The sequence below is a fragment of the Meles meles genome, chromosome 6 (genome assembly GCF_922984935.1).
Source record: "Meles meles chromosome 6, mMelMel3.1 paternal haplotype, whole genome shotgun sequence".
In the NCBI taxonomy this organism is placed as follows: domain Eukaryota; kingdom Metazoa; phylum Chordata; class Mammalia; order Carnivora; family Mustelidae; genus Meles; species Meles meles.
In genome coordinates this window covers 53,671,178-53,815,356 of record NC_060071.1, presented here as the reverse complement: position 1 = coordinate 53,815,356, position 144,179 = coordinate 53,671,178, and the positions used below count along the sequence as shown (strand labels likewise).

Sequence of the window (144,179 nt, the reverse complement as noted above, 5' to 3'; positions counted from 1 at the left end):
ACTGGCAGAGCGGCTCCTCAACAGGGACACAACCCTCTGCCAGCCCTGGGACCCCGTTCTTTGATCCTCACCCCTGCCACTTCTAAGGCACTGTGACTCTCCCCTGGGCTGGGTGGGTAGCGCCTGCCCACCCTCCTACGCCCTCCACCCCCTCCACCTCTGGTCCGCCTGGGGCTGGGATATGGGTCCCACGCTGCCCCCTGCTGGCTGCTCTACCCAACTACCTCTAGCGCTCCCCCGCTCCCGCGGGGTGAGCTCACTAAGCTAACCGCCCCTAAGAGGGCTCCCTACCGTTCTTGTCCCCCTAGCCCCGCCTCTCCCGCTCTCGGCAGCCCGGGGCCCTCCTCCCCTTCCTGCGGAGGACTGGGAGGGGTCTCTCCGGATTGTGCAGGGGCGTAGGGCGGGGACGCGTCGGCCTGGGGCGGCCTGCGGCCCCGAGCCCTGCGGCTGTGGTGCACTTGCAGGTGCAAGGCCATGAGCTCGGGGGCTCCCGTGGCGAAGGGGCAGAAGAGGCACCTGTGGAGGGCACCCCCCGGCCCAGCCTCGCCTCCCGGCCCCGCCCGCAGGGACAGGTCCAGGGGTTCGGCCTCACCGCCTCGCCCGTTGCGCAGGGTCCTCCCGGGACTGGCGGGCTTCCGACGGGACCCCGGCGCCGCGTTCGAAGGAGGCCGGGGGTTCGCCGCGCCCTCCACCCAGGTCGCAGGCTGCGGAGCCGCCTTGGCTCCCGACTGCTGTGCCGCACCCCGCTGGGAAGGGGGCGGCGGCTCCGGCGGTGGTCCGGGGCCGGCCCCACTCCTCTGCTCTCGGTGGTGGCGCTGCAGGTGATACTTCAGCGAGCCGGATTGGGTGCCCGCGTAGTCGCAGTGCGGACATTTGTAGGGGCGCTCGCCTGGAGAAAGGGGTGCGACAGGGTCACAGAAGCACGATCACCGCCGGCCCCACCCGCATTTCGCTCTCTGTACAGGCCCCTCTGGACCAGAAAAACACACCCACCCCCTCACTTAACAGAGCAGCATTCCCCCCAACCATCTCAACTGGCCAAACTGCAGGCTGCGCTTCAGGCGGCGCTCTCTGTTCCCGCCCCTCAGTTCCCTCCCCACCTCAGAGGCTGCCCCCCTCACCTGTGTGCACTCGAAGGTGCACTTTAAGGTGATGCGCTGAGCGGAAAGATTTTCCACAGAAGGGGCAATCCTTTCCTGTGGCTCCCCGGCCCCCTTCAGGCCGGGTCCCTCCAACCAACAGCCCGTTCTCTTCTGCAACACACAGGTTAAGGGAAGTCAGAAAGGCCCTTTGCCCTATCCCTATCAGGGATCCCTATCACGCGCCCCACACCCACCCCTTAGGATTACTTCCCCTGGGACCCCAGAAGGAAACAGTCTGTTTGGGGGAAGCTGAGGGGTTGGATTTGCTTTGTTATGCTATGCCCCTCGAAAAGTGGCCTCCAGGAGTGAAAACAATCGACAGTAAGAGACAGGTCCTTTTTAAAGAGGAGGGGAGGGAGGGCGGTGGTGGCGTCAGAATGTGGAAATATTGGAGGGAAAAGACCCCTTACATACCCTGCGTGGCGGTGGACCTTGCTTGGGTCCCCGCAGCAGACGCAGAGTGCCCTGGCCCCTCGCCTGGGCGCGGGTGCAGTGAAGCCAGAGGGCCCAACGCCCTGCTGCGGGCCCAGGTCTCCTCCTCTGCCTCCACCACCTCCTCTTCCTCCTCTGGCTCTTCTGCGCGATGCCGGCGAGCCCGGGCCGGGAGAGCAGAGGGCAGTGGGCGGAAGCTTCCGAAGCCGCGGCCGGCCCCAGGCTCTGCGCCCTCACCATTGGGCCGGGCCTCGCCAGCTCGAAGGCTCAGGTAGCCCAGGAGGCTAGGAGGCTCACGGCGCTCAGCGGGAGTGGGAGCCGGGGCCAAGAGGAGCGCGGGGCCCAGCGGCTCATAGGTCAGCAGGCCCAGGTCAGGAGGCTGGGGGGGCCGGGCAGCCCCGGAACCAGCCCCCGGGGCGCGCAGCGGCCCCAGCTTGCTGGCGTGCACCTTCATGTGGTTCTTAAGGAACCAAGGCTCCTTGAAGCAGCGGCCACACACGGGACACGCATGATCGAAGGAGGCCTTGTGCTTGCGCATGTGGCCCTTCAGAAACCAGGACTGCGTAAAGCTCTGGCCACACACTTGACAGCGGAACTCCGGGGGCGCGGGAGGCTCCTCGGGAGCGGCGGGAGCGGGGGCAGGCGCTGCCTCACGTTCAGGCTCTGGCTCAGACTCTGGGACTGATCTGGGTTCAGGTTGGGGCGGAGGCTGAGGCTGGGGTGCCGCCGAGCTGGCCGCCAGGGGGCGTTCAGGAGCTCCGTGGGCCGTCAGGCTGTGATGCAGCAGCTCCTCCTCCTGGCTGGAGCCAAAACTGCACAGGCCGCACTTCCAGGGCCTGTGCAGGATGTGCAGGTGGCGTTCGCGCTCCGCCGCGGTGCGAAACTTGCCTTTGCAGAAGGGGCAACGGAAGGCGGACGACGAAGGAGCCTGGGACCGCGCCAGGCCCTCAGTGGCAGGGCTGGACTGCATGCCCCCAGAACTTCGGGCTCTCCCCAGCCGGGCCTCGCGCAGTAGTGCGCGCTCCTCCAGCTCCAGCAATAGGCGTGCGGCGGGGCTACGGGGACGCTCGGGCTGGTGTGTGCGCAGATGCGAGCGGAGCAGGGCCCGCTGCGCGGCGCGGTGGCCGCAGTGCGGGCATTGGAAGGCCTGGGCGCCTGGGTGCGCCCGCAGGTGCAAAGCCAGGATAGAGTTGAAGCGGAAGCGCTTCCCGCATACAGGGCAAGGGAAGCGTCTTTCCCCTGCGCGACTCTCGGACCAGCCTACTGCTCCCATCCCTGGAGACCCGGCGCTCACGCCTGGCCCGTTTGAGTAGCGCTGCAGATCCAGTTCGCCGTCGAAGGCGGGCGGCGAGGGCGCTAAATGGCCGCCTGGAGCGCGGGGACGTGAGCCCTGTGGACAAAGACCTGAGTACATCAAGGGATGGAGAAGGGGCAGCTGTGGGAAAAGCAAGGGCGTGGAAGGCCAGAAGAACTCGAGGGAAGGTGGGTTGGGGCCTGAATCAGGAACACCGAGTGCCCTTCCCACTCACCCTGAGGCAAGTGGGGTATGAATGGGAATTGAGCTGTTGGGGCCACAGACGTAACTTCTAAGAGAGGTAGGGCAGGGAAGGAGTATAGGGAAGGAGTATAATCGGAAGTACTTGCAGGTTCAGGCCGGAGCTTCTTCACTCACCTCCATGGACCCCCTTCACATTCTTTGGTTCTGGGGAGTGCAGGGAAGAGGAGGAGGAAGAGCTGCTAGTGAAGGCAACAGGTGCTGAAGAGCTAAAGCGAGAGAGACAGGTTTGGAGGGAAAGATGAGCCCTGGTTTTCAGCAGTGGAAAGAGGTACCCCCATCCCCATACTCTTAGCAGCCCATACTCTAGCAACCTATCCATTACCCTTCCTTGCACCCTGAGACAGGAAGGGGCTGCTGTCTCCAAAATGTTTACTCCTTGATTTGCCGGGCCCACAGGCTCCCAAACAACCAGGATGTCTTCCCCCAAAGTATTAATTTTAAACTCCTAGTCCCAAACCTCCGCTACCATCGCTACCATCACCACCATCACCACCCTCTGGTGGTAGAAACCATCACAGTATACCCCTCTCCCATTTAAGTCAGGCTATGCAGCTTGATGAGCAAACGGGGTGGGCCTGCCATGCCCCCCAGTTATCCAAGTGAGACCAGTTGCTCTCAGACCCCTAACTGACCGATCAGCCAAACATCCTTCCACACTCCACAGTCCTTCCTTCTGCCCTTATCCTGTCTTTCTGTCTTTCCCCCCTCGTTCTCCCTCCCTCCGCCTGGATTCCTGATCCATTCATTTCCATTCATTACAGAGACTCATTCATGCATGGGAGAGAAACACCTCCCAGCAGCAGAGAGTCTGGAGACAGACAGAGGGGGAGGGGCACTAAGGGGGAGAGAGCCAGAGGGAGAGGGAATGAAGAGAGAGTTGGGGGAGGAGTGGAAGTTAAGGGGCACTACTGGCCTGGGGAAGGGGTTAAAAACTACAAATACCAGATAGGATTCATCCCCGTGTTTCAAACCTTGGAGCCTGCGGTTTGATGGGGCATCTCAGCCCCTTTGTCCAGGGCTGTTCCGAGGCAGGCTTTCCTCCTCTCTGCAGGGGAGAGGCTCCCTCACACAAGAGGAGGATTACACTGGCTCTGAGCTCAAGAGGCTGGAGTGAGGGACGGGGGGCGGGGCTGGGCCATCTGCACAGATAGGGGCTCAGCACATGCTCTGAGCAGGAAAGGGTTAAAATTCTCCAGGCTGAAATTCCCTGGGCCTGGGATGTGCAGAGCTCCAGTTCTGAGGAAGGAGAAGAGCACTGAGAAGAAGCTGGGGGGGGGGGGGGGGGTGCTCTCCTGATTCTAAGCTGCAAAGGTTAGTTAGCATTAGGACTTAGAAGCAACCCCAGAATTAACATTCATGGAAACAGGCCTGGGGAAGATGAGCAGAAGTCAGCCAGCCTACCTTCCTGCTTACATATAGAATTGTCTCCAGTTGAGGCTGGATGAATGTGGGCCTAACCTATTTTTTTTTTTTTTTTTTTTTTTTTTGCCTGAGATAGAAAGAATATTTGAGATATAAAGAACTTCCATACAATAGGCATTGTGAAACTGAAATGGGTTACTGAGAAAGAAAAGGACTCAAGCATTACTTTGCTTAAGGATCTTTAACACAAGAGAACTGGGCCAGGAGTCAGCCCTGCTTATCAGCAAAGAGAAAAGGCTCTGGAGGTCCAAGCCTTCTTTAATTTTTGACATTTAATGAATGTGAATGTGATAAGACTCCATAAAGGGGCAGGTACCTGTTACATGTGAAATCTGGGTTAAGGGAATTTTATTAACAGAGGTTGACTGACAAAGTGTCCTCATCCAAGGGTCATTAAACAACCTCCACCACCACATTTAACATTTGTGTTTCTGTAGCTCCAAATTAGGGCATCCACCATCTTCTTCTGGATCCTCCAAACAAACCCTTTTCCTGGGACCAAGAGCCCAGCTAGGCTCCATGCATACTGTCACAAAAGGTGAATTAAAGAGTAGGACTGAGGAGTGCAAGGCTATTGTGGGCCCAGTCTGACTATTAATAGCCCTGCAACCTTCAGTAAATCACTTAACCCCTCAGTTTACTCATCTGTAAAATAAGGAAGTTGGACTAATTTATATTGATGGTCCCATCCAGCTCAAAAATTTGTGGTTCTGAGTCACAGGACTCTTCTGGACCCCAGAGAGATGTTAAAAACAAATGGTCATCCCTTCAGTACCATGGAGAGTGCAGTGGGCTACCAGAGGAGCCACTTTGGCCACCTCAGTACCATAGAAAGAGCTAGGAAGTGCTAGAGGGGCCACATTTGCCATTTTAGCACCAGATAAAGCACTGAAAAAAGCTAGAGGATTTTTTAAAATTCCTATCTGGGAACTATGGGGGGGGGGGGGGACCAGTGGTACCAGAGGAATTATTTTGGCCTTTTAGATGTCACTGAAAATAGATAAGTGTAATAGAAAATAGATGTAACTAGAAGAATTTTAATTAGCTATAAGGAGTGTCCTGACAGTTACAGTTTGTACATCCTGGAATGAGTTACTGAGGCATCGTATTTGGGTCCATCACATTCTGTTGCTCTCCTGGGGATTCCCGGAACATCCTGGTGTACAGCCAATCTGGTATATTCAGAGGAAGCAGATGGTGGGGAAGGAGGGGGGGAGGCTGGGAATACTGCATGGTCATAGCTGACTAACCTATGGGCACATATTCTGATTCTGAGAAGATTCTAGGGCCCCTAAAACTGTCTGTAGCACAGCAAGCAAAATACCTCATGGGAGGCTGACCTCATATATGAAGCAAGTAGAGTACGAACAGGGCAAAGCTTCCTCCGCCAAAACAAAACAAAAACAGAAGACCTACTTTACACATGGCATTTTCCAGGATGGAAAAAAGTAATATACAAGAAGGCCTAAATTGAAGCTTAATTCCCAAACAGGGAAAGTTTCCCTAGAGGGTAGCCTCAAACCAACAAAACCCACCTGGACACCTTCCTAGGTCCAGTCAAGACCTCCTGAGTCATCTCCACACCAAAGGAGGCCCCAGGCACCTGATCCCACTAGTGTTTTTTTTGTTTTGTTTTGTTTTGTTTTGTTTTCAACAGGATAGAGCACTAACAGGGTCCAAGAGCTATGAACCAGCTTGGAACCCACAGCATGCATGTATTGCCTGTGGGCAATAATCACAGAGTTTTCTATAGTTAGGCCCTAAACACCATCCACGAGATTTGGCCAGACAGGAGGACTGACCTACTTTCCACCCTCACTGGGAATCAGGGGTTATCTGGCCCTTGTTTGGGTTCTATAGGGATACAGAGCCAGGGATAGGGATCGGAAATCATTCCAAAGCAACGGGCCAATTATTTTTGTGTGCTAGGAAAGCTGGTGGGGAAGGGAGTGTGGACCATCAACCTTACTGCTTTAGGGAGGGCTGGAAGGGTTGGTGAGAAGACTTAGAAACAAGGACAGGTACACAGAAGCATTTGCTGCCTGAAGGACCTCAAACCTGTGGTTCAAAAGTTTTTAGGATCAAAGTGTAAGGGGCAAGGATTCAGGACTTCTGAGGTATAGTTGTGATGAAGCCTCAGTCACTGGTCATTTCTAATATTTGATGCTCTTCCCCCTGTTGAGAATCCCACACCTCTGAAGTCTGCTACCAATTATGATTAACGCTGCACAAGATGAGGTAAGAAAGAAAAGGGGCTTCTTAGGTGGTCTAGAATCAAGACCACTTTTATCGCAAGTATATGCCAGTAGCTCACTTTCATGGTCTGCTATCCACGGCCCTCTGAACCTCACTGCTCAGGGAGTTCCTCTAAACTGACCCCACATCACAGCACGCCCATCTTTTACACTGAGTTCTTGGTAAAGCCTCCTTCCTCCATCCTCACTGTCCTGACTTGGGGGCATGGCACCTCAATCATTGACTCCAAATGTGCAGCAGGAGACAAGAAAAAGGTACACCTGCTGACCTACTGCCACCCCACCATGGTGAATCTTATTTCCCAGGCATGTCCCAACATGACCCCTCTTCTGAAAGTTCTAGAGGACCTTGATTTGGGGAAGGGGGCATGGCGCCAGTCCTAAGTCCCCTTAACTGGAGCTGACCCTAGAAAGGTCAGAGTCTTAGCACCCATATGAGTCTCAGTCCTCAGATTAGGAGTTGGGGGTAGGCAGGAGAGCCTCTGGGAAAATCTCCCTCCCAGAAGTAGGTTGGCAAGTAGGGCAGGACCGTGATCCTGCACAAGAGATTCTTCCAGCAGCACCCCAGTCCCCTCCCGGGGAAGATAAGCTAGAAGGATGATGGGGGGCAGGGTTGGGAGATTGGGAGGCCAAGGCTCAGCTACCCCGGCCGGGAGAACAAAAGCTGAGTTGCAGCCGCCTCCGCCGCTGCTGCCGCCGGCCGAGCTCTTTGTGACACTTTGTTTGGGACGCAGAGAGGGAAGCACCCCCCATCCTCTCCCCTCCCCCATCCCCGCTCCGGGAGAGTTTGGGTCCCTTCCCCCGCTTCCATCAGCCCTACCTGAGCCGGGGGGCGCTCATCCACTCTGGCTCCCGGCTCGGCCGCCTTGCACCCCCAGGCCCCTCGCGCCCTGCCTTCGGGCCCCTACAAAGACGTCCGCACCCCCCCCCCCGCTGGCCTTTCCCCTTTGGTGTACGCTTTCCCGGCTCCCCCACCTGGCCCCCCCCTCCCTCGAGGCCCCCCAGCTCTCTCGGCTTCCGAGGCCGCCGCCCCCACCCCGCCCCCCCAGGAGCTCTGGGCGAAGTTTGCTTGGGGCCGAGCCGGCGCCCCTCCCCCGCCCCCGCCCCCTGCACCTGCTCCGAGCCGGGCGCGCGGAGCGGCCCCCCCCCTCCGGGTGGGGGGGAGGGGGCCGGGGGCGGGGGCCGGGTGGCGGAGGGGGGGGCCGGGAGTGGGGGGAGCGGCTACTCACGAGCCCCGGGCGGGCGGCGGCGGAGCGGGCGGCGGCGGCGGCGGCGGCGGCGGGCGGCGGGCCGGCGGCGCGGGCGTCAGCGTTACGTGGGGCCGGGGGAGATGCGCCGGGCCCCGGCCCCCCCGCCCCCGGCCCGGCCCCCGCCCCCTCCCCGGTCCCCCGCCCCCGGCCCTGGCCCGCATTGTGTGCGGCGGGAGGCGGCCCGGCCATTAGCATGCGGGGGGCGGCGCGGCGGGGCTGGGAGCAGCGCGGGAGCAGGAGCGGGGCTCTGGCTCCGGGGACAGGGAGCTGGGGACCCCGGGAGCCGCGAGAGGCGGCCGCCAGGGGCGGGGTACGGGCAGTTTGGAGACGGGGGGCGCTGTCGGAGGGAGGGAGGGAGGGAGGGAGCGGGGGTGGGACGCACAGACGATTCCAACAGGAGACTGGAAGAGATTTTGAAAGGTCATCTCGTCCTTCCCCCAGCCTCCAAGCCGGACTGCCCCTCCCACCCTAAACCCGGACATACCAGGGAAGGAGTTGGCTCTGCCGCTCTTTCTGCCCCAACATGCACAGACTCGGGAAGTTCTTCCTGGGGTTTTATCTCAAAGCCTCTCCCTTACAATTTCTGTCTCTCTTTTTGGGGAGGAGGAGGAGGGGCGATTATAGAGATAGTTAATGTCTGCCGTATAAGAAACATTATTAAAGTTACTCTTCGGTCCTTTCTGTTCTTGATAAACAAATCCCACTCCTTCCTCTCGAATTCTCTTTCCCATTCCTTAAGTCACTTTAATGGCTCTTCAATACAACAAATATTTACTGATTGCTTACCGAGTACCAAGCACTATGCTTAGCACTGTGGGGGATGAGCAGATGAGGGGCTTGTAGAACCTCCACATGAACAGCTTGTAATCTAGACAGGGGCTACAAATTTGTACGTAGTACACTCAGGTTTAATCAATATTGACGGAATGCCTGTTCACATATTTAATAGTATAGAATCCTTACAATAACACTCTGAAATATAATCAGTCTGCATTTACAGGTAAGGAAAATGAAGCTAGAGTCTCTTTCCACTGTCCTACCAGCTCAGGGATCCTCAGAGCAAGCCTAACATTTCACATTCTGTCAGGCCACTGCTTACCAAATAAAATTAATGCACATGGGGACTGAGGCAGGAATAGACCCACAACTTTTCCGGATCCTTTAAATGTGATTCGCACTCCCCAGGAAAGAAGAGTGGACAGAGTGATCAGATGAGTGTTGGCCCAGCAGTGAGCAGAACAGCAGTGTCTTTCAAAGGACCACTAGACCCCTGCCTGTCAATACTAACTCCCAGGAGTCTTCTGGTTCAGTCTTCTTCTACCATCAGTAATAAATATGATAAGAGTTACTAACAATTATTGAGCAAGTAGTGTTAGGTACTTGGCTGAGCTAGTTCTTTGCATTTTCTCTTTTAATACTCAAGGTAACCCCTTGAGTATTGTATTGAGATCAGTATTATTAACTTCCCTTTTATAGATAAGGAAACAGAGATTAAGTAACTTGCCCAAGGTTATTCCAGTAGCTCTGGGATTTGAACATAGGTCTGGTTTTCTCCAGATCTCATGCTCTGCACTTTTCCTATTTTTAATTCATAAGGTATATATTCGGGCCCAACTGGTTCTGCTCCTTACTGTGGAAACAAATGTCCCCAGCTTAGTTTCTGAATAAGCCTTTAGTATATGGGCCTCATGCACATCAGTGTGACTGTATCCCACCAGCAATGGCTATTAAGTGCCCACCATGAGCCAACAACCACTCCCAGTCATATTATTAGCCCCCTTTTTATCACTCAGTTTGGGCAAACTGAGGTTTAAATAGGTAGAATATTCAAGGTCACACATTTCTGGGAAAATGACAGAGCTGAGATCCTAGTCCAGGTCAGCCTGACTGCAAGGCAACCTGTATCTCTCAAAAATGTTCTTTGGTATGGTAGTGTCCTTCCCAAGACTGGCCGTCTGGGGACTATTTTCTATACATATCTAGTAGCAAATTAACACTGTAACACTAAAAAATCCCTGCTATAAGTAGGGATCCCCATCTACTTTAGTGTTCAATCCAGAGTAAATCCTTCAAGAAAGGAAGAAGAGAGGAGAAACTATCCAGAAAGTGAGACAGGAAACCAGGGGAATTAAACCTTGCCTGGTCTTGAGACAACACTGCAAGTGGTAATGACAGGGGACCAATTCAGACAGTAATATGGGATTTCCCTAGGGAACAGCAGGTAATTTGAGGAGGAAGCAAAAAAAGGAGAAAGATTAGATGGAAATGGGGGGAAACTGGGACGCAGAGTGGTAGTGTCCGCTGGGATGAGGTGAGCAATCAGAAGACGACCCTGGATGGGCAGAGAGGGCAGCAATGGGAAAGAGGGACAGAGTAAGGCAGGGTGGGGCATCTTGTAGAATGAACTGAGGCTGGTCTGCCCATAGCCACTCCCTGGATCCTTAGGCCCTCTGGGGACCTTTGCCCCACCACTCCCGGCCCTGACAGCCCGTCTCTGCCAAGACAAGTTTGTTGTCCTCGTCGTCTGCTCTGAGCTACTGGACCCTGCCAGGAGCTCCAGGCCCAGCTGGGTCCCTCCTTTTGGAGTAGCACCTTCAGACTAGGTAGGTCTGAGGCCCTGAGCCTCAACTCCCCACATTTTGGAAGCAGATAAAGGGACAGCTGAAAGAGATGTTGCTGCATGTCCTATCTCCTGATAGGTGCCATAATGCATTTCTCCCAGCCTAGAAAGCACCGAACTCCAGTGGTCAGCGGAGCCATGGAGGAGAGAGCTGCTCAGCAGGAGCAGGAAAGACCCAGTCTTCGTCTGGAAAAGCTACAGCACTGGGCAAGGCACAGGCAGAGCGGGCACCTCTTGGTGCTGGCGGTGAGGCCAGGCTGTCCCACCCAAAGCTTCAGCATGTCCAGTTGTAACCCAGTTCGGTTCTATTGAATTAGGGAGCACCCACCCCGTGCCTGAAACTGCTAGCCTCTGAGTGGGAGGAGGGTGGAAAAAGCATAGGATAATGAAGCAAGACCCTTAATCCCCAATTAGCTTCCATTATGTGGGGAAAACACATAGGTAAGTAACCAAACTTGGACATGAGGCAGAAAAAATTCAATAATACCCCATTCCTTCACTTGCCCTTGGTTGATTACTTCCCATCAATGGGTATTCCTCCCAATTGCTGATCTCTGGATCCCCTTCAACTACCCTGTGTCTGGCCTCCAGGTGAGCCAGCTATGGCTGGCAGTGGCTGTGGTGCCCTTTGCTGTCTCTGTTGCCTGCCTGAACTCTGCCTGTCACATGGCCACAGCACTGCCACTTGGGCCTGGAGCATTGGTAAGACACACCACAAGGAAGGGTGGAAGGAAGGTCCTGGAGGCCCTCCTTAATGGGCCAGAGCACAACACTTGCCTTTCTCACCATTCAGGGTCTCCTCACTGCGATTGTCACTCTTGAGCTGCGCAGAGTACCCCGCCTCTGGAAGGTGAGAGGGGAAGAGAATGCAGCACTGTTCTCCCACACAACCCCCCCCCCCCCACACACACACACACAGACCCCACTCAGCCCAGGAAGTGACTAAATGTTAACCAATCCTGTCAGCTCCCTGCCCCTGACTGGCCTAAAAAACTGAGGAGGGAAATCAAGAAATTAGAGGGCTCATGGTCCTGCTTGGAGGTGGAGGAATAGGAGCTGAGTTTTGTTTTGGGGCTAGGCTGCAGGTGGGGCTTGGGGTGGCAATCAGTCCCCTAGGCTGGGCAGGGCTGAGCTTGCTCATTGGCAGGTGCAGGCCATGATGATACTCAACATCTTCAGTCTGATCTTGGGCTTCATCGTGGTGGTGGTCGACGTAATGAAGACAGCCTTGGGAGCTGCCTCAGCTGCCCCCTCCCAGGTATGGGTGAATAAAGGAGAAGGTAGGAGAATGCAGAGATGAAGAGGGAAAGGGGCAGGGGTAAACAGGTGCTGGGTGCCCTGTAGCATCCTCATCCCTGTCTACCTGCAGCAGGCTGGCTTGCTGGCGGTGGAGCTAGGCACTGAGGCCTTCACCCTAGGGGGAGTGCTGGTCTCGGCATACTCACTATTCCTGCTGAGCCAGAGGAAGCCAGGATGCTGCAGGAACCGGAGTCTGCACTACCAGGAGCTGCAGGAGGTATTCAGGGCAGGGAGGAAAGTATGAAGCAGTTCACTAACAGCTGATTTTTTTACTGGCTATACTGGTCAGTGGCACTTAAGAGAAAACAGTAGGGTTGGTGGGGGCCGAGGGGGAGAAGGAGTCATAGCCAGAAACTGATTGGTTTTCTGGTTTTAGATATTTATTCCCCAGTGTTGAGTAAGAGGGAACTGGGTATCTAAATGGCTGAGACTAGAAATGTGAAAGAGCATTAGGAAGCTGCCTAAATATTGGAAGAACTATGGGAACAAGAGTAAATGGAAGAAAAGGAGTAAGTTGCTTCCGTCTGGGATTCCTCCTTTCTCATCCTTACAGTTTGCTCCCCTCACAACTGTCTGGCTTTTAGGGTCTCTCTGAGTTGGAGGAAGTTGCTGCTTTGGAGAATGGTACCACCGTGGCCAACACAGCAAATGCAACAAATGAGTGAGCTAGCAAGGGCAGGCAAGCAAGTCCTGCTCCACTAACCTGGCAAAGGGCGTTGTCCAGGCCCTCCTGCCCACCACCCCACAAAACTCAGAAGCTAGATGGAGTCCTCTGAGACCTACGTCAAGTCCGGTGGAGTGCCTTCAGTTTTCATCCAGACTAGGGCCCTTGCTCTTCCCTTCCCCACAAGGGGAAGCTATACCTAAACCGGAGCCTTCCCTCACTTCACTGAAAAGCTGCCCTCCTGCAGGACATCCTTAAACCAATTTTCAGCTGTACCCACTTTCTTCCATCTTTCCGCTCCATACCCATCGCCTCCCCATACAGCTTCGCATCTGCCTCTTCTCACTACTTTCTCTCCTTTCCACCTCTCACAATCCTATCCAACTCCAAGCCCGGGGTCCCGCACAAGCCCATTCTCAGGAATCAGTTCGCGGGTGCTTTAGTTTTCTCCCTTCGAGCCCGTTCCTTTCTACTCTAGCGAAGACTACAAGTCCCGGGATGCCCCGCTGCCCCCGTGGCCTGATGGAAAATAAAGAGCTCTCTCTCCGGGATGGGGGCGCTGTGCATCTGCTGAGTGACGCGAGGCGCTCGAAGTCGGGGCCTAGCCGAGAGTTTCCTCGGACGCGACCACTGGCCCCGCATACGGGGAGGCGCCAGGCGGGTTATCCTGCGCGGGGGCGCCGCCGCCCCACCCACGACAACTGATCGCTGACTGTGGGTCCACAGACCTCCCTCTGGCAGCTTCGGGGACGGGCAGGGGCTGGGGCTGGCCCTCGGCAGAGCTGGGTTTCCCAACTGGTGTCGCTGCGCCCCCTCCCACAGAGCCCAAATCCAAAGTCCTGAGACTTGGAGCGCGCGCGAGAAAGGGGTTGGAGATGATGAGTCAGAAGCCCGGGGCCCTTCTCGTCCCCCTCCCTCGGGGCCCAGGTGCCGGACGAGGACAGGCTCGCTGGGCAGACGGGTGGACGAGGCAGGAAGAGGAAGGGACGCGGCGACCCGAGCTAACACTTTCCCGCCTCTTGCGAGCACGCCGGTGTTACGAGACCGAGACCGCGTTGCCGCCACCCTTTCTCTCCCAAGGCGGGAGCGGAACTGCGCAGGTTCAGCCTCTCGGCTGCCCAGCGGACCTTTGATCCCGGCTGCGGTCTGGTCCTGAAGCTCTGGTTGGGCTCAACCCCCACTGTCTCTGACCTTTGCACGTGTGCAAAGATGACAAGCTCGAGTGGGCGTTAGGAAAGCCCAGGGAAACTGGGAGACCCAGTAGCACCAGCCGGGCAGCTTACTAGCCGCTAGAGAAACTAGAAATTGACCACAGCTGGAGTACTAAAAGAACTCACCCCAAATTCACACAGGGCCCAGGATGGGTGTGCGCCTCACACTCATTTTTGTTCCCACTTGAGAAGGCTTCTTTCCCTAGAGAATGCTGCTTCTCCGGACTTAGCCAAGTCCAGGCATCAGTGAGGAAAGAGCGCGGCCTGGCTGCCTTGCCCTGACATTGCAGTGGTGCCAGCGGCAGAGCTCCTGTTTGTGACACCTTGGGAGTGGTAATAGTCGCCCTATGACAAGGTTGTGTGAGTACTAGTGGGTGGAGACAGTTCTGGAATTAGGCTCTTGAATGGAGAAAACAAGATCTGGGCCTCCCCCTTCTCCTCCCAGTCTAACTGCCCAAATAATGCAGAGCTTATGTGTGCAAGACTCAGAAAATAATTTTCTTTGAAGTGGGAAGTTGGTGGTGGATGAGGAAACGGGGGTAAAAAAATAAACAGTTCACTCTGTCTTCTAGATAGGATCAACAGCTTATAGTGATATGGTCAGAAATCTAGAAATTGTACCCTAGTTCTTGGAGAAGTTCAGTGACCCTACAAATGAACCTTATCAATCAGGTTAGATTAGGCTATGCTTTGGTAACAAGGCCCAAATCTTTTTTCTTTTCCCCTTAAGTAAGCTCTGTGACCCACATGGGGATAGAACCCACAATTCTCGAAACTGAGTTACATGCTGTACCTACTGAGCCATCCACGCCCCCAACAATGCCCAAATCTTAATGGCTTTACACCACAAAGACTGGTCTCACAGTACATGTCTAGAGTAGTCCGGCATGGACTCTGTTCATTATAAATTATTCAGGAACTCAAGCTGGTGGAGCGCCACCATTTTGAGATCCTACCTAAGTCACCAAGAGACTTAGAGTCCCCACCCCATGTGTGAAGTAAGCATGAATTGTTCATGAGCTCTTACATGCTTTTGCCTCAACAGGACACATAGCACTTTCATTGGCCAAAGCAAGTCATACAGCCACACCCAACTGCAAGACAGCTCCAAGGGCATTCTTTTCAAATGCCTAGAGGAAAGGAAGCAGAAATATTAAAAGAAAAAATGTTAACCATTTGTGGTGATTCTTGAAAAGTTTGGCAGTTGAAACTCATCTTTTCCATCAGTTATGCCCATATATACTTCTTTAGTTTTTGCTGAACCACTAAATGAAGTTGTTAATAGAAACTTTTTTCCAGGGGCACCTGGGTGGCTCTGTCGGTTGAGGGTATGCTTTTGGCTCAAGTCATGATCCCAAGGTCCTAGGACTGACCCTTGCATCAGGCTCCCTGCTCAGTGGGGAGTCTGCTTCTCCCTCTTCCTCTGCCCGCGCTCTCTCTCTCTCTCTTTTTTTTAAATATTTTTTTTTTTTAAGATTTTATTTATTTGACAGAGAGAAATTACAAGAGAGGCAGGCAGAGAGAGAGGAAGGGAAGCAGGCTCTCCGCTGAGCAGAGAGCCCGACGCGGGACTCGATCCCAGGACCCTGAGATCATGACCTGAGCCGAAGGCAGCGGCTTAACCCACTGAGCCACCCAGGCGCCCCTCTCTCTCTCTCAAATAAAGAAATAAAATCTTTTAAAAAAAGAAAGAAAGAAACTTTTCCCTAAAAAATAATAGGACTAGGAGTTGGGAAATTTAGATTCTGGTTTTGTTTTGTAGGTTTGAGAAAGTCAAACTCTCTGAAGTACATTTTGCTTACATGGAGATTATAATCATAGTATTTATTCTCTCTACCTTACTGGAGTACCAAGGCTAAAATAAAATCACACATGGGAAAATACTTTGAAACTATAAGGCACTTCAGAGGTCGAAAATAAATTGCCTGCAGAGATGAGGAGTAGTGTAAATGAGTGAAACAGATTGGGTATGATGTAACAGAGATTGGTGGGAACCATGGGAAACTAGAGCGCACATTCGACTTCACGACTTTACCCCCACTCAACTCCACCCAATTATTGCCATGTGGAACTGTGGGCCTGGTATTGACATAGTTCCAATTTTCCTAGACAAGTCAGAAGTTATGACTTTTTAAAAATTTATTTATTTTTAAAAGATTTTATTCGTTTGAGAGAGAAAAAGAGCATGAGATCAGCAGGGAATGGAGACAGGGAGAGGGAGAAGAGACTTCCCCACTTAGCAGGGAGTCCCATGTGGCTCAATCCCAGGATCCCAAGACCATAATCTGAGCTGAAGGCAGACACCTAACTGACTGAGCCACTCAGGGGCCAGTCAGAAATGGCAGAAATTTAAAACGTCAGAAATTCTGACGTTTTAAATGAGTACTCTTCTGATTTTAAAATGTTGAGAACAAATTTTTCTTGAACTATGGACCAGATCCAGCCTATTGTCCTTCGATTATAGTCTCTTCTTTATTCAAACATATGATGGGAATTCAGGTTTTGGGTGTGCAATACTTCTTGTAGGCCTTTGAGGCCTCTCTTGAAATTCAGGATTTGGGGAGAGATTTAACATCACGTTCTTAACCTTTTTTTTTTTTTTTCTTTTTAATCAATATCGCTCTATGGCATTGATTCTTAGAGAGGGGGCATTTTGCCCACTAGGGGTTATTTGGTGATGTCTTGAGATATTTTACGTTGTAACAACTGGGTGTTGGGGTGGGGTGGGACTTATAATGGAAGGACCATTGGATGATTAGATGATAAGTCAGAAGATCAGAGATTAAGTTAAGATTAAATTAAGATTAAGATCAGTGCCACTAATGCCCCTTCCCTATGCATTATCCTCTCCCAGTTGCAAAGCGAAGGTTGTCTGAGACGTCCTGTGGTCTTCATTATCTGCCCCCACCCCTGCCTATCTTCAGCGTCCCTGGCTGCTCCGTGAAAGCAGCGTGCTCTGCCGCAAAGCTTCCCAGCAACCACCCTTATCTGTCCCTTCAAAGTCACTCATATTTTACTTGAATTACAGCCGATTGGAACTCCATAGAAAGAAGTGACTGTGACAAGTTTCCTGCTGACGTCAGTTTTTCAAGTCCTTGACCCATATCCCTTGCTTTAAGCACTGGGGAAATATCCGATTCATACGTGGCTTCACGTGCAGCTGAATTCTGTGGCGGCTGGGAAATTCTCCATGTTGACAAATTTTGCCCTCGTTTCTTTGAAATTCAGTCATTTATTCTGGCCTTGAATACAAGATTACAGGCAACTGACCATCTCTCTCTAAGGAAAGATCTGCTTTTGCAAATGGCTCAGGGTTTCTGTCCTGGGCTGTGTCCTCTGCTGCCATCTCGTGGCCTCTCGGCTGCCAGGGTCGAGGTCTCACAAAGGGCCTTCCCGCAAGGTAATGGCGTGTGGCTGTGGTTCAGTGGGAGAACCTCTACACGCTGTGGGCCGCGCCCCAAATGCCTCCCCTGCGGTGGGTGCTCAAGTCCGCAGAACACACGGCGTGGCGCGGAAGCTGGCCGCGGTGGGCAGGCGGGAGGCGCCGGCCCCTCCGCGTCCCCCTCGTGGGCCTCAGTCTGTTGTGCAGGCCGGGGCTTGACTCACCCGTCAGTAAACCCAACCACCCAGGAGTAATCGGAGCCTGCTTGGCCTGACAAATGCTCTGCAGAGCCCTGCCAGGGCCACCCAGGCCTGGGATGTTCTTCAGCTCAGCGAGAAGAGATTACCTTGGTGGACTCCTGGATTCCTTTTTCTTGTGTAGGCTCATTTTGGGTTGCTTTGTGTTCACGGCCTTCATCTTGGCTGGCCCAGTCCACCGCTTCTTCAAGTTTGATATTTGGTTTTGGTTTTGTTTTTTTTAAAGATTTTATTCATTTATTTGAGAGAGAGAGAGAGAGCATGAATGGGGGGGGGGGGGGCGTGCACAGAGGGAGAAGCAGGCTCCCTGCTGAGCAGGAAGTCTCATCCCAGTCTGGATTCCAGGACCCTGGGATCATGACCTGAGCCAAAGTTAGATGATTAACTGAATGAGCCACTCAGGCACCCTCAAGTTCAATATTTGATTGATGGGTTGAGCAGGACAGTGGCAGTGTACTCCCAGTGAGGCAGTGTATCCTATAAACACAGCAAGATCTGTGGACTGTACTGCTGGGAGGTCAGTCTCCAGGGTACCAGGAATCTGGGTTACTGGTGACTGAGCCGGGACTCCACAAAAGGGGAAGGCAGAAAACATTTTTAGTTGGTGTTTTTGTTTTTTGTTTTGTTTTCATTACAATACTGTATTAAAAACCTAGTTGCCAAAGCAAATTTATAGAACTGTCCCTAAGTTGTTAGCCCCTCCCATATACTTTCCATACATTCACCTTTTTATGGACCTTACCCCTTACCCCTAACCCTAGAAGAGGAGGAGGATAAGGAGGAGGGAAGAGGAAGAGGAGGAGAAACCACCATCCTTGATGCTTATTTTAACTAGCTTTACCCTGCATAAAAATTGGGTAGGTGGGAGGCACCTGGGTGGTTCAGTTAAGCATCTGTCTTCAGCTGAGGTCATGATCCCAGGATCCTGGGATTGAGCCCCGCATCAGGCTCCCTGCTCAGCGAGGGGTCTATTTCTCCCTCTCCCTCTGTCTGCCCCACTCCTCCTGCACGCATGCGCATGGTCTCCCTCTCTCTCAAATAAATAAATAAATAAATAAATAAATAAATAAAATATTTTTTTAAAACTTCGGGAGAGAGGGCCTCCTTATACAATTTCCTAGGGCCTCAAGCTGGGAATAACTTGCTACTAAACCTGTGTGTATTACTTCTCTTTAAAATTCAGATGTTGGGGCACCTTAAGCATCTGCCTTCAGCTCAGGTCATGATCCCAGGGTCCTGAGATGGAGCCCGGAATCCAGCTGCCTGCTCAGCGGGAAGTCTGCCTCTCCCTCTCTCACTCCCCCTGCTTGTGTTCCCTCTCTTGCTGTGTCTCTCTCTTTCAAGTAAGTAAATAAAATCTTTTTTAAAAAAATAAATATATAAAATTCAGATGCTATTTACTTAATGAGAGTTTTCTTCTGTTTTTCCTTCTTTGTACATATTTTTCTGCCTTATTTCATTTGTATGCATATTTTTTTAAGATTTTAAAACGGATGGGCGCCTGGATGGCTCAGTGGGTTAAAGCCTCTGCCTTTGGCTCAGGTCATGATCCCAGGGTCCTGAGATGGAGCCCTGCATCAGGCTGTCTGCTTGGCAGGGAGCCTGCTTCCACCTCTCTCTCTGCCTGCCTCTCTGCCCTCTCTGTGATCTCTGCCAGTCAAATAAGTAAATAAATAAAAATCTTTTTTAAAAAATGTAAAACAGGGTGCAACAGGCAGAGGGAGAGGGAAAAGCAGGTATGTGGGGCTCCAGGACCCTGGGATCATGACCTGAGCCCAAAGCAGACACTTAACCAACTGAGCCACCCAAGGGCCCATCATTTATATTTTATATTTCATGTTATTCTTGAGTCTACTTACCATCTGAATCTTTGGTTTATTTTTTTCAGAAACTTTTTTCATAAGGATTTATTTATTTATTTGACAGAGAGATAGAGAGAGAGGGCACAAATGGGCAGAGCAGCAGGCAGAGGGAGAAGGAGAAGCAGTCTCTCAACTGAGCAGGGAGGCCAAGGCGGGGCTTGATCCCAGGACCCCTAGGATCATGACCTGAGCTTTGTGAAGGCAGCCGCCTAACCAACTGAGCCACCCAGGCACCCCATATTTTTTTCAGAAACTTTTCCTATGTTCTGCCCAAAGTTAATGAGTTGTCTTTGTTGACAACTTGGCTGTTCTTCCTTGCCTTTATAAAGTTTTCTTTCTTTTTTTTTTTAAATACAGTTTTCTTATTTGAAGTTTTTCCCTAAGTCCCCAAGATATAATTTAATTTGTTTTGCTTCTTTATAATTATTTGTTTCCTTTATGTATAAAGAAAATGCTATACACCCATATTTACAGTTTAGATAAAACTAGAGGACTTTTAGTCATGGCCTAGGAGAAACAGGATTGATGTCTTTATAAATCTCAAAAGTTAATTATGATGAAGAGAAACTGTTCTTTGTGAACCTAAGAAGCAAAGCTGGGTCCAGTGGTTACTTTTTACAGAGAGTCCAATTTTAGATCAAAAAAAGAGAAAAAAACTGAACACTTTTTAAAAAATGAGCCACTTTGGGATGACTGGGGGGCTCAGTTGGTTGGACGTCTGCGTTTGGCTCAGGTCATGATCCCAGGGTCCTGGGATCAAGTCCCTCATCAGGCTCCTTGCTCAGTGGGGAGCCTGCTTCTCCCTCTGCCTGCTCATGCTGTCTTCCCCCCGCCCTCAGACAAATAAATAAATAAAAATCTTTTTTTTTTAAATGAGCTCCTTTGAACTTGGCTCTCAACCTCTGGATATGTTAGAAGTGTTCTATGTACCTCTGCACTGATAGATTATTGAAGTACCTATTCAAATATCAGCTGAATAATCAGATTAGAAGACTTTTAATTTCTTTTCCAACAGTAGGATTTGGCTTTTCAGCAGGGATGATGTTTTTTAATTGACCCATCCATACAATCTCATCAGAATGACTGGCCCCGGGCACAGTTGTCAAGTAAGGTGTCAAGTACTTCTCTAGCCCCTAGAACAGAGTTTATCAACCGTGGTGCTACCGACTTTTGGGCCAGATAACTCTTTGTTGTGAAAGGCTGTCTTGGGAAATGTGGAATGCTTTACAGCAGCCCTGACCTCTAACCACTAGATATCAATAGCACCCCTTCCCCGAGTTGTGACAATCAAAAATGTTTCAGATATTGCGAAATGTTCCCTGGGAAGCAAAATAGCCTCCTCCTTGAAAATCAATCCCTCAGAGGGTAATAAAGATTTCATGAACTTAATATCTAACTTCTCCAAGATTTTTATATTGAAGGAGACCTATAAAGACCTACATGAACCATAGCACACATCCCAAGCCTGAAATCCTACCCTCATTGTCTGCCTCTTACTCCTCCTTCTGATTTCTTTTCCCCTTCTGAATTTTCTCCTTTTTTTCCCCCTGAATTTTCTTTCTTAACTGGTATTTCTACTTGGTCACACAAGCTGTATGTTAAACTCTTCTCCGTCATTTCCTATAGCCAAATGATCACCATGTTCTATAGATTCTCTTCTTGCTTGAATCAATTTTTTCCACCACCACTGCCCCACATCAGGCCCTCACTGTCCTTCACCTAGACCACAGGAAAAGCTTCCGAAAGAGTTTCTATGCCTCCAGACTTGTACTTCTGTGATACGTCTTGCACGTAGCCATGAAAATGTGACCACATGTCTTCCCTGCTTAAAACCCCTTCAGTGGCTCCCATCACCTATAAGATCAGGTCCATGTTATTTATTTGTTTATTGTGTTTTTAAAATATTTTATTTATTTTTTTATTTAAGATTTTATTTATTTGTTTGTCAGAGAGAGAGAACACACACAGGGGAAGAGGCAGGCAGAGAGAGAGGGAGAAGCAGGCTCCCTACCGACCAGGGAGCCTGATGTGGGACTCGATCCCAGGACCCTGAGATCATGACTGGAGCCAAAGGCAGACAGGTGCATAACCAACTGAGGCACCCAGGCACCCCTTATTTATTTATTTATTTATTTATTTATTTATTTATTTAAGAGAGAAAGAGAGGGCATGAGCAGGGAGAGAGAGAGAGAGAGAAAAGCAGACTGAGTAGGGAGCCCAATGCAGGGCTCGATGCCAGTACCTTGACTTCATGACCTGAGTCAAAGGTAGGTGCTTAACTGACTGAGCTACCCAGGTACCCCATGAAATTTAAAATATTAATATCAAAATTTATATGCCTCTTCTCCTGTTTTTTTTTTAAGATTTTATTTATTTGACACAGAGAGAGAGAGGGTGCGCGAGCACAAGCAAGGATATAGAGGGAGAGGGAGAAGCATACTCGTCACCGAGCAAGGAACCCATAACGGGGCTCACTCTCAGGACACTGGAATCATGACCTGATCCGAAGGCAGATGCTCAACCCACTGAGCCACCCAGGTACCCCAGAAGGAACCTTAGAAGACATTCTACTCAACATACAAAGTCCCGTGCAGTATTCTGCCTCATTCAGTCTGCTAAAACATTAACAATAATGGTGCCACTGGAGAAAACCATTCACATACGGCAGCTTCTGCCACAACAAATTCATGGTCGCAAACAGCAACAAGATCTTGAAGGCTACACCATACTACTATTACTGACAGCTCTCAGTTTCCACAGCTGCTATTTCGAGTTTTTCACCTTGTTCTCAAGAGTTACTGTAAAGTACATCTGGAAGAATAAACAAATGATAAGAAAAGAAAGGAAGGAAGGAAGGAAAAGAGGGAGGGAAGAGAGGAGGGAAGTAAGGAAGAAAAAGAAAGAGAAAGAGCCTCTAACAAGAGTAATAAGGTGAGACTTGGTCTATCAGATATTAATGTATATTAGAAAGATAAGAAATTAAAATAGTATGATATCTGTCTGTCAGAACAGACAGATAGATGAATGGAACAGAATAGAGTGAAAAATAGAGCTCAAGTAGTCATGCCTGGCTGGCTTAGTTGGCTGAACATAAGACTCTTGATCTTAGAGTCTTGAGTTCAAGCTCCATATTGGGTGTAGAACTTACTTTTTAAAAATTTGAAAAAGATGGGTGGCTCATCCGGTTAAGCATTGGCCTTTGGCTCAGGTCATGATCTTGGGGTCTTGGGATCAAGCCCTGCATCAGGCTCTGTTGCTCAGCAGGCAGTCTGCTGGAGATTTTCTCTCCCTCCCCCTCTGCCCCTTCCCCTTGCTCCCTCTCTCTGTTTCTCTGCCTCTCAAATAAATAGATAAATAGATAAATCTTTACAAAAAGAAAAAAAATAAAGGGAGTATGACAAAAAGTTACTTATAGCTAAAAGATTGATTGCATTAATATTGAAAAGAACTTAAAAATTGATAAAGACAAAACAACCAATTTACCAAAAAGAAACAAATAAATTGGAATGGCCAATAAATCTATGAAAGATTATTTATATGTACAGTGGTTAAATCAATGAGATTTAAAACAGTAAGATGCCATTTTGCGCCAATCACGTTATTAACATTATTACATCCATATAACCCATTGTTGATAAATATGCAAGGAAATAGACACCTTCTAATGCCTTTGGTAGGGCTGTAGGTTTGTACAACCAGAATGGAAAGCAAGTTAACACGTTTTATCTACAGATTAAGAATTGCCTACCCTTGGCGAGCAATTCTGTTTCAAGGAGTTTTTCTCAGGAATACTCTTGGACACATGTAAGGAGTCACCTATTGAAATGTTCACTACAGCATTAATTAAAAAGTTTAATAGTGCAAACAGTCTAAAATAAAATGGAAAAAAAAATAGTGCAAACAGTCTAAATATTTAATGGTGGGACGCCTGGGTGGCTCAGTGGGTTGAAGCCTCTGCTTTTGGCTCAGGTCATGATCCCAGGTTCCTGGGATTGAACCCTGCATGGGCTCTCTGCTCAGTGGGGAGTCTACTCCCCCCCCCCTGCCTGCCTCTCTGCCTACTTGTGATCTCTGTCAAATAAATAAAATCTTTAATAAATAAATATATATATATATAATGGTAAGTTAATTGATTTCTAACATGTAATAAACCTAGAGAATGAAATATACTACATTACACTGGTACAAAAATGAGAAAGAATAAAAATGTCCCTGGTGTATTTCTTTTTTTTTTTAAGATTTTATTTATTTATTTGACAGAGAGAGCACAAGCAGGGGGAGCAGCAGAGGGAGAGGGAGAAGCAGACTACTTACCAAGCAGGGAGCCCGGTGCGGGGCTCCATCTCAGGACCCTGGGATCATGACCTGAGCCAAAGGCAGCCACTTAACCAACTGAGCCACCCCGGCACCCCAGCACCCCACCCATGATGTATTTTTAACTAAAAAAGAAAAAGAAAAAGAAAAAAAGCACATTGCATCCAATTAAACAATAGGTAAAAGACTTGGATAAACATTTCTCCAAAGAGGATTTCCAAGTAATAAGTGCATGAAAATGAGGTTGAGCATCATTAGTCATTAGGGAAATCCAATTCAAAGCCACAGTAGGATGTCACTTTATCGCTTCCCACCTACTGGAATAGCTATAAAACAACAATAAATGGAAAGCAGCAAGTGTTTGCAAGGATGTGAAGAAATTGGAACTCTTACTGCTGGTATGAACAGAAAATGCCTCTGTGGAAAATAGCTTGGTGGTTTCTCAATACATTAAATATATAAAATACCATATAATCCAGCAATTCCTCTCATTGGTACACAGAAAACAGATGTTTAACCAAAAAATTAGCAGTACTATTTGCAGTAGCCAAAAAGTGTCCATCAACTGATAAATGGACAAAATGTGGTATTTATCTGTGTAATGGAATATTTCTTATTCCACAACATGGATGAACCCAGAAAATTTTATGCTAAATGAAAGAAGCCAACACAAAAGGTCACATATTGTATGATTCCATTTATTTGAAATGTGCAGTGATAGGCAAATCCATAGAAACAGCTTATTAATGGCTGCCAGGAGCTGGGGAAAGGAGAGAATGGGAGTGACCGCTTAATGGCTATGGGGTTTCCTTTTGTTAACGGTGAAAATGTTCTGGAACTAGATAGTGGGGATGGTTGCACAACATTGTAAAAGTACTAAATGCCACTGAATGGTAAATTGTATGTTATGTGAATTTCACCACAAAATAGAAGATATAGTTAGTTTTGTTTTTCTAGAAGTACATGCATAGAAAAAAAGTGTGGAAGGATAAATATCAAATTACTCTGGTTGTCCATTGATGGCCATTTAGAACTAATGTTCTAATTTTTCTATCCAAGTTATCTTGGATTACTTGAGTCTTTTTAAAAACATATTGTAGGCTGTTGGCTACAGCCTGGATGGCTCAGTCGGTTAAGCGTCTGCCTTCAGCATCGGTCATGATCCCAGGGTCCTAGGATGGAGTTCCAAGTCGGGCTTCCTGCTCCTCCCTCTGCCTGCCCCACTCCCCCTGCTTGTGGGCAGTCTCTCCCTCTCTCTCTCTCTCTCTGACAAAGAAATGAATAAATAAAAATCTTTTTAGAGGCGCCTGGGTGGCTCAGTGGGTTAAAGCCTCTGCCTTCGGCTCAGGTCATGATCCCAGGGTCCTGGGATTGAGCCCCACATCGGGCTCTCTGCTCAGCGGGGAGACTGCTTCCCTTCCTCTCTCTCTCTCTGCCTGCCTCTCTAATTGTGATCTCTGTCTGTCAAATAAATAAATAAAAATCTTTAAAAAAATCTTTTTAAAAATACTGTAGAATTAGTATGTAATGAAATAGAGGAGTGTTCCTCACGTATTTATATACTATCAAACCAAAATAGTATATTTAAATGGTCCCACTTATTATAAAAATACACTTATTGCCAAAAAAAAAACTTTTTGGAAGTACATATGCCAACATATTAACGGTATTATTTCAGTGGAGTGCTTATAGGTGAACTTTATTTACTTTTTTAGAAATACATTTTCAGCACTGAGTATTATACAGAAATAGTGAATCGTTGAACACTGTGACAGAAACTAATGGTGTATTGTATGTTGGCTAATTGAACACAAAAAATACATACATACATACATACATTTTCAGAATTCTTCCAGTGAATACACATTACCTTCATAATCTGGGTTTTAAATACATTTTTCAAACTTTTCCTTATACTGAGCCAAAAACTCTCCTTTCTTGTTTTTTAAAATTTTATTTATTTATTTATTTGACAGACAGAGATCACAAGTAAGCAGAGAGGCAGGCAGAGAGAGAGGGAGGAAGCAGGCTCCCTGCTGAGCAGAGAGCCCAGATGTGGGGGCTTTAGGGCTCTATCCCAGGACCCTGAGATCAGGGCCCGAAGCTGAAGGCAGAGGCTTAACCCACTGAGCCACCCAGATGCTCCGAAAGATAAAGTTTTAAAGGGAAATAACACCAAAGAAACTGGAAACTATTAAAAGGAAAAAGGAAGCGAATATTCAGAGATGAGCATGAGCTTAGAAAGAAAAAAAATAAAACTCTTGTAGAGCTAACTAACAGACTCAAAAATGTTATTATAGTAAGGGCGAAGTACCTTTTTCTAAAAGAGAAAGGCAAGCAAAGAAAATGAGGACGCAACCAAATCATACTCAGTGGTAGAGACTAGAAATTGCTTTTGCAACAGTATGTGACAAACACCACCCGGGGATTTAAAAAGAACTCAGAGAAGGAGTTAGAAAACTGTAGTCCAAACCCGTGACCTCTGACAACAGCTGTCCACTAGGTTGCAGGTCAGATGGGCTGTAAGTGTGGTTTATGTCCGTGAGAAAGCATTCGGAAGCGGCCTGAGAACATAGCAGTTATGAGTAATCATGTAGCATTTATACTAGGACAACTACTTCTAAGGATACCTTCATGTAATAATAACATTTACGTGTACCTTTGTCCTGCTTACTGTGTGCTTGAGGCTGTCCTAAGCACTTACGGTGTTTCAACTCACCGAATTCTCACAACATCCCTAAGAAGCAGGCACTGTTATCCCTGTTTTACAGAGAAGGAGAAGGAAGTACAGGAAGGTCACTGAGTGTCACACATTAATGTCACGCAGCTAGTGAGTGAAAGAGCTAATTCATACCCAGTCATCCTTACTATAGAGTTCATGTACTTCACAGTGACATTTTACCAGTCCCATGGCCAAAACATCCCGTCCAGCAGTGGTTCACTAAGGGTAGGCTTTTTGGGAAGTCCAGGAGGTTAAAACTATTTCTGTGATAACGCTAAGATTTTTTTCTCACTCTCTTAAGAGTATACAGAGTTTTCTAGAGGCTATAGGAAGTGCGATGATGTCAACTTTCTTTTAATTTTTATTATTTTTTTTTGAGAGAGGTTTTATTTAATTTATTTGAGAGAGAGAAATTGAGAGCAGCGCTGGGGGGTGGGGGAAGAAGCAGAGGCAGAGGGAGCAGACTCCTCGCTGAGCAGCGAGTGCAGTGTGGGGCACTATCCCAAGACCCTGAGATGGTGAACTGAGCCAAAGGCAGATGCTTAACCGACTGAGCCACCCAGGCACCCCAATGACATCAACTTGAATACCTAATAAAAATGTGTTTGTACAGTCTTGCATTTTCTAGGATTTTCTAAAGGCAAGCTCTTTGGGATCCTGTAATCAAAATGGTTGAGATCCATTGCCTGACCTAAGATAAAGGGAATATGGTGTCTGAAGGAATTATCAAGGCTGCTTGCCATAAATCCTTCCTTCCTTCCTTCATTCATTCAATCATGGTTGAGCACTACATTGCAGGTATTGTGCCGGGTGTGGGGACTATGGAGGTGAAAAAGAGTAGCACAGTCCCTTGACTCACGGAGTTTGGGGCAATGGTCCTAAAACATGAGGGTGCATGGGAACCCTTTGATCAATTAATTAAAAGTGCAAATTCTGGGGCTTTCCCCCAAGAGATACTGATTCAGTTTTTAGACAATAGGAATCAGGAATTTTCTTTTTTTCTCTCACTCTCTTTATTTTTTTTTAAGCTGAAAAGTTGACTCTGAAGCTTTTGCTAACCACACATTGAAAAACACTGGTTTACTGGTTGTTTAGCTTGAAAAGAAAACTTGCAGAAATGAAACTGATGACCATATACAAACACCTGTGTGTGTTTGACCATATACAAACATCTGTGTGACTCCAAAAAGTACAAAAGATACCAGTAAGTCAAAGCTAACCTGGTGGCAGGTTTCCATTTAATATTAGGTAGGAAGGGTCAATCAGGTGACATGGAATTCCCAGTCAACTGCAAGTCTGAGTTGGCTAGAGTGCCATACTACTGACATTGTCATAAGGATTCTCACATTCGGCATGACCATTTTTTTTTTTTTTTTTTTTTTTTTGAGAGAGCCAAAGAGCATGCACGAGGTGGAGAGGGAGGGGCAGAAAGAGAGGGAGACTCCCAAGTAGGCTCCGCACTGAGCATGGAGCCCAACACAGGGTTCAATCCCACGACCCTGAGATCATGACCTGAGCCAAAATCAAGAGTTGGTCTTGTAACTGACTGAGTCACCCAGGCGCCCCCAGCATGACATTTTTCTGTATGACCTCTAAGCATGAAAGAATTGTACAAGAACCAAAAGGGAGGGTTGATAAAAGGCGTAACTGATTTAGTGCACTCTTGTAGCCCCTTATTTTCTCCAGCAAACTACGTCAATTCAGATGATAATACAAATTCCAAAGTGACCACTTAGGCTAGGACAGACTACAAGGGTTGGCCAAAGTTCAAGGACTTGGAGGATGAGAGAATGAAGACTTTGAGAATGAGGACAAAGTTGAAGCAGCTTCCCAATCCTTCCCTTGTTTCTCATGGGGCTGCACCCAGAGTTCAGTGACCCTAGCCAAGAACAGTAGACCTTTCCTCCATTTTGAACCTTGGGAGAGAATGCCTTTGCCCCAACTAACACCTGAGTTCTAGGTGTTATGAGTTCATATATTCATCCCGTGCTGTAAAAATATAACCCAGTCATGAAATCCACAGGCAGCATTTCCTATAACTTAGCTACGTGCAAGTTTCTTGTTGTGCAATTAGGTCTCCCAGAGATTTCAGTGCAGCAAACCTAGCCATGACCTATGTACCGTGCATGATCTACATCCGTGCAGATTAACCCTTGGAAGCTACACTATTATTATCCCCAGCTCACACATAAACTGTAATTAATTTCATGACTCACTTCATATTGCATTGAGAAAATAGAAGAGCCTGGTTGAAAACTACTTATTCTTCCTCACCAAAGCTACCAAGCTACCTGGGCCTGTACCTGTCTGCCTTCGCTCCTTACGATGGATAAACTATTCTCACTACCATTGAAAGCCAATCCCCTCATTGGTGTACTGGACTCCAGTCCCTTTTCCTTCCTCATATGCTTTACTCCTGTATTATACCGTCTCTCTTCCGTATCATCGATTTCTTCCTCTAAATAATTATTCTCACCAATATATTATAGTACCTCCCATCTTTAAACACACACACACATACTCACACACACACACACCCTGAAAAGAAAACTTTTGTTTCTGTCAGCACACTGACTCTTTTCTTTGCTCTCCTATGTCAGTATGATTTAGTTTTAGTCACACATAACAGAAAACTCAAATTAGGGGACATCTGGATGACTCAGTTGGTTAGATGTCCGGTGATCAAGCCCCACACAGGGCTCCCTGCTCAGTGGGGAGTCTGTTTTCCCCTCTCCCCCATCCCCTGCTTATGCTCCCTCTTCATTTCTCTCTCAAATAAATAAAATCTTAAAAAAAAAAAGAAATATTCAAATTAGAGTCATGTATATAAAGGTTTGTTTTCTTTTATGTGAAGGAAGCTCAGAGGAAGATATTATGGTTCCTTGTTGTCATTAGGGACCCAGGCACCCTTTGGCTTCCTGCTCTGCCATCTTTAGCACAAAGCTTCCATTCTCAAATTCACCTCATGGGGCACCGGGGTGGCTCAGTGGGTTAAAGCCTCTGCCTTCAACTCAGGTCATGATCTCAAGGTCCTGGTATTGAGCCCCACATCAGGCTCTCTGCTCCGCAGGGAGCCTTCTTCCTCGCTCTCTCTCTCTGCCTACTTGTGATCTCTGTCTGTCAAATAAATAAATAAAATCTTCGAGTTCACCTCATGACACAGTATGGCTATGATAGTTGCAGCCATTTTATCTAGGTTCCAGGCAAGAAGAAAGAGAACGTTGGAGGGCGGGAAAAGGGAAGCAAATCCCAGGCTTTTCTCCATACTGCTGTATGAAAATGCCCTTGCCAAGTTCACTGATTACTTTTATCTGTTCATAGTTCACAATAAATTTTCTGTTCAGCTTACTGAACTCTTAGCAGAATGTTGATATATAAATCTCTCCCTCCTTTTGGAACAGTGCTTTCTTCTAGCGTCAGAGACTCCCCATTCTCCCAGTTTCTTTGTATTTCATCAGCTGCTCCTTTCTCATTTCCTTTGCTGAATCCACCTTTTCTTCCCAACATCTAAATATCAGTTGCCTCAGACTTCATTTTGTGGTCAATTACATATATATATAATATTCCTAATGGTCTCATCCAGTCCTATGACCTTATTTTTTTTTAGAAGATAATTTTCTTTTTTTTTTTTAAACAAGATTCTTTTTTTTTTTTTTTTTGATAGAGAGAATGAGAGAGAGCATGAGAAGGGGGAGGGTCAGAGGGAAAAGCAGACTCCCCGCCAAGCAGGGAGCCCGATGTGGGACTCGATCCTGTGACTCCAGGATCATGACCTGAGCTGAAGGCAGTTGCTTAACAAACTGAGCCATCCAGGTGCCCTCTATGACCTTTTTTTTTTTAAGATTTTTTTTTTAAATTTATTTGGAGAGAGAGAGAGTGAGCATGAGTGGGGGGGAGGAGCAGAGGGAGAAAGAATCACAAGCAGATTCTAGGTTGAATGTGGAGCCCAACACAGGGCTTAATCCCATGACCCTGAGATCATGCCCTGAGCTGAAACCAAGAGTAAGATGCTTAACTGACTGAGCCACCTAGGAGCACCAGTCCTATGACTTTAAATACTCTGTTTTCTGCTGATGCTATAAGTTTGTAGGACATGTCCCTGTGTGAAAGGCCAAACTCATATATCATCTCCACTTGGATGTCTAACAGGAATCTGGCGTGGAGCATGACCAAAGCAGAACTTCTAATTTCCACCCTTAAAAATAACCTTCTCCCTCAGTTTTTCCTGTTTCAATTAATGGCACTACCAGCCAGTCACACAAGTGTGCTGGCCAAAAACCTAGGAGTCATCCTCGACTACTTTATTTTCCTCCTCTTCCTTATCCAGTCCTTTAGAAAGTTCTGTCTCCTTTTTTTTTCTTCTATTTTTTTTAAATTTTTTATTTATTTCTTATTTTTTTATAAACATATAATGTATTTTTATCCACAGCGGTACAGGTCTGTGAATCGCGAGGTTTACACACTTCACAGCACTCTCCATAGCACATACCCTCCCCAATGTCCATAACCCCCCTCCCCCTCTCCCAACCCCCCCTCCCCCCAGCAACCCTCAGTTTGTTTTGTGAGATTAAGAGTCACTTATGGTTTATCTCCCTCCCAATCCCATCTTGTTTCATTTATTCTTCTCCTATCCCTCTAACCCCCCATGTTGCATCTCCACGTCCTCATATCAGGAAGATCATATGATAGTTGTCTTTCTCCAATTGACTTATTTCACTAAGCATGATACCCTCTAGTTCCATCCACGTCGTCGCAAATGGCAAGATTTCATTTCTTTTGATGGCTGCACAGTATTCCATTGTGTATATATACACCACATCTTCTTTATCCATTCATCTGTTGATGGACATCCAGGTTCTTTCCATAGTTTGGCTATTGTAGACATTGCTGCTATTAACATTCAGGTGCACGTGCCCCTTCAGATCACTACGTTTGTATCTTTAGGGTAAATACCCAGTAGTGCAATTGCTGGGTCATAGGGTAGTTCTATTTTCAACATTTTGAGGAACCTCCATGCTGTTTTCCAGAGTGGTTGCACCAGCTTGCATTCCCACCAACAGTGTAGGAGGGTTCCCCTTTCTCTGCATCCTCGCCAGCATCTGTCATTTCCTGATTTGTTAATTTTAGCCATTCTGACTGGTGTGAGGTGATATCTCATTGTGGTTTTGATTTGTATTTCCCTAATGCCGAGTGATGTGGAGCACTTTTTCATGTGTCTGTTGGCCATCTGGATGTCTTCTTTGCAGAAATGTCTGTTCATGTCCTCTGCCCATTTCTTGATTGGATTTTTTGTTCTTTGGGTGTTGAGTTTGCTAAGTTCCTTATAGATTTTGGACACTAGCCCTTTATCTGATATGTCGTTTGCAAATATCTTCTCCCATTCTGTCAGTTGTCTTTTGGTTCTGTTAACTGTTTCCTTTGCTGTGCAAAAGCTTTTGATCTTGATGAAATCCCAATAGTTCATTTTTGCCCTTGCTTCCCTTGCCTTTGCCGATGTTCCTAGGAAGATGTTGCTGTGGCTGAGGTCAAAGAGGTTGCTGCCTGCGTTCTCCTCAAGGATTTTGATGGATTCCTTTCTCACATTGAGGTCCTTCATCCATTTTGAGTCTATTTTCGTGTGTGGTGTAAGGAAAGTTCTGTCTCCTTTATATCCAAAATATATCTCCAGTCCAATAACCTCTTTTTTTTTTTTAAGATTTTGTTTATTTATTTGACAGACAAAGATCACAAGTAGGCAGAGAGGCAGGCAGAGAGAGAGGGGGGAAGCAGGCTCCCCACTGAGCAGAAAGCCCGATGTGGGGCTCGATGCCAGGACCCTGAGATCACAACCCGAGCCAAAGGCAGAGGCTTTAACCCACTGAGCCACCGAGGCACCCCCCAATAACCTCTTACTCCTCCAACATTCTTGCCCATACCGACATCACCTCTCATCAGGTTTATTATAATAATGCCGTGACCCTTTCCTTTCTTCCAGTCTTGTTTCCACTAAAGGTCAAGGTTAATAGTTACAAACAGCAGAAAGTAACTGGCTTATTTAAACAGAAAAAGAGGGGTGCCTTGGTGGCTCAGTCGATGAAGGGTCCAATTCTTGATCTCAGCTCAGGTCTTGGTCTCAGGGTCATGAATTCAAGTCCCATGTTGGGCTCCACGTTGAGTGTGGAGCCTACTTTAAAAGTAAACAAAGAAACAAGCAAACAAGTAAATAAATAGAAAGAAACAGAAACAATTTGAGGAAATAGAACCGTGGCAGCGAATTTGGAGGCAAACTGGTGTGCAGAGAGGTAGAGAGGATCCATGGAATAACCAATAAAATCATGGAGTACTGTGCGTCTGTTAGATACAACTCTTGTGGGTACCATCCCCAAGGGTCTAGGATGCGGTCACTTGTTTTATGGTGAAGGGGCAGGAATGACTGTCCCAAAGCAACTCTGCAGATAAGCAAGAGCAGAACTTTTTTTAAGAAATATTTTATTTATTTGAGAGCAAAAGAGAGCAAGAGAGAGTGTGAATGGGGAGGAGAGGGAGAAGCATGCTCCCTGCCGAGCAGAGAGCCTGATGCAGGGCTTGATCCCAGGACCCTGGGATCCTGATCTGAACCAAAGGCAGATGCTTAACCGACTGAGCCCCCCAGGCATCAACACAAGTGAATATTTTCAAATTTATTATTAAGTATAGCTGACATACGATGTTATATTAGTTTCAGGTGTACGACATACTGAGTTAACAAGCCTATACATTACTCAGTACTCACCACGATAAGTGTAGGCACCATACAACTCTATTACCATATTATTGACTATGTTCCCTGTGCTGTACTTTTCCTTGCTGTACTTTATTTTATAATTTGGACATTTGTACTTGAGAGCAGAACTTTAGAAAGCTTTTTTCCACCTACTCTCTCACTGCTACCCTCTTCCCAGAGTATAGCCTGCTGACTCTGTATTCTCCACACCCGAATCCCATCTTCTCCCATCTCTTCCCACATATTCCAGTTCAAGACAGACTGGTTTCCCCAGGAGTTTCTCACAAAGAGAGTGGCTATGGTGGTTCAATCCTGGATTCTCTGCTTTCCTCTTACTTTATATTTTCCCCACGACTGATTTTCGAGGAAGGAGCCACAATCTGAACTAATTTGCCGTCTGAATGGTTTCTGGTGTATTCGGGTTCTTTACAAGTTCCTGCAGTTACTGGTGGAGATTACTCCATTGTTATTGAGAGGAGGGGTTGGCCTGGAGATATTTTTAACCCCCAAATTGTACAACTTATAGAAGGCTGATTTCCTGTCATCGGTGCAATAATTAGCACCTTGGGAAGGGATCTGGAATACATTGCCAATTAAGATTCATCTTAATTAACTCAACAAATACTTGTGTGGTTATAAGCCAAGCATGGTTTTATGTGCTGGAAATAAAAATGAAAAGAAATTATTCCTAACTTCTAGTGGAGAAGAAGAGAAATTGATTCTATTATAACTATAACATTGCAAATCAAAATAATCACATCCCTTAATAAAGATACGCACAAGGTTATTGGGAACACAAGATCCTTGGTGAAAGGAGGCTTCACAGAAAGATGACATTTGAGCAGAGAACTTGAAGAATGTGTAGGATTTTTCTAAGAAAGCAAATGGGAGGAAAATGTTAGAGGCAGAGTACAAGCATGAGACCAAGAGAAAAAGCTTAATGAAGTGTGGTATACTCTGGGATATACAAATAGATCAGTATTTCTAGAGCATAAACTGTGAATGGAAACAGGCACTCTAATTCAGTGCTACAAACTGGTTCTTCAGCTTTTTAGGAAGGCTATTTGTCAATAACTATCAAATCTTAAAATGTGTGTACTTTCTGGTCAGGAATTGCCACATAGCTTCCAGCATTGTTTGTAAAAGGTTTCTAACAACCTAAATATCTATGAAAGGAGGAGCTGGTAAAATAAATGATGAACTGGCTTTCCAGCTCCGGCCCCGGATGTAGCATCCGCCGAGATGTTGATGCCCAAGAAGAACCCAAGTGCCATTTATGAACTCCTTTTCAAGGAGGGAGTGATGGTGGCCAAGAAGGATGTCCACATGCCCAAACACCCTGAGTTGGCAGACAAGAACGTTCCCAATCTTCATGTCATGAAGGCCGTGCAGTCTCCTAAATCACGAGGCTACGTAAAGGAACAGTTTGCCTGGAGACATTTCTACTGGTACCTTACCAACGAGGGTATCCAGTATCTGCGTGATTACCTCTACCTGCCCCCCGAGATTGTGCCTGCCACTCTGCGCTGCAGCCGCCCTGAGACTGGCAGACCACGGCCCAAAGGTCTGGAGGGAGAATGACCTGCAAGACTCACACGAGGGGAAGCTGACAGAGACACCTACAGACGAAACGCTGTGCCCCCTGGGGCCGACAAGAAAGCTGAGGCCGGGGCTGGGTTAGCAACTGAGTTCCAGTTCAGAGGCGGATTTGGTCGTGGACGTGGTCAGCCACCTCAATAAAGTTGGAGATTGTTTTGTGTTGAATAAATTTATAGCCAGAAAAGAAAAAATAAATAAATAAATAAATAAATGATGGACTGTCCAAACAATGGAAGCACATACAATCATAAAAAAGAGCACAAGATCTATAACTATTAAAATGGACTAGTTTTTAAAACATACATATTGTTAAATGTGAAAATCTGGATGCTGAGCACCGTATATACAATATTATCATTTTTGAGTGTGTGTTGGAGGTATGACTTCCCATAGATGCATAAAATATTTCTGGATGGGGGCACCTGGGTGGCTCCGTGGGTTAAGCCTCTGCCTTTAGCTCAGGTCATGATCCCGGGGTCCTGAGCTTGAGCCCAACATCGGGCTCTCTGCTCGGTGGGGAGCCTTCTTCCCCCTCTCTCTCTGCCTGCCTCTCTGCCTACTTGTGATCTCTGACTGTCAAATAAATAAATAAAATCTTTAAAAAAATATTTCTGGATGGGTTTGCAAGGAACAGGTAAGAGGAGCTGCCCCCCTGAAAATAGGAACTGGAGATCTGGAGTAGGAGGCAGCGACAGATTCTTTTTTTTTTTTTAACTTTTTTAAAAAATTTCTTTGACAGAGACCGATCACAAGTAGGCAGAGAGGCAGGCAGAGAGAGAGGAGGAAGCAGTCTCCCTGCTGAGCAGAGAGCCCGATGCAGGGCTCAATCCCAGGACCCTGGGATCATGACCCGAGCCGGAGGCAGAGGCTTTAACCCACTGAGCCACCCAGGCCCCCGCAGTGACAGATTCTAAAACACTTTCCAATCATCCCTTGCTTCCTAATATTCACACCGATGTGTAGTCCATTGCCCTTGGAGTATGAACGGAGTCTGAGACTTTCTAGAAAACAGAATACAACAAAAGTGATGGATATCATTTCTGTGACTATATTAAATACAACTGTGACTTCCATCTTTCTAGACTCTACCGACCCTCACTCTTGTTAGATTGCATGAAGTAAACTGCCCTACAGAGAGGCCCACATGCCAAGGAACTGAGTATGACCTCTGGCCAGCAGACCCAAGCACAAGGAACTGACTCCTGACAACAAGGATGTTGGCTTGGAAGTGTGTCCTTCCCCAGCTGAGCCTCAGATGAGACCCAGTCCTGGCTGATACCTTGACTGCAGCCTTATGAGATCCTGAAGCTGAGGACACAGAGGAGCCATGCCCAGATTCCTGACACACAGAAAAGTCTTTCTTTACTATTTTTTTTAAGATTTTATTTATTTGACAGACAGATCACAAGTAGGCAGAGAAGCAGGCAGAGAGAGAGAGAGGAGGAAGCAGGCTCCCCACTGAGCAGAGAGCCTGATGCAGGGCTTGATCCCAGGATCCTGAGATCATGACCCAAGCTAAAGGCAGAGACCTTAACCCCCTGAGCCACCCAGATGCCCCTGTTTACTATCTCTATTCAGTATTAGGCTGAAATTCCAAATCAATGCAGTCAAGCAAGAAAAAAATTATTTTAAGTATAAGGATTAGAAAGGAAAAAGATAATATTCCCTACATGAAAACCCCTCCCAGTCTACAGATAAAATTTGGCATTGATAGAGAAAGTGTAGCAGTGTGTTTGGACAAAAAAGAAAATATATAAAAGGCAATTTTACTTCTGTACACAAGCAAAAAATATTCAGATAATGTTATTTTTAAAAATACTATATATTACATAGATATGCAAAAATATGAGGTCTCTAGATATGCAGAAATTATTAACAAAGTCATAAAGTCTTAATAAAAGACACTAAAGAAAACCTAATACCTTCCAGACCACTTACTGCATCTCTCTCGTTTTATGGAAGAGGATTTCTTTTTTATATTGTCCTAAATATGGAAGAAACTATCTGAAGAGACCTAGAGGAGTCAGTGTCAATGGTACTGATCTAGAGAACAAGTACAAAAATTTTAAGAGAATATTATGTGCAACTCATGGCATTAATCTTGAAAAACTAGAAGAAGGAAATAATTTTTTTGAAGATTTTATTTATTTAGTTGACAGAGAGAGAGAGCATGAGCACAATCAGGGGGAGCGGCAGGCAGAGGGAGAGGGAGGATCATGACCTGAGTCCAAGGCAGATGCTCAAATGACTGAGCCACCCAGGTGTCCCGGAAGGAAATAATTTTTGAATAAAATACAAATGATCAGGATGCCTGGGTGGCTCAGTCGGTTAAGCTGCTGCCTTCGTCTCAGGTCATGATCCCAGAGTCCTGGGATCGAGTCCCGCAGTGGGCTCCTTTCCCCGGGGGGAGCCTGGTTCTCTCTCTGTCTCTGCCTGCCACTTTGCCTGCTTGTGCTGTCTCTCTCCCTCTGACAACCAAATAAATAAAATCTTTTAAAAAAATAAAATAAAATACAAATGATCAAGTTGACTTAATAAACAGGGGGAAAAAACGAAAATGAAACCAATAATCATATAAGAAATAAGAAAGCTAATTAATGATCTACCTTTTAAGAAAGCATCAATCTCAGTTGGTTTTATAGCTAAGTATAGAGAATTTTTATTTATTTTACTTCTTTTTAAAATAGGCTCCATGCGAAGCGTGAAGCCCAGTGTGGGGCTTGAAGTCATGACCCTGAGATAGAGACCTGAGCTGAAACCAAGACCTTAACTGACTGAGCCATCCAGGCACCACAAAATATAAAGCATTTTAGTGTTTTTTTTTTTAAAGATTTATTTATTTATTTATCTATTTGACACACAGAGAGAGAGAGAGATCACAAGTAGGCAGAGAGGCAGGCAGAGAGAGGAGGAAGCAGGCTCCCTGCGGAGCAGAGGGCCTGATGTGGGGCTTGATCTCCCGACCCTGAGATCATGACCTGAGTTGAAGGCAGAGTCTTTAACCCACCAAGCCACCCCGGTGCCCCAGTATACAGCATTTTTTTAAAGAACAGATATTTCTATCTTACTTAAATTATTCCACACTACAGGCAAAGAAGAAAGATCTTCGATACATTTTACAAGCCTGGTTAACTCTTTTTTTTTTAAGATTTGTTTATTTGACAGAGACACAGCGAGAGAGACAACACAAACTAGGGAACTGGGGAAGGAAGAAGCAGACTTTATACTGAGCAGGGAGCCCAGTGCGGGGCTCAATCTCAGGACCCGGACACCATGACCTGAGCCGAAGACAGACGCTTAACTGACTGAGCCACACAGGTACCCAAGACTAGTTTACTCTTCATATTAAAATATAATAAAGATAATACAAAAAGACAACAGTCTAACTTTATCTTTGAATATAGATGCCAAGAGTCTAAATAAAATCTTTGCAAATCAAATCCAACCATCTATTAAAAGAAAATCATTTCACCATCAGGTAGAATTCCAGGAAATATGAATGGCTTAACATTAGGAAATATGTGTCTCCAATTCAGCACAGGAACAAATAAAGGAAGAAGGTCACATGATTATATCAAGAGTAACTGAAAGGCATTTGCTAAAAGTCAGCAGCCATTTCCAATAAGAGGAGCTCATGTTTATTACGTGCTTGCTCTGAACCAGGCACCCTTCTAAGTGCTTTGCCTGCATCAACTCAATTCTCCTAGCAACAACTGTATTGCTACAATTATTAGTTTTCCTATTTTACAAAAGAGAAAACTGAAACTCAAGCAGCTTCCCCACTTAGCAGGGACCCCGATGTGGGGCTCGATCCCGGAGCCCTGGGATCATGACCTGAGCCAAAGGCAGATGCTTAACTGACTGAGCCAGCCGGGTGACCCTCCTTTGGCTTTCTAAAGATATGTGGTATTCCATTATTCCATTATTTTCCTGCCCCAAACCTTTCTTAAAGCTTCCTTCACATTCTTGTTTCTCAAGGAATAAATAAGGGGGTTCAGCATTGGGATTATCACTGTGTAGATCACAGCAACTGTGCGGTCTTGGGTCAATGAGTAGCTGGACCTGGGGCGCAGGTACATAAAAAGTGCTGTACCATTGAAGAGGCAAACAGCAGTGAGGTGGGAAGCGCGGGTGGAAAAGGCCTTGAACCTGCCATGGACTGAGTTCATTCTCAGGATGGAAATGAGGATTAAGAGGTAGGAGACAAAGATGGTGAGGGTGCAGCTCAAAAGTTTGAAACCAGCAAAAATGAAGAGCAGGATCTCACACAGGTGGTGTCCACACAAGACAGAGACAAGGTAGGTGGTCTGGCACAGAACTGAGCGACCATGTGAGCACCACAGAATTTCAGACTAAAGATACAGCTTGTATGGATAAGAGAAATGAGAAACCCTGCACCATAGGAGCCCACGATCAAAGAGACACAGATCTCAGGAGGCATGGTGAGTGGGTTGAGCAGGGGTTACAAATGGCGGCATAGTGGTAATAGGCCAAGGTGGCAATGAGATAGCACTCACTGGTGGTGAAACCCTCATAGAAGAACATCTGGGCCATGCAGCCCAAATAAGAGATCACCTTCCTCTTGGCTGAGAAGTTCACCAGGGTCTGCGGGACAACTCTGGAGGAGCAGCAGAAGTCCAAGAAGGAGAGGCTCTTCAGGAGGGAGTACATGGGTGTGTGCAGAGCACTCACGTGGATCAGGAGGAACACGATCAGGTTCCCCAGCACAGTGATGGTGTAGCATGCCCAGGAACACGGTGAAGAGCAGCTTCTGCAGCTGGGGGTCTCTGGGGAGGCCCAAGAGTTCGAACACAATCTCTTGGCTCAGGTTTGCCCCTTCCATATATCTCCAGTGCCCTGGCATGAGGAGCGAGGGGACCACCCGAAAAGAGGGGGAACACCCAGGGGCTCTCACTGGATTTGTTCTGCTTTAGCCAAGGGCAGCAATCTGAAGATTGGTCTCACTGTGGAAGTCCTTTTTAGGTAAGACTCTTTCACAGAGAAGGTCTTCTCTACTTGGTTGTGTGGTTGGTTTGTAAGCATTACTAGAGCAGTAGTAAAAACAGGAAAGAAATATATACAATTTGGTCTCTCTGCGACCTTAAGACGCTCTAAATAATGAAACAGTTACTTGAGAAATATTTGTTGACGGCCTTCCATATGCTGAGCTTCGGAAATTCAAAAGTGTGTCTTTAGGATGTTCACATTCTAGGGACAGTGTATTTTGTGTTAAAGCACACAGGTTCTGGCATCAGACTGCCAAGGTTCCAAGCCGGGGCTTCACCACTAACTAGCAGTGTTAGTGTGGGAATGTTATTTAACGTCTCTGAGCTTCAGTCTTCTCATCTGTACAATAGGGAAAATAGCACTAATCTCAAAAGTTTGTTGTACGAACGCAATGAGTTAATCCATGTAAAAGCATGTGAACAGAGCCTGGCGTGTTAAGAAAGCTCGAAGAATGTTAGCTTTCATTATTCTCATTGGAGTGATAGACCTAGCGCATAAGTAAATATGATTGATAAAATGAAATGACGACAAAATTTGGCAAGCAACCCACCATCAAACACAGACAGAGACATGTGTGTGAGCAACAGTGACTGAACAACTTCAAAGGATCCTGAATGTTCTAGAGGACTTGAAGATGATTATTGGCTCCGCTCTAAAATGGACTCTGAACTTGGCAAAAGTTAAGCACCACTGTGAATTTTAACAGTGACGAGGGTTTGGATGTGGAGAGATGGGGATGGTGTAGAGCATGAAGCCGAGACCTTGCTCTTAGAAGCATCCTTTGCAGTCTTGAGTCATTTCCAGGGAACAGGATCACCCTGAACTTGAAGGTCATTGGGGCCAGAGGGAAAGGAACAGCTCCTCCCCAGGACTGAGGCTTTATAAATACCTTTCCTATTGGGAGAATGAACAAGGCATGCATATACCGTCTAAACACCATACTCTTTTCCACTCCATTGGCTGCTCTGCTGCCCATGTTTCTGAATTATCTCTGGGTTCTGGAGTCAGTTAAGCACTCCATGCTCTTTGGTGAGGACCCATAGTTGCAAAGACTTTGAAGCCAGCAGATGTGATTTGGTAGGGTGGAAGAGTGCAGAAGTGAGCCCCTTTTTCCTGCCCAGAGGAGTATAAGTGAATGACACAGCTGTGAGTGATGTTGGGAGGATTTGGGAGAGGAGAGGTGCATTGAGCAAAGTTTCTAATTTATCCCACTTGCAGAGTTTCTGGAATCATCAAACCACCAGGGCAGGAGAAGACTCAAAAGATATAGATAACTAAACTTGACTGTTGAGTAGATAACGAAGGCACTCCAGCTACTGGTAGAGCACTCACCAGAGAATGGTGACAAGAAGAAAACATTGTAATAATGCCTGAAGAGGTCACATGATCCACTAAAGTTGAGACACTTGAAGAGGGAAAATTTGAAAAAAGAGCCTTGATAACTTCTTTTAAAGCACATGAAGCATAACTCTGATTTATTTGATGTCACAGAGATGTAACATTCAGCCATTCTTTTAAAAAATTTATTTACTGGGGCGCCTGGGTGGCTCAGTGGGTTAAAGCCTCTGCCTTCGGCTCAGGTCATGATCGCAGCGTCCTGGGATCAAGCCCCGCATGGGGCTCTCTGATCAGCGGGGAGCCTGCTTCCTCCTCTCTCTCTGCCTGCCTCTCTGCCTACTTGTGATCTCTCTCTCTGTCAAATAAATAAAAATCTTTAAAAAAAAAAAAAAAAAAAGGGCGCCTGGGTGGCTCAGTGGTTTAAGCCGCTGCCTTCGGCTCAGGTCATGATCTCAGGGTCCTGGGATCGAGTCCCGCATCGGGCTCTCTGCTCGGCGGGGAGCCTGCTTCCCTCTCACTCTCTCTGCCTGCCTCTCTGCCTACTTGTGATCTCTCTCTGTCAAATAAATAAATAAAATCTTTAAAAAAAAAAAAAGAATAGTGTAGGTGAGGTGGGGAGGTGGGATGGGACAGGATAGGGTGGTAGGGAATACAGCGGGTAGCTGATCAGAAGCTCCAGGTTCATTACTTGCTTTAAATCCACTCTTTCTTTCCCTCCACTTTCCCCTCACATCTTTCTTCTCTGATCTGCACTAAACTCAGAATCATTCAGAGTACTGAGAGTAAGCCAAGCAAGATCCCCATCAGTTTTCCAAAGGACACTGAAATAACCTTCATTTCTGTTGGCTACAGTTTGTACCTGTGAATGAAATCTAGGAACAAACCTTACGGGTGGTCTTTTCACATGGAAATAGATTAGTGTCTAGGAGTGAGAACCAGTACGTGGGGCCTGTAGGTGAGGGAGGAGTAGTCAAGGGGCTTTATTTACAGCTGCCTCCTCGCTCTCCTCCCTGGGATGGCGGAGAAGGAGCACAGACAGAGAGAAGGCAGCCAAAGGAAGCAGCTAGTGCGTCTCTTTGAGCAATAGTGACCCCAAACAATGGTTCTCAAGCATTAAGTTGTCCTGCCCAGGGTTCACCGGAGAAGGTTGTTATATGTGCAGATTCCTGGTCCCAAACTCGGAAAATTTGATCTAGTAGGTCTATAGCTGGTGATTCTGAAACAGGGCATCTCTGAGCCACACTTTGAGAAACACTAAACCATGGGGTACCTGCGGGAGCAGACAGACCTTCCTGAGCCACATATAAATATCCTTTTCTAACGTGCTGGAATTCTCCACGTCCTGGAACATCAGTCCATGAGTAGGATGGTTGTCCCGGCCATTCTCTTCCTTCCTGAATGTGTATCAATAGTTAACAACTTCCAGAAATCTGAGTATTACCTCATGATAATCAAACACCAGAGAACTTCCTCCTTCAAAGTTACTTGACATGTTCTTAAGCAAATCATTTAATTCTAGTAAAGCATATGACTTGATGGCAAAGCTCTTGCTCTGGAGATCAGAACACAAGACTTCAGTAGAAAAATAATAAAGACAAAGCCAGATTCTTTGGGTCCGTAGACTGAACGTGGAGATCATAGACTTTAACCTCTCACGTGGTGATGGGAGGAAAGCAGCTCCTACTCCCCAAGACGTCCTCGAAACTGATCTCAAGGGTGAGGAGAGATACCCCTTTTCTGGGCAGCCCAGCAGCTCACAGCTGGGGACAACGATGTGTTCACTGATGAGATTTTAGGAGGCAGCTGAGGAAGTGAGAATAATTGGCCCCAGGTAGACCCATTAAGGTGTTTGTGAAGTTAGTAGCATCTCCAAGAGCCTCTATCCTGAGGAATAATAAGGTGACTAGGAACCTGGGAATGGAGAGGAGGGGTCAACACGAGATCTCAGTCAGTATGCTCATCATTAGCCCCAAAGGACTGCTCTTCCTTAACCCTAAACTGAACTCTTACATAATTATTATTTGTATTTTTCTCCACTGGAAAACCACATTTTTGTAGCTTTGCTTTTCTTGTATGCCAGTTAGCCAATGTACACCTAGGACTTCCCTGCCCAAGAGCATAGTAAAATTAAAGCTATATACTTAGTTTCCAAAGATTTGGGGATTTCCTAGGGATCTTTCTGTTCTTGATTTCTAATTTAATAGCATGTGGTCAAAGAACATACTTCGTATGACTTGAATGCTTGTGAATTTATTGAGACTTGTTTTATGGCCCAGAATATGTTCCCTTTTGGTGAATGCTCCATGTTCACTTAAAAAGAATGTATACTCTGCTGTTCTTGGGTAGAGTGCTCCATAATCACCAATTAGGTCAAGTTTCTTTTTTTTTTTTTTTAAAGATTTTATTTATTTATTTGACAGAGAGAGATCACAAGTAGGCAGAGAGGCAGGCAGAGAGAGAGGAGGAAGCAGGCTCCCCACAGAGCAGAGAGCCCGATGTGGGGCTCGATCCCAGAACCCTGAGATCATGACCTGAGCCGAAGGCAGGGGCTTAATCCACTGAGCCACCCAGGCGCCCCTAGGTCAAGTTTCTTGATACTGTTGTTCAAGTCTACTATATCCTTTCTGATATTCTGCCTGCTTGTTCCATAAAGTATTGAAGGAGGAGTATAAGGAATCTCTAACTGTAATTGTGAGTTTGTTTATTTCTCCCTATAGTTCTCTACTTTTTGCTTGAGGTATTTTGAAGTTCCTTTATTAGGCAAAAAAAAAAAAATGAACATATTGTTAAGTCCTCTTGATAAATTTACCCACTTATCATTACAAAATTACTTTCTTTATGCCTACTGATACTTTTTGCTCTGAAATACACTTTTTCTTTATTTTTTTAAAGATTTTATTTATTTATTTGACAGACAGAGATCACAAATAGGCAGAGAGGCAGGCAGAGAGAGAGCGCGGGGAAAGCAGAGCAGAGAGCCTGATATCGTGCTCGATCCCAGGATGCTGGGATCATGACCTGAGCTGAAGGCAGAGGCTTTAACCCACTGAGCCACCCAGGCACCCCTGAAATATACTTTTTCTGATAGTAACAATATCACTACAGTTTTACTGAATACTACTAGCATGGTAGATCTCTTTCCAACTCAACCTTTTATTTTCAACTTTTCTGTGCCATTATGTTTGCTGAATTTCTCCAAGCAGACCTGAATTCTGGGTCTTTCTAGGATGACGATATGCCCAAAAAACTGATTTCAGATGTACCTTGTCACACAGTAAACATCAGGAATGTTTTGAAGCTTTATTAGATAGAAAACCTGGTATGGACTAGGCAAAATCAAACAAACATCGTGAAAGGCAAGGTGGTGAAAAATGGGACAAGATCCCCACCCCATCAGATGTTATCCTTGACAGCTGAATACCTTAGTGGAGATCTGAAAGCAAGGGATAATTGCCCCATTGCTGGAGTGCTGCTGTGTCTTCTCTGTGGAGGTTATTGTTACTCAGTTAGTCTCTCATTTCCTTTATTGATGGTAAAGGAGTTTGCATCCCTATGCGTGGTCTGTTAGCTTGTTACTCATTAAAATCATTTTGAGAACAAACACCCCAAGTTTTAGGTGTGGCTTTTGTAAACATCAGATATCTGGAATTTTCTCTTTTAGTCAATCAGAGCATCTCTGTTTTTATGTTGTAAGATTCAGGGGTTTGGTTTTGATTTCTGGCCTTTTTTTTTTTAACAATTTAGGGGACCTTTAATATATATTGAATTTATTTTTACAATTCACTTGATTTTTCCATTTATCGTACGTTTTCCAATTTGCTTCTCTCTCCCAGTCTCTGACATTATTTTCATTTCCTTTTGGACTAAATTTTCTTTGTTTTTCAATGTGTTTTTTTTCCCTTCTACTGATTCTTCTATTTCTATTAGTAGCTATCCTTAAATATTTAACAGTGATATTTAAGTCTATCAAATATGCTTAAACTCATGAGTTCACAATGATATATCTTTAAAAAGATTTATTTATTTTAGAGAGAGAGAGAGAGAGAGCAAGCATGAGGAGGAGGGCCAGCAGGAGAGGTGGAGAGAATCTCAAGCAAACTCCATGCTCAGCTCTGAAATCCAACACAGGGCTTGATCTCATGACCCCAAGATCATGACCTGAGTAGAAACCAAGAGTCAGACATTCAACCCACTGAGCCACCCAGAGACCCCAAGTTCATAATATTTAAATAAATTAATTGATCACTGGATTAGTGTTCTATTGCCATAGAATAAATTCTCCCATAATTTAGTAGTTTAAATCAATAAACATTTATTATCTTATAGTCCTTAGAAGTGACATAATACAATTTCCACAGTATCCTATTGTGACACAGGTCAGCCCTATTCACTGTGGGAGTGGACTACACGTGGGTATCAATACCAGGAGGTGAAAGTCTTGGGGCCATCTTGAAGACTGGCTATCACAGTTTGCCCCCTGGACCTCAACGATTCATGTCCACCTTATATGTAAAATATCCCTTCCCAAGGTCCTCAATAGTCACATTCCATTACAGTGTCAGCTCAAGTCCATGATCACATCATCTAAACTAGGTAGGCATAGATGAAACTCATTAGGTAGAGTTACGAGGCATTTCTCCAGTACAATTTCACTCAGTCATAAGACTGACAAGCCAAACACACAAGTTATATCTGGCTTCTATACTCATAACATATAATGAAAGGACAGGTATGGGATAACCACTATGGAATAAAAAGGAGGGATGAGGAAGGAAGGCACACAAAAGTCATTGAGTTATAAAAATTCTGAAATCCAGGGCACCTCCCTGGCTTAGCCAGTTAAGTGGCTGCCTTCAGCTCAGTTCATGATCTTGGGGTCCTAGGATCAAGCCCCAGTCATGCTCCCTGCTCAGTGAAGCATATGCTTCTCCCTCTGCCCTTCTCTCACTTGTGCGCACGCACACACACTCTCTCATTCTCTCTCTCTCTCTCTCTCAAATAAATAAATAAATAATCTTTTTTGAAATAATACAGAATATGTCTTCTGATCATAATGGCAACAAACTAGAAATCAATAACAGGGGTGCCTGTGTGCCTGTGTGGCTCAGTTGTTAAGCCACTGCCTTTGGCTCAGGTTATGATCCCTGGGATTGAGCCCAGCATTGGGCTGCCTGATCAGTGGGAAGCCTGCATCTCCCTCTCCCACTCCCCCTGCTTGTGTTGCCTCTCTTGCTGTCTCTCCCTCTCAAATAGATAAAATCTTAAAAAAAAAAAAAAAGAAAAGAAAAGAAATCAATAACAGAATAGGAAACTGGAAAATATGCAAATACTTGAATTTTTAACAACACAAATATAAATAACTTATGGAGGGAAAAAAAGTTAAAGGGAATCAAAATCACACTGAACTGAATAAAAATTAAATTACAACACGTCAAAATTTGTGGGACACAGCTAAAGCAACACAAAAAAATAAATTTATAGCACTAGGTGCTTATACCTTAAGAACCCACAAAAAGAGCAAAACAAGCCCGAAGCAAGCAGAAGAAGGGGAATAATAAAGATAACAGCAGAGAAAATGAAATCGAGAATAGAAAAATAGAAAAAAACTGAACAAAATATGGCTCTTCCAATGGATCAACAATCTTGATAAACCTCCAGCAGGACTGACAAAGAAATAAAAAAAAGAAGACACAAGTTACTATATCAAAAATGAAATAGTAGATATCACTACAGAGCCCATAGACATTAAAAGAATAATAAGAGCATAGGGAAAAAAATAAATAGAGCATAGGTGAAACAACTCTACCCACATAAATTCAGCAACTTTGATATGATGGACCAATTCCTAAAAAATAAAACACTACTAAAATCACTCAATACAAAATAGATAAGTAATTGAGTTACTTATTTTAAAAATCCTTAAAAATAAATCTCTAGGTCTAGATGGTTTCAGTGGATAATTCCACCAAATGTTTAAAAAAAGAACTACACCAACTCTACATAATCTCTTCAAGAAAATAGAAGGAACCTTTCCAAACCATGATACTAATCAAACCAAACCAAAAACCAGAACAAGACCATACTAAGAAAAAAAAAAAAAAGTCTCATGAATATAGATACAAAAGTCTGCAATAAAATATGAGCATGTAGAATCTAATCAGGCATATAGAAAGAATTATGTACCATGACTAAGTGGGTTTGTTTCTGGGATGCAAGTTTCTTTCAACATTTGGAAAACAGTCAATAGAATACACCATATTAACAGGCTACAGAAGAAAGTAAGAAAGTCACACAATAACATCAACTGATGTACAAAAAGCACTTAACAAAATTCAACACTCAATCATGGGGAAAAACAAACAAACCTCCCAACAAGTTAAAAGTAGAGGGAAATGGAAAATTACCCTAAACTGATAAAACTTGCAGCTAACATCGTACTTATGGTAGAAGACTGCATATTTTTCCCTTTAAAAATGGGAACAAAGCAAGGATATCTGCTCTTACCACGCTTGTACATCATTGTACTGGAAATCCTAGCCAGTGAAAGAATGCACAAAAAGGAAACAAAAAGAATACGTATTGGAAAGGAAGAAATATAAGTATCCCTTTTTGCAGTTGATGTGACTATCTAGGCAGATGAGTCTACAAATGTATTCTCAATGAATTGAGAAAATCCCTTTCTCAGTGCAGTTACCAACCAAACAATCAACAAAACTCTTAGAATAAGAGAGTGCAGTGAGGTTGCAAGATACAAAATCAAGACATAAAAATAAAAAAATAAAGTAGAAAGAATCATTCTACCCAATTTTAAGACTATATTGTTACAGTTAACAAAAATATGGTATAGATAGGTGGATAAATACATTGCTCAACGGAACAAAATAGAAAACCCTAAAAGAGAATTCACATAAGTAGGCCCAACCAACTTTTGACAAAGGTGCGAAAGTAATTCATTGGAAGAAGGATAGTCTTTTCAACAAATGGTGCTGGAGCAATTGAACAGCCATAGGTAAAAACAAATTTAAAACACACACACACACACACACACACACACACACACACACACACATGCTTTCAACCTAAACCCTACATCTTATAAAAAAATTTTTTTTAATGGCTTATAGATTTAAATGTAAAAGATGACTATCAGAAGAGAACTTATCAGAAGAGAACCCAGAAATGCACCCTCAACTCTATGGTCAACTAGTCTTCGACAAAGCAGTAAAGAATGTCTAATGGAAGAGAGACAGTCTCTTCAACAAATGGTGTTGGGAAAATTGGACAGCCACATGCAGAAGAATGAAACTGAACCATTCTCTTACACCACACACAAAAATAGACTCAAAATGGATAAAAGAAAAAGACTTAAATGTGAGATAGAAATCCATCAAAATCCTAGAGTAGAATACAGGTAGCAACCTCTTCGACCTTGGCCACAGCAACTTCTTGCTAGACACATCTACAGAGGCAAGGAAACAAAAGCAAAAATGAACTACTGGGACTTCATTAAGACAGAAAGCTTTTGCATATCAAAGGAAACAACCAACTAAACTAAAAGGCAGCCTATGGAATGGGAGAAGATATTTGCAAATGATGTATCAGATAAAGGGCTACTATTATCCAAGATCTATAAAGAATTTATCAAACTCAACACCCAAGAAAACAAATAATCCAGTCAAGAAACGAGCAGAACACATGAACAGACATTTCTCCAAAGAAGACATACAAATGGCCAACAGACACATGAAAAAAATGCTCAACATCACTTGGCATCAGGGAAATACAAATCAAAACCACAATGAGGTATAACTTCATACCAGTCAGAATGGCTAAAATTAACAAGTCAGAAAACAACAAGTGTGGAGAAAGGGGAACTGTTGGTGGGAATGCAAACTGGTACAGCCACTCTGGAAAACCGTATGGAGGTTCCTCAAGAAGTTAAAAATAGAGCTACCCTACAACCCAGCAATCGCACTACTAGGTATTTACCCCAGACACAGATGTAATGATCCGAAGGAGCACCTGAACCCCAATGTTTAGCAGCAATGTCTACAATTGTCCACAATAACCAAACTATGGAAAGAGCCAAGATATCCATCAACATATGAATGGATCAAGAAGATGTGATAAACACACACACAATGGGATATTATTACTCAGCCATCAAAAAGGATGAATAATTACCATTTACACTGAAGTGGATGGGACTGGAGGGTATTATGCTGAGCAAAATTAGACAATTACTGAGAAAGACAATTACCACATCGGTTCACTCATGTGGAATAAGAAATAGCACAAATGATCATAGGAGAAGGAACGGACAACTGAAAGAGAAGTCATCAGAGAGACAAACCATGAGAAACTCTTAACTATAGGAAACAAACTGAGGGTTGCTGGAAAGGAGGTAAATGGGGGATGGGTAACTGGATGAAGGGCATTGAGGGCATATGATGTGATGAGCACTGCATGTTATACGCAACTAATGAATTACTTAACTCTACATCTGAAACTAATAAGGTACTATATGTTGGCAAATTGAATTTACATAAAAAACCTTATGAGAGGGGTCGGCTTTAGCTCAAGCAGTTACTTCGCGAACAGTCCTCAGACTTACAATCCATTCACGGGGGTTCGAGACCCGCGGGTGCTTTAAAAAAACAAACAAACAAACAAACAAAAAAAAACCCTTATGAGGGGGGCACCTGGGTGGCTCAGTGGGTTAAAGCCTCTGCCTTCGGCTCAGGTCATGGTGCCAGGGTCCTGGGATCAAGCCCCACATCGGGCTCTCTGCTCAGCAGGGAGCCTGCTTCCTCCTCTCTCTCTCTGACTGCCTCTCTACCTACTTGTGATCTCTGTCTGTCAAATAAATAAATAAAAATATTTTTTAAAAAAATCCAATTATTGGGACACTTGGCTAGGTCAGTCAATAGAGCATGCATCTTTTGATCTTGGGTTCGTAAGTTCAGGCCCCATGTTCGCCAAAGAGCTTACCTAAAAAAAAATAAAATAAAAAACAAATCCAATTATAAGGCGAAAGATTTATGCGATCTGAAGAGAAACCAGAGTATAAAACAAATCCAATTATAACAAGGATAAAAGGCATGGATAGTTCACCAAGTGGAAGATAACCACGTGAAAAGATGGTATCACTGGCCATTAGGGAAATGCAAACAAGCAAACAAACAAGCAAACAAAAACAAAATCCCACTTTCATACCTATTAAAAAAGTAAAAATAAAAATTAGTCATAATCTTGGGTTATGGGGGCACCTGGGTGGCTCAGTGGGTTTAAAGCCTCTGCCTTCGGCTCGCGTCATGATCCCGGGGTCCTGGAATTGAGCCCCATATTGGGCTCTCTGCTCAGCGGGGAGCCTGCTTCCCTTCCTCTCTCTCTCTCTGTCTGCCTCTCTGCCTGCTTGTGATCTCTGTCAAATAAATAAATAAAATCTTAAAAAAAAAAAAATCTTGGGGCATCTGGCTGGCTCAGTCAGTGGAAAATGTGACTCTTGATCTCAGGGTTTAAGTTTGAGGTTTGAGCCCCACATTGGGTGTGGAGATTACATTAGAAAAAAAGTAACTAGTGACGATCTCAAATCTTGCCAGCAATGCAGAGAAACTGGATTTCCTGTTCTTGTTGGTGGGAATGTAAAATAACACAGCAACTCTGGTAAATGGTTTGGCAATTTCTCATAAAATTAAATATATACTTACCTTGCTACTCACCAATCACCACACTCCTTCCTGGGCATTTATCCCAGAGAAATGAAAATGTACGTCCACGAAAACTGATACACAAATATTCATAGCAACTTTATTTATAATAGCCCCAAACTGGAAACATCCCAAATGTCCTTCAACAGATGAATGGTTAAATAAACTGTTACCTCCACAGCAACAAAAAGGAATAAACTATTGTTACATGTAACAACTTCGGTGGGATTCAAGGGCATTGTGCTGTGTGTGTGTGTGTGTGTGTGTGTGTGTGTGTGTGTGTGTGTAGGGGCAGCCAGTCTCAAAAGGTTACATACTATATGATGTCATTTATATAACTTCTTGAAACAGCAAAATTATAGTAATGAAGAACAGATTATTTCAAGGGTTAGGAACAGCTGTAGGAGGATGGGGGACATAGTATGACAATAAATAGTATAAGGGTTCTTTGGGTGTAATGGCACACTTCTGTATATCGAGTGTGGTCATAGTTACATGAATTTAAACATGTGATAAAATTGTGCAGAAACAAACATGAGTGAATGTAGTAACTGCTGAAATCTGAGTAAGTTCTGGAGTTTTTTGTTTTTAAGAGAGAGAGCGTGCATGAGAGAGAAAGGGAGAGAGAGAAAGGAGAGGAAGGGAGAGAGAAATTCAAGCAGGCTCCATGCCCAGAGTGGAGCCTGACACAGGGCTCAATTTCAGGACCCTGAGATCATGACATGAGCTGAAATCAAGAGTCAGAGGCCCAACTGACTGAGCCACCCAGGCACCACAGGTCTGGAGCTGATTCCTTAGTTTTGATAAATGTACCATGGTAGCATTAAGATGTTAATATTAAGGGAAACTGGAGGATGGACATATGGGGAGCTCTCTGCACTGTTTTTTGTTTTTTAATGATGAGGTTTACATTTATTTATTTATTATTAAAATTTATTTAAAATTTTAAATTCTAGTTAACATTCAATGCAATATTGCTTTCAGTAGAATTCAGTGGCTCATCACTTACATACTCTGTACTGTCTTTGCAACTTTTCTGAAAATCTAATGTTACTCCAACATTAGAAGCTTTTTTTTTTTTTTAAGATTGTATCTATTTATCAGAGAGAGAGAGAGAAAGAGTGTGCGAGCACACAAGCAGGGAATGGCAGACAGAGGGAGAGGGAGGAACAGGCTTCCTGCTCAGCAAGGAGCCGGAGGTAGGGCTTGATCCCAGGACCCTGGGACCATGATTTGAGCCAAAGGCAGATGCTTAAGTGACTGAGCCACCCTACCGTCATTGAAGCTTATTTATTTATTTTTTTAACGTTTTATTTATGTAAGTCATTTATTTATCTCTACACCCAACGTAGGGCTCGAACTGATAATCCTGAGATGGAGTCGTATGCTCTTCTGAGTAGCCAGCCAAGCGCTCTTAGAAGCTGATTTTTAAAAGTGGAAAGATAAAAACTTTTTAAGATTTTATGTGTCAGAGAGAGAGTGAGCTCAAACAGGGGGAGCAACAGGCAGAAGGAGAAGCAGGCTTCCTGCTGAGCAGAGCCCAATGCGGGACTCAATTCCAGAACCTTGGGATCATGACCCAAGTCAAAGGCAGATGCTTAGCTGACTGAGCCACCCAGGTGTCTCAGGAAGAAAAACTTCTAAGAAAAAATTTTTAAAATCTGTTTTGAAGATTATTTATTTTAGGGGTAGAGAGCATGAGTGGGCGTGGGGCAGGAAGTCCAGAGGGAGAGGGGGAGGGAGAGAGACTCTCAAACAGATTCCCTGCTAAACGTGGAGCCTGACAAGGGGCTCAATCCCACAACCCTGAGATCATGACCTGAACCGAAATCCAGAGACAGAGCTTAATCGATTGAGCTGCCCAGCCAGCCCTTAAGAAAAAAAGTTTTTAAAGTGACACCACTAGGATACCTACCAGAATAGCTAAGATTGGAAAATAGCAGGTACGCAAGGGATATACTCTTTTTTTTTTTTGAATTTTTTTTTTCCATTTTATTTATTTTTTCAGCGTAACAGTATTCATTCTTTTTGCACAACACCCAGTGCTCCATGCAAAACGTGCCCTCCCCAGGGATATACTCTTTATTTCTATATAATACTCTATTCCAGTGATTTCATTCTTAGATTTACACCCACCAGAAACAGACACATTTGCTCAAAAAAAGACATGCTCTAGAATGTTCATAGCAGCTTTATTCATAATAGCCAAAACTGAAAACAGTCTAAATGCCTATTCACAGAATGAATAAATCGCAGTATATCTGTATAATGTAATACTATACAATAGTATGAATGAACAAACTACAACATGCAACAATATAGATGAACTGAAAAGACAATGCTGAATCAAAGAAGCTAGACATAAAAAACTACATAATATATCACTTATTTGAAGTTCAAAAACAGGCAGAAAGAATCTATGGAGTCAGGATAATAGATGTCCTTGGGATGGCGGTGTAAGTGGCTGGAAGAGGGCATGCATGCGAGGGATTTCTGCAGTGCTGGTGATCTCCAATGCTTGATTTTCTTGCTAATTTTTGTGAGTGTGTTTGGTGTGCAAAAAGTAACAGCTGTACACATGATTTGTGGACTTTTCTGTATGTAAATTATACAATAAAAGTTTACCGAAGAGTAAAGTGAGACACACTCAAACACACTAATTTAAAAAAACTAAAATTTTAAGGACAATATCAAGTGCTGATAAGGATGTGAAGCAACTAAAAATTTCATTTACAGCTAATGAAAATATAAATTAGTACAATCACTTTGGAGAGCTGTTTGGCAGTATCTATTAAAGCTGAAAATACACATACCCTAGGCCCAGTTCCACCCAACTATACACATACCCAACAGAAATGTGTACAGATGCGTTCTTAAAAGACATGTACAAGAATGTTCATGGGAATATTATCTCAAACCAAAAACAATCTAAATGTCCTTCGATGCTGACGGAGCCGATGAAGATCAGTTACAGCCCAAAACTGTAGGGAAATGAACCTCCTTGTGGCATCCCTCAGTCAGTGGGGAACAGGAGCCAGTGGACAAAGACACCAGCCTCTTGTGCCCCAATCCTTAGAAAACTCTGAGCAGCATTATGTACCCAATTCCAGTAACACACCTTTATATTGGCTTTTTCTTAACTGTCTCACTCTTCCACTTCCTCACAAGTCCTGTCTCTTGGTATCATTCCTCAAGTAAACGACATCCAAGTGTTTCTCCCAGGGTGAGCCCAAACATCAATATCACTATTCCATCTACATATAGTTCACAAATAGAGGACACCTATCTATGGTGACAGAGGTCAGAGTAGTGGTTACCAAGGGGGTAATGGCTGGAAGGGGCACGAAGGTTGTTTCTGAGATGCTAGTAATTCTCCATATCCTGATCAGAGAGGTGGTTTATGCAGGCATATTCATTCTTAAGTCTTCATGAAGCTGTATGCTTAAAATGCATGCATTTTATAGTATATATGTATACTTTAATTTTAAAAAGTAAAGAGTGGAGGTGTTGGGTAGAACTGCCCACTAATGGGAGAGTGGGCCTTGTAAGGGAAATTGGACTTAAGGTATTGAAAGAGGTTTTTTCTTTTTTAGAAGAGATTTTATCTATTTATTTGAGAGAGAGAGCGAGCGAGCACGAGCAAGAGAGGGGTGTGGAGGGGGAAGCAGACTCCCTGCTGAACACGGAGCCCAACACAGGGCTTGATCCTAGGACCCCAGGATCACGACCCGAGCTAAAGGCAGTTGCTTAACTGTCTGAGCCACCCTGGTGCCCCGAGTTGAGATTAATGTCAATGAGCACATCCACCCTTTTTGGATAATGCACTATCTCATCCTTGGCAATCAAACATGGATTATTAGGATTTGTTGGAGGCACTGGGAAAGGACTGTGAAATATTATAGTGAAAGCAGGGGCACTGAAGTTCCCCTGCAAGAATGCATCTTCAATACTGTTATGCTGAAAAAAATAAATAAAATGGGAAAAAAAAAAAAAAAAGAATGCATCTTCAGCCTTGCTGGGCATTCAGGCTGTTTCCAAGACTGCCTCACCCAGGGCTGACCCTCCCCTTTTTCCTTTCCCACCCATTCATTCAACATATTTTGATGTTTCAGACACTCTGAAACACTTAGGATAATATTGGTAAACAGTGATAGATGTGGCTCCTGCTCTCGTTGAGTTCCACTCTACTAAGAAAAATATATTAATCAAGTAATCATACAGATTGCTGAGTGTGGCTGTAATTAGTGCTACAAAAGAAGAGATTCCTGGTTCTGGGATAGCTACTTGCCCACTTAAGAAAGGCAGGTGAGGGAGGATTCCTGGAGGTATCAACACTTGAGCTGAACTCTTAAGGGTAAACCAAAGTTCTCTATGGAACCAAATGGACAAAGGTGGAGGAAGTGAGCATGGGGAGTGAGAGGCACAAAAAATTTCGAACAAGTGAGGAGCACATGGTAGAGAGGCTGGACTGATAGGCAGGGGAAGATGAGATGCCATGTGCACTGCAGTAAGAAGTTTTGTCATTATCTTAAGACAAGGAAAGCCAGAAGGGCTTTTAAACCGAGAAGTGCCATGATTATATGTGTTTTGAAAAGATCAGGAAGGCTGTTGTGTGGAGGAGTGATTGGAAAAGGATCCAAGTGGTGTGGGTATACAGGAGAGTACTGTAGTAAACCAGGAGCAAGGGGATGGTAACTTGGACTGGAATGGTGCCAGTGAAGACTGGGAGAAAATAAAAATGACTGGACACACATTTTAGGAGGCCCAAGAGCTTTATCAGTGCTGTAAAAATGGCATGTCATTTTCAAAGCAAATACAAGTGTTTACATCAGCTAGATACAAGAGTATGGATTATGTTAAACTTGGTGGTTGTTCTTGTTTCACTAGCATATTACTTCTTAGGAAAAATGATGTGTGGTTATGTTGCAACTGAATTGGCCCTAGGATATTCTGAAGCTGTTAAGTATAAACATTCCTCAATGAGAGGGCTGACGAGTGCCAAAAAGTTGCAGCAAAGAGGGCGGAGTGGAGGGAAACATGGCCATGGAACCACTGACACCCAAAGGGCTTTGCAAGGAAGGCAAAAAGAAAAAGAAGTGTATGCGGGTCAGGCAGGAGGCCTCAGATACACCAAAGCTAAAATCAAGGCTCCCAAGGTCTGTAGAGATCTAGGGAAAATAAACCTTCCAGTCATTTGCGTGAAGACTGCTATTTGGCCAAGTGAGGGACTGTGCTGGCGGGTTAATTATTTTGAAGGGGAGATGTATATCCTTACACTTAGGTTATGTACTTACAAGGACAAGACAGGATAAGCTTCAGAGTGGTATTGCCATGTGTCTCATCCACAGGCTGAAAGGAGGTAGCAGGGACCTGGGCATGTACCCAGGCAGGTGCTGGGTCCCACCACAGGAATGTATCAGGATTGTATGCCCAGCTGAGGGAATGAAAACACTGAAGCCATCTCCATAGGTGGTCAGGTTAACAGTGGGCAACTTAGGATGTGCCTACAATCCCCCCCACCCCACCCCAGTAGATTCTACTAAGGGCTGCTCCTCCTATTGCCCAATACAGAGCAGACCACTGCAGCATTTCTATAAGTTAAGCAGGTAACTTTCTGGCAACTAAACCCCAGCAGCTTCTGGCACTTTGTGAATGACCTAGATGCTGCTACAGAACTCTGCGGAGTCCATATGAAGTCCTGAGCAGCACAGGTTTGGCTGGATGAGGAAACTAACAAAATGGAGTATTCCAGGTTCTTGAATAGGGAGAGGAATACTGAGTGAGGCTGGGCAGGCAGGGGCCTGGGTGGGTAATATCCCCCAAGTGGGCCAGGAGAAGCTTTAAGGATCTCATTCATCCTCTGTAAAGCAAGTATCCTTTAAGGCAGGGCAAAATAGGCAAAAAAATGTATCAGACCCCAAGACTTTATAGTCCACAGGAAGATTTCTAAGTTTGGATGGAAACTACTAAAATTCTTCACCAAGCAGTAAATGCATGAAAATGAGTCACTGAAGTTCCACATTCATACCAGAAACGTGTTATTGAAGCTTTTGTGCGTCTGCAAAAGTGACAGCCTGTGTTACTGAACACCTTATTGGGAAAGACCAAATCCTTTTTAGGACGCTCTTGTAATGACATTTCCAGGTGTTTCTTCTAACGGACCAAGCAGGCATCATGGTACAGGGTCGAAGTTGTGTATCAGACTATTATTGTCCTGACAGATGATTTTTACAAGGTATTTGGAAAGTTTGAGATACAAGAAATGGTTTGTAACAGTGCCCCTGGGTTCCCTGGAAACAGCCAAGGAAAATAGATGGGGAAGTCTAGCCTCTTTATTTCTAAAGCCCAACCATGCTGTATAACCCCAGCAGTTTCTGCTCTTAGCCAGGTGTTTTTCAAGACGTGTTTCCAAATGTTAAAGTCTTATGAACCACTCTAGTATTCAGAATCAAGAGAAAAATGGTTAAGGTTATTTTTCCTTGTGTTGAATTTAAGAGAAGGTGCTGGGACCCTAGTCTATTATCATGCTTTGGAGATAGTTGTATCATTTTGGGGGGTTCAAGATGTAAGCTCAGAGATACCAAGATACCATTTCCTCTCCTTAGGTCCAGAATCCAATGGTTAAGCCAGATCACAGGCTGCAATGTTGGCTCTACCATTTATTATCTATTGAGCTTTCAACAAGGCACTTTGACACTCTTTGAAACTTAGGAATTACTTCCATACATATGTAATAGGGTCGTGTGAAAATCAACTAAGAGTTTATCTTAAATGCTTACCCAGCAGCATTCTTGGACACATCTACAACCTGTATCTGCCTTGGGCTTTGGGCACCCACTGAAAAGATGGAGTCCCACTTAAGATTTTATTTAAAAAAAAAAAAAAAAATTATTTTCCAAGAAACACTGCTAAATGAAGGTTAACATAGACTATGCCTGTAGTTGTAGATGTCCTACTAGTCAAGTACTCCATGTTAGTCTAGGGATGTTCTAAGAAGTCTTTTGATGTTGAGGTCTAGGGCCTAGAAACACTTACTTTCCATGAATTCAGGACACGAAACACCTCGGAAAGTCACATTTTTTCACCTAAGTTACATACGGCTAGCTTATCAGTATCTGTACTTTTTAGAAACTGCTCATTTTGTAGCACTACACTACCCAGTAAGATAGCCACATTAATCAGATTAAAAACAAAATTGAAAAATCCAATTCTCAGTCACACTAGCCACATTTCAAGGACTCAGCAGTGACAGGGCTAGCACATTAGTCAATGCAGTATGGAACACTTCCATCACAGGAAGTTCTACTGGAGAGTACAATAGATTAAGAGTGGTGGATGGATAATGTTGGGCTTTCTTTAACACGTTTTCTTATAACCTCAGAGAACAAAGACTTTCTCTCTCCCTCAACCCTAGCTTTTCTCACCTTTTAACCCTACCCAGACACCTCCCCATCAGTGCTTTCTGTATTTTGGCCATAGATTTCAAGGGAGGTACAGGCTCACCCTTTCACCAGATGCTCTCATTTTAAATAAAGCGTAGCCACCATGCTTTTTCTTACTGTAAGCTCTTGTCTTAAACCACTTAATATACGACATGAACATTCTTTACTAACTCATTAGGCAGTCACTCAAGACACCCTCTCTGAAGTCCTAATTGCTCCCTTCTACCTTATTCACCTTAGAAAGAGCACTTTTTGCCTCTTGGTGCAGGGGTTCCCCTTATTGCTAGCAAACTGAAAGTTACTGTCAAGAGTCCCAACTGCAGAGATTTAATTGGTCTGGAGTGCACACCTGGATGTCAAGATTTTAAAAGCTCCCTTGGTAATTCTAATGTACAACTGAAGCTGAGATCCACCTGACAACTCATTTAACATACTAAATTATTTTTAATAACAACTTTAGGTTTATGAAAAGCTTGTTAAGAAGAGTCATTTTGCTCAAATTTTTGTCAAATCTTCAGAACATTTTTATTTCCCTCAACTTCTCTTTTGTATGACACATAAAAATCTTGGATTTCTACTCCTATTAAGCAGCCTTTTTTTTTTTTTTTTTTGGCATTCACCCCATTCTATTCACCCCTTCTATTGTAGTTCTGACTTAAGGTCGGGGAGAAACCCACCCCAGCTCAAACAGGGCTTTTAACTCCAACTCTCTACATAGGCCCCGTTTTTCGTAACAGTAGTTTTTTTTTTTTTTTTTTGAAAGTTACTAATGCAACCACATGTTCTTTTGCAGCCTTCCTGATTAGGATTAATTTGATTAACTGAAATTCAAACAAGTAATTTTCCAACACCCCTCATTTATTCTCTCTAAACACTTGGAATTCTGTTATCCCAGTCAGGTACATCTAAATCTAGCTTTTTCTGTACTATTTAGCTGGCCCAATTTTTACTTTATCCCAAGGTCTTTCTAAACACTAGAAATTCTCTGAGAGCAAGCCCCTTATTCATCAAATACAATATAAATGGTACCTGTTCTCCCTGGGATAAACAGCATTGATAAAGCAAAACGAGTCACTAGTTACTTACCAGCCCATTCTATACATATCATATGTAGCTCATTTACTGGTCACTCCCATTTCTGTCAGATCTGTATTTACTATTTTTAACTGGCTTCAAGGTATCACTGTACTTTTTCCTTATCCATCTAAAACTCAACTGAAATGCATTTCCTTAGTCAGTGTGATCTGAACTAGGGTACAGAAACTCAAACCCCAATTTGACAGTGGTACAGGTGAATTTTCCTCAAGTTAAATAAAAAGATCAACTTCTATGGCTAAATCCTTTATTCTTCAAGGCCACAATCAATGATGCTGTTTTCCCACTCCCCTAAAAATAAATACCTATTTCCCTATTTCCCAACTACTTCCACAACACATCCCACCATATCATCCAGGTTACCTAAAACCACCAATGTATGCGAAGTATAGTCTCTCGGCAGTTCCATTTCTTTACTTTGTGTATCATACCTGCAAGGCTTTGCTTCCCCTAGCTACTTACACTTTTGAATCAACATACTGCTGCTAAGTTATTCACTAGATTCCTTTACTGGTATTTTATAGTTACTGTATGGCTTTAATGATGCTTACTTTTGATCTACCCTTCCTTCCATTACATTCTCAATACTCATTTGACTCCTTTCCAATTTACCATAATTCTGTTGTTTTTGTTTGCATTTTCCCATTCTCTTACAACTAGTTCTGTCTGTTAAGAGACTTATACGTACTGACTAGCACTACTAATCCTTGCAGGTTTCAGATGTTGAGGTGACATCTGAAATCTATTGGGAACCCTCTTTTCAAGCGTTCCAAACTTGTCATCCATTCCAATCCAACAGCTTTAAGTTAGCTCCTTTCACTAGTGAAATAGCAAAAGTAGAAAAGTACCTTTGCCAGTGAACACCCCAGAAGTCTCCCCATTAAAAATTAATGTAGCATCAGAAATGTTCCAAAGGGATTTAATTCATCCACTTTCTTCATCCAATTCTGGCTGGACAGTGCAGTCTTTAAAAGCTTCCAGGTTATTTTCTTATATTTCCTGGGCATATTGGATAAACCATTATTCTGAAATTTTTAATACCCAACAAAGTCATCACCATATTTTACTGTGATAAATCTTATTTCTATTAAATAGCTTAAGGCCTGCTCTTTTGAGATTGTCAAGTTACTCAGAATTTCCCCTAAAAAATTAGCTGTCTCTCAAACTGTCAAGCTTTTCAACCTCACCTGCTCTGCTAACCCACTGCTAAACCACAGAGCCCATGTGTTCTCTGCCTCTATTTCTATTGAACCTATTCCAATCTCTTTTCCTGGGGCGCAGAGTTAAATGATATTAACAATGACTATAAGCCTTTATTAGACCAATGGTCTTTAAGACAATGGTCTATTTTTTAAAAAAACTTTTAGTATCTGCATTTCATCAGCTTGCAAGATATAGACCTATACGCTATTTCAGTCATGTTTCCTTTTCTCTAAGCTTTGGCCTAGGATTCTGAATTTCAAAGTATTAAGAGTATAACCTATGATTACAGAAATCTTACAGTACTGTTCTTTTACTTCCACGAGGAAATTTAACTCCTAATAGACTGAGACATACAGTGTGAAATTACTCTTCCCCATCAAGACAACCTAGAAATGTCAGCATTTTATCAATAACCTTGCGTGTGTGTATACATTTTTGAAGAGCACATGACCGTTATCTTTAAGCTTTCCAGTTTCTTTCAATACTTGGTTTCACATGAAATTAAAAGTGTAGACCCTTTCATGCATCACTTAACTGGTGTAGCATCTTTTAGTTGCTGAGAGCTAACATTATCTTAAATAGGTTTTATTAACATCTTGGAACCTTAACCCTTTCTTCTAAGCATCCAGCTTATTTTGGGGATTATGTGCTTAAAGTGAGTTTGTGTAACATGAAATCATATAAGATCGGAAAACAAAGTGGGGGATAGAAGACTTTTTGACCAAATGAACCCACAAAAGCTACTTTTGTACTATGGATGTGGGGTCCAAGGGGTTCAGAGTTTAGCCTCTTCCTTCTATTCTTTGTCACGTGTTATATAAAATGATTTTTTTGGATCTTAATAAATAGGACAAGGACTTCTGCCCACAGTAGGCTGGATATAAATGCCTTTGTTGCATGCTATGAAACTGCAACTTTCTGGGGAATCCAAGGTTTGTGTGAATGGTAATAGTCCGAACTAGCCATGTTCTTATCCTGCTCTGCTGGAAACAAGTATAAAAACATAAACAAACCAGATCTTTCAGGATTAGTTAGGCAAGCATAACAAATCTAGAAGCTGTTTAATAAATCCATCCGTTGAAGTCTAGGTGCTAATTAATTAGTATCATGACCAAAAAAAAAAGCCAAAAAACAAAAACCACTGAAATTAATCACACAGGAGAAAGGAACGAAAATTATTTATATAGATTAAACTAATTGAAAGTAAATGTTCTCAGTCACCTGGGAAGGTTTTATAAACTACAGCAGAGCATGGAAAAGCGAGCTTTTCTATTCTCAGGAACTTGGAGGCACAGACTCAGAATCCAAAAAGTAACTGGGACTCTAAATAGCAATTAAAAGGATAAAATAAAAGTAACAGAGGTTCATTCTCCAGTTGTTTCAGATTTTCCTAAAATCCTGACATGTTTGAACCTCTTCTATTTAAGGACAAAACGATTTAGCACACAACAAAAATCTCAAAAAGGGTGCCAAATGGACCACAAAACATTAATGAAATATCTTAAAGTTATTCCCAAACCTTTTCATTAGGATAGAAAAGCCATTCTGCACAAGAATCTCCACTCCACATCACAGCAATACCCACCCAAATGACACATCATTTTAGTTTATGTTCGTATGAGCAAAGACTATGAATGACTCAAAGAAAAATATATTTAGTACATTCTAGGGTTTTGTGTAGGCCGCTGTGAAACAAAGAATTTGAAGTAAACAATTATAAAATACAAAAATAAAAAACCAGGTTTTTTTTCTCCAAACTCCTGGTTTAATAAGGACTTGTTTATTTTGAGAAAAAGGGTCCCAAACATCAGGCTGTTCACAAAAATAACCCACAGTATCAACTTTAGAAAACAAATCTTAAGACTATTACACTAATTATTTTTCTAGAGGATGCATTTGACATGCCAACTCTCATTCACAAAAATACATTGTTACATTTGTGTTGAACAGCCCCACATAGCACTCTTATGTGGGGTATAACACACATACCTCTAACTCAAAGCTGCTCTCAGGTGCTACTCAACTAATGCGATTGCCTTTGCAGTTAGGGAAGCAACTACTGAGCTCATGTATGAATGGAAAGAACTGTACTCCCTGCATAACAAGAGATTATTTTGGAGACAGTTGATAAAAACCACACATCCTTTTTATTGTTAAGTCATAAAGAGGTATCAAAATTAAAAGCAAAAATTACAGGGTAAGACTTAACATAACTACTAGGAGCATCAAAGGAAGTGAAAATGGGACTAGGCGCAGGGCAATATGAATTAATGAACATGGGAAGGACAAGGATGGGGAGAACAGTGAGCATGTGCTGAAGAAGATACTAGGGGAGAGGATCTGGTGAAAATTTTGATCTTAGACAAGCGCCTAGGTAAAGAAATAATGGGACAAGATTTCTAAACCCCACTATGTGCTTAAGAGTCATCCTCGCCATTGGCGCTGTCTCTGTCATCCTCTCCTTCCTCAGCCTCTTTTTCATCATCCTTGATCAACTCCAGCTGTGAGAAACAGACACAAATAGGATGGAGTTAGAGGCACTCCATGTGTCCCTGCTCCCCCCTCCACCACCTCTTTCTTTCCTTTCCCGTGGTTTTCACCTGGTCATCCCCCCGATCTTCATTATCATCATCATCCAGTAGGTCCCCCTCCTCAGCAGAGTCATCTGCACCCCCCTCAGACTCCATCTTCACATTAGTCTCATCTTTCTTCAGGGAGCTGCTGCTCTGCTCCTCTTCTGACTTATCATTCTTCATCTCTACTGGGGATGAGAAGGACAAGTCTGTCTAGGGGCAAGTAATGTCCACAGGATGTAGACAATCCCCATTAATGATCACAGAACTGCAGCACAAATCTAAATCCTCCCACACAAATGCCCTTCCCAATTCAAATTCCCCAAGTTTCATATTCAACTGCTTTATACCCCACTATTCCAACATATACCTTCAACTATCTTCGGTAACTAACCCAAGTTTACACCCAACAAGCTGCAAGGCCATTTACCTCCTTGTTTGCTCTGTTCTTTCTCAATTTTTTCCAGGCTTTCCAGCAGAGAATCCACTTTTTGTTTTATCTGGGTCAACTCCTTCTTAATGGTCTGAAGGTCATCACCTTTCACTTTAATACAAACAGAACTCTGTATTAGAATCAACTCTACCGGAAGTTACCAGATGCCGAACACCATTTCCAACTAAACCACATGGTAATAGCCAGAGGGGATCCTAGGGGAGAAATGGAGCCAGGACCATACTGTCCCAGTAATGGGGATCACTTAGTTTGTAGCTAGAAACTGAATCTAATGTGCCTACTGCCTTAGCAACAGTATTCTTACTTCTTTAGGCCCACTAAAGATCTCAATTATATATGAAAGCACTTTCTGTACTCTTTGACTTGACTTACACACTTTGTAAATTTTTAAGCACTTACTAGCTCCCTACAGTCGAATACTTTAACTGGCCCCTTAATCACTACTATCTTCTCTTTCACTACTATCTTCTCTTCCATTATTTTGATTACACAAAGCCATTAGTATAAAACCTGAACATTACTAACTACATTAATTTCCCTATTTCAACAACACACAAGCAGCAGAATCACAAAGCTGCAATAATAATACATACACTTTCCAGACTTGGAAGAAGATCCTCGCTGTCCACTCTTAGAATTGAAGCCACTTTTGCCTCTTCGTGAGGTGTTTCCTGATACACGCTGGCGTTTTGAAGGAACTACAGCCCGAGCAATAGGAGGAGGAGGAGGAACACGTGCTGGGTAACTATACATCCTATTGGATAAAAGGAAAACAGACTTCCTTCACAACTAAAATTAAGTCAGCAAGCTCCATCAGTGACCTTATAAAATAATAAATTAATGTTCATTGTCTATCAATTTGTATCTTTTTGCTAATTTTATTCCAAGGTCCAGTAAAAGCCTTCCTTCTCTACTGTTTTAAATACAGCCACTACTTCAAGAAAATACTATATACACACATGCATACCCAATGATGGTTGGCCTTAAGGGATGGACATCAAAGTTCCTCTGTATTCTGGCAGTATTAGTAAGTATTACTTTGTACAATGAATAGACTACATATATATTTTTAAATTTTACTCTATATATGCTGCAATAATTCATAAATAAATAAAACTTAGAAAACAATTCCAAATAGTACTCAGAGTAAGGGATTACAATTAATGGAGTCTGCAAACAGTCATTATTTATGATGAGCTAAATTTGGTGAGTATATAAATAAATAATGTATAAAGTATACAGAGTATGTATGTATTTGGTGAGTACAGAAATAAATCATTACTATTAGTAGTGATACTGAATTGAACCATACAGAACGGAGAGTTGGTACTAAGAGCCATTCACATGTGTTGGTGGTGTATAAAAAGCCATAATCCACTCTAACATTTAAGCGGAGGATGCACTCATAGTTCCAATTCCAGCAGGATGAGATTACTGTCTGTCTTGTTTGCTATTCACTGGTGCCTAAATCCACTGCCCAGCACACATTCAGCTCTCAAAAATCATCACTGGTTGCTTAACTGCTGCTAACTCTGGAGGAGTATCCCAGTGACTGCTAAAGATATACCTCAAAGTGATGGCTTGGTATTTTCTTATTTGTTAAGAGAAAATTCAAAGTGTTACAAAAAAACTTCTTACATGGATAACAGTTCTAGAAAACCTCTACATTCTGTATTATTTTTATAAGAGACTGCAGCATAAGAAGGTAAGATCTACCACTGGGGGGAAAAAAATCCTTCAATTTTGTTCTGTACCTTTTTAATAACTAATTTAATTCCAAGGCCCAGGTATTAGTCTACAAAAATTACCTAAAAACTGCTGCTCTGCCTAAAGCGATGTATTACAAAGCCTTAAAATTTTATAATTCATATATAACTAGTCTCCAAGCTATCTCATCAGTGACTAATCTCTGAATTTTTAAGTCTCCAATCCTCCAGGTAGTGATAATCACCTTTCTCAACCCAACTTAATCTAAAAACATTTCCATCCTACTTTAATAGAGCACTAACTTATTTTTTCCCAGAAGTAGCTATGACAGGAACATTTCCTAAACTAAGAAGGAACACGTGGTACACTGCCAAACAAATGAGTGTACTAGTTAGTAATTTTCACGTAAGCAGTTTTTAGTCAAGAACACCCAATATCTATTTCCTGGGATCGAGCCCCGCACTGGGCTCTCTGCTCAGCAGGGACCCTGCTTCCCTTCCTTTCTCTCTGCCTACCTGTGATCTCTATCAAATAAATAAATAAAATCTTTAAAAAAAAAAAAAAAGAAAGAAAGAAAGAAAGAAAGAAAAAAGATTTTATTTGCCAAAGAGAGAGCACCAGCCAAAGAGAAGCAGGATCCCTGATGAGCAAGGAGACAGATGTGGGACTCAATCCCAATGACCTGAACTGAAGGCAGATGCTTAACCAACTAAGGCACTCAGGTGTCCTGCAGCAAATTTTAAGTGAGTTGTTAATTTGTCAGTTTGGAATGGTTTATGGGAATTAACACAAACAAAGAAGATACTTAGAGTAATGTTTTATTATCACTACTACTTTCCATACATAAAGCTTTTCTTCTTTTGGCCCATTAATTGCCCACAGTATAAAAATTCAAAAACTGTAACATAAAATATAAAATAATTCAGAAACCACTCTTCTTTGTGCTATATGATGTTATTTTACCCCCACCCTTTAAAAAAGATTTTATTTATTTATTTGATAGACAGAGATCACAAGTAGGCAGGCGGGGGGGGGGGGGAGCAGGCTCCCCGCTAAGCAGAGAGCCCGATGCGGGGCTCGATCCCAGAACCCTGGGATCACGACCTGAGCCGAAGGCAGAGGCTTTAACCCACTGAGCCACCCAGGAGCCCCCAGTTATCCCAATCTTGGGCAAGAAACATCTCATGACCTAATCCCACTGGATTCAGAGATATAAACTACCCCTTCCCAACCCATCCATTCACTGGCACCAGGTCTCTAAACTAATGATCCTGGCATTCCAGATTCCCTGTACTTGTGGGCACTGGAACTTCATTTTGAACACAAATTTGTGAATACAAATTTCACCTGATGCAGCTAAATTGTCACAATGAAAACGAGGCAAGAAATGCAGTTTGTGGGGCGCCTGGGTGGCTCAGTGGGTTAAAGCCTCTGCCTTTGGCTCAGGTCATGATCCCAGGGTCCTGGGATCAAGACCCAAGTCAGGCTCTCTGCTTGGCCCAGAGCCTGCTTTCCTTCCTCTCTCTCTGCCTGCCTCTCTACTTGTGATCTCTGCCAAGTGAATAAATAAAATCTTTGGGAAAGAAAAAGAAAGAAATGCAGTTTGTTTTGAATCTATGTAATGACCCTATGTATATAAATGGAAGTCAAATGCTCTAGTTTTCAGAAGAAAAACAAATTTCGGAGTACCAAGTGGTAGTGCTAAAGGGCATTCAGTGCCAGGGAACTTAGCTACTGCTTCAAGCAAAAACGGACTCTTTTGAAAAACTCACAAACATTCCTCTAATGAAGCTTAAGTAAACCTTCCTTGTAAAATGTCAAAGTGCATGATTGGGAAAACATGAAAACCATGCCTACTGTGACAACACTCAAGGTCAAAGGGACAGGAAATACTACAGCTTCAAGAATTAGCTACTTGCTTATCAAGATGAGTATCACGTGCTGACTCCCTAGTGATAAAGCTCAAGTCATTAAAAAGTCTTCATGAAAGTTTCATTGTTACCAAAGGAAGAAACACTAAATCCCGAGAATTATGACTGCACTCTAAATGAGAAATCTGGACATTAAGTGTTGGTATAAAACCTAGCCTGAATAAAAAAGGTCATTAAAATACCATTTTAAAGAAATTAAAAAACTGTGAAGGCACATTAGCTAGCTAATTATCTGAACAGGTTAAGACAAAAAAACTGTCTTAATCTCAAAGCAAAAACTTAAGCACTGCAAGTTATTAAAAACAACAGTTTACAGAGATGCCTGGCTGGTAGTCAGCAGAGAACACAACTCTTAATCTTGAGGTTGTTAAGTTCAAGCCCTATGTTGGGTGTAGAAGTTACTTAAAAATAAAATCAAAGTTTACAAAGGCAAGTTTTTTCGATGACTAGATAGAACAGCGACCTTTGGGTCTCAAAAACCCTGATTCAGACTTAAATTTCATCACTACCAAAGTCAAAACAACAAGAATGTTGAGTAAAAATCTGTATTCTCCTGAATATATTTACTATACCATACCATACCATACCTGCTTCCTGTCTTAAAAATTTAGAAGGATTAGGGGTGCCTGGGTGGCTCAGTGGGTTAAGCCTCTGCCTTTGGCTCAGGTCATGATCTCAGGGTCCTGGGATAGAGCCCCACGTCGGGCTCTCTGCTGGGCGGGGAGCCTGCTTCCCTTCCCTTCTCTCTGCCTGCCTCTCTGCCTACTTGTGATCTCTGTCTGTCAAACAAACAAGTAAAATCTTTTAAAAAATTTAAAAGGATTAAAAATAATTTTACATATAATAATTATCAAATAGGAAACAACAGTTCTGGAAACCAACTGTCAGATATTCTAGGCCCACGAAAATCTTAAAAAAGAAAAAAAATGGCTCAGTAAGTTAAATATCTGACTTTCAGCACAGGTCTCCATCTCGGGGTCATGACACTCTCTAGGCTCAGCAGGGAGTCTGCTTTTCTCTCTCCCTCTGCTCCTCCTCCCACACTTGTGTACTCTTAAATAAAATCATAAAAAAGTAAAAGCTACAACGTGACATAATTCATAGGTAAGAGCAATCTAAGACGAATACTCTCTCCTTCCTGTATAATACTGATTTATCAAATTCAGTTTAAATCCGCAATCCCATTGTAATTTCATTCAAGTGTCAGGAAGTATTTTCTTCTGCTTCATTTTTTAAATCTACAATGAAATTTCAAGATGATGTTTCTCCCTGCTTATGACTGATTTTCCTAGGAGGACTGATTTTACAGGCTACTATGTTGTCTGGCTTTAGAATGTGCGAAGATCTCTGAAACTGCTAAAATTGCATGAATTTATCTATTCACGATAAAGTTAAAAATCACTGATGCAGGAAAAGACTAATCTAGAATGAGTCATTTCTCAGAAACATGATTAAAAACAAAAACAAAACAACAACAAAAAAAGCCACAACTGATTTTAAGTACACTCTAAGCCACACACGAGACTCGAATTCATCACCCTAAGAGTCACATACTCCACTGACTAAACCAGCCAGGCATCCTAAAATGTGTTTTAATTTAAAGTACAGAGAAAAATATGTACAAATCCATGAGGTTCAAAAAGAATCATTTTAGGAAAGTGAGATGAACAGCATCTATCTGTAAAGTGTATTCTGTAGGATACATCTAGAGGAAACCATGTGATGTAATAACAAAAATTACACAGAGTTTAAGAGCCAATGAACAGGGGGCGCCTGGGTGGCTCAGTGGGTTAAGCCACTGCCTTCGGCTCAGGTCATGATCTCAGGGTCCTGGGATCAAGCCCCGCATCGGGCTCTCTGCTCAGCAGGAAGCCTGCTTCCTCCTCTCTCTCTCTCTCTGCCTACTTGTGATCTCTCTCTGTGTGTCAAATAAATAAATAAAATCTTAAAAAAAAAAAAAAAAGCCAATGAACAGCATCCTAGTTCCAATAATTACTAGTTAAACAAACTCCCAGTTGATGAGATACTCACCTCAAACTCAAGCCACCAGTGCACTAACAATTCATTTAAAGAGTTGGAACTAAAGCCCTGAGTGAAGGAAGCCCTTCTGCTACAACTCTTTTAAGTTTGGTTCCTGACAGTGTAATCACTCTGTGACAATCTACAACTTCAACTACAGGTATCCCACCATACCATCCAGGGTAAACCTTCAGAACACTCCTTACATAACTATTCAATAATCAAGGCCTTTAGTAACCGGTATCTTTGAACATTAAAAAATATTGTTTCTGGATAGTTCTTTTCCACTCGTTAAAAAAGCTTTTATGAAACCATATTTGAATGATTAGGTAACTATTTTCCATTATCTTGTAAAACTACCAGAAGCTTTTTCACTAGACTATACATACTACAACCCCCCAGACTGTTTAAGTCATGTCATTTGTTTGGTGCCCCATGTCATTTGATTTTTAATGTAAAAGTAACACAATGAAATTACCTTAAATGTATGATTAAAGATTATGGTATGAAGTTCATTTTAACATGCAAATACTTAACTAAAAAGTTAAAGAATTTTTAAGTTCATCCTAATGATTTAAGTCTCTATTTCTTTATTTATATAATAAAGAGGGGGTTTTAAATGTCTGTGTAATGTTTGATTCAGGTTTGCATCAAAATGTAAATATGAAGGGCGCCTGGGTGGCTGAGTGGGTTAAGGCTCTGCCTTTGGCTCAGGTGATCTCAGGGTACTGGGATGGAGCCCTGCATCCAGATCTCTGCCTGCCTCTCTGCCTTCCTGTGATCTCTCTGTCAAATAAATAAATAAAATCTTTTTTAATAAATGTAAATATGAAACTGGGTCATGTAAAAAACGGATGCCCAAAAAAACCCGTTTTCACATTGCCAAAAAAATGCCTGTTGCACTTCAAAATAATCAACTAGCAAAGTTTTTATGATCTGTGTTTTCTTTCTAAAGCAAGAGACAATTAAACCTTATTTGCAGGTATTTTTCCACAAACAAAATGCTACCTTGGTTGAGTCGTCTTGGTAGAAGCCGAACTGAATAGAAATGTGAACTTTGTCTTGTCAATGCAATATATGGACAGAATGCCAATTACCAATATAAATTTGCATAGTTGTACTTTATGTTCCTTAACTTTCTTTGCATTGCCTTTATCCAATGGTCCATCAAGAATATAAATGATCTATGTATGACTGAAAACAGCAAGCCCTGCTCACCTTAATGATAAAGGGACTAAAGGACAAGTCAGTATGCTGCAAAAGATCATTCAATGTATAGTGGCACTGAAGCTATTAAATTTTAAAGAAAAAACAATTTCGTAACTAGAGGAAAAACAAAGATTACCTAACCACAGTTGTAGGTTTAAGAACATTACCCAAAGAATAATGATCAAGGCTGGGAATACCACATGCATTCCTGTTTACAAAAAGAAGGAATTAGCAGCCCCTGTCTATGTAGAAACGATGTTGCCAATGAATAAATGGTTTTACAATCTTTAAAGAAGAATTATGGGTTGGGGCGCCTGGGTGGCTCAGTGGATTAAGCCGCTGCCTTCGGCTCAGGTCATCATCTCAGGGTCCTGGGATCTAGCCCCGCATTGGGCTCTCTGCTCCGCGGGGAGCCTGCTTCCTCCTATCTCTCTGCCTACTTGTGATCTCTCTGTCAAATAAATAAAATAAAATCTTAAAAAAAAAAAAAAAGAATTATGGGTTTAATATTTAGGGGTATTTTTGAAAACTCAGTAATATTTATAATTTCAGTATGCACAAATGAAAATTGCCTCACTGATTTATTTGCAACTCTTGAGAAGGGGGAAAAATTAACTATATCCACTCATTTTAAGATGCACCCCATTATATGTATTCAAAAAAATAAAAGCTACAATTTAACAAGAATCCAAGAGTCTTAAGAAAACACACTAATTTGTAATGACAGACTCATCTGGCAAACTATGTTAACACAATCATTTGTTTTCTGGAAAGACAACTTGAAAATTCACCTGAAAATTTTCTAAACAAAAATAATCGGAGCAGTAATATGGGGAATGCTTTGATCAACCCATTCGGGAACAGTACTAGATTCAAGACTATGTACAAAAAAAAAAAAAATAATCTTTGCTTCTGCTTTTTATCAAGCCTTACATTAAGGTGACAATCTTTAAGAGACACAATTTCCCAAGAATTATAACCTTATTCATTTGTTACAATGTTAACATATATACTCCCCAACCAAAGGTAGTGTCTTAAAAACTGTCAGTGTGATGCAATTTTTTTATAAAGCCAAAATTAAAAGAGTATTTATTGAGAATATTGTTTACAGACCACATGTTAAGAACATGTAAAGCCCATCCCAGGCAAAAGTACACTTCTTTAGCTTACAAAGAAACTTCTTTTAAGTAGTTATTTCAGAACACAGATTTGTGGTTGCCAGGGGCCAGGGTGGAGAAGTTGATAGAAAAGTGCTTCATGGTAAATTTTTGGGAGTACAGAATGATCTCTACCTTGGTTACACTGGTTGATACTGTACACCTTGTTTATACTATGTTAAAACTGTAGAGTCAATTCTGCTGTTATGTAAAAAGGTATCTTTTTTTTAATCTTTCCATTCTTGAAATCATCTTGTAGTGTTTCTGTCCCAACAAGTATCATCAAAACCTAGCCCTGTCAAAGTCACCAATGAACCCCATACATTTTCTTAAAAAAGATTTTATTTAGGGGTGCCTGTGTGGTTCAGTGAGTCAAAGCCTCTGCCTTCAGCTCAGGATCCTGGGATCAAGCCCTGCATGGGGCTTCTCTGCTCAGTGGAGAGCCCATTTTCCCTAGCCCCCGCCTGCTTCTCCGCCTGCTTGTGATCTCTGTTAAATACATAAAAATTTTTTAAAAAGAAAGATTTTATTTATTCATTTGAGAGAGGGATGGACAGAGAGCACAAGCAGGGGAGCAGGACTTGGGGCTCAATCCCAGAACCTGGAGCTGAAGGCAGATGTTTAACCATCTGAGCCACCCAGGCAACCCCCCCACCCCACAATACATTTCTAAATCTTGGATAATCCATCAATATTCCTTGTCAGCTTTGTTCTGAAACTGCAGGCTGAGTTCTCCAACTTCCTGCCTGAAGAGAAGTCTTCAGTCACTACAATTCTCATACTAAACACTACTCAAAATTCATGTGACCCAGGCTTAACTTTGCCAATTTCTAGATCTCAGTGTCAAACTGAGTAATCATTAGCCACATGTGGCTATTCAAATTAAAATATCAGTTCCTGGGATGCCTGGGTGGCTCAGTGGTTAAGTGGCTGCCTTAGGCTCAGGTCATGATCCCAGCGTCCTGAGATCCAGTCCCACATCTGGCTCATTGCTCCATAAGGAGCCTACTTCTCCCTCTGCCTGCCTGTACTCTCTCCTCTCTCTAATAAATAAAATCTTTAAAAAAATAAAATAAAATCTCAGTTCCTCACTCACACTAGCCACATTTTTAAAATAAACATTTTATTTATTTATTTGACAGAGAAAGAGAGAGAGAGATCACAAGTGGGGCGGGGGGGCTTCCCTGCTGAGCAGAGAGCAGGATGAAGCTTGGCCTCTATTAGAGGACCCTGAGATCATGACCTGAGCCAAAGGCAGAGGCTTAACCCACTAAGCCACCTAGCCGCTCATGTTAGCCATATGTGACTAATGTCTACCATACATTAACCACGTAAATACAGAATATTTCTATCACCACAGATAACTACTGCCTATATGTAATTTCCAGAAACAACTTAAATTTCTATAGTTCTTCAATCTATAATAAAACCATAATCTTTATAAACTAGTAAATGTCCTTAGTATAAAGCAACAGTTAACATTATCTCCTGTGACCACAAGGCAGAATGGTGAAACTCCCAAGAAAACTGAAAACAGTAATAAACCTCAAAAATGTCAGTATCAGATATTATATCCAAAGACTTGTATTTACAACAAAGACTTACATTCAACAAGAAAGTCCAATATAAAAATGAGCAAAGGATCTGAATACATTTCTCCAAAAATAAACAAGTATCTAATAAACACACAAATAAGCAAAGTGATTTTCTAGAACATTTTTTTTTTTTTTAGTAATTTCTACATCCAATGTGGAGCTTGAACTCACAACTGAGATCAAGATTTCCATGTTTTTTGGGGCGCCTGGGTGGCTCAGTAGGTTAAGGCCTCTGCCTTCAGCTCAGGTCATGATTCCCAGGTACCTGGGATCAAGCCCTGCATCCGGCTCTCAGCTCCACAAGGAGCCTGCTTCCCCCTCTCTCTGCCTGCCTTTCTGCCTACTTGTGATCTCTGTCTGTCAAATAAATAAAATCTTAAAAAAAAAAGGAAAGAGTTTCATGTTTTTTTGACTGAGTTAGCCAGGTGCTGCTCAAAACCACTGGTTTTTAAGAAAATGCAAATCAAAACCACAAGGAGTTAACACTATTCACTCTCAAACTAGTGTAGTTAAGTAACAAGAACAAATAATAACACAACAAATGTTGGCAAGCATGTGGAGAAGTAGAACCCTCAAACATGGCTGATGGGAATATAAAATAGTACAACTACTCTGAAAGATGGTATGGCAGTACCTCAGGTTAAACATGGAAATATCTTAAGGCCCAACAATTCTACTCATATTAGTATACGCAGGAGGAATGAAAACATAGGTCTATGCAAAAATGTGTATACAAATGTCTATCTATATAGTAACATCATTCAAAATGTGAAAAACACCCAATGTCCACCAACCGATGAATGGATAAACCAAATTTATCCACGGTATCATCCATACAATGGAATATAATCCAGCAATTATATTGCTGGGTGGTTCAGTCAGCCTCCAGCTGAGGTCATGATCCTGCATTTCTGGGATCTGCACTGGACTCCCTGCCCTCTCCCTGCTTCATGCGCTTTCTCAAATAAATAAAATCTTAAAAAAGGGGGGGGGGAGGAAATGAAGTATAAACAAATGGTACAACATGTATGAACCACTAAGTATTAAATGAAAGGGCGCCTAAATGGCTCAATCGGTTAAGCATCTGGCTTGAGTCCCATATCGGGCTCCCTGCTCCGCCTGCTTCTCCCTGTCTCTCTCATGAATAAATAAAAACCAAAAAACTTAAAGTATTAAGTGGAAGAAATCAGTCATAGAAGACAAATACTGTGTGAATCCACTGGTATGAAATGTCCAGAATAGGCAAAACTATAAACAGAATGTGGTTAGTAGTTGCTAGGTCTGGAGACAGAAGACTAGAGAATGACTGTTAACAAGTAAAGTGTTTATTTTGGGGGAATGTTCTGAAATTAGAACACGGTGGTCATGACCACCATGACAGCTCTAAATGTACTAATTGAACTGTATACTTTAAAATGAATTTTAGGGGGCGCCTGGGTGTCTCAATGGGTTAAGCCTCTGCCTTCAGCCCAGGTCATGATCTCAGGGTCCTGGGACCGAGCCCCACACCGGGCTCTCAGCTCAGCGGGGAGCCTGCTTCCCCCCACCCCCCTCTGCCTGCCTGCCTACTTGTGATCTCTCTGTGTCTGTCAAATAAATAAATAAATAAATAAATAAATAAAATCTTAATAGGGGCACCTGGGTGGCCCAGTTGGTTAGGTATCTGCTTTCTGCTTGAGTTGTGATCTCAGGGTCCTGGGATCAAGCCTGGGTCAGGATCCCCACTCAGTGGGGAGTCTGCTTCTCCCTCTCCCCTCTTCACCTGCCATTGGCTTGTGCTCTCTAATAAAATCCTTAAACACACACACATACACACACAATTTTATAGGGGTGCCTGGCTGGCTCAGTCATTTAAATGTCTTTGGCTCAACCCCACATACGGCTCCATGCTCAGCAGGGAGTCTGCTTCGCCCTCTTCCTCTCCCCATGCCATGCTCTCTCAAATAAAATCTTTTTTTTTTTTTTTTTTTTTTTTTAAGATTTTTATTTATTTATTTGACAGAGAGAGATACAAGTAGGCAGAGAGAGTGAGAGGGAAGCAGGCTCCCCGCCGAGCAGAGAGCCCGACGCGGGACTCGATCCCAGGACCCTGAGATCATGACCCGAGCCGAAGGCAGCGGCCCAAACCACTGAGCCACCCAGGAAATAAAATCTTTTAAAAATACAAACATAGGGGCACCTGGGTGGCTCAGTGGGTTAAGCCTCTGCCTTCGGCTCAGGTCATGATCCCAGGGTCCTGGGATCGAGCCCCGCATCGGGCTCTCTGCTCCGCGGGGAGCCTGCTTCCTCCTCTCTCTCTGCCTGCCTCTCTGCCTACTTGTGATCTCTGTCTGTCAAATAAATAAATAATCTTTAAAAAAAAAATACAAATATATATAATAACAGATCTCTCTCCATGAAATTAGATTTTTTAAATTTACTTGAGAGAGGGAGAGCATGAGAGGGAAAGTTAGAGGGGAGAAGCAGACTCCCTGCAGAGCTGGGAGCCCAATGTGGGACTCAATCCTGGGACTCCAGGATCACAACTTGAGCCGAAGGCAGTGGCCCAACCAACTGAGCCGCCCAGGTGCCCCCAATAAAGTTAATTAATTAAAAAAAAATACACACACACACACACACATATTAATGTCAAGGGGAATGACAAAATTTATCTGAATTAAGAGTATCCTGAAGTAGGACTTTAAAAAGCAGAGGCTATCTTTGCATTAGGTTATAACCAGGAACAGCATTTAATTCAGAATCACACAGCGGATTCTCAAGAGTCTTTTTATATCATCATTTGCTTATCAGGTGTTTATCCTGTCTCAGCTTTCATACTACAGCCCACTGTCAAACCTAGTAATTAGACACTTAATGTCTCCTGCACTCCCAAGTCCTTGACAGAAGAATATTACTTGGCTGTGAATAACTGAGGGTCAAATGCTTCCCCAGGAAAGAAATATCTCCTACCTACTTAAGAAGAGTACAGGGACATGGACACACACAAACACACACACTAAACAGCCCAAAATGAATGCTAAGTGAAATAAAGACTGTGGTGTCAAAATTTTAAGTCAAAAATAACCAAGTTTATATTGAAAGTGTATTTGTACTAAACCACACCCTCAATTAAATCCTCCTAGCAATGATCAGATTTCAATGCAAAAAATAAAGAGGGGCTCAGAGCAAATGCAAAATTTCACCTTATGCTTAAAAAATGACACCTACAAAGGCAAGCAGCTAAGAACCCTGCTGATCTGAATCACAAGCCTTTCCAAGCAGATGGTCTCACCCAATTCTTCAAAACCTAAATTTTTTTTAAAGTACTTCATGTGTTTTTCCTTCAGGTCCACTGCTACTCAGGAATATCAGAAAAATAGAAAAAAGAATAAAAGATGATCGCCCCACTAAGTCCAGTAACATGGGGGGGGGGAGGAGCTTTAATCTATACTGTTTATGTAATTAATCCAAAACCTAAAACTTTGTGTTCGTAGAACAAAATAAGTGATTAAGTATTAGTTTAGTAGGATGGCTAGCATGTCTTTCACATGTCTTGCATTTCAATGGAGAGCTAGCTCTCCACCACTGTACTTCACCTCAACTGTCTACCAGGATACCTTCCTAGAAGAAAGATATAAGAGAAGCATCAATATTTTTCCCCAAACTTCAAACTCAAACCCTCTAAACCTCCCTTTCATGTAACCTATACTAGTATGATCTTAGTCATGAAAAAAAAAAAAAAAAATCTAAGCTATACCACATTATTTTCTCCCTACAAAACACATACTCTAATAACTCAGTAATTTACACCAAGACCAGTCTACCTCAGAAATTCCTGTACCTACTCTCCATTCCAACATTTACAATGTTAACTACTTAATACATCTTTTTTCCCTCCAATTTCTCTTTTCTAGCCATGAAGTGGTTACCAAGTTATATCTGCCTATGGGACATATGCCTAACATGCCATACACAAAGCCCTCTACAGCCAACAATCTTTCCTCTTTTAAAAAAGATTTTATTTATTCATTTGACAGAGAGAGCACACATAAGCAGGGGGAAGGACAGAGGGAGAGGGAGAAGCAGGCTCCCCACTGAGCAGGGAGTCTGATACGGGGCTTGATCCCGGGACCCTAGGATCACAACCTGAGCTGAAGGAAGATGCTTAACCAACTGAGCCACCCAGGCACCCAAAAAACACTCTTTCCAATTACAGCTGGATGCTTCCCCAAATACAAACAGATATATTAACAATTCTGTACCTCTACCCTATCTGTGGCAAAACCTCCTCCTTAGTATCAAAAGCAAGTTGAAATATAGCACTTTGTGAAACTACCTAGGGGCTCTTTAAATCTTACAAGAGCTTAGAGCTCCACAAAGAAAACATGACTCATTCTCCTATGACACAATCCTGTACAATAAAGGGAACATAACAGCCGAAAGGATATTAATTCCACATCAAGTTCTTCACTGTTATCATACAGTGCTTGATACAACAGTTTCTTCATTAGTTAACATACGGCTTGTCATACACATACTATATTTGGTTATGTGAGTTGATGTATTCCATTCTTTATATTCAAGGTGCTCTGGCATATTTACTTACATATGTAATAGTTAACAGCACTCTGAAAAAGCTCTAAAGGAAGAATATTTACAGTCCAGTCACTTACACGGTTTACATTATTATTCACATACCATACGCAATGCATGATATTTATATAAAGTCCTCAAAGACCTCAACTAAACCAGGATCTTTTTTTTTTTAAGATTTTTATTTATTTGGGGCACCTGGGTGGCTCAGTGGGTTAGGCCTCTGCCTTCAGCTCAGGTCATGATCCTGGGTCCTGGGATCGAGCCCCTCATCAGGCTCTCTGCTCAGCGCGAAGCCTGCTTCCCCCTCTCCCTCTGCCTGCCTATCTGCCTACTTGCGATCTATCAAATAAATAAAATCTTAAAAAAAAAAAAAACCACAACATTTCAGTACTTTTCTAAAAATGGATGGTTTTATACTTAAGGAGACCCTAAATGTTTATATAAATATTTGCCACAAATACTAAACACTTATATACCATGCATATGTCAGCATACTTAAGAACTTCTAAGTTTGCTTTAAAGGTTAAGATCCCTCAAAAAAAACCCCAAACAAACAAACAAAAATAGAGCTTTAATGCCCGTTTCTCTCCAGCAATGTGGTAAATATTTTTATCACAATACTTCTGGCACAAGAGCACATACAGCTTTCTAATGATCCATCATTTCAAAAGTGAATGACTAAAACTCAATGCGCAAAGAGATTGTAAAAAAATTAGAAATAAATTTTAAGGATTTGGAAAAAGAAATCACCTTAAGTATTTCAACGCAACTGCTCACACAAGAAGCCTTTTAGCAACAATGTTCCTAGAAGCAACAAGATTCTCAATAGGACAACTGAAACTGGATCTCTGTCAGAAGCTTTCAAGTTTTCACTTCCAACATCAACAAACAGTAATGTTGTCACACACAGACATGAATTATGCAAATCCCCTTGTTTTATACATTAGATGTCCATGAATAATCGCCATTAAACAAAAAACTACTTTTGGGGCTATATCCTATCAGAAAAAAATGTTTTGATTAATGAATCTCAGGTTACAGTATATGTGAAATAGTGACAGTATGTCTGTCAGATATTAATATATCTAAAATGGCAGGTCCACATATATCAGCAATTAATTAAAATTCATCCCCAAACTTCTAACAACTCTAAAATTAGGAATGGCCTTAAGAACAAAAACAAAAGACAGGCCTAATTCAGGTAATCAGTGAAAAAAGTAACTTATAGAAAAAACCGAGTAATAATCATTTGGACTTTTCCATCATTAAAATGCAAAATCTGACCACTGTAGTAATGCTAAGATATTAACAAATACATTTATTTAAATTTGGAAGAACATCACCATTCCTGGTACAACATGTACTGAGAATCCTTTCAAACTATGGTAATTTTGGCACCTGGGTGACTCAGTTTGTTACGTGACTGCCTTTGGCTCAGGTCGTAATCCTGGAGTTGGAGGATCAGAGTCCCATATTGGGTTCCCTGCTTGGCAGGGAAGTCTGCTTCTCCCTCTCACCTCTCCTCTCCCTCTCATGCTCTCTTTTTCTCTCAAATAAATAAAATCTTAAAAAACAAAAAACAAAAAACCACAGACTATGGTAATCTTAAATGACCACAGGTAACAGTTTTAAATTTTCCACCCATACTCTGAATTAAAATCAGTGCGGGATGTAGCATAAAGCTACAGAATCTGATCCCATTGTCTTCCCAGACAACATATAAAATTTAAGTGACTTGGTTACGTTTTAACATGATTACCCTCCAGTTTTTTTTTGTTTTTAAGATTTTACTTATTTATTTGACAGACAGAAATCACAAGCAGGCAGAGGGGCAGGCAGAGAGAGAGAAAGCGAAGCAATCTCCCCAATGAGCAGAGACAGCCCGATGTGGGAGCTCAATTCCAGGACCCTGGGATCATGACCTGAGCCAAAGGTAGAAGCTTTAAGCCACTGAGCCACTCAGGCGCCCCAATTACCCTCCAGTTTTAAAGGTAAAATATTTACAATCCTTGGGATTTGATCAGAAATGCCCACTCATCCCTAAACAAAAATACAAGTCATTCTAATTCTCCTAAGAAAACACTGTTAATTACCTACTTCCTGACATCTAAAGTGTTTCTCCTTATAAAATACCCAATGCTTCCTGCATCTTTAAAACGTCAAAAATCAGACTAATGATGACTAAAATGCATAAATCAGACTAATGATGACTAAAATGCATAATGCCTTTATGAAGTATTCTGCTTTTGTTTCCCTTAACCCGTTTCCTCATTCCTAATGAAAAGGGAAAAAAAGAAAACAGATCCTGAAATCTCATCAAGCCTGCAAATCTATCTAGCAGATCAGAGAAAATACAGGTGGCAGAGAAACATGCTAAAATACACAAAAATGTAACCCACAGAATCAAATCTGTGGAAAACAGATGAGATTAAGAAATATTATAAGTATAAATGGTACTGGGATTATGTTTATAAAAGCAGTCTTTGTATCTTCTACTCTGCACTATTCTCTTTTTTTTTGCAAAGGGGGATGGGGGTGGGGGGCGCAAGTGAGAGAATCTTAGGCAGGCTTCACACCCAGTGTGAAGCCCAAGCAGGGACTCAATCTCAGAACACTGAGATCAGTATCTGAGCCAAAACGAAGAGTCAGATGCTTAACTGACTGAGCCACCCAGGTGCCCTTACCCTGTTCTCTTTTATATATATTTAAATTGAGATGTTTTAGAAGACACTAAAAAAATTAAGCTGGGGCACCTGGGTGGCTCAATGGGTTAAAGCCCCACATCCAGGTGCTCTGCTCCGCAGGGAGCCTGCTCCCCCCGCCCCCAACAAGCTGCCTCTCTGCCTACTTGCAATCTGTCAAATAAACATTTAAAATCTTTAAAAAAAAATTAAGGTGTCTAGAAAACACACACTAACCATTGCTCATTTCACTACACATTAGCTGGTAAAACTGCTGTCACACATAAAGAACTTGAGTTATGCTACAGATGTTAGTTTTCTGGAAAGAGAACTTGTGGGGTATCTGCAAGTCCCTTCATTTTGGTAAGTGTTAACAAGATAATATACACCAGTGTTAATAGGATTAAGAAAATCAGAAGTAGGGGCGCCTGGGTGGCTCAGTGGGTTAAGCTGCTGCCTTCGGCTCAGGTCATGATCTCGGGATCCTGGGATCGAGTCCCACATCGGGCTCTCTGCTCAGCAGGGAGCCTGCTTCCCTCTCTCTCTCTCTGCCTGCCTCTCTACTTGTGATCTCTCTCTGTCAAATAAATAAATAAAATCTTAAAAAAAAAAAAGAAAATCAGAAGTAGGGGCGCCTACTGCCTTCAGCTCAGGTCATGATCTCAGGGTCCAGGGATCGAGTCCCGGATCGGGCTCTCTGCTCGGCAGGGAGCCTGCTTCCCTCTCACTCTCTCTGCCTGCCTCTCTGCCTACTTGTGATCTCTGTCTGTCAAATAAATAAATAAATAAATAAATAAATAAATAAAAAGAAAGGGAAAATTAAATAAATAAATAAATAAAAAGAAAGAAAGGAAAAATTAAATCTTTAAAAAAAAAAAAATCAGAAGTATAACTTCCAGCGAATTTAACATGTAAGAAATCTGAAGATCTTGATAATAAATAGGAATGAATCCTCATGGTCTTCACTGGTAAACAGTTGTAACATTTGGGGGGTGGTTATATTTATAATGCGATTTTCAAAAAAAATTGTTTTAAAGATTGTATTTGAGAGACAGATTGTATTTGAGTAGGGGGGAAGGGGCAGAAACCAAACGATCCCAGGGCCTCAGATCATGACCTGAGGTGAAGGCAGACGCTTAACCCACTGAGCCACCAGAGGCCTTTATAATGCAATTTATCTTTCATGTTTCAGTAGGCATTATTTCCATTTTAGAGATAAGAAAACTGTGATCACATGACTTTGGTCGTAAGCTTCTTTGCTAATTTTTAAGTCTTTGGATTCTTCAATTGTTCTTTTGTTGAAGAACAATTCTTCAACAATTCTTTTGTTGTTGTTCTTCAAATGTTCAATTGTTCTTTCCTAAGCTCCATATCAGCTGCCTCTCTACCATAAAAAGAAAGCTAGACAATAATGAAATGATCTAGGGGTTCCTGGGTGGCTCAGTCAGTCAAGTGTCTCACTTTGGCTCAGGTAATGACCTGGGTCCAGGGATGGAGCCAGTCATCATGCTACATCAGGCTCCATGCTCAGCAGGGAGTCTGCTTCTCCTCCTCCTTCCCCAGCTCATGCAGGCTCTCTAATAAAATCTAAAACAAACAAAAATAAAAACACACACAACAAAACCCTAAAGAAATGCCAAATTTATGTCATGAAATATTTATGTGAATTCTGTGTTCTTAAGGGTATGACTGAAGGGATTAGGCAGACACTGATTTAACCCCATTTACACAGGAAGACCCAGAGCTTTCAGCTCATCTTAGAGCCAATGTTCCATTCTGTTTTAGTAAGGAATCCAACCCAGTTGATTTAGGATGACTATGTTAGCAACTAAGACAGAAGAAGTCTTAACCTTGCAAATAAAGTATGTTTAGAATGACTTCTAAGCAGAAACTAATGAAATTTTCCTTAGTTTTATTTTTTAACTATGTTCATTTTCCTACTATAGACCTCAGTGATACACTTGAATCGGCTCTTTACCCACTACTGCCATGTTGCTTGGTTATCACAAGTGTCTTTCTAGGGGCGCCTGGGGGGCTCAGTGGGTTAAGCCTCTGCCTTCAGCTCAGGTCATGATCTCAGGGTCCTAGGACTGAGCTCCGCATCTGGCTCTCTCCCTGCTGAGCCTGCTTCTCCCCTTCTCTCTGCCTGCCTTTCTGCCTACTTGTCAAATAAAAAGTAAAAATCTTAAAAAAAAAAAAAGTCTCCTTGTATTGGCTGAGATTAGAATGTAAGGAGAAAGACATTAGTTATCACTGACCCTCTATAAAATCAAGCAATACCATCAGACTAACTAAAGGTATTCTCTTTCCTCTTGAAAAACTAAAAAGTAAGGCCAGTATTGGCACTGCCACCAACTTTTAGGATCAAAGAGCAGTGGCAAGAAATTTGAAGGTATTTCTGCAAATATCTAAATTTTCTTCACTATTTCTTCCTGTTTACATCTCTTTTCAATTAACCCTTTGGTAAGTCCTCACTCAAAAACAATCTTTTCTGAACTAATAGTGGGATGATGGTAGGGATGGTCGTTAAGTTTTGCTGCGTCAACAGGACAACTAAAACTTTAGATGGCTATTCTCATGAAAAAGGTAGGATTGTGCATGTTAAAAATCTCTATACACTCAATTTTAAACAGGAGTTTCTTGCATTCCAGTTCAAGATACACCCCCAAATTATTTATACTGTATATACATATATATAAATATACTAGAATTTTTCTAAAGGGAGCCATGGACAAAGAAACAGGGTCAGAATTACAGAAATACAACTACTTCCTCATCCCTTATTGATTCTTGACTCTGACATCGAATTTCTTCAGAAGCTTTTAAAAAAAAAAAAAAAATATATATATATAGATAGATAGATACACACACACACACACACATATACCGACACTCAAGAATCTACTTAGACCATGTGTACAATGATCCTTAGAGCTATAGCTGGGCATTGAGTATTTTCTTAAGCAGAGAGTTGAGTGTAAAGGGCAGTTGCCTCAGATAAACTTAAGTCTCTTCAAGTCACTCACCCAATGATCTCATTTTCATTAGCAAAGAGATGCCCAGATCTGTTCTTAATTGTTTAATACCTTAATATTTTCAAAGTATGAGAATCAGCATAGTTTTCAAGATATATAGTCAGGCTAACAGACACAAAATGTGAAGAAATCTCTAAGGACAAATGAACCATTCTGATGATGCATGAAGAATACTCAAACACACCTTAATATGGCATTCAAAGACCTTAACAATGTAGGCCCAAACTATTTTTCTGGTCTTATTTTTTTGGCCTATTAATGACTAGCTTGCTTAAGTCCGTATTTGTCTCAAACACGAAAAGTATACAAAAAGTATTTATGTTCAGGTCCTTACTCATAGTGTTTACTGACGGACTTGATTTCATTACCCAAATCCCTTGGCATGACTAATCCACTCAGTGCAAAATTTTTTCTTTTGGGAAAACATTCCCTAATCAGGAAAGCTATTACTTTTATTTCCAAAGCAGAAATTGATCTAACTGAAATTCTTATATATATTAACACCATACTAATGACTGGAATACTGAAAACCTAAGATGAAAAATAGTGAAGGAAAATTCATACTAGGTCAAGTCCAGTGTAGGAGTACACTCCATATACTTCCATATAATGCATCATTTAAAAAGCAGGAAACCAAATAAACTTACTATCTCCTTAATGTTCATTAAGACTAATGTTCAGTATGATACTAGTATCTTCTGTGTATTATCATTCCTCAGTAACTAATTCCTATTATCATGTGTAAATCTGTAATTCAAAACCATCCATAACGTATCCCTATCCACACACCTTCCTGATTTTCTCAACGAATACTAATGCTCTTCTGAAGACGCATGCGCCCATACACATGCACACCTATCAACCACTGTTCCAACCACCTTGCCTTCTAGAGTGGTGTCAACCACCACCCCCAATCTGCAAGTCTTCAACACTTTATAACCCCTGAAGCAATTTATATTGTTAATTCCTTTATGTATGCTTACTGTACCCTATTTTACATCAGTTGGTTTGCTCAACAGAGACTTAGGATCTTTTTTTTAAGTAATTTTGCTATAAGGCCCTATAATGCAAAGCCAAGTGGCAAGTATGCAATAAGGAAATAAGGAAGAGAACAGGGAAATGCTACTTAAGTCCTATTTTATCATTTGACAAGTCAGTCCTTACTTTTTGCTGGCATACAAATGCAAACAAAATACTAGACGTGTTCCCGTATGCCCTCAAAATATATAAGCTGACTCTTTGAAATCAACAGAAATGTCACCCACCCTAGTCTACCCCTAACCAACTGCAGGATGGTATTTTCCATTATGTTTATAAAGGGGGTACCTCGAAAACATCTTTGTTGTTCATTACAAGAGAATGTTCATTACAAATCAGAAAAAAATAAATGGTTAGACAAGACACAACACCTTTAACATACCTGTCATAATAATCTCGTTGAAAGTCATAGTCCAAGTCAAAAGAGGAGCTGAAAAATAAATACCAAAGAGGATTAATTTGGAGCTGTTGATGTAAATTCATAATAGCAGATGGGAAAAACAAAAACAAAAAACCATGCAAAACCAACCATAACAAATAGATCAAGAGATTAGCATGGAATAATTCCCAATCATTTAAGCAACAAATCACTAAAATTCCAATCATCTTAGAAGCCACTGGACATGCAGCAGCTAATTTGCGAATTTAGGCACAAATCTGCTCCAATTCCAACATAAAACGTAACACTAATATAAGAATACTGAAAAGTACAACAGTAAAACAAATATTCTTATGCTATTCTCCTTCCCTTTCGTATTTCCCAGCTTCTTACAAACTAAACAACTCCTCTCCAAAGATTTCACTGTATGTTAAAAATACCAAACTGCTCTTTAGTAAATAAAAAAAATCTCAGGGAATTCTAACAATTCTCTGGGAAATGGGCGAAAAGGAGTTATACTAATACAAAATTAATAAAGCATCATTTTTACACAGATAAAACATACTATAGTTAACCCTCCCCACATCCAGAAAACAGATAGAGAAGATGCCCACTGATGGACACAATGCAGTTATAAATAATAAAGTTCCGGACCTGAGTAGAGGGGACGGAGAAGGGTGTTCTGGTACTGACCCGTACATCTCCGCTGCAGATCGTTTCACACCTGCTTTTCCTCGGTTCACTTTTGGCTCTGCAGCCAGATTAATATCTGAAAAAAACAAAAAGAAAGACAAAAACCTTTAACGACAACCCTGTAGGGGTAGTGTAGCATCTTAAACTACAGTTTTAAGATGTGTAAGTAGTATATAAATCAAGAAAGAATGAACATGATATCCCATCTTTTCTTATGAAAAAGGGCTCATGAATTTTTACAAGGCTAGGACTTAATTTTTCAATCCTTTGTCCTCTGTTCTGTAACAAAAAGGTATTCATTATGTATAAGACATATATGCACTTATTATATATAAGACATGACCATTTGTCTTTGGTACCTTCTACCCTCAGTTCCCAATAAAATGAAACTCTCCCTACTAAGAGCACATATTAGGAATGAATGAATGACCTCAGAGATATAAAATATATAGCAATTCATGAATTATTAGGAGTATGATACCCTTAAATTACCCCCAAAGGTGAATTTTCATTCTCCTTATAAATAGGATCAGCTGTAAAAGTTGAATAATAGGGGCTCCTGGGTGGCTCAGTAGGTTAAAGCCTCTGCCTTTGGCTCAGGTCATGATCCCGGGGTCCCGGGATTGAGCCCCGCATCGGGCTCCCTGTTCAGCAGAGAGCCTGCTTGCTTCCCTTCCTCTCTGCCCGCCTCTCTGCCTATGTGTGATCTCTATCAAATAAATAAAAAAATTAAAAAAAAAAAAAGTTGAGGAATACTATTCAGCCAATTGCTCAACAACTTTTACATACACATTTGTGCGTGCACATGTGTCTCTGTGTGCGCACGCACACATACATACACACACAAATCAAGAAAAGGGAATTAAGGGAACAAAGGAAAAAGTCTTACGTTCCATAAATGTAATTTTAAAAACACCTATTCCAACATGGCCAGCTATAGTCCTACGACTCACTGCCTACCAAACAAAAAAATTCATGATCTCTTCCTTATGCTAACAAGATCCCATTTGTCAAAAACCAGCTCTCCAAAACTTAGTTCATCAAATGACCAACTGAAAAACTCTTTTAGTACACTATCTGCTGAACATCATTACATTAATGAAGAATCTGAAGAGTTTCTAGTTCACTAAATTCATTTCCAATTTTTAGCACCTAATGGTAAGAACAACCTTGCCTTTAAAGTTGATTTTTGTTTTTATCTGAGTAGGTTCCAGGCACAGTTTTCCCCACCTCTACCTCCTTCTCTTTAAAAAAAACAAAAACAAAAAAAAAAACAACGCAATTCTAAAATAAAAAACAGAACAAGATTATATATCATGTTGATTATACAACCTCCCCCGACCTTTTCCTGAAGATAATTCCTGAAGAGAATGAACAGGGAGTAGGGAGAGGGAAAAGCAGGCTCCTGCTAAGCAGAAAGCCAGACGCCTGACTGGACTCCAGGACCCTGGGCGGAAGGCAGATGCTTAACCAACTGAGCCACCTAAGTGCCCTGATTATACAATCTTATAGAAGAATTATTCCATGTGTCCTAAACTGTAGTACTGAGTCAATATCCAGAATAGGATATATATTAATAAAAAATATCAAATCTAAAAAAGCACTTAGTAATCTTAATTTTTGTAAAAAAAAAAAAAACAAACGGGCATGGTTATTTTGAAACTGTGGAACTAAGCACATGTAGAATTGTTTTGTTTTCTTAAAAAAAAGTGCTTCCTATTCTGCTTACTAAAACTAGACGAAAACTATTAAAAATCAGTAACGAACACTCCCTGTTGTACAGATTATGACTTTTAGGTAATTCCCATTATTTTATGAAGTGGCAAACAGATTTAGGTCAAGAAATACATCAGAAGACCTGGAATATCTTGTGATGCGAAAAAGCAAGGAAGCAATGAAATTATTATAAAACTAAGATCTCGGGGAGCCTGGGTGGCTCAGTGGGTTGGGTTCCTGCCTTCAGCTCTGGTCATTATCTCAGGGTCCTGGGATCGAGCCCCGCATCGGGCTCTCTGCTCCGCGGGGAGCCTGCTTCCTCCTCTCTCTCTCTGCCTACTTGTGATCTCTCTCTGTCAAATAAATAAATAAAATCTTTAAAAAAAAAAAAAACAACAACAACAACAAAAAACACTAAGGTCTCAAGGACACAGGATACACTGGCCACAGATGAAATTCTGAGCTCTAAAGAAGGGCATGTAATGTATTAACACGCACCAATTTAAATTATTAGAAATATTAATATTATGGGGGCACCTGTCTGGTTCAGTCTGTACAGCATGTGATCTAGGGGTTTTGAGTTCAAGACCCATGTTGGGTGTAGAGCTTGTAGAACTTCAAAAAAATTAAAAAAACCCACACTCAGACAACCTCTTCAGGGTCCCTTCTCTCCTTGGGAGCTTTGTACTATCACCTTGATATCACTCAATAAACCAGGCTTTGCTGCCCACCCCTCAAGCTAAAATATTGAAGAGTTTTTGAAAAAAATGTATCTGGTCTTTCCACCATGAATGATATTTCAGAGAAAGCAATATTAATGAGTTGTTCATTTCAGAAGAGTTAAGCAGAAGGGAATTAGAAATCTACTCTTTTGCAACCCCTAATGAAATACCTCATCAATGATCATCAATGGATGATCACCAGTAAGGTGGCAAATTCATGGCAAACTTTTATCACAGATGGATCAAGATGTAAAAACCTGAACCCACAAACTATCCTTAACAGTACTAAAAATGGGCAACCATGTTAAGGTGTGATAGAACATAAAATACAAAAAAAGTCTGAAATAATAAAGAAATCTAAACATGGATTGAATATTTGATGGTATTAAGGAATTACTGTGAGTTTCTTAATGTGATAAGAGCAGTGTGGTTTGCATTTTGTTAAAAGTTCTTAACTGCTGGATATATGAAGTCTTAAAATTATTCTAATGAAATTTAAAAGAAAACCAATAAAACAGATGAAAACATGATCAAATATTGGTATTTAACAAGGTGAGATGTACTTAAAAATTCATTAAATTTCTCTACTTTTGTGTTAGTAAATTTCCATGACAGTTAAAAAAAAAAGTATGAAAAACCCCGACTTCATTTTATGATGCAGCCATTTTACAGATGTCAAAGTTTTATACATGTGTTTTCTTGTACTTTGGATATAGGACAAATAGGTATGAAAATTTCTTACATATCCTCCAATTACAACTGTTCCATGGATTTTCAATGTCAAGGATTACAAGGTTCTCTAACTTCCAGTATTTTCCCATCCCAATCCAGTATGGTTGGGATTTTTACAAATAGTTAGCATTTAAGAAGTGTTTACAAATTACACAGTACTTTTATTCTAGAATGACAGAGCTCTTTACGTGAAGAACCACCGAGAAACAGTAACCAAACATTCAAATAGTCTAAAAAGCTGTTGAGGGACACCTGGGTGGCTCAGTTGGTTAAGCATCCAACTGCTGGTTTTGGCTCAGGTTATGATCTCAGGGTTGTGAGATGAAGCCCCAAAGGCCATCACGCTCTGTGCTGGGGGCGGGGAGAAGGTCGACTTCAGATTTCCCCCCTTTCTCTCCAGCCCCACCCTTCTCTAAAATAAAAAAAGAAGGTGCCTGGGTGGCTCAGTCAGTTAAGCTCCTGCCTTCAACTCAGATCATGATCCCAAGGTCCTGGAATGGAGCCCTACATCTGGCTCCCTGCTCAGCTGGAAGCCTACTTCTCCCTCTCCCTGCTGCTCCCCCTTCTCATGCTGTGTCAAAAAAATTAAAAACAACAACAAAAACCCTTAAAATAACATCTTCAAAAAAAAGAAAGAGCTGGGGCGCCTGGGTGGCTCAGCGGGTTAAAGCCTCTGCCTTCGGCTCAGGTCATGATCCCAGGGTCCTGGGATCGAGCCCCACATCGGGTTCTCCGCTCCACAGGGAGCCTGCTTCCTCCTCTCTGTCTGCTTCTCTGCCTAGTTGTGATTTCTGTCAAATAAATAAAATATTAAAAAAAAAAAAAGAGAGAGCTGTTCCTGATATTAAGAATGCTGTTTACTCCAAGAATGGAGCTGTCATTTATTTAAAAAAAAACAAAAACAGCTGAAACTTTACAATAAATCATGTTATGTAGAAGTATTTATTAAATGCTACAATCATTATGAAATGCTTAAATTCTGTGTAGTACTGTAAGGAAACACCAACATGGAAACACTTAAGGGGGAAAAAATTCACAACATCCTGAAGAGAGAAAGCCAGGTAGAAAATAAAACATTTAAGGTGGAATTCAACTTGAACACTATGCTTAAAAAAAGAAAAAAAAAAAACCAAAAACCTGAATATAAACTCTTGATAATGTTGAAAACAATATGAAAATTTAAATAAGCCACCACAGGAATCTTTAGAAAACTAAAGTCTTTTTATTTATTTGACAGAGAGAGACACAGTGAGAGAGGAACACAACACAAGCGGGGCTCGATCATCTGAGCCAAAGGCAAGGTAGACACTTAACCCTTCAGCTTCCCTAATAGTCACACACAGAAAAATATAAGCTATATAGGAGCGCCTGGGTGGCTCGGGTTAAAGCCTCTGCCTTTGGCTCAGGTCATGATCCCAGAGTTCTGGGATCGAGCCCCACATTGGCCTCTCTGCTCAGCAGGGAGCCTGCCCCCCCCACACTCTGCCTGCCTTCTTTGCCTACTTGGGATCTCTGTCAAATAAATAAAATCTTTTAAAAAAATAAGCTATATAAAATTAACTACGATTCTGAAAGCAAATCTTAGCAATGGATAAGCAGTCAAAATTTTCATGGAGATGAAATTCTACAATCTTCAGGAACATCTTAGGGCGCCTGGGTGGCTCAGTGGGTTGGGCCGCTGCCTTCGGCTCGGGTCGTGATCTCGGGGTCCTGGGATCGAGTCCCGCATCGGGCTCTCTGCTCGGCAGTGAGCCTGCTTCCCTCCCTCTCTCTCTGCCTGCCTCTCTGTCTACTTGTGATCTCTCTCTGTCAAATAAATAAATAAAAAATTTAAAAAAAAAAATTAAAAAAAAAAAAAGATGTAATAAGATCCTCTAAAGTTTAGAATATAAACATCTCAGCAAAGCTCAGACTTCATTCTCAAATATTTGAACGTGGTAGGTCAGGAGACCCCTTACTGGGGAAACTAACACCAAAAACAAAACCAGTTTGTACTGCTAATGCTAAAATATATGTAACACTAAGCATCTTTTATTGAGCATAACATGCAGACTTACACTAGAAGCTTCTCATGAAACAGCCTAATTAATCCAAATTCTTGGTAACACCAAAGTACTATTATCTCAGGTAAGAACAGACAACAGACTGGAGGTGGCCTGGGTGGCTTAGTGGTTTAAGTGTCTGCCTTCGGCTCTGGTCATGATCGTAGGGTCTTGGGATGGAGCCCAGCATTGGGCTTCCAGAGAAGAGGGCTTCTCCCTCTCTCCCTGTGTCTCTCTGCCAAATAAATAAAATCTCTGGGGGAGGGGGGAGAACAGGTAATAGACTGACATACTATACCTCCATTTTAACAGATGAGAAGGCTCAGCCAAGTTATGCAGACTGCCCAAAACACAGTTGTGCCAAGCAATCTGACTCCACAGCCCATGAGTGACTAAGCTATACTGCCTTTGCCCATTCTACTGTGAGCGGGAGGACAGCTATTTAGGGCAGCCACTGTAACTTATGTAATGTCATTCCTATTCCCCTGACCTTACTCAAGACCACCAACTGGTTATCCAGTCTCTACTACACAGAAAGGAGTAAAATCCTTATTTAGCCATTACGACTATAAACCTAACATTTTTTTCAACTTAGCTGAATGGAAAGGAGAAAAACAGAAGCATGAACAGAAAACCTCGTATCTGAATTAAACAGTCAACGAAGAAATTCAACCCAGATCTTACCTAAAACCTGGCCAGCAATCATTCTGCCATCCTCTCCTGCCACAGCAGCCCGGGCATTTCTCTCATTAACATACTGAACAAAGGCAAAGCCCTTATGAACAGAGCAACCCACAATTTTGCCATATTTCGAGAAGATCGCCTCCACATCAGATTTCTTGACCACAAGAGTATTGAGATTCCCAATGAATACACGGGAGTTCATGGAGCGAGGATCTGTCTTGTTGGTAACGTTGCTGGCCATTTTCTTTGATGGTAAGGTTCCTTACAAAGATGAAAAACTGGAAGGAAAAAAAATGCATTCAGGTTAAAGAAAGAGATTAAAACCAAAATATTCCTTGATAAAAAACTTTCTACTCTTTATTTTGAACACTGTGACTAGAGAATCAGTCAACTTAAACGGCTCTCACAGAGGAAAGTATATTACTATTTTAGAGAGGAGAGCTCCTGAATATATGCACCCTTATACCAATTCCCGCTCCATCTTCCCTAGTCTATTCCATCAGTGCCAGACTATCATTTCAAGGGACCGTGGGTTGCAAGGGAGGGGGGTGCTCTTCAAAGACAACTAGAAACACAATTAAGGGCATTATCCATTTCAAGTGAGCCCTCTCTGTTCTTAAGTCCTCAAGTAAATTAGAATACCTTAAGCTCTCTACTATCAACTTCTCATAATTTTAACCTTCCTTGTCATACTAACCTAACCATTTCCTGCCATGTATCAAGAACTCCACCTTCTTTCACATTGCTATTATTAAAATGAGTCTCACCTATTCCAAAGATATACAAAACTCCAATTTCTGCCCACAAACCATTCTTTAGCTAGATAAATGTGGACAACAGACCCTCTCCCTTTTAAATATTATTAACTTTATTATACTACGGCAATATATAGACCCAAATCATTCACTCTGGAAATATTTATTTCCAGGTACATTAAATGACTCATAATACGCCAGCAATATCTTAAGTAATAATAGATCATTTTATAGAATGCAATGACTCAATCTACTTTTTATGTGATGATCTAGAAAATACAGCTGGGATATTCGTAATACTAGATGGTGATGATGATAAAACTAGCACGTAGAACACTGCATGAATCAAGAGAGGACCAGGAGAACTAAGAAGAGTACAACTTTCCTCAGACTGTTTCAAAACAAAAATTATCTTTTTTAAAAAATGTATATGAAGGTTCAGTCACATTGTAATTACAAGGAGATTCATGTTCTACCACCTTAGGTTTTTTCAAGTAGAAACATTTTGACATTCTTTTAGGGTTTGTATCTGCTGCCCCTTCCCACCCCAACTACCAAACTTGAAACAGTTTAAGATAGTCCCACATTAGATTCAGAGTACCATTCTTAAGATTCACCTTTTTTCCATTCATCCCTTCGAAACTCACATCAGATGAGTACCTAGTGTATTATTTTTCCAATCCCCAGAGGAATGACAAACTAGTTCATGGATTATGTAAAAATATCTTCTATACATATATATGTGTAAGAAAACAGGTAGCATATCATTTATACAGATCGCTAATATTCTGATCCTTAAAATACTACTCATTTCACAAGTAGTACTGATTTTTAAAGCTGTCAACAGCTTTTCCCTCCTAGCCTTTCTAAAATTCAAGAAAGTCTTTACTTGATTTTGGTTTCTGAATTATAGCTTTATAAACAATAGTTAATTTTTCTTAGACTAAGCAATAAGAATTTACCAAACAATGGCACAGAGTCACCAACACTCTTTCAACTCTTGAGTCCTAGAAAGCCTCCTCAGAACACCAAAAACAGAAACCTACTGAAAGGACTAACTGGTTTCAAATATTACTGGTGGTATTAAGGTTTACTTTTATTTTAAGAGGGGAGAACTCAAGCCAGTTTTCTACAATTATTTTCACAAAAAATAAACATATTCTATGTATTATAGTAAACAACAGTAACTAAAAGGAAAAACTTCCTAGGTTTAATTAGCAATTACCTATTGGGGAAGAGAATGGTTCTTTCTACATGCCATCAGCGTACTGAACAAGAGTGTAAAACAAACTGACAATGTCCCCTTCAAATATACTCCTTGGAACCACAGAAAAGAAGTGGATTTAAATGATTATTTTCTCACTTTTTACAAAGATGGTACATAGCTAGAACCAATCTAGAAGTAGACAACTTATTACCTATAAAGAATGCCTTAGGATATTAAGGATTAACACCCATGGAACTCCATTTGGAAAGGCTGATAACGAGACATTTAGATACACAAGTAAAAAGGTGCTAACAAGGATTGCCATCTCTGAATTTAAGTATATAATTTTATCTATTTCCTCCAATTGTATGTGGTTACTAAACTTGTTACAAGAATCCAGAGTTGTTAACAGAAAAGTAATAATGACCTCAACCTCAAAAGCTTGGCTAAAGTCAACGGAATAGCTTTCAATGCACATACTAAGGATTTAGTCAAGGTATGAGTAACAGTAAAGACAAGTGAACCCACAAAGGTCCATTAATCAATCCTGTTTCAAGGAACACATCTACTACAAATTAATACATATTTTCACTGGACATTTACTGAGTATCTGGTAAGTACTAGGTACCAAGGCTAGTTCAGAGGAAAAACATGAAGAGCAGGATTCCTCACAGTTTACACTCTAATGATACCACTGTTTTAAAACTATTTAAGAGGGAACACATTTCCCAAAATTTTACAAATAACCAAATGAACTCAGGTCACATTTCACCCTACCTCTGAAAAATGTTTTGGGAGGGGGGTGTCAGTATCCTAAATGCAAAGAAACTAAGGCAGGGGGGAACCCCTGGATTTCCCAGAACAAAACACAATCACAGTTTTTGAACCTTTCTGAATCCCCACATAAAAGCAACTAGATAAACTTGGGTGCCCAGGTACCCAATCAAAATGCCGTAATGCAAGCTAGTAAAGGGAAGCCAATAGCCCACATCTGCATGGTTATCTACCACTGCAGGAGAACCAGAAAGACCTAGAAATGGAAGAATCCCCAAATACCCATTTAGTGGAAAGCCAAGGGAGCCAATTTTAAGAAAAGCAGTTGAAACAGACAGGTTTTTTCCCCTGCTCCAAGAATGCAGGAGTACAAAGTACTGTAACAAAAATGTCTCAAGGTGCCAGAGTGGCTTAGTATCCAAAATCTCAAAACTAACTCAAGAGCCCCATGTGCAGCATTCCATTCTTTAAACCCTTCCAACCCCCCAAAGTGACTACTATTCTTTGTAGTCACCACTTTAAAAAATTTTACTATTTGTCTGAGAGTGAGTGGGTGCACAGGGAGAGGGAGACTCCCTGCTGAGCAGGGAGTCTGATGTGGGGCTCCATCCAAAAACCGGGAGATCACCACCTGAGCCAAAGGCAGATACTTAACCAACTGAGCCACCTAGGCACCCCTTTAAATTCAAATTTATTGCTTGAAGAATACAGGGTATTTGACCTAAAGTTTCCCAGTCTGGATTTTCCACAATTTCATACTCTTAGTACAATTCCACATACTTTATTTTTTGCTTTTTACCTTACATAGCTCTGCAGCATATTACATTTACACTCATTTTTAATTTTTAACAATTTGGTATTCTTATTACCAACAACTGCAGTCTTTATCCACAAATCACTTTAGGGGCACCCATGTGCCTCAGTAAGAGAACATGACTCTTGATCTCAGGATTGTGAGTCTGAGCTCGAGGTTGTAAGTGAAGATTACTATATAAAAAAATACCTGCAAATCACTTTCAATGATGTGGGAATTATACTTAATTGTTTCCAGTCAGTGGGTGCCTGGGTGGCTCAGTTGGTTGAGTGTCTGACTCTTGGTTTCAGCCCTGGGCATGACCTTGTGGATCTTGTGGGATCGACTTCCCAGACTCAGCGCTTAGGGGGAGTGTGCTTGGGATTATAAGCAAGCTGTCTCTAAAATAGACAAATCCTGGGATGCCTGGGTGGCTCAGTTGGTTGAGCTGCTGCCTTTGGCTCAGGTCATGATCCCAGGGTCCTGGGATCGAGTTCCACATCAGGCTCCTCGTCCAACAGGGAGCATGCTTCTCTCTCTGCCTCTGTATGCCACTCTGCCTGCTTATGCTCTCTCTCCGACAAATAAATAAAATTTAAAAAAATAAATAAAATAGACAAATCGTTAAAAAAAATATTTGCAGTTTAAAATTTGGTTAATCCTGGGTGGCTCAGTGGGTTAAAGCCTCTGCCTTCTGCTCAGGTCATGATCCCAGAGTCCTGGGATCGAGCCCCACATCGGGCTCTCTGCTCCACGGGGAGCCTGCTTCCTCCTCTCTGTCTGCTTCTCTGCCTAGTTGTGATTTCTCTGTCAAATAAATAAAATATTAAAAAATAAAATAAAATAAAATTTGGTTAATCCTTATCAGTTTATAAGTTCTGCAACCAGAAGTTTCTGGCACATTCTAAATACTCCAAATTTCCTCACAGATGAAATTAGTCGTCACATCCTTTTTAAAGTTTTCTCAGAGAAAGTATTTTTTAAAGTTTTTGTTAATTCCAGTGAATATATAGTGTTATGTTAGTTTCAGGTGTTAATAAAAAAACCCTTTTCTAAAGGTTTACGTATTTATATGCGTATGTAATTTTTTTTAATTTTTTTCAAGATTTCTTATTTATTTATTTGACAGAGAGAGATCACAAATAGGCAGAGAGGCAGGCAGAGAGAGTGAGAGAGAAGCAGGCTCCCTGCCTAGCAGAGAGCCCGATGCGGGACTCGATCCCGGGACCCCGAGATCATGACCCGAGCTGAAGGCAGCGGCCTAAACCACTGAGCCTGTGTATGTAATTCTATACCCAATGTGGGACCTCAACTCAGCCCAGAGATCGAGTTGCCTTTTCTACCAACTGAGCCAGCCAGATGCCCTAAGGAAAAAAAAAAAACATGTCAAATTCATTCTTTTTAAAATCCAAGTAAAGAAAAGTACACAGAATAAAAAAAATTTCTTTCCTAAAATTGTTTTCAGTGGATTGAGCCACTGCCTTCGGCTCAGGTCATGATCTCAGGGTCCTGGGATCGAGTCCCGCATCGGGCTCTCTGCTCCGCAGGGAGCCTGCTTCCTCCTCTCTCTCTGCCTGCCTCTCTGCCTACTTGTGATCTCTCTCTCTGTCAAATAAATAAATAAAATCTTTAAAAAAAAAAAAAAAGAGTAAATTTCTGGGACACATGGGTGGCTCAGTCAGTTAAGCTTCCGATTCTTTGATTTCAGCTCAGGTCATGATCTCAGGTTTGTGGAATCCAGCCCCATGTCTGGCTCCACACTGGGTGTTCAGTCTACTAGAAATTCTGTGTCTCCCTCTCCCAATGGCCCTCCCCAACTCATTCTCTCGCTCAAAAAGAAAACAAAAAACCCAGTATAAATTGTAACAACAACAACAAAAAAAAGAGGGTAGATTTCTGAAATATTATGTTCCATGTGCTTCCCATTTAATTCACTACCAATGATGAAGTGGATCTGGTTTCCAAAAAAGCAGAATTTGAACACAATAAAATAAAATGGAATGAAATCAACATTTTCCTTAAGGTTATTTGGGTGGTAGCACTCAAAACTGTAGTCCCTGGGTACATATAGACACAAGTGTTATACCATGTATTTTGTATTTATATATACATGTATTTTCATCCCACCTTTTTTTAAAAACATGGGGCATGAACTCATGACCCTGACATCAAGATTTGAACTGAACTAAATAGCTGGACGCTTAACTAAGCCACCCATGCGCCCCTTATCCCATGATTTTTACCATCAAAGGATCGCTAAGGCATGTCTTATCTGGTTAACAAATCAAAACTAGGAATACTCAGTTACCTTTATTGCCTTATTAGACCAAAGTATCTATGCATCTAATCAGACTTTATGTTAAAGCAATAAAACCAAGAGATTTTGGAGGTGCCTGGGTGGCTGAGGTGGTTAAGCGTCTGCCTTCAGATCCAGTCATCTGGGATCAAACCCCACAGTGGACTCCTTGCTCAGCAGGGAGCCCACTTCTCCCTCTGCCTTGTTCATTCTGACAGTTTTTTTTTTTTTAAAGAAATGTTTTTATTTCCATTCCTGCCATTCTATTTATATCCTAAAACCAACAAATAAAACAAAATCTACATCTGCTCAGAATGCAAGCAAATCTCAAAATTTTGCTTTTAACTGTTCATTCTGAAGATCATGCTATCCTGATTCTTTGCCCTCTTGAGAGGGACCTATCTTGAATTTTCAATCTAGCTAAAAGTTTGGGAACTGTTTGTTAACAAGTACTCCAGTTTCTCTTAAGTTAGCATTAAATCTCATGTAAATTCTGCTGGGAAAAGGTGCAGTAAGGTGGGAGAGGCAAATTGCACTATTTGGTAATTACAAGTGGTACAGAATTCAAATAGTCCAAAACTACATTTTGATGGGGCCAAAATCAATTTATAACTAGAATTAAGCCTTTAGCTTCCTTGTCTTTATTTGCAGAGCAGTGTAACTCCACCTTTAGTGGAAACGGATTGAAAAGACAAAATATTTGACAGAATAGTGCCATTATTCAGACTGTGTTCATTATCATTTAGGCACATTTACTACTAACAAAAAAACCATCAGAGAAAGTAGGTAATAAGCCGAAGATGTTTCTACTGAAATTTCAGCCAATGCTCTACCTGCTCACCCTATTCACAATTATACTTACTCATATCACATTATCTATTTAGCCCAGAAAGAAAAAAATCAAACAACATCTGTACGGCTTATGAAATGTCAAATCATACTAATAGAGAAGAAGGGAAATAACCTGCCTCAGACAAGAAAATGCAGAAATCTACCTCAGAATTTTTTTCTTTTTAAAGATTTTTTTTTTTTATTTAGTTGACAGAGAGAGAGAGATCACAAGTAGGCAGAGAGGCAGGCAGAGAGAGAGGAGGAAGCAGGCTCCCTGCGGAGCAGAGAGCCCGATGTGGGGCTCGATCCCAGGACCCTGAGATCATGACCCGAGCCGAAGGCAGCGGCTTAATCCACTGAGCCACCCAGGCGCCCCTCTACCTCAGAATTTTTATTTCTACCCCTTAACTAATCTATACATTCAATCTGAATCAAATGCAACTACCAAATGACTGTTATTCCCCAACTTTCTGTGAATACAGAAAGCTAAATATCACTAGATGGCAGCAACGAGTTGGCAATTTTTTTTAAGACAACTGAATCTAGAGTCCAAGTTTTTCTATTTCATACTGCCTTTAACAATCTGTCAAAGTTTCTCAGTACCTTTTGGATACTGTAAAATTCCCCTTCTACTTAGAGCATCATCATCTGCACTAAGTTATTTGCCTTTAACAAACAAGTTCCTATTTTGCCCATTTACATTCACATTACTCTATCTGGCCCTCACTTGTTCTCTATCTATGTTATCTTTACTGCATTCCATCAATTATTTCCCTCTGGCTAACAATGAACCGTCCAAGTGTCTGCAAAAACAACAGTGTACTTTAATCTGCTCCACCTCCAAAACTTTTTGTTCTTCAAAACAGGTATGATATCAAGGTCAAGAATACTAAGATGAGGGGCGCCTGGGTGGCTCAGTGGATTAAGCTGCTGCCTTCGGCTCAGGTCATTATCTCAGGGTCCTGGGATGGAGCCCCACATCCGGCTCTCTGCTCCGCAGGGAGCCTGCTTCCTCCTCTCTCTGCCTGCCTCTCTGCCTACTTGTGATCTGTCAAATAAATAAAATAAAATCTTAAAAAAAAAAAAAAAGGAATACTAACATGAGCAAATAGCATATGTTGGTACTTTTAAGGACATTTTCAGGACACAAATACCTAAGTTGGCCATTTTTATTTTTACTTATTTATTCTTCTAGGTAAGTTCCACAACCAGCATGGAGCCCAACACAGGCCTTGAATTAATGATCTCAAGATCAAGACCTGAGGTGAGATCAAGAGTCAGACACTTAGCCAACTGAACCAGGTTCCCCCAAAGCTGGTCATTTTTTTGATAAGCTATTCTAACTGCTATGCCTAAGAATTAAAACTAAGAGAATATTCAAAATATTATAAATTACAGAGAATAGGTAATTCAATAAATGGTAGCCCATAACTTAAAAACCAAAGAAATTCTCAAAAAATGTAATTCAGTAACCAAAATAAATTATAGATGGATCAAAACTTAAATGTAAAAAATTACATACACAGTTGTCAAAACCTAAACAACAGAAAATGTGCAACAGTCCCAACAAATATGAACAGGAAAAAACGGTCAGGAAATGCAAAACAAATAGATTATACACACGAAAAATTTTAATTTAAGAAGTAATTCAGACAGGGGCCCCTGGGTGGCTCAGTCATTCAGTGTCTGTCTTCAGCTCAGGTTATGATCCCAGGGTTCTTGGATGGAGCCCCACATTTAGCTCTCTGCTCAGTGGGAAGCCTGCTTCTCCCTCTCCCACTCCCCCTGCTTGTGTACCCACTCTCGCTGTGTCTCTGTCAAATAATAAAATCTTTAAAAATAAAAAAATAAATAAAAGAAAAGAAAAATAGTAATTCAGACAACTGTCAATATATGCTAAAATCACTGGGGAAAAGCATCAAGCTTTTCTGCCCAACAAGGGCAGAAAACAAGATTTATATGATCTTTAAAATATTACCCAAAATACTGAGTATAAAGGGAAAAAATGTACTTTTAAAATGGAAACATAAATGCCACCACTTAAACCAACTGATCTGACATTATATGCCTCCTGGTGTGACAAAATAAGAAAAACACATCACCTGTGCAATATCCTTGATAAAACATCTGAACCTGCACACAGGGAAATACATACAAAGTAGAAGCCTTTTCTAGATTAAGAAAGCAATGTGTAAACCTTTGAACCTTGACTGAACTGATTGCAAACATTTTTTGGGGACCGGGAATTTTATTATTGACTATATACAAGAGAATATTGAATCAGTGTTACTAATTTTCACTGGCTTGGTAATTTCGTTTATATAGATTATATTTATTCTTAGAGGAGATGTAGGCATCTTCAAGTTCTTAAATGAAATATCATGCCTAAAACTATTCAAGGGCAAAACAAACAAAACAAAACACCACACATATGGAGAGCAAACACAGCAATCTACACAGCAGCTACCAGAACAAGAAAGCTGGAACATGGGTGGTTTACTTTACATATGTAGTATTACCTGTTCCAAAGTTTTTTAAAGCTCCTGTAACAACAAACAGAAAAAAGATATACACCAGGTCTCACATTTTAGCAAATTCCCAGAAAGTAGTATTTTCTATCAGATTTGCTAATTTAAGAATGACCATCCGATGGGGTGAAAAGACATGGCACTCCCACTGCTATAACTAAGTAAACAAATGAGAAGTAAACTAGTACATATTTCTCTAGGTTCCTTTGAAAATTCTTAAAAAGTGCCAAACAACGGCTGGGCCTACATACTTGCATTAATTAAGAAATTGACAGTGTTAAATTTCAGGTTATCCTATGTTTGGAACTGAAACAGAAAACTCTTGAGCATCTGTAAGCTCTGTAAATCCCTTTTAATAAAAAAACACTACATAACCACTTAAAACATTGTACAAAACTAAGTGAAGAGTATTTATAATATAGACACTCTAAAACTACATATGGTAATGACTCCATACCGCTAAAAATTCATCAAAAATATAGGTGTACAGGTATAAGATAGAGATGAACCAAAACACCAAAATATTAAATAGTGGTCAAAAAAAAAAATACTGTTTTATATATGTATTTCCTTCAAGGATCCCTTAATAAGCATTTTTATAGAAGACTTTTCCTGCCCAAGTATAAATGGGTAATATGACCAAAAAAAAAAAAAAAATTTTTTTTTAAAAGATTTTATTTATTTGACAGAGAGAGAGAGATCACAAGTAGGCAGAGAGAGAGGAAGGGAAGCAGGCTCCCACTGAGCTGAAAGCCTGATGCGGGGCTGGAATCCTGACCTGAGCCGAAGGCAGAGGCTTTAACCCACTGAGCCACCCAGGCACCCCGACAAAAAATTTTAAAGTGAAGGTCTTTAAGAAAATATTGGCAGAGGGGCGCCTGGATGGCTGTCATTAAGCATCTGCCTTTGGCTCGGGTCATGATCCCAGGGTTGTGGGCTCGAGCCCCACACTGGGCTCCCTGCTCAGTGAGCCTGCTTTTCCCCCTTCTGTGTGATCCCAAATAAATAAATAAAATCTTAAAAAAAAAAAAAAATTCCCAGAATCTTAAGAGAGGGAAAAACCAAATCATGTAGTTCAACCACCCTGCAGTTCTTCAAAGGATGTTAAAATCCCCTTAGAACATCCTTGCTCACTAATAATCTTGGGGCCTCTTGGGGCGCCTGGATGGCTCAGTCATTGAAAGCCTTTGGTGCAGGTCATGATCCCAGGGTCCTGGAATGGAGCCCATCATCAGGCTCCCTGCTCCGCAGGAAGCCTGCCTCTCCCTCTCCCACTGTTTGTGGTCCTTCGCTCGCTGTTTATCTCTGTCAAATAAATAAAATCTTTAAAAAAAAAAAAAAAAAAAAAAGATAATCTAGCCTCTTGAGAACTGCCACCACAATCAAGGAATTCATGTTATTCAATTCTAAAACTTAACTGCCTTTTAATGAATTTCCTCCTTTAGTTCCCTCCTTCAATGCCCATTCATTACCATTAATTTTTTTCTGTAACCTAAATTATCTTATTCAAACTACTCCCTATCCTCACCATCTTCTATGAAAATAAAACTGGTGCCTTGTAACAAATACAATTTAATCTGTAAATGTCCCTTCAAACACAGTACCAGTACAAATTTGTTTGCTCTGAATAGAACACACTCTGGATGCTATTCAGATGCTACTGTTTCTGGTAACTTTTGCATTGTCAACACATGCAAAATTCACTAAGTAAACCCCCTTAATTCTTAGACATTTATTAATATAATGCTAACTTCCCATATTGGGACAACTTTGCCAGTTTTCTTTACATTTAGTACAGAGCTTTACATTTCAAATACCAATTCATCCTCTAGCTAGTACCAGCCTAAAGAAGTTTCAAATTTTGATTTTGTTAAGTATTTTATTAACAACCTCTTACAATTATGTATTCTTCACTGATTTGTTCACCATACTGAGTCTTGTCATCATTTTAAAAAGTTTAATGCAATTTTCCTTCAAATTTTTTTTTCATGTTATGTACTAGTTTCAAAACAATGACAACCAACAAAGTCAGTCCCAACTGGTTAAGTCCTTTTGCATATTTCCTCTATACTGAAAAGCCCTACTCTGGTTTAGTTTTGAGCAGGATCTGAGTTAGTACTCAAAAACCTGCAAAACAAAATTTAGGTAAAGCCTTTTTCAAAAAAATAATTTTAAACTGCAAAGGAAAATACCTACCCCCACAAATTCAAGCCATAACCACCACGACCAAACTTTGCTTAAAACAGTGACTAATGCGAACTTCCTAAACAGAACATAAGAATTCGGGGCGCCTGGGTGGCTCAGTGGGTTCCGTTCAGGTCATAATCCCAGGGTCCTGGGATCCAGCCCCACATCGGGCTCTCTGCTCTGCGAGGAGCCTGCTCCACCCCACCCCCCCCCCGCCTGCCTGTCTGCCTACTTGTGATCTCTGCCAAAAAAAAAAAAAAAAAAAAAATCTTAAAAAAAAAAAAATTCAACACATCACCACACTAAAGTACAAAAACAAAAAACTAAAAGACAAAAAAATGAAGACAAAAACGAAAAACCCTTAATGTCTGCCAATACTCATGTTCACAATTCAAGTTCTTAATAATGTATATAAAAATGCATGAAAATAATAGTACAACCTAATGATTTAAGAGCTGAGACTTTGGGGTCAAGCAGACTTGCTTCAATTTTAAGCTCAGCCCTTCTGAACAGTGTACATTACCCTCTGGGAAGCCAATCCCTTCAAAAACCAGACTTTCCAACTGTAAAATGAGTATCACTTCTCTCACAGGCATAAATGAAGTACAGAAAACACTGACATGGTGCCCGGCACATATCAAGTACTGCTACTGCAGCTGCTGCTATTACTACATCATTTACTATTACTGGTAAATGCCAACAAAAAGAATGGGCCAAGGATGCATACAGGTTATTCGCAAATAATACTAAAGGTCCACGGAGATTTTTTTAAAAATTCAACATCACTGTAACAGAAATACAAATTAAACCAATTATCATACTTTACTTACCAAACAAGGATAAACATTTTAAATTAAAACAGTAATTTTTACATATTATTTCTACGAATTGGTACCCTACTTTCACAGGATAATTGGACTTTTATATGGGACTGGCTAAATCAACTTCAGTGCATCAATCCAACTGAATACAAGCAGCAACAATTATTTTAAAATAACAATGTACTGACACTGAGAGATGTTCAAGATTTTAAGCAGCATACATAGTAAGTACATAGCTATCCCTGAACAACATAAGGAGCTATGGGCACTAACCTCCCCACTGTGCCGCCAAAAACAAACCCACGTTACTTGACTCCCCAGAAACTTTACCACTAAGAGTTAATCATATTTCGTAGATTATATACTGCATTTTAAAACAAAAATTATTAAAATCATAAGGAAAATATACTGACAGTACTGTACTGTATTTTTTTTTAAGATTTTATGTATTTATTTGACAGAGAGAGAGATCACAAGTAGGTAGAGAGGCAGGCAGAGAGAGTGAGAAGGAAGCAGGCTCCCCACCGAGCAGAGAGCCCGATGTGGGACTCGATTCCAGGACCCTAAGATCATGACCCGAGCCGAAGGCAGCGGCTTAAACCACTGAGCCACCCAGGCGCCCCCTGTATTTCTATCTTTAAAAACCCAACTAAGTGGACTCATACAGTTCAAACTTTGTTGTTTAACTGTCAACTGTTATCTACATTATCTATAAGCTATCTCAGGATGCTGTAGTATTTTTATGTTTTTATGTACTTTTTCCTCAATTTTTCAACAACCATACTGCTTTCCTAATTTTATTTTGCAAAGATAGCTTAATGCTACCTTGAGATTTAATGACTGTGATACACTGCTTGGCCTAGAATCAGCGAAAATTTCTGTAACTCCCTAAACAGAAATTGGAAAGGTTGCGTGCTTCCCTTCCACTAGAGCAATTCAAAACTGTAAAATCAAGAAAATGGGCATCTCTAGACCAATTTTCCACTGGATATTGTTTCATAAATTTGGGGTCTCTCATTGTTAGTCCCGACAAATACAATTCTCTAGTCTCAACCTTCATAATCAACTGTCATTATTAAAAACTGTTATTTGTCAGGGTAGCTCAGAGGGTTGAGCCTTTGCCTTCCTTAGGCTCAGGTCATGATCTCAGGGTGCTTGGATCAAGCCCCACATTGGGCTCTCTGCTCAGCAGGGGGCCCGCTTCCTCTCTAGACCTGCCTCTCTGCCTACTGGGATCTCTGTCAAATAAATAAACAAAATATTTTTAAAAAAAGAAAAGAAAAGAAAAATGTTATTTGTGTGCTTCAGAGTGTTCTATCAGACTTAAGAGGAGGGGGGGCCGCTGGCTGCCTGGGTTGGTAGAGCACGTGACTCAATCTTGGGGGTTGTCGGGCAGAGCCCCAAACTGCACACAAAGATACATAAAAATTAAAAAGGGGGAGTGGTGCCTGGGTGGTTAAGTGCCTGCCTTTGGCTCAGGTTATGACCCCAGAGTTCTGGGATCCAGCCCTGCATCGCACTGGACTCCCTCTCCCTCGTGTTGTGCTCTCTCACAATCTGTCTAAAAGAAAAATAAAATCTTAAAAAAAAAAAAAAAAAAAAAAAAACCAACCTTTTAGAAACCCATCATATTCTTTTTTTAAATTTTTAATTATTTTTATTAACATATTATTTGCCCCAGGGGTACAGGTCTGTGAATCGTCAGGCTTACACACTTCACAGCACTCACCTTATCATGTATCTTTCCCAATATCCATAACCCAACCACCCTCTCCATACCCCTCCCCCAGCAACCCCCAGTTTGTTTTGTGAGACTACGAGTCTCTTATGGTTTGTCTCCCTCCCCACCCCATCTTGCTTCTTTTTCTTCCCAACCCCCCAAACCTCCCACTCTCTGATTTCTCCTATCAGGGAGATCATGTCTTTCTCTGATTGACTTACTTCCCTCTGTGTAATACCCTCTAGTTCCACCCACGTTGTTGAAAATAAGCCTATCATATTCTTTTTTTTTTTTTTTAATATTTTATTTATTTATTTGACAGAGAGAGAGATCACAACTAGGCAGAGAGGCAGGCAGAGAGAGAGGAGGAAGCAGGCTCCCCACGGAGCAGAGAGCCCGATGTGGGGCTCGATCCCAGGACCCTGAGACCATGACCCGAGCTGAAGGCAGAGGCCCAAACCACTGAGCCACCCAGGTGCCCCAGCCTATCATATTCTTAACCAGAGCAGCCTCTATACCGAACTCCTCTTGACAAACATCTATTTACTTTGGGAACATTTTAAGCCATTTTAAAACAAGGGGTCCCCAAATCTTCAAGTATCAAACAAGCATTAGAAATATTTATGGGGCACCTGGGGTGGCTCAGTCATTTAAGGGTCTGCCTTAGGCTCAGATCTTGACCCTGGGAGACACACTCCCTACTCAGCAGGGAGTTTGCCTCTCTTTCTCCCTCAGCCCCTCCTCCCACTTGTGTTCTCCTCAGCTTTCTTATGCTCTCTCAAATAAAATCTTAAAAAAAATTCTTTCCCCTTTTTACAGGGAAGAATTAAGATCAGCATTTCAAAATTACTTCAGTAAGGTCAATAAATTTCAGCTGGGAACTAAAACATCAAGAACATATGAAATATATAAAAATAGTAGTAAAAAGAAGGGCACCTAGGTGGCTCAGTGGGGTAAAGCCTCTGCCTTTGGCTCAGTTCATGATCTCAGGGTCCTGGGATTGAGCCCCCGACACTGGGCTCTCTGCTTGGCAGGGAGCCTGCTTCCCCCCGTCTCTCTGCCTGTTGCTCTGCCTACTTGTGATCTCTGTCAAATAAATAAATAAAATCTTTAAAAAAATAGTAAGTAAAAAGATACAAGGAGGACTTACTATTTCTAGTATTATCTAAAATTCTTTGTGAATGAGAATCCACAGTTTAATTTGTATAAACCCCTGGTAAGAACACTATCCTTATACATGAGATTCATGCTTTTAAGTTTTAGGGGTCTGTCTTTAAATCAGAATTTCCTTCAAATGGTTTAGCAAATAACAATGAAAGAAAATGAAACTATGGCAATCTAGGTGGAAGCTATACAGAAATTCATCTACACGGATCTGCAAAATTTAGTTTTTTAAAATTTTTCTCTCTTCAGCTATCATTTACCACCAAAAATAGAGTGGTCATATTATACGAGATGTATCATTTCCCTTAATATCATTTCCCTAAGAGCTGTGATAATTCAAAATACATCTACTTCAATTATATTTATTTCAATTACTAGCTTAAGTGATATAACCATTTACCCATTCTGCCTGTTTGAAACTAGTTGATTCTTACCCTTATTTGTAATTTGGGGAGTTCATTAGTTCAAATCTTACACATAAAATAGTTACTTTTTACTTTGTATTATTTCAAATTTACACAAAATGGAGCCACACCATGATCCTCAATTTTACCCCCAAACACCAAAAACTCTTGCCACAAAGCCTATCAAAGTTTCTAAGTCACGAGCAAGCAATAAAAAAGGAATGCAAGTGGTCTAGACCTGTGTTTCTCTTTACTGTACCCAGCCCAGCTCTAGAAGAGAGCACTGAAATTCTGTATTTCTATACAGCTTCCAGATGATGATGATGATGATGATGATGATGATGCTCTTGTTGCTGCTGGAGCACAGACCATATTCTGAATAGCAAAGATCAACAATACTTACTGAGAGAAGATTTAATTATCCAACAAAATATGCTTTTTAAAGTCTATCATGGAGACATGTGTTTGGAAAATCAGGATTTTTGACCTAATTTACCAAGATAATACTATGTCTTTTTTGTTGTGTAACACCCCAGTGGGATCTGGGGAAGCACACAGCTGTCAAATAAAATATATTAGCATTTCTCCAATTATATGCATAATCAGTCATTTAATTTAACAGACTATAAATAATCTCACATCAACTGACGTCAGGCTTGTCACCAAATTGTCAAACTAATGAAAAAATTTTCCACATATATTTTTACATTTCTGAATTGTAAATAAAAGATCTTGGACCAGTAGAGGAAATTGTTTTAATAAGGAAATCCAACTTAAATTTACACTCTCCATCACTCAGATCTAAGCAGCTAAAACATAGGATTATACCTAAATCTGAGTATTAACAGTAAAATATAGAGGAATCGCATCTTTTGCTACTCTGACCTCAAATTTTATCAGCAATGAGAATAAACATGCCCAAAGTCTCTCAAATTAAAAAAAACAAAACCTCTAATAAAGGAACTTCTCAAAATCCAGAAAGGACCAAGCAAAAAACATGTAAGCAAAAGTCAATCATCCTTGTTAATACTCCCACAAAAATGAAACACAATTGGGGAATGACTTTTTCAGCCCCCACAGTAGTATTTTAGGGTCTTAAAAATATTTTTTTGACAATGATTTTATTTCTAAGTCCTTATCTTTCAAAAATATATACTGAAGATCTATAGATGAAATATATAAAGGATCTGCTTCAATAACAAAGCTGAGAGGACAGATGCAGGTACAGATTGAACAAGATTACCAAAGGACTATTAAAGCTGGACAATTTCATGGAGATTATACTCCTCTCTCTGGGAATTTTTCACACTAAAATGAAAACAGCATCAAATATATGCATACACAGATCTAAAAATAAAATAAGGGCTACAAAATTTTATTTGTCAGACTGTTCAATTATGTGTGAAAGGGAAAAATGGGAAGAACCTAAGGGCCCAAAATAGTTCTATTTAAGTAAAATACTGTGTAAGAATCCAATACATGTAGCTATTTAAATGTTCAGATTTCTACTAATTTTATGTTATGTTCACATGAAGTAAAAAAATTTTTTCCACTTTAACGTATGTGCTGCACTTATGAATGACTTTTTGGAAAGCCTATACTTGAGTATACATGCATACTCAAGAGAGACTTTTTTTTAAAAAGATAAAGTTCTTCCAAATTTTGTCTACAGCCCCATCTTAAGAAGCACAATAGCCTATGCTCTCAAATGAAAACCTGATTCCTTCCACCACAGCCAAACCGCATCTTAAAGCTGTTTTCAACACACACACCAAGTTTCCCTCCAATCCTAATATTGTTTTACTGTATCTTTCAAAATATTTCCCTATACCTTTATATAGATGATCAACTTCTATGTGTGATGGAGAAAGGTGCCAGAGTACCCAGTGGGGATGGGGAAGCCTGAAGGTCTAAGTGAGTTTGGAAAACATCAGTGAGGCCATGACCTTTGAGTTAAGAACCTAAATGAAATGAGAAACCTAAACTTAGGAATGTCTTGGGGAAGAAACTTCCAAGGAAGGCTCTGAGACAGGACCATCTAGCATTCAAGACTCAGTAAGGAGGAAATGTGATAGAGCAGAATATACTGTATGTATACAACTAGTAAGGGAGGAGAAGCAGAACAGACCATGTAGGTATTTTTTTAAATCACAAGTGAATTTTTTTTTAAAGATTTTGTTTATGTATTTGACAGATCACAAGTAGGGAGAGAGACAGGCAGAGAGTGAGAGGAGAAAGCAGGTTCCCTGCTGAGCAGAGAGCCCAACACAGGGCTCCATCTCAGGACCCTGGGATCATGACCCTAGCCAAAAGGCAGAGGCTTTAACCCACTGAGCCACCAGGTGCCCTTATCACAGTGAATTTTAACACTGAAAATAGGGAGCTACTGAGTTTCAAATGGCAAATCCTTTAAGCAGTATGTTTTTCCAACATTACATTTGAGCAGGACCAATCTAGATACCACACACCGGTGGGAAGGGGTAAAAGAAACCTTAAACCTACACCAATAATGCACAAGAGACAACTGCAGCTTGAAACTGGACCAAGCCATGGCAGTGTGATCAGTATTTATATTTTTTTTTAAAGATTTTATTTATTTATTTGACAGACAGAGATCACAGGTAGGCAGAGAGGCAGGCAGAGAGAGAGGAAGGGAAGCAGGCTCCCCGCTGAACAGAGAGCCCAATGCGGGGCTCGATCCCAGGACCCTGAGATCATGACCTGAGCCGAAGGCAGAGACCTGACTGACGCACTGAGCCACCCAGGCGCCCTGACAGGATACTCCACCAAGCCCAAAGGTGAGGTCTAGGAGAAAAAAAGACAAGTATAGCTAACCGAAGTATGACTATATGACATAAAAACTGGAGTTTCATTAACTGCAACTGGCAACGCTGGTTTGAGAGAACAGCAGGAGCCCCTTCTGGGACTTTTAAATTGATATAGTTCACATTCAGGGGTGCAGTCAGCTAGGTAACTAGACAGACTGGCATGTCATTCAAAGTTAAGTCTGGTGATGCAAGCATGAGAATCATTAGCTTAGATGGTATAGAAAATCATCTGACTGAATGAATTAACACTCTGAGTTTCAGTAAAAAAGAGAAATGGAAAGACTGAACACAGAGTACTCCAATAGAGTGGAAGAATAAGCCAGAAACAGAACAAAAACCTAAAAACTATGTAAAAAATGTTTCAAGGAGCAAAGTGGCTCAACTGGTTAAATCACACCAGCTGGTCGGGTGTGAAGAGAACTGAAAAAAGACTGCTAGATGTGGCAATACACCACTCTGGGATGTGTTTTTTTTAAAACCACAAATAGTTATTTCTTCAACTAAAACTCACTTTAAAAATGTGTTTACTTCCCTGAAATATGATCACATCCGAACATTTTATAAAATTATACCACAAAGCTTCATCTATCTAATTTACTACTTTGGACTCTCCATCATTTTCATTTAAAGCGATTAAGAACTAAGTATTTAATATTTTAATGATGGTATTTAGTTGCATACTCTTTAAAAATTTCCAGGGCGCCTGGGTGGCTCAGTGGGTTTAGCCGCTGCCTTCAGCTCAGGTCATGATCTCAGGGTCCTGGGATGGTGTCCCACATCAGGCTCTATGCTCAGCGGGGAGCCTGCTTCCCCCCCTCTCTGCCTACTTGTGATCTCTGTCAAATAAATAAATAAAATCTTTGAAAAAATTTTCTAGAAGTCCAGGGAATCCTGGGTGGCTCAGTCAGTTGGGCCACTGCCTTTGGCTGAGGTCATGATCCCAGGGTCCTTAGATGGAGCCCAACATGGGGGGGGGGGGGGGTCCTTGCTCAGCAGGGAGCCTGCTTCTCTGCCTCTGCCTGCTTGTGCTCTCTCTGACCAATGAATAAATAAATAAAATCTTAAAAAAAAAAAAAAAAAGGTCGTCGTCATCCAAAGCAGTTTCTTTTTTCAGGGGAGGGGTAATTGTACCCCAAATGAAGATCTGTTTTTCAAAAATACTTCATTATGTCAAGTAAAGAACAGTCAATCTAATATGATTAAGAGTTGAAAGGTGTAGACTTAACTGCCTGGGTTGACTCCATGTGTCACCATTTATTGGGTATGTCTAACTTAAGAGCAAATTTTTAAAATTGTGTTTCAGTGCTCTCATCTCCATAATACTAATGATAATACACAAAGGTTATGATGATTAAGAAGTTACAAAAACATTAAGTGGCGCCTGGGTGGCTCAGTGGGTTAAAGCCTCTGCCTTCAGCTCGGGTCATGATCCCAGAGTCCTGGGATCGGGCCCCGAATCAGGCTCTCTGCTCCGCGGAAGGCCTGCTTCCTCCTCTCTCTCTGCCTGCCTCTCTGCCTAGTTGTGATTTCTCTCTGTCAAATAAATAAAATATTTAAAAAAAAAAAAAAAAAAAGAAGTTACAAAAACATTAACAATGATGGACACATACATAGTAAGGTGTTCAGATTATTACTTCCAAAAGGGTCTACTTCATTTTTCCTTTCAAACAGGGAAGTGATCATCTAATGTCTTACCCAATGGGGTGTTAAGAGAAGTAATCAGTATCCTAGCGTCTGATCAACCTGTCCTCTTCAAACTAATTACATCTGCCCATTAATACACACACACAACTCATTTGAAACAGCTGGGTGAGTATCCCCAGGCCTAGGAGGGATTAAAAGATAGTGACCTACCCAGATTGGTCTTTTAATTTCGTGTTTTCCTTAAACTTTGTCCTCATTCCCCAGACAGCCAGCCAGAAGGAAATTCCAAATAGGATCCCAAGCATTCTCCAATGTCCTTCAAAGGATTCCTTTTGTTCCCAAGACAACCTAGATATTATATAAGGACCCTACAAGGACCACCAGTACATCAAGCTGGCTAACCACTTTGCTTATCTTTCCAACTCTGTGTCTTATTCTATGCATCCTTAGTGCCTATTCTCCAGTAGTAATTTTTGCTCTGAGGCCAAGATATCCCCCCATAACCTGTGCTTTCAAGTAGGATTATCCACTTCTGGATCTTAATTTCAACATCAATTCGAGGTCATTTCACTGGCAGTACCCTCCCCTTCCACCTCCATATTCTAAATTTGGTTCCCTTTCTATAACCTTACTCTGTTCTTTTCCTTCTAGATTATACAGTGCTCTTTGTCACTCTATTTCTCCTCTCAATGATCTTTAATACCCGACAGGACGGGGGCTATAGGTTTTGTTCACCCAGATACCCCAGCCTATTGAGGATTTTCAGAATAAGCACTCAGATGTCTAATGAATATAATCTCTACTTAAATGTTCCAGGAGCATCTCAAAAACCAATTGTTTAAATTGCTTTCTCCTACTCTTACCCTAATCTGCTCCCTTTGTTTACCCAACATCTATCCTGGGATAGCTAGCTCCTCATTATCACAGGAACCACCAAATCCTCCTACATTTATAAGCTCGTCCCTAGTTCCAGTACCACTGCTTTTGATGAGGCCAGCTCATTATTTTTCTGTGTTTTTACTATGTTCCTCATCACCTACCTCCAATCTTATTCTCCATTTCCACACTAACAGAATGACATTCCCAAAATGGAAAACTGATCTCACTCTCTTGGTTTAGAACCTTTCAATAGCTCACCAACAGTTTTTGGATAAAATACAACCTCCTTAACGTGGCATTAAAATTTTTACAATCTGGGGACGCCTGGGTGGCTCAGTGGGTTAAGCCTCATCATGACCTCAGGGTCCCGGGATCCAGCCACCCATCAGGCTCTCTGCTCAGCTGAGAGCCTGCTTCCCCCCTCTCTCTGTCTGCCTCTCTGCCTACTTGAGATCTGTCAAATAAGTAAAAATCTCTTTTAAAAAATTTCTTAGGGGCGCGTGGGTGGCTCAGTGGGTTAAAGCCTCTGCCTTCGGCTCAGGTCATGATCCCAGGGTCCTGGGATCCAGCCCCACACCAGGATCTCTGCTCCACAGAGAGCCTGCTTCACTGCCCCCCCCCTCGCCTCTCTGCCTACTTGTAATCTCTGTCAAATAAATAAATAAAATCTTAAAAAAATTTTTTCATTTTTATAATCTGGTCTTAATTCTAAGGTTCAGTTCAGTTCACTTTCCCTTAGCATTTCCTGCCCTTTTAAGAATCATTCAGGTACTCATTTTTACATGCTTCTGTAAGTTCTATGTTTACCTTTGATCACACCATGACACTGACTTACTCATCTGTCTCCCTCACAAGGTTCTAAGTCCCTGAAACACTACCATACCTTTTTGTATCTCCCCAAAACAGAACATGACCTACAAGAATTTGTAGGATTAACGAGGGACTGACAGGGAACAGGAGCCACACAATGACAGAAGAATAACAGGAAAAATAGCTTTCATTTAACAGAGGACATCAGTAATACTTGGACCTATTAAAGAAATTTTCCATTTCTCTCCTAGATAACCTCAGATCATTCTCTATCAATTTCTCCCATTCTGTTTTCTTTTGAGGATGCCTTCAGTGTTCACTTTAACTGGATTTTATTCTTTTAGTACAAGAAAAACAGAAATATGTGATTAATCCTAGTAATACACAGCACTGAATACGCCTTTAAAGATCATTTTACTTTTTCCCTCAGCTCGAAATCTACTACAGCAACTCTACAGTGAGTTACCACAATATTCCACTGTGGTCAGTAAAATACTAGAGGTTGTGGGATGCCTGAGTGGCACAGTCGGCTGGGAATTCAACTCTTGGTTTCAGGTTATGCTTGCAAGCCCTGCACTCAAGCATGGAGTCCGCTTGGGACTCTCTCTTTGCCCCTGCCCTCTAAAATGGATGAATAAAATCTTTAAAATAAAATACTACAGGTTGCTAAATTCTGAATTCTTTAGATCCTCATTCTTTCTGATTGCTCTAGAGAACACATTCCCTAACATTTGCTGGGCCACAAGTTATCACTGAAAAAGAGATCAACTCTGTATCTTTCCTGATTTGGATACAGATTAAAAAAGTTTCACTGCTTTTTGAGATTAAGAATCTACCTATCCTTAGAACAAAGCAAAACAAAAATCCTCCCAGGAAAATAGCTTTAGTTATTATTTATATTTATTTTATTTATATTTATAGTTAGTTATTAGTTAGAAGATAGTTTTAGTTATTGCAGCATGTTTCTTATGGTTTGATTCATGTTAAATTTCAGTAAGAAGAGCCTAAATGGAATACAATCAAGAAACTATTGTCACAAACCCAAGGTTATTCTGAATAACAGAAAATTTTTACTCATTTGCAACAATCTAAGAATAAACCCATCTAAGGTGTCCTTGTCTTATTGCTATTTAAGACAAACCAGTTTCATTCTGAAGTATATGTAAACTTCAGCTCCTCTTTCCTAGTATCAAAAATTGTCAGCCCAAGTTAGTTACAACCTCGTAATTCCATCAGCTTTTAAAAAACTGAGCTGGCATCCCTTGGGGGACATCTCTTGAGATTAAAAAAAAAAAAAAAAATCTTAACCTGAACATTTCCAAAAGCTATCACCTACACCGTATCAACTAGACTTAAATGGGTGTATTTCCTAGTCTCTGCAATGAAACCAAGTGGACCTCACACCTCTTACCATCACCCAGGAAGGGTGTGCATCTGTTCCGAAGGCCCCCCTGGCTCCAGGTCATCCTGGCTGCTGCTGCTCCAGGCTGGGCATCCATGTTGCTGCAGCTTGTGGTTTGTGAGGGGTAGTAGTGTACAGGAAAAGCAGGATGGGATTTCAAGGGTAACAGGAGGAAAATGGCTTTCTGGGAAAATGCCATCACCATCATAGGTGTTAAGTAGTACCACACACATTTTATTGCAGCACAGTTTAAAAATTTAACAAATGAAAGATTAAAAATAAAAAAAACAAAAATAAAAAATTAAAAATACAGACGTCCAGAGATGCTCTAAAACAGTTAAGTTAAAGATCAGGAAAAATAAGGTCACAGACTTAACAGCCAGTAAAATTCTTTCGAGCCTGGGGGAGGGGATGAGGGCAAGGGTGGGGTTGGGAGAGAAAAGGTTTATGTGATCAATCCACTTAAAAATGCTAATGCCTTCACTTTCTCTCCCAAGATGCAAAACTCCAAAGTCAATCAGGAGGCCGGAGAAATTCTTATGAACATTCAGAAAAACTCGATTTTAATCCGGTTAAAAATCATCAGTGTCATTATCATCATCATCATCACCATCATTAAGTATAATAATAATAATAATAATAATAATAATAGTAACTAGTAACAACAATAAAAAGGAAATCAGCGGAAAGTCAGGAAAAATGTAAAAAAAAAATTGGAATAACTTACTGTAGCTGAAGATCAAAAAAATCTCACTGTAAAAAAACAAAAATAAAAATAGCCCAGATTAGAAAAACGGGAGGTGCAAAAATGTCAAGTCAGTAAAGTTCATTTCTTTTCTTTTTCCAAAAGCAGTTTCCACAAAAACCGCAAGGGTAAAGTTCTCAGTAGCAGACAAGCAAAGCCCTTTCCACATCATCAATCAATCTTAAAAATACACGAGGAAGTAGAGAGGTCAGTTTATGAGAGGCTAAAAGGCTCCTCCTCCTCTAACCCAACTGCTGCAGAAAAAATAGAAATAGAAATTTTAAAAATTACATCTTAAATCCAAGTCCCGTTTTGGAAACAATTAAAAAAAAAACACCTGTTATATTTGCAGTAGTGCACACCAAGTTGCATCATTATGTTTAAAATGTCTTTATAAAATCAGTTTTGGAACGGGAATGTGTGTGTTCTGGAAGGGTGGGGAAGGGAGGTTAAAAATCAAAGCTGAGCTCCAGTGAGTAGGGATGGGGTTCGCCTTGCTGCCCTGTGAAAGGAGAAGGGACAGATTGAGTCAGAGTTCCTCAGAAATGTTGTGCCCTAAACCCCCAAGACAGAAACATCTGTCCATTTCATGTAACACATTCTGGTAAAGCATTATCATTACACTGGGAAGGGAAAGCCTCTATAAAACCATCACGTCTACCAGTGACTGTCTTCACAATTCTTTATCAGTAGGTGACAAAAATTTACTAAATATATGCCTATATTCCCACAAGGGTCTTAAAAACAAAAATCTACGAACGTTCATCTTGATATCAGCAGCTTGGACAAAGAAATTATAGAAAAACCAGGCCAACAGGGATGAAGAAGTGAGCAAATGTCAAGTATCAAAATTATTAAGGGGAATGGCCTATCATGAAGATACATACTAGAGATGACACCTATTCTCAAAACCTGTGTATCATCAAAACAAGACCTGATAGGTTCTATACGGGAAGATGTTTAAATAAGGAGCACATCATAAAATTTAGTAAGGAGCTCATCATTCCAGTGACAGAATGAAAAACCAAATGAAGGAGAAAAGATTACTAGAGTTACTGAATATTTAATGTCATAAAGTGAAAATTATGGTCCTTAATGAATTTGTTTCTGTGGTCTGTTTATAAGCTAGTATATGTAGCTCATTTCAAGATTCGAACTCTAAGAATCTCACACAACACTACACTAAAAAATAACATGCATGACAGACTGACCTTTCATCAGCTAAAAGATTTGCCAATTAGATTGTAGGTTTTTGAGAAAATAAGGAAATCACCGCCCTCACATTTCAATATTCAGCCAAATGGTTTTAATCTCCTTTACAAATGTCAGTAACTAGGGGGACCTAGCTGGCTCAGTTGGTAGAGCATGTGACTCTTGATCTCAGAGCCCTGAGTTCAAGCCCCACATCAGGTGTAGAGCTTACTTCAAAAAGCAAGGTGGGGGTGGGGGTCAGGGGCACCTGGGTAGCTCAGTCGGTTAGGCATCTGACTCTTGATTTCAGCTCAGGTCACGATGAGCTCAAGCCCTACCTTGGCCATGGGGCCTGCTTAAGATTCTCTCCCACTCCCTCTGCCCTTATCCCTCTTAAAAAACAAACAAAACCTTCAAAAAATTAAAATTAAAAAGTGTTCCTTGAGTCAATTATGTGTGAATGACTACATCAACAGAATAAGTACTAAATCTCTAAAATTTTAACTATAAATTTTTTCCAAGTAGCAGACCAGTTTAAGTGTAACCTGCAAATTAGTTTTACATTTGGATTGATGTGTTAAAATGTACAAACTATACAGGTACCTGGATGGCTCAGTTAGAGGAGCGTGGGACTCTTTATCTCAGGGTTGTGGGCTTGAGGCCCACAGTGGGCATAGGGACTTCTTAAAAATAAAATCTTTGGGGCGCCTGATTGGCTCCCTCAGTTAAGCATCTGCCTTCAGCTCAGATCATGATCCCAGAGTCCTGGGAAAGAGCCTGGCATTCAGACTCCCTGCTCTGTGCGAAGACTGCTTCTCCCTCTCCCACTCTCCCTGCTTGTGCAGTCTCTCTTGCTGTCTCTCTCTCCATCAAATAAATAAAATCTTTAAAAAAATAAAATCTTTTTTAAAAGTGCACAAAATAAAAGTTGTAGAAAAGATACATAGTTCAATATTATTTCTACAGCAGTGTTCGTGATGTCCAGTTATGGTGAAATTTCCAATTTTCTTACTTAAGTCACAGCTTGAACCCGGTACTCAAAATCTTCGGGGTGTATTAAGTAACTTTTGTGGCTCATCTACAAATAAATCCTCTGCACAGACGTCACAAGACAAAACGCTCACCAAGAAGTTAGTATAAAAAGCACCTGTTTCTGAAAGTCACGAAGAGGTCTTCTAAGAGGTCTTCTAAAAAGTTACGTTAAACTGATGAGCTACCACCTCATAAAAAAGACTAAACAATTTTAGTGCCTAATTAAAATGCTTTGCAATTAACAGTATACCTAAATTATACTTCTTCAAACCTCTGGGAGGTTTGGATCCCTTCTTCTAAAGCACAATTCTTGAAGTGAGGGTTGCCAACCAGCACCAAGTGGCACTTATTAGAAATGCAAATTTCCAAGGCCCACACCACACTTAATTAGAAACTCTGGTGGTGCAGCCCAGTAATCTATTTTAACTATTCATTCCCCTTACCGATTCTACTGTTGGTTCACATTTAAGAACCACTATGAGAGGTTAATGGGGAGCCTCTATCCCATAGCTATGAGTGGTATTAAAGTAAATCCAGGAACATCCTGACTTGTAGTAAATGCACCAAGAGAATTAAAAAACCCTATAGTAATCCTTCCCCTCCCCTTTAAGCCCCAACTTCCTAGTATCTAATGACACTTGCAGTTATGCTACATCAGATAGTGCTGGTTCTCACTTGTCAATCCTGTAATAAATCTAACATGTAAAAACCATCATCTTCCCTGAGCCCAATCTGAATATACATACTAATAAGCATGAGCAAATGATGTTCTCCATGACAATCACAGCTGCTTCAAGACTAAGTAAGATAGAATACAATCATTAATATATAAAAACTGCCTTTAGTAAAACTTTCTGTACTTTCCAGCCTTCTGACAACAAATGACTTGAGTAGAAGAAAATGGGTATGTCTAAGCACCCTTTTAAGTATAAAACTGAAATCCGCAACGTTTTTGCTGATTTACCTAATACAGTAACGGGGGCGAGGAAGATGGGGATAGTTTTCTGAACTCTTAGGCCAGGACTCTTTCAAATGTCACTCCCAACTTAACATCTTAGATATGACTACTTAATATAACCTTTATTATTAGATTAACTATTCTGGATTCATTCCTTGTTTCTTCTTACAGCAATTCCATCCAAAACAAAACTACATGCTGAAACCCACTAAAGACCTAATCACAAATTTAAGGAATGTTTAAATTCTCTACAGAAGGAATAGCAACCAACATCAAACATTCCATTGCAACCAGCATGGGGAAGACAAAAAGGAAGACCTGCAACTTAGTCATCCTCCTTAAATCCTTCCCTTTTAGCGACATGAAAATGCTATTAAATCCTATTTGAAAACACCTCTAAAACTGTTTCATACATTAATTCTGAGGCCCAATCTTTCCAGATGGATAGTAACTCAAAGGAGCTGTTTCCTTGGTACATGTTGTTCCCAAGAAACCCTATTTCTCACAGGTCAAGCAAGGCAAGAACAGTGCCCTTCAATTAATTTCAATTTTTACCAACTGTTATTAAATAATTTCTTACATTTCTTTATTTGCTAACAATATTTTTATTATGTTTATGACTTAAATCTTTTTTTTATGACTTAAATCTTAACTACTCACTGCCCTTATCTCATTTCTAACAGCTCTGTAGTGATAAATTAGTTTTAAGCCCATGTAATATACATGTTTATATTTTTTCTGAAGAGCAAACCTTTTAATCCCTATTACATTAGCCACAAGGTGAGAAAATTGAGAAATGCATTAACTATTCCATGTAAAAGTACTTTTACCTTCTCTCGGTTTCCTAAGGGATGAATTTATCCTGCAGTATTTGTTTAAATTTGCTAACAGTTTTTGGGAGAAAACACACTATGAAAAAGAGATCTTCCCCCTCCCCAAGTATCCAAAAAAAAAAAAAAAAAAAAGCGATTTCTAGGATAAGTCAATGCGATACTAAGAAACACCTATGCAATTTTTATAAACTTAACATTTTTCATAAGCTTCAGGACTTAGCAAATAATGGGCACGGTAATACCTTTTTAATAAAAAGTATTCATTAACTACATACTTTTTAAACAGATATTTTAGAAAATCAATGCCAGAATATCCTGAAAGTCAAACTTTTAAGTTTATATCAGAATGTTAAATTAGTAACTGCCAATCTCGTAATTAAATATTCTTCCCAAGTGCAGTTTGGGAATTTCCAGTTTTCACTAGTGACTGCCATGATTAGGTTCTTGCAAAGATTCAAATACAGTACTATCAATACCTACTATTCCAACAGCTACGTAAACCACTTGACTAACGCAGCAGAGTCAAATTCCTTAGTAGTTCCGCTACTGATTTATTATGACCCTGGCAAACGACACTCTTGTGCCTCTCAGTTCCTAAGAAAGATAGTAGTACCTACCTCAAGCAAAGTTCCACTAACTTATATATTTCAAGTGATTTGTAACCTGCAGATAGAAAGTAAGCCAGCTTTAATTATTACTGTTAATATGTAAGTGAGATTACAATATATTTTTTTAAAAACAGAACTGAAAATAACTACTTTCGAGGTCCGCCGTTGCTCAAAGAGGTGTAGAATAAAAAGTAATCAGTAAAATATTAAATCTATTGTTATATTTACTGCTCTTGTGTCCTGCGGTACGCTCCGGAATTTAGAGGCTCGCGGCGCAATTATCTACTTGGTAACCCTTACCCATCCCCCGCCCAATTTTTAAATTTAACAGGAGGCATCAGCGCTACGTGAACTTCCAACTGTATTAATGAGAATCTCGATCTTGCCTTTCATCTCTCTCTCTCGGAGTCCTCATGGTCGTAGAAAATGAAAGGAAAGCAGCCGTTAACACAGAAAAAGGGCGAAAAAGGAAAAGAACGTTTTCCCTTCCGATCGTGGCCTAGAGGACACTAGGTTAAATCTGCGCAAGGGCTGAGGCCTATAAAACTCTCTCCGGCATAAAACCTAACGCCCCAAAGCAAAGAGAATAAATGGAGGCCTAGTTACTCTACCGAGGGTAGGGTTCCCTCGTCTTTCCCACACCCCCTCGCGCTCGCCGAGGAACCCAGCGCCTGCCCTGCTTCTGCCCCCTCCACTTACCAGGAGGGGGAAGGGAGAAGAGATTCGATTCTGAATCTCCTACTCCCGGGTTCTACGTGGAGAAGCCAACTGCTGCTCGAGGTCGACGACCCAGCCGCACCGCTCAGTCTTCGTCTCTTCACAAAATGGCCCCCGCGTCTCCTCCGCCGCCGAGGCGAAGGCCTAGACCCCGCCCCGCTCCCGAGACTCGTGCTATTGGCTGCGACTTTTCTCGCTCCCGCTTCTAATTAGACAGTTCTACCGCTCTTCACAATTCTGCCCAATCACAATCAGTAGTGGGTTAGACTGAGCAAGAGAATTTCCACATGCGTGAGAGAGGCTAGTTTGTAAATGGCTACTTTTCCTGTCATTTATCATCCGAGAAGTGCTTATTGGTCATTGTACCTGACGAAGCGCTGGGTGGTAACTCGCCTTTGTATCGCGCACCGCTTCACATCCGGGTATCCGGGTGGTCTGATTGGCGGCTATATTCTCCTATCCCTGCTCCTTAGAGCGCCTAGCAGAAGGCCCGCCCAGATCTCAGAATTCCCGCGGCGCGGGGGCGGGGAAGGACTGAGGGATTTTGTTAGGTAGCCTGCTCCAAGGACCTGCCCTACCCCGGGGCCTAGAAAAAAGGTTCCTCGGCCTGACGTCGCTAAAGAGAGGACTTCTCTTAGAGAGGGGAGGGAACAGTGAGGACCAGGCTGCAGAAAACTGACCAACCCTACAGTTTCTTCGACTTAGGTCCCTTCTCAGTTCAAGATCAAATGTCAGCTCCCTCCTGGACAGCTCCCTTAGTCAGCCTCTCAAGCTCTTCTTCAGACAATCCGTTCCTCACCCAATCAGCTGACTTCCTTTTTCTTTTTCAGTACAAGAAGTAAGGGGAGTCTCAAGTGCTGGTTTGGAGTACTATGCCCCACCCTCTGGCCTCAAGTCATCCTGCTGTACCCTACATACCAACCAAACTGGCTTACCCCTCTGTCTCCCCGCCCCGCCGCCCAAAATGGCCTACCATCTGCCGGCTGGGGTCACCGCCTACTCAGTCCATACGCTTGTGGTGTAGCAGCCCTGAACGCAGTAAGAAATAGGTCCAGCTCTTCTAAGGGGAGAGATTCCTTTGTGCGGTTAACGAAAGAAAGCTGCAGGACACCTAATAATGTGATTACATCTGTAACCATTTTAAGGGATAAACAGACATTCGAATGCAGTTTTAATTGCAGATAGTTTCACAATGCCGTTATTACCTGTCAAATGACAAAACAATTTTGTAACTAGCTCGATGTCCTTCCTTTGAGGGAAAATAATCACGGATTGGGAGAATACAGTGCCTCAGAAGCAACGGAGCCCTCTACTAAAGGGTGTTTGTGTAACAGCGACTTTTACACAGCAGTAGACGCAGCAACTCAGAAACAGGCCTGGAGTCGCACATCTGACCTTATTTAGAAAGGGCAAGGAACAAGGAAATAAGTTTGGAGCCCAGCGTTGATATAGCTTTTGGGGACAGCATATACTGTTTCCGTCAAGAAGAATTTAAAGAAGGCCAAAGTTTGGTTTTCCGAGGTGATACCTGGCAGGAGGGACTCCATCTTGGCCTAGAAATTTATTTCAACCTACTTCTGGGGAGCGGATCTTTTACCTTTTTAAGTGGTATGCTTTTTTATACGGCTATAATTTTTTTTTTTTTTTGCCATATGTATGTATTGCTCTTAAGCTAACTTGAAAAGAAAAAACAAAAGCATGTGAAAAAAAAACCCAAAATATTAATAGTGGTTCTCTCTTTGCAGAATTACAGGTGTTTTTTGTTTTCTTTAGATGTGGCTTTTTTTTTTTTTTTTGCTTGTGCTTTTCTGTATTTTCCAAATTGCCAACATTGAGCAAGTAATCATCCTCCAAGTTACTAATGCCTCGCTCAATTGCCACATTGCATTGGAACCTCACAGCTCTATAGTTAATATTCCATTCATCTCTCTTCCTGGATGGTAAGGTTTTTGTAAAACAATGCTTATTGAAGTATAGTCGACAATTTTATGTAGTTTCAGGTGTATAACCTAGTGATTCGACACTTCTATACATTATGCTATGCTCACCACCCACGGTAAGTGTAGTTACCATACGATGTTATTATAATATATTAGGCTGTATTCACTATGCTATGCTTTTCAGATTTGTGGCTTATGTCTTTTACAACTGGAAGTCTGTACCTCTTAATCCCTTTCTCCTTATTTCACCTATCCCACCTATTCTCTTCCCCCTCTGGCAACCACCAGTTCTCTGAATTTATGTCTGTTTTTTTGTTTTATTTTTTAGATTCCACATATAAATGAAATCATATAGCATTTGCCTTCTCTGTCCGATGTATTTCACTTAGTATAATACCCTGCAGGCCCATGCATGTTGTGCATGGCAAGATCTCCTTCTTTTTATCGGCTTAGAAATATTCCATTGTGTGTATATAAAGATATATATCACCTTTATCCATTTATCTGTTGATGAACAGTTACGTTGCTTCCAAATCTTGGCCACTATAAATAATGCTGCAATAAATACAGAAGTGCATATATTTTTTCTCATTAGTGTTTTTGTTTTCTCTGAGTAAATAGCCAGTGATGGAATCACTGAATCATATGGTATTTCTATTTTTAATTTTTTAAGGTACACCCACACTCTTTTCCAAAGTGATTGCCCCCAAAATTTACATTCTCTGCTCTCCCCAAATTTACATTTCCCCCATCAGGCCACAAGGGTTCTTTTTTCTCTGCATTTCCAGCAACATTTCTTATTTCTTGTGTTTTTGATTTTAGTCATTCTGACAGATGTGAGGTGATATCTCATTGTGCTTTTCCTTGATGATTAGTGATGTTGGGCATCTTTTCATGTCTGTTGGCCATCTGTATGTCTTTGGGAAAATACCTATTTAGGTCCTCTACCCATTTTTTTTTTAAGATTTTATTTATTTATTTGGCAGAGAGAGACCCAGCGAGAGAGGGAACACAGCAGAGGGAGTGAGAGAGGGAGAAGCAGGCCTCCTGTGGAGCAGGGATCCGGATTCGGAGCTTGATCCCAGGACCCTGGGATCATGACCAGAGCCGAAGGCAGACCTTTAACAACTGAGCCACCCAGGCGCTCGCCCCTCTTTGCCCATTTTTAATTGGATTACTTGGTTTTTTAGTTTGAGCTGTTTAAGTTTTTTGTTTCCTGGGTTTGTTTGTTTGTTTTTTTCTCTTAAGATTTTATTTATTCGAGAGAGAGACAGAGCATGAGTGGATGGAGGGGCAGAGGGAAAGGGAGTAACAGACTCCCTGCTGAGCAGGAAGCCCAATGTGGGACTTGATCCCAGGACTCTGGGATCATGACCTGAGCTGAAGGCAGATGCTTAACTGACTAAGCCACCCAGGTGCCCCTGTTTTTTGTTTTTTAAATTAGGTGTGCTCCTTGAGCAATAAGGGTTTGAACTCATAACCCTGAGATCACCTGCTCTACTTCGTGAGCCAGCAAGGCATGCTGCTGTGTAAGTTCTTATATATATATTTTGAATGTTAACTTCATATTGGATATATGTTTTGCAAATATCTCCTCCCATTCATTGCTTTTCCTTTTGTTGATGGTTTCCTTTGCTGTGCAAAAGTTTTCTTATTTTGTGCAAAAGTTTTCTTATTTTCTTATTTTACTACCAATAGTTTATTTTTGCTTTTGTTTTCCTTGTCCGAAGAGACATTATCCATAAATACCTTGCTCAAGCTGATGTCAAAGAGATTACTGCCTATATTTTCTTCCAGGAGACTCACATATCATTAATCATTTTAGTGTATTTTTGTGTAAGTAAAGTGATAGTGGTCCAGTTTCATTCTTTTGCATGTAGCTGTCCAGTTTTCTTAATACCATTTATTGAAGAGATTGTTTTCCCCATTGTATATTCTTGCCTCCTTTGTCAGAGACTAACTGACCACCTAAGTGTGGTATTATTTTTTTATTTTTTTTTTATATTTTATTTATTTATTTGACAGAGAGAGATCACAAGCAGATAGAGAGGCAGGCAGAGAGAGAAAGAGGGAAGCAGGCTCCCTGCTGAGCAGAAAGCCCGATGCGGGACTCGATCCCAGGACCCTGAGATCATGACCTGAGCCGAAGGCAGTGGCTTAACCCACTGAGCCACCCAGGCGCCCCTAAGTGTAGTATTATTGCTGGGCTTTCTATTCTGTTCGTTTCATCTATACATCTGTAACCATATTGATCTTTACTATTTCCTTCCTTTTACTATCTCTGGGCTTTGTTTGGTTTTGGATGGTAAGTTTTTTGATGGCAGAGTTTAATTCTTTTTAAGATTTTATTTATTTGAAAGAGAGCATGCCAGAGAGAAAAAGAGACAGCATGCAAGCAAATGCGGGAGTGAGTGCGCACAACCATTAGCAGGGGGTGGAGCAGAGGGAGAGGGAGAAGCAGACTCCCACCAAGCATGGGGCACAGAACTCTGGGATCGGGACCTGAGCCGAGGGCAGATGATTAAGGATTAACTAATTGAGCCACCCAGGCACCCCGAAGGACCTAATTCTTACTACTCTGTAATCTCTTGCTTACTACATATCCTAAGGCCTTACAGAGAGTGTTTGAAATTTGTATTAATCAGTAACTTCTATTTATCAGGAGAAATTGTTATTTTCTCTGGACACACTTTCTTTATTATATATTATATATAGCATTTACTCAGCGGGACCAGAGGCTTGGTTGACCTGTAATTAATGTAACTACTAACTTAATAATAATAATCAGACATAAAATAATCAGACATAAAAGAGACAAAGTGGGGTCCCTGGGTGGTTCAGATGGGTAAGCATCTGCTTTCAGTTCAGTTCAGGTCTTGAGAGCCCTGCATTGGGCTCTGTGCTTAATGGGGAGTCTGCTGCTCCCTCTCCCTCTGCCTGCTTGTGCTCACTCATGAGCTCTCTCTCTGACAAATAAATAAAATTTTTAAAAAGAGAGAGAGACAGCAGGCCCCAAATGGAATCACCTGTGCTGAGCCCACACTACCAAACTGAAACTTAATATTTAACCTGATTGCAGTTTCATTCTCCCCCAGCAGTGTAGTCTTAACCAGTCCATCTGAAATTTCCTGATCAGCACCAGTGAAGTAATCCACCTAATAGACTATTTTGTCCTCCACAGGAAGGTGACCTTTCCTGAAATAATTTTTCCCCACCCCACCCCCCATTTTTGTCTTCCTTATCTCACCTCTTCTCTGCCTTTGAAAACCTTTCCGACTTGTAACTCTCTGGAGTTTCTTTTTTTTTTTTTTTTAACATTTATTTGACAGAGACAGATCACAAGTAGATAGAGAGGCAGGCAGAGAGAGAGAGAGAGAGGGAAGCAGGCTCCCTGCTGAGCAGAGAGCCCCACGCGGGACTCGATCTCGGGACCCCGAGATCATGACCTGAGCCGAAGGCAGCGGCTTAACCCACTGAGCCACCCAGGCGCCCCTGGAGTTTCTTTTTATATGCTAGATAGGCTGCTGCCCGATTCTGAATCATTGAATGAAGTCAATTAGATCTTAAGATTTACTCAGATGAATTTTGTTTTTTTAACAACACTAACATGTTTTCTTACTCATTGTTCTCAAAGAACAAAAATATCTATAAAATTTTAATGAAACCTACTTATTTTCATTTTACAAGAAATTTGTTTTACCACATGATCTTTGTCATGACCTACTTATTAACCAGCACTGTGTTTGATGCAAGAGAAGTACTTAAGAGGCCATTTCCCGGGGTGCCTGGGTGGCTCAGTGGGTTAAGCCTCTGCTTTGGGCTCAGGTCATGATCTCAGGGTCTTGGGATCAAGCCCCACATTGGACTCTCTGCTCGGCAGGGAGCCTGCTTCCACCCCCCCCATCCCCCACACCCGACCCCCTCCCCTGCCTGCCTCTCTGCCTGCTTGTGCTCTCTCTCTCAGTACTTAAAAAAAAAAAAAAAATTTTTTTATTTTCAAGCAGTTCATTCCGTAGCTGGATGGGGTAGAAGTAGAAGATACAGGAAGAATTAACAATCAATCCCTCTGTCAAATAACTCAGATTTGCTGAGGATGGGAAGACAAGGGGCACCTGGGTGGCTCAGTCTTTAAGTGTCTGCCCTGGGCTTAGGTCAGGATCCTAAGGTCGTGGAATGGAGCCCTACATCAGGCTCCCTGCTCAGCGGGAGGTATGCCTCTTCCTCTCTTACTCCCCCTGCTTGTGTTCCTTCTCTCACTGTTTCTCTGTCAAATAAATAAACTCTTAAAAAAGGGGGGTCGGAAAACAAGTGAAAAAATAGCATAATACAAGGCAGAATGCTAAGCACCATGTTGATGACAAATACTTACTCTGGTTTTAAGGCTTTGTAAACCTAGGTGGGCGAGATGGAAAGTAGGAGTGCCCTTGATCTCTTCTGCTTACTCTAAACACCTTACAGGTCTTTTTGTTTTGTTTTCTTTTTAAGATTTTATTTATTTGCCAGGAGAGAGAGACAGCCAGAAAGGGAACATTGGTGGAGTGGGAAAGGGAGAAGTAGGCTTCCCACTGAGCAGGGACTCTAATGTGGGGCTTGACTCCAGGACCTGAGCCAAAGGCAGACGCTTAATGGCTGAGACACCCAGGTTCCCTGAAAACACCTTACAGTTCTAAAGTTGAATGCTTCTAGTGGGTAGGATGTGTATAATAGAAAGAAAGCCATGAGCCAGACCCCAGTAATGGAGGTGGAGTGGGGAAAGAGGTGAAGAACAGAGAAGCAATATTCCTTACCTTGCGCTAAAGGAAAAAAAAAATCAGAGTAAAACTGAACTTCTGTTTTTAATTCAAGAAATAATTCTCTTTGAAGAGGCTTTATGTGGTTTGTAGTTATTACCAGGGTAATGTATCCCTTGCAACCTTCCCTCCTCCCAGTACCAAGCCACCTGCCAAGAAGAAGAAAGGAAAAGCAGCAACAGCTGTGAAATGCCTAATGTACTTTTCTCCTAAGTTATTAGCTGAATGTTGTACTCGTTATCTGTCATCCTACATGCCCTCATTTTACTTAATTATCTACCTTATTCCATTCAAGAAGTCAGGACTATACTAGTCAGTCGTCATTGCCTCTCTTCCTCTGCATCCTCCCACAGCCAAGGATGTCCTATTGGAAAGTGAGGAGGTGGTCTCTGATTAATCCAGACAAGGCACTTAAACTTCACAGAGCTCTCTGACTTACCCAACAGACTTTATAATTCTTCACAGTCATTTGGAAACCTTTCTGAATGTTTGCAATCTATCTTCTTCAGGCAGCTTTATTCTATCTGAAAAATAACATGATAAAGATATTGCACATCACTTTCAAGACCCTTCCTCTTTTACTGCCTTCTGTCTTCACACTGAGTCTGTCCCCCAAGCCAATCCTGCAAATTACTGCCATGGTAATCATCTGAAAATATTCACTTTTTTTGTGTAACTCCCACACTAAAATCCTATAATAGCTCTATTGCCGTCCTACATTTTCATTGTTTCATTCACAGCTCTTCCATGACTGGCCCCACCTTACCTATCAATGTTTTCCCGTCCACAAGACCCTGAGCCTGGGCACTGCTTGCTGTCGTTGGATTGCAACAGGCCACATTGCCATTTACTTTCCCCACAGTCCAACTATTCTTTAAAACCCAACTCAAGTCTGGATTAATGCTTTTAAAGAATATAGATGCTTCAACTGCTTATTCAAGCAACCAATATTCTGTGTGTGTTTTTTTTTTAACTTTTAAGTGTTGTTGTTCCAGTCCTCAAGCCTTGTACCCTTTCTCGACTCATTTCATAGTTATTATTTACCCTATAACGGATAGTACTGCTTTTTTGTGTTGTGTAATCTTTATTTATGAACCCCATTTTGTACTTGGTGTATGTGTGTGAATCATAAAATTTAATAGGTTGATGATTTGAATCACTATTTGACATGCATTTCATTATACCTATTTCTGTTTTCATTCCAAATGCTTTTGGCAGTGAGTAAAATCATACTAGGGAAATTTGGAATCTGGACTCCAGTGAATAGATTATTGATGATCTGGCTTCTAGAGTACGGATTCTGCAAAAAGGACCATATACACTGCTAATAAAATTATTGGTCACTTTGGTTGGGTACATACCTTCTTAAGGCTTCCAGTGGTCCCACCTCATTATTTTAAAGCTTTCCGTATGAAAATAAGCTGTTTTCTTTTTTTCTAATAATATGTGATTTTGTAAAAATTTGAAATACAGATAAAGTGAAAGTTTCTATTTGATCCATCCTCCAAAACATCTATTCTTAACTACTTGGTGTGCATCTTTACAGATCTTTTAAAAATATACATATGGATTTATTTTTACCTAAATATTATCATAATCTGTAATCAGTGCTTTTTTATTTCATCCTCTTTTAAAAAAGATTTTATTTATGTGAGAAAGAGGGCACTGAAACAAGTGGGGATGGGGGCAGAGGGAGAACCAGACTCTTCCCTGAGCAGGGAACCCACCACTGGGCTTAAGGGGCTCTATCTGAGGACTGCAGGATCATGACCTGAGCCAAAGGTAGATGCCTAATGTACTGAGCCACCCAGACACTCCCACATCTCTTTTTCTTAATAAAAAAACCCTGAACTTAAAGTTTTTTTAAATAAATCATAAAAATACGTTTATCCACAAAGGTTGAGAAAGTTAGAAATTAAAGGAATTTTGAATCGTAACATTGACTTAGTGGTTTTGAAGTTGAGTAGTATTTCATTTTGAGTATTACTGGCCACCTTCAGATTAAAATAAAAACAATAATTGGTCTTCATTTTTGAGTGTTGACCCCCTTGCCTTCTCTTTTCTTTCAGAGCGAAGTTTGGAGTAATCTTCCATCCATCGGAACAGGGATTGCTAACCATCCCCAGCAAGTGGTGACCCCAAAATGACCGTTTTGCGACAGACACCATACCGATCGCCCAAAAACGTAAAGTCTGCATGTAGTAAGTTGGCATCGGCTCATGGCCGAGTTTGGGGAAGTTTCAGGCTTGAGTGTTTTTTATGGAATTAAACTGTTTCTAAGAATTCTAGATATGGGGAAAAACCTCTCTCTCGAAGAGAGACCATATATTAAGGTTTTAAAGCAAATTTTATTTATTTATTTGAAGATTTTATTTATTTGACAGAGAGAGACAGTGAGAGAGGGAACACAAGCAGAGGGAGTAGGAGAGGGAGAAGCAGCCTTCCCCCCTAGCAGGGAGCCCTCAAACATCCTTAAAGAAAAAGAAAGGGAACCTATGACTCCTTTGGCTCCCCAGATTAGCCCTTTAACTTCTTAAGTTAGACCCAACAAAAAGGAAGAGCTCCCTCCTCCCCACCTCAACCAGAAAATTCTACCACCTTCTCCCCTTTGACCCCACCCCCCCTTAGTAAATCTTTATTGGGGGCTACATCTGGGAAGTGACACTTACAAGGAACCATTTCCTAGGAAAGTTGGCTGTAAAGACTACGTGTGTTGGAATGTTGCTTAGACCATGATGGATTTCTATCATTACTGTTTTCTGTCAATACCCTTTACTAACTACTTTAGCTACAAAATTGGATAGTTTCCCCTTGTAAAACTTCTAGTGTTTTCCATGGGTTAAAAATGGTAGGTCTTCAAGGCAAGGTAAAATAAGGCATGACCTTTATGGAGTGACCTTCAAGGCACAGTATTTCAGTCCATACACCAGCACCCATCTTAGTCTAGAATGCCATGGGGAAGCAGGGGTGGAGGGCAGGCCTCCCTCCTACAGGGGCCTATATCAGTGGCAGTGGTCCTAGTGGTTTTTTTTTTTTTTTTTCAGGGGATGCCTTGAGTGGCTTTGACACCAGGAACCTCTGACATATCCCATGTGGAATGCCACCTGAGAGTCAGGGGGATTTCCTAGGTAATGGACCTTCTCTTTTCTTGAGTTCCCAAGGACTCTACCTTGGGGTGCCTTTTAACCCACTGGAAACAATTCGGATTGCAAAATTTAGGAAAGGATTGATCTTCTGTAACACTGCATGGCCTCAGTGGGATCTATCAGTTAGATCTCTTCAGTAGGAAAAGGTAAATGGACCTACAGTACCCATTGCTTGTACCTAGGCCTTCATTGCCCATACCTAGGCCTTGCCCTACACCAGGAGCCCAACCTAAGGGTCTTGCAGAATGTGTTAGCCCGAACATGTTTGGCTAATAAACTCCCTCCTGACATACTGGGTGATGATGATCTAAATAGGCCTCCTCCGAGTAAACCCAGGTTGCTGGAGGAATCACAGGCCATCCCAGATGAAGGGGACCCTTGACCCTCTCTCACTGTTCTTAATAGATGTGGGGGCTTCTCCCTCACTCATTTCCGGGGTTAATGGCTATAATTGGAGCCAACTATGGTTAAGTCTACCTGGAGACAGGGAGTTTAAGGAATATTCCCAGGCAGCTGCTGAAATTCCCTTTGTTTCAGGGAAATTCCCTGTCTTCTCTGGCCGGACATGGACTACCTATTCCCCCTTGTTGGCAGGAAAACATGGCATTTGCTCTTCTGTTGGAGCTGATGAATTCTAGAACCAGGAACCCTTTCTCTGCCTTCTGACAGTACTTTGCCTATTCTGTCTTCCCTTTCCCTTTCCCTGTTTCTGTACCACCTTGGGTGCAGCCTGCATAACTGGCTTCTAGATCATCCTCGGTGCCTCAGGCACCATGGTTCCTTCTCCCTTCACTTCCAAGGAGCAAAGAAGAGCACCCCTGGACCTAACACCACTCACTCCAGATTTCCACACCGGTGTCTTAGGTAAAAATTGACAGTGGGGGGGATCGAGGGAAACATAATTTGGTATTTGAACTAAGTTATGTTTGTCAGTTTCATTAAGATAGACAAGTCTCTGAGTATTGACCCCCTTGCCTTCTCTCTTTTACAACGAAGTTTGGAGTAATCATTCATCCCTCAGTTCAGGATTGCTGGCCATTCCCAGCATTATGAATCTCCAGACTGAAACTCACCCTCCCCAACACATTCACTCCAAGACTTTTCACTGGGAAAGTTTAAAACCCCAGGGATCAAAAGAGGATTCTAATCACTTGAGGAAAGTATAGAGTGAGAACTATTAAAAAAGAATAGGAGTATTTAAATATTGAAGGATAGCTGGAGGGCAGGTTGGCAAGCTAAGATAATGGACCTCTGCCCTAAGAGGAAACCAGCCTTAAAAGAATTTTATATTATCCTAGAAGGAACCCTCCAGCCTTTCCCATGTGATATATGGGTGATAAAAACCTGGTCGAATGACAGTGCAGGGAGAGTAAATCAGATTAAAACAGCCAGCTAACAAGCCCCTAAAAAACACTGGACTTGAAAACTCCAGTGGCAACCCTCTCGGGTCCCTTCCCTTCTCAGGAGTTTTCTGTTCTATCATTCAATAAACCATAAAAAGTATTGTGCCAAGTACTATGTCAGGTCGTTTAAGAACGTAAAAGTAAACAAAATAATTGTAGTCCCCTGACTTTTGGAATAGTCAAGTATTAAATGAATAATTGATTACTTATAGTAAATTACATTAAGTGCTACTGAACATAACTATGGAGTGCTGTGGAATGTATATGACATGGGCCCTTAGCCCCTTCAGGGAGATAATTGTGAAAATAAATAATTTTAAAAACCTTTCTATTTCTTTCTTATTTCTTTCATTTCTTTTTCCCCTTCCTACTAAATGTTTCTCCATCTTTACCTTTGTCTTCTTTGCTCCTTTTCTAATTTTCATCCCATCAATGACCTAAATCTTGTTTCTTGTAGGTTAAGTCTTCTTAACACACTTGCCATCTGTTCTCCTTCTGGCTCAGAAGCACAAGATTTTATCCTTTGGTAATTCTTCATTAGGCTATCTTTATACAGCTTACAGAGTGTTTTTTAGTTGACAAGCCTTACATTTCACCACTAGTATTTGTTGTACTATTATGGTAGAAATTGACATTTTGAGCACATATCTTAAATGTTATAAAAATACTATGTGAAGTGGTTCAGATCCTTTCAAATATAAAATTATATTTTATGTAGTAATTACATTTCACATGACTGACCATTATAATAAAGTTTACCCAGGTATTTGAAATTTTTTTATTTTTGAAGATTTTATTTATTGGTGCAGAGAGAGTGAGTACAACCAGAAGGAGCAGCAGGCAGAGGGAGAAGCAGGATCCCTGCTGAGCAGAGAGCCCAATGGAGGACTTGATCCCATGATTCTGGAGATCACCACAGGAGCCCAAGGAAAACACTTAACCACCTGAGCCACAAGGGAATTCCTGCCCAGGTTTTTTTAAACACAATTTTGGAGACCCATCTTAATGTCTCAGGAGCATTTCCAATAGAATGATTCTTATCTTATCCTATTCTTATCTGTCTTACTCCACAACTCCACCCCCAGGATACTGCCCTTTTGTCATTTCAATTTATATTCAAATACCTAAAAATCAGAATAATCTCCCCTGATCACTTCATTGTGCAAAGAACCCAGAGTACTCTTCCCTTCTAAGGAGTGGTGAAAATAGAATAGTAGGAATTAAAAAACTGTAAATTTGGGGAGTGAAAATAAATGCCAAATTGGGGTTAACAATATCACAAAGAAAGGTAGCAAGCATTTGAATTGGCAGATTGGATCAATGGAGGACAGATCATTAAAATGCCTTCCCTTTTTAAAAAAATTTATTTTAATTCCAGTGTAGTTAACATACAGTATCATATTACTTTCAGATGTGCAAATAGTGATTCAGAGTTCCACATATTAGTGCTCATGGAGATAAGTGTACACTTAATCTCCATCACCTATTTCACTTGTCTCTGCCACCCACCTCCCCTCTGGTAACCATTCCTTTGTTCTCTATAGTTAACAATCTGTTTTGTGGTTTGTTTTACTTTTGTTCACAAATGCATGAAATTATATGGTATTTGCCTTTCTAAAACAACTAGGAATAAACTTAACCAAAGAGGTGAAAGACCTGTACTCTGATCAAAAAAGAGAACTACAGACTAATATCCCTGATGAACACTGATGCAAAAATTCTCACCAAAATACCAGCCAATAGGATCCAACAGTACATTAAAAGGATTATTCACCATGACCAAGTGGGATTTATTCCTGGGCTGCAAGGTTGGTTCAACTACACCACATTAATGAAAGAAAGAACAAGAACCATATGATACTTGCAATAGATGCTGAAAAACCATTTGACAAAGTACAGCATTCTTTCTTAAAACTCTTCAGAGTGTAGGGGTAGAGGGTACATACCTCAATATCGTAAAAGCCATCTATCAAAAACCCACAGGAAATATCCTCAATGGGGAAAAACTGAGAGCTTTCCCCCTAAGGTCAGGAACATGGCAGGGCTGTCCACTATTATCATTGCCATTCAACATAGTACTAGGAGTCCTAGCCTCAGAAGTCAGACAACAAAAAGAAATTAAAGGCATCCAAATCAGCAAAGAAGTCAAACTCTCACTCTTTGCAGATGATATGATACTTTATGTGGAAAACACAAAAGACTCCACTCCAAAACTGCTAGAACTCATACAGGAATTCAGTAAAGTGTCAGGATGTAAAATCAATGCACAAATATCAGTTGTATTTCTAACAGCAAGACAGAAGAAAGAGAAATTAAGGAGTCAATCCCATTTACAATTGCACCCAAAATCATAAGATACGTAGGAATAAATCTAACCAAAGAGGCAAAGAATCTTTACTCAGAAAACTATAGAACACTCATGAAAGAACTTGAGGAGACACAAAGAAATGGAAAATGTTCCATGCGCATGGTTTGGAAGAACAAGTATTGTGAAAATGTCTATGCTACCTAGAGCAATCTACACATTTAATGCAATCCCTATCAAAATACCATCAACTTTTGGGGCGCCTGGGTGGCTCAGTGGGTTAGGCCTCTGCCTTCAGCTCAGGTCATGATCTCAGGGTCCTGGGATCAAGCCCCGCTTTGGGCTCTCTGCTCAGCAGGGAACCTGCTTCCCCCTCTCTCTCTGCCTGCCTCTCTGCCTACTTGTGACCTCTCTCTCTCTCTCTCTCTGTGAAATAAATAAATAAAATCTTTAAAAAAAAAAATACCATCAACTTTTTTCAAAGAAATGGAGCAAATAATCCCAACATGTATATGGAACCAGAAAAGACCCCCAAAAGCCAGAAGAATGCTGAAAAAGAAAACCAAAGCTGGCGGCATCACAATTCCAGACTTCAAGCTCCATTACAAAGCTGTAATCATCAAGACAGTTTGGTACTGGCACAAAAACAGACACGTAGATCAATGGAATAGAATAGAGAGCCCAGAAATAGACCCTCAACTCTATGGTCAACTAATCTTCGACAAAGCAGGAAAGAATGTCTTTTCCTGCTCTGAAAAGTAGCAACCTCTTCGACCTCAGTGGCAGCAACTTCTTCCTAGACACATTGCCAAAGGCAAGGGAAGCAAGGACAAAAATGAGCTATTGGGACTTCACCAAGATCAAAAGCTTTTGCACAGCAAAGGAAACAGTCAACAAAACCAAACTTGCCTACAAGTGGAGTGGTGAGGTTATGTAATTTTTCTGAGGCTGTGGGGTGGCTGTGAGTTGTGGTAGTGGATATAGGGCAGCCAGACATCCAGCTGTAATGGTTGTCTATGCTAATAATCACGGTCCACACAGACCAGCAACTTGAATGTCAGTTTTGACTGCGGAAGAATATTTTGAGACCTGATGTTCAGACTGAGAAACCTGGCCTTCTCAGGTGTTCCAACACTGGCTATTGTTGGCCTTCAGAGGAAGCTTTGATTTTTCAGTGTCCCAGGGTTTGTTCCTGGTTAGGGTTTTTGTTTTTTAATAAACATGCATTTATTTAAAAAAAAAAAAAAGACATCTGACAGAATGACAGAATGGGAGAAGATATTTGCAAACAACATATCAGATAAAGGGCTAGTATCTAAAATCTATAAAGAACTTATCAAACTCAACACCCAAAAAACAAATAGTCCAATCAAAGAATGGGCAAAGACATGAACAGACATTTCTGCCAAGAAGACATCCAAATGGCCAACAGACACATGAAAAAGTGCTCAACATCACTCAGCATCAGGGAAATACAAATCAAAACCACAGTGAGATACTCCCTCACACCAGTTAGAATGGCTAAAATTAACCAATCAGGAAACAACAGGTGTTGGCAAGGATGTGGAGAAAAGGGAACCCTCCTACACTGTTGGTGGGAATGCAAGCTGGTGCAGCCACTCTAGAAAATACTAAGGAGGTTCCTCAAAAGTTGAAAATAAAGCTACCCTATGACCCAGCAATTGTACTACTGTGTATTTGCCCTAAAGATACAAATGTAGTGATCTTAAGGGGCATGGGCACCCCATTGTTTATAGCAACAATGTCCACAATAGCCAAACTATGGAAAGAGCCTAGATGTCCATCAACAGATGAATGGATAAAGGATATGAGATATATATATATATGTATATATATGTATATACGTATATATATAAAGGATATGATATATATATATATACACACATATATATATGTTTTATATATATATATACACACACACACACACCCATACATACAATGGAATACTATGCAGCCAGCAGAAAACCCCAAAATCTTACCATTTGCAACCACGTGGATGGAACTAGAGGGTACTATGCTAAGTGAAATAAGTCAATCAAAGAAAAATAATTATCATATTTCACTGATATGAGGAACTAGAGAAACAAGACAGGATCATAGAGGAAGAGAGGCAAAAATGAAATAAGATGAACCCAGAGAGAGACACAAACCATAAGAGACTCAGGAAAGAAACTGAGAGTTGTTGGAAGGGAGTGGGGGTGGAGGGATAGGATGGCTGGGTGATAGACATTGGGGAGGGTATGTGCTATGGTGAACTGATGAATCATAAACCTACCCTTGGAACAAATAATACATTATATGTTAAAAGAAAAAAAAATGATGAAAGAAATTGAAGATGACAGAAAGAAATGGAAAGACATTCCATGCTCATGGATTGGAAGAACAAATAGTCTCAAAATGTATACAACCCAAAGCAATCTACAGATTTAATGCAATCCCTATCAAAATACCACAAGCATTATTCACAGAGCTTGGACAAGCAGTCATAAAATCTGTATGTAACCATAAAAGACCCTGAATTGCCAAAGCAGTCTTGAAAAAGAAAAAGCTGAAGTATCACAATTTCAACTTCAAGTTGTGTTATAAAGCTGTAGTAATCAAAACAGTATGGTACTGGCACAAAATTAGACACATAGATCAAAGGAACAGAATAGCCCACAAATAAACCCATACTTATGTGGTCAATTAATCTTCAAGAAAGGAGGCAAGAAATGCAATGAGAAAGACCATCTCTTCAACAAATGGTGTTGGATAAACTGGACATCAACATGCAAAAGAATGAAACTGGACCACTTTCTTACACCATACACAAAAATAAAGGCAAAATCGATGAAAGACTTAAATGTGATACCTGAAATCATAAAAATCCTAGATGAAAACACGGGCAGTAACCTCTTTGACATAAGCCCTAGCAGTTTCTTTCTAGGTATGTTTCCTGGAATACGGAGAACAAAAGCAAAAATAAATTGTTGTGACTACAGCAAAACAAAAAGCTTTTGCACATCAAAGAAAAGCAAAAAAACTAAAAGGCAACCGACAGAATGGGAGAAGATATTTGCAAATAACATATCCAGTAGAGTATTAGTATCCAAAATATGTAAACAACTTACACAACTCAACATCAAAAAACAAAAAAAAAAAAAAACAAAAAAAAACCAACCCACAAATAATCTAATTTTAAAATAGGCAAAAGTCCCTTCCCTTTTATTTGAGTCCTCAAAATCAAAAGAAAGCCTTATTAGCCTCATCTGAGAAGGTTCCCAATAACTGAGTCAAGTATCAGTTTTCAAATTTAAATTTAATCTTTGTTTAAGTAATCTCTGTACCTAATGTGGGGCTTGGACTCATGATCCCCATCCTGAGATCAATAGTCTTATGTTCTGACCGAGCCAGACAGGCACCCCTCAAATTTAAATTTCAAGTAAATAAACCTAAAACTGATCTATGGTAATGGCCACATTAGTCAGCGAAGTTACTAAAAAAACATTGAATTATACTCCTGAAATGGACATGTGTAGAATATACCTCTTAAAGTTGTTTTTTGAAAGTGGAAGGAAAGGGGAGCCTGGGTGGCTTAGTTGGTTAAGCCTCTGACTTCAGCTCAGGTCATAATTCCAGGGTCCTGGGACTGAGCCTCTACTCAGTAGGAAGCCTGGGTCAGGCTCTCTGCTCAGTAGGAAGCCTTTTCTTTCTCTGCTACTCACCCTGCTTGTGCTTTCTCTCTTTGTCAAATAAGTAGTCTTAGGAAAAAAAAAAGACACTGAAAGGAAAAAACATTAAAAATTTTGGTCCCTTAGTCACATTAGCTACTTTTCAGGTACCTAATAAACACATGTCAGTACAATTTTGAGCAGTATAGGTCTAGTGCATAAAACTTTTCCATGCTGTTAATAAATACTTCCTTAAATCTGTTTCAATATACTTACAACAAATATATGTAATAGCCAAAATAGAAAACATGCAAAAATTTAGTATCCTTAACATATCAGGGACTTGTAAAAGAAATATATAATGGGGGTATGAGAGAAATAGGCTTCCAGTTATGGAATGAATAAGTCACAGAAAAAGAAGGTACAGCATAGGGAAGGTAGCCTTGCATGATGACAGATGGTAGCTAGACTTGTGAACAGAACATAAGGTATAGAGATGTTGAATCACTATATTGTACACTTGAAACTAATGTAACATTGTATATCAGTATACTAAAAAAATGTTTAAAAAGGAAATATACAATGATATTATTGAAGTTCAAGTCAAATAGCAAAGAAATGCAAATTAAAGGAACAGGAATACATGTTTTTACTTATGAAGTAGATTTTTAAAAATAAAACATTTTTAATATTAGAGAAGAAATGAATGCTGCTGATAGGCATGTTAACTGGTATGACCTTTCTGAAAGTTGGTTGGACAGTTTGGAAATAAGTACAAAGGCCTTAAAAATAAGCATTCCCTTTAACTTAGCAATTCTAATTTTAGTAGTTCATCTTAGAAAAATAATTATGATGTAAGCAAAGTTTTATCTATGAGAGTTTTTAATGTAATATAGCTATAATGACAAAAAGTCAAAATGATTAAATAAGTTATGTATTTATAGAAATATTAAGCAGCCTTTTAAAATCATATAGTAGATTATTTAATAGTTATAAATGTCTATTGTTCATTACAAGTTGGGATTGAAAAATAATGGCTTTTTTAAAATAAAAGATTATAAATGGTCTAGAATAATCAAACCTATAGAAACAGAAAGTAGAAAGGTGGTTGCCAAGGGCTAGTGGAGGAGGGAAATGGGGAGTTGTTGTTTATTTTTATTTTTATTTTTTAAAGACTTTATTTATTTGACAGAGCACAAGTAGGCAGAAAGGCTGGAAGAGGGAGAGGGAGAAGCAGGCTCTGTGCTGAGCAGGCAGCCCAATGAGGGGTTCAATTCCAGGACCCTGGGATCATGACCTGAGCTGAAGGCAGCTGCTTAACCAACTGAGCTGCCCAGACAACCATGAGTTGTTTAATGGGTAATCAGTTTCAGTTTTGCAAGATGGAAAAGTTATGGAGATTGGTTATGCAACACTGTGAATATACTGTTAAAAACAAAACAGGCCTGGGGCACCTGGGTGGCTCAGTGGGTTGAGGCCTCTGCCTTCGGCTCAGGTCATGGTCCCCCGGTCCTGGGATAGAGCCCAAGTCGGGCTCTCTGCTTGGCGGGGAGCCTGCTTCCCTCTCTGTTGCCTGACTCTGCCTGCTTGTGATCTCTCTCTCTCGAATAAATAAATTTTAAAAACAAAAAACAAAACAAAACAGGCCCAAAATGGAGCCATTTTGCTAAGCCCCATGTCACCAAACTTGAGACTTGACTTAATTACAGTTTTGGCTTTCACTGAAATGCAATCTTAAAACAGTCAGGAATCCCCTAATTAGCACTAGTTTGTTGATCTGCCTGGTAGACCCCTGATATCCCCAGTAGGAAAATGACCTTACAATAACCAACCAGCTTTTTTTGTCTAGTATAACTTCCTTGTTCTCTTTCTCCAGCTTATAAGTCTTTCACACAGCTTCTTGAAGCTCCCTTCTGTCTTTTAGATGGGCTGCAGCCTGGGGTGTTTGGACAGCTCAGTCACTTAAGTGTCTGACTCTTGATCTCAGCTCAAGTTTTGATCTCAGGGTCAGGAGTTCAAGCTCCACATTGGGCTCCATGTTAGGTGTGGAAGCTACTTAAAAAAAAAAAAAAAAAGATTGGATGTGGCCTGATTTGAGACTTGTTGAAAAAAGCCAGTAAGATCTTTAAAATATACCCAGTTGAGTGTTGTTTTTTAATAATACTTAATACTACTGAACTGTACACTTAAAAATGGTTAAGAAAGTAAATTTTATGTTACATGTATTTTATTATAATTTGAATTTTTTAATATTAAAAAAGTAAGATAAATGATCCTGTTTTTATTTTTAATATTAATTTTTATTTATTTTAAATATTATATATACTTTTATGCAAACCAAAATGATTCCAGTAGCTATCTCTGTGTGAAATGATTATTAGTCCATCTCATTTTCTTCTCTTTATTTTTCTGTTCAAGTCTACCATCAACATGTACTACTTTTTTTTTTTTTTAAAGATTTTATTTATTTATTTGACAGAGAGAGAGGTCACAAGTAGGCAGAGAGGCAGTCAGAGAGAGAGGAGGAAGCAGGCTCCCTGCAGAGCAGAGAGCCCGATGCGGGGCTCGATCCCAGGACCCTGAGATCATGACCTGAGCCGAAGGCAGCGGCTTAATCCACTGAGCCACCCAGGCACCCCATGTACTACTTTTGTTTGTTTTTTTTTTATTTTATTTATTTATTTATTTATTTATTTATTTATTTTTTTCCCATGTACTACTTTTGTAATCAGAAAAATGTTATTATATCTCCCAACACCTTTGTGGTGACTGAGATTCCTTTAACATGGAACAAGGCCTTACATTCCACATTTAAAAGTACATTAAGCCAGGTACCTGGGTGGCTGAGTCAGTTAAGCTGCTGCCTTTTGCTCAGGTCATGACCTCAGGGTCCTGGACCATCAGGACTGCTTCAGGCTTCCTGCTCAGGGAGGAGTCTGGTAGTCCCTCTGCCCCTCCTCCCCATGTTTGTTTCTTTCTTTCTTTCTTTTTTTTTTTTTAAAGATTTTCTTTATTTATTTGACAGACAGAGATCACAAGTAGGCAGAGAGGCAGGCAGAGAAAGAGGAGGAAGCAGGCTCCCTGCTGAGCAGAGAGCCTGATGTGGATCTCGATCCCAGGACCCTGAGATCATGACCTGAGCCAAAGGCAGAGGCTTTAACCCATTGAGCCATCCAGATGCCCCTACTCCCGAACTTTTTTAAATAAACAAAATCTTTTTTAAAAATAAAAAATAGGGGCGCCTGGGTGGCTCAGTGGGTTAAAGCCTCTGCCTTCGGCTCAGGTCATGATCCCAGGGTCCTGGGATCAAGCCCCATATCGGGCTCTCTGCTCAGCAGGGAGCCTGCTTACCCCCTCTCTCTCTGCCTGCCTCTCATCTCTGTCTATCAAATAAATAAATAAAATAAAAAAAAATAATAAAATAAAAATAAAAAATAAAGTACATTAAGCCTAGTGAAAAAAAAATCAAATGGTTTAAATTTACTCTAAGATGTAATGAGGATATCAAGGAGAGAAGCAGGAGGTAACTGGTTGCCTGAAAGGGGCAGGACTAAATGTTTAAAAAATTAACAAAAATCAGAGATACAGAAAAGAGAGACAAGATCACCAAACATATTTCAAACACTTCAAAATTTTGCCCAGCACTATCTCTGGTTAGATCATCCAGGAAAGGTGAGAAGACCTAAGATTTCTTGTGAAATAACTTGAGCACGAAGCAATTTTAGACACAGAAAAGCCCTCTGTCACTTAAACCTGGGAAAATATTATATTAATTTTCTTATTTTCACTGGGAAATTTATATGTTCTAGGTAATTTCTATACTTCCTATTTGTCTCCCTCATTTTTATTTTATTTTAATTATTTCATAGGATAGAGGGGAAGTCACCAGAGGCCCATTACACATGTGCTCACCCTCTTGGGCATCTCTGCACTTGATGGCAGTAACCAGAATGAGTTTCCCAGTGCACACACCGACTGTGCATAAAGGAGAGAATTTCACATGACATTTGAGACTTTTTGCCACTTAATATATGGTATGAATGCAGTATGCATGCAGAATTTTTAAGAACGCTTAATTTTCAAATATAAAGTTGTGTTGCATAATTACAGTCCAATGTTTGGTTTGGAAACTATGGTCACCGTGAATTGGGAGATAGACATTCCTTTACTTTCTGGCACATGTGGATTGAGCAGGCACTTTGATTCCAGCAATGGAGTGGGTTTGTTTTCTTCAGAAAGATCTCAGAGCTCCCACTGTTTTTGCCCTTTAGGAAGAGATTTAAAGATCATTTTCCCAATACTAACAAATTGTATTAATCTCAAATCAAATAAATGTTTTCAGCTTTGGTTTTAGTTGAGAAACTGGTTAAGGAATCTTGTAGCTGCACTTTCTTCAACAATAACACACATAGAGAAAAAGCATAGTCTTCAGGCTCTGATCTACAAAGAGTTAATATCTTAAGAGCTAAACAGAACTGTATTAATTCCTCTCTTAATGAGCCAGGAAGACAAGAGGATTCTAGAGGACCAGAGGACACCAGAACAGTCAGAAAAGAATTAGAGTGAGCTCTCTGGAGGAAGCAAGAACTGTAAGTTTATATGTAACACACATAGTCCCCCATTTCTTTCCCACGGGTGTTTTTGAGGAGAGTGAAATAAGCTTGTTTATTTTGTGTTGTATTGCCTGCCTCCCTGGCATCCAGGTACCACATCACTAGGTCTTCTTTAATCCTGTCACCCTCTTGACTCCATTCCATATTTCACTAGTTGGCAAGTCTTTTCATGCTCCTTCTTCAGTGTCTGTGATCCATCCAACCTTTCCATCTCCCGTCACCATCCTTCCTAGTTCAAGGCCACTTGCCTGAACCATAGTAGTATCCTTACATTCCTCCTCTCTGCCAGTCTCTCTAACTCACTAATGCCAGATCAATCTTTGTAAAGCTCTCCTGCAGCTCTGACTCTATTGCTCTTGTGCTCAAAATTTGTAATCACTGCCAGTTATCTACAGAATGAATAAAACTCCTCTGACATATATGCAAGGTCTTCCAAAATATGTCTCCTTTCACTTAAATTCCCACAGCTTTCTTTCTCATATCAGCGTGCCTACCTGCTACTGTCCGAGACCACCCTGCTCCTTGCACACCCCTGACTCCATTTAAACAGCCTTCCCTGTGGAATACTCTATCTCCGCCTGCCGCAATCCCTGCCAGACTCCAGCAGTGCCCCCTCCATTAAGCTTTATCTGGTCCTTCAAGTGAATGTGAATCTTCCTTGACACTCTTACTTTGCTTTGTTCTTCTCTGATTGACTTTTTGTATATTTACCTTACGGTGAAGGATGTGCTTTTCTCATTTCCCCTCTTAATTATTCACCTCCTAAGAGCAAGGGCTCTATTTTTCTTCCTGTAGCAACTACACAAAATGAGTACACAGTAATACTTGTCAAATTTAGTTCAATCCAAATTCCAGAAATTCCTGTCATCTTTTCTGAGCATTCATACAACCGATGCTGCAATTACAGAGCCTGCACTTTTTTCCAAAGCCGTTCTTTATCTCTGCTCCTAGTTTCTTTCTCAATACTTATATCTCATTTGCTTCTATCCTCTTACATAAGATTGACTCCTCCTGGGTTCTCTTGGTCACTATAAAATATTCCTTAAAGGTCTATTCATAATTTGTCCCTTCCTGCTCCCAGACCTTCAACTCAGTAGCCTCACTGCAGCCCCCCTTTCAGGGACTTGACTCTTTGGGGGGCCTGCTAAAGGTAATTCCTTATACAGTGGGAAGACTTGAATTCTAATCCATATTCAGTGGGAAATAGTTAAAACCCTACTTCTATATTTTGTCACACAGGTGTACTTAATCCATTAATTTTTAAAAGAGGGGAATATTTTTGTAGCATCATTTCCTGTGCACTACTGAAATGCTACTGGCATTCCTTTGAGCAGATTTTCCACTTAATTTTTGAAGTTTTCTTATTCCTCCTCTCTACTGCTCCAATCAGTGACACCACTATGGCTTTCACTTCACTGTGTTCATAGATATAGAGGGGAATTAATACAAAACTGTAAAAGCATTAAAAGCAATTCCAGAAAGAATAACAATTTCTTCTACAATCTGATGTCATAGTAATGCATCTGCTAAAAAATTATTATACATCTGCAGGTACCAGGCACTGTGTTAAGCACTCTGTGTACAAAGATGTCCTCAAAAGAGTTTATGGACTAGTGAGGAGGCACATGATGTGTAAGCACTATAGAGAACTGACTCATATTCACCAACACACAAGAAAAATCATATAAACATAATATAACTCAGTACCTTATACAG

The 144,179-nt window shown here is 41.3% G+C and overlaps 4 protein-coding genes and 1 pseudogene across 25 annotated transcripts in view; 2 read left to right on the top strand and 3 right to left on the bottom strand.

Moving 5' to 3' along the window:
• The window catches only part of ZNF219 (zinc finger protein 219), a 14,276-nt gene extending 173 nt beyond the window's left edge, over nt 1–14,103 (bottom strand). The window contains exons 1-5 of one of the 7 annotated variants that reach the window (XM_046007477.1): nt 13,980–14,103; nt 3,247–3,338; nt 1,557–2,964; nt 1,122–1,253; nt 1–889 (exon numbers count right to left, since the gene is read on the bottom strand). The exon at nt 1–889 is cut by the window's left edge and continues 173 nt beyond it. In XM_046007477.1, coding sequence (XP_045863433.1) covers nt 288–889; nt 1,122–1,253; nt 1,557–2,964; nt 3,247–3,252 — 2,148 coding nt within the window. In that variant the 5' untranslated portion in view covers nt 3,253–3,338; nt 13,980–14,103 and the 3' untranslated portion in view covers nt 1–287. Of the gene's footprint in view, nt 890–1,121; nt 1,254–1,556; nt 4,091–7,629; nt 7,952–8,038; nt 8,416–13,979 lie in introns of those variants that run through there. The other 6 variants (XM_046007474.1, XM_046007475.1, XM_046007473.1 and 3 more) reach the window with 6 other exon arrangements.
• On the top strand, nt 4,555–34,922 carry LOC123943367 (annotated as a pseudogene).
• On the top strand, nt 10,523–13,448 carry TMEM253 (transmembrane protein 253). Of its 5 annotated transcripts, none has more exons than XM_046007482.1 (7): nt 10,523–10,662; nt 10,787–10,925; nt 11,271–11,381; nt 11,473–11,529; nt 11,827–11,937; nt 12,049–12,195; nt 12,563–13,399. In XM_046007482.1, the coding sequence occupies exons 2-7, from the start codon at nt 10,818–10,820 to the stop codon at nt 12,641–12,643; spliced, it is 615 nt and encodes a 204-aa protein (XP_045863438.1). In that variant the 5' UTR covers nt 10,523–10,662; nt 10,787–10,817; the 3' UTR covers nt 12,644–13,399. The 5 variants fall into 5 exon arrangements, with proteins under 5 accessions (XP_045863438.1, XP_045863435.1, XP_045863439.1 ...); XM_046007479.1 differs by having other exon boundaries at nt 10,576–10,662; nt 10,759–10,925; nt 12,052–12,195; nt 12,563–13,425; XM_046007480.1 differs by having other exon boundaries at nt 10,583–10,662; nt 10,759–10,925; nt 11,833–11,937; nt 12,563–13,416.
• Nucleotides 34,923–38,645: 3,723 nt separating the features above from the next.
• LOC123943312 (olfactory receptor 5AU1) lies at nt 38,646–39,637 on the bottom strand. The gene is given in 4 exon segments (XM_046007355.1): nt 38,646–39,004; nt 39,007–39,189; nt 39,192–39,471; nt 39,473–39,637. Coding segments are annotated over 4 exon segments (945 nt in total). The 5' UTR covers nt 39,596–39,637.
• A 13,702-nt stretch (nt 39,638–53,339) lies between these two features.
• HNRNPC (heterogeneous nuclear ribonucleoprotein C) lies at nt 53,340–120,713 on the bottom strand. Of its 12 annotated transcripts, none has more exons than XM_046007489.1 (10): nt 120,578–120,713; nt 119,888–119,933; nt 115,239–115,264; nt 91,469–91,746; nt 85,534–85,648; nt 84,883–84,930; nt 64,147–64,307; nt 63,530–63,643; nt 63,127–63,287; nt 53,340–63,027 (listed from the first exon to the last, which is right to left on the bottom strand). In XM_046007489.1, exons 4-10 carry the CDS (start codon nt 91,707–91,709, stop codon nt 62,944–62,946), a joined length of 924 nt encoding a protein of 307 aa, XP_045863445.1. In that variant the 5' UTR covers nt 91,710–91,746; nt 115,239–115,264; nt 119,888–119,933; nt 120,578–120,713; the 3' UTR covers nt 53,340–62,943. The 12 variants fall into 12 exon arrangements, with proteins under 12 accessions (XP_045863445.1, XP_045863455.1, XP_045863456.1 ...); XM_046007499.1 differs by having other exon boundaries at nt 63,127–63,284; XM_046007500.1 differs by having other exon boundaries at nt 85,573–85,648.
• Between the last annotated feature and the right edge of the window lie 23,466 nt (nt 120,714–144,179).

Coding starts and splice junctions, on each gene's coding strand:
- TMEM253 (XM_046007478.1), top strand. CDS start 10,767: ATGCATTTCTCCCAGCCTAGAAAGCACCGAACTCCAGTGGTCAGCGGA. Junction 11,938..12,048: donor CCTCAGCTGCCCCCTCCCAG/GTATGGGTGAAT, acceptor GTCTACCTGCAG/CAGGCTGGCTTGCTGGCGGT. Junction 12,196..12,562: donor ACTACCAGGAGCTGCAGGAG/GTATTCAGGGCA, acceptor TCTGGCTTTTAG/GGTCTCTCTGAGTTGGAGGA.
- HNRNPC (XM_046007489.1), bottom strand. CDS start 91,709: ATGGCCAGCAACGTTACCAACAAGACAGATCCTCGCTCCATGAACTCC. Junction 63,644..64,146: donor TTCTTCCAAGTCTGGAAAGT/GTATGTATTATT, acceptor TTTGTATTAAAG/TGAAAGGTGATGACCTTCAG. Junction 63,288..63,529: donor AGAACAGAGCAAACAAGGAG/GTAAATGGCCTT, acceptor TCTCATCCCCAG/TAGAGATGAAGAATGATAAG.